At 43.6% G+C, this 144,179-nt stretch overlaps 2 protein-coding genes and 3 long non-coding RNA genes across 13 annotated transcripts; 2 read left to right on the plus strand and 3 right to left on the minus strand.

Moving 5' to 3' along the window:
* Positions 1–24,112: 24,112 nt before the first annotated feature.
* Positions 24,113–68,567, minus strand: LOC143442015 (uncharacterized). 2 transcript variants are annotated; one of them, XR_013109879.1, is made up of 6 exons: positions 65,798–68,567; positions 62,201–62,257; positions 60,160–60,250; positions 55,040–55,119; positions 49,189–49,352; positions 24,113–25,697 (listed from the first exon to the last, which is right to left on the minus strand). It is a non-coding gene; the product is annotated as an uncharacterized LOC143442015 (long non-coding RNA). The 2 variants fall into 2 exon arrangements; XR_013109878.1 differs by lacking the exon at positions 65,798–68,567 and having other exon boundaries at positions 62,201–63,674.
* A 141-nt stretch (positions 68,568–68,708) lies between these two features.
* On the plus strand, positions 68,709–76,267 carry Sfrp2 (secreted frizzled related protein 2). The gene is made up of 3 exons (XM_034501289.1): positions 68,709–69,468; positions 71,710–71,790; positions 75,060–76,267. The coding sequence occupies exons 1-3, from the start codon at positions 68,967–68,969 to the stop codon at positions 75,362–75,364; spliced, it is 888 nt and encodes a 295-aa protein (XP_034357180.1). The 5' UTR covers positions 68,709–68,966; the 3' UTR covers positions 75,365–76,267.
* Positions 75,866–92,205, minus strand: LOC143442014 (uncharacterized). Of its 3 annotated transcripts, none has more exons than XR_013109875.1 (5): positions 91,845–92,204; positions 89,640–89,809; positions 82,788–82,951; positions 78,916–79,345; positions 75,866–76,677 (listed from the first exon to the last, which is right to left on the minus strand). It is a non-coding gene; the product is annotated as an uncharacterized LOC143442014 (long non-coding RNA). The 3 variants fall into 3 exon arrangements; XR_013109877.1 differs by lacking the exon at positions 75,866–76,677 and adding an exon at positions 77,892–78,054 and having other exon boundaries at positions 91,845–92,205; XR_013109876.1 differs by lacking the exon at positions 82,788–82,951 and having other exon boundaries at positions 91,845–92,201.
* Positions 92,206–103,899: 11,694 nt separating this feature from the next.
* On the plus strand, positions 103,900–132,522 carry LOC143442016 (uncharacterized). Its single transcript, XR_013109880.1, has 4 exons — positions 103,900–104,259; positions 122,671–122,762; positions 124,196–124,316; positions 132,130–132,522. It is a non-coding gene; the product is annotated as an uncharacterized LOC143442016 (long non-coding RNA).
* Positions 132,523–133,768: 1,246 nt separating this feature from the next.
* On the minus strand, positions 133,769–142,827 carry Tlr2 (toll like receptor 2). Of its 6 annotated transcripts, none has more exons than XR_013109883.1 (4): positions 142,391–142,827; positions 141,744–141,980; positions 137,156–139,619; positions 133,769–135,848 (listed from the first exon to the last, which is right to left on the minus strand). XR_013109883.1 is itself a non-coding variant. In XM_076932582.1 (4 exons), exons 2-3 carry the CDS (start codon positions 139,602–139,604, stop codon positions 135,840–135,842), a joined length of 2,334 nt encoding a protein of 777 aa, XP_076788697.1. In that variant the 5' UTR covers positions 139,605–139,619; positions 142,391–142,827; the 3' UTR covers positions 133,769–135,394; positions 135,812–135,839. The 6 variants fall into 6 exon arrangements, 3 of the variants coding, with proteins under 3 accessions (XP_076788697.1, XP_076788696.1, XP_034357195.1); XR_013109882.1 differs by lacking the exon at positions 141,744–141,980 and having other exon boundaries at positions 133,769–135,394; positions 135,812–135,848; positions 142,391–142,825; XM_076932582.1 differs by lacking the exon at positions 141,744–141,980 and having other exon boundaries at positions 133,769–135,394; positions 135,812–135,848; positions 137,280–139,619.
* Between the last annotated feature and the right edge of the window lie 1,352 nt (positions 142,828–144,179).

The raw sequence follows: 144,179 nt of genomic DNA on the forward strand, positions 1-144,179 counted from the left end.
GCTGATCGTGTATACATGCCCAAGGCCTCTCTCCACTGACTCAGAGTCACAGGGAACAGCTGCTCCAAGTTCCCTTTCATAGGCTGCCATGGAATACAACATGCCAATTGAGTCACGAGAGGGAGATGAGAGAGAAAAGTCAGGTGTCTAATGAGTCCTTCCGATGTCTGTAATCTCTCCTAAGTCGTCTACTCTTTCCATTTACAGCTGAGAGACTGTGGCATCAAAGAGATTCAAAGACAGAGAGTACAGGTCTATCTCATGCTAGAAGTCAATACTAGGTTCCCCCAAACACTTTCCTGAGCACCCTGTGAGAATGAACCCTGGCATCAAGTGCACATGTCCTGGTAGTTGAACACCATCCCCTCCTTGCATGAATCTCCTTCACTCTCCTGTCCTTACCAGCCTGGTCCTTGAACAAGTGTGCCTGGCAGCCCCAGGTTCTGTGTCCCAGCTGACATTTCTCTGGGGAAGCAATTTGTTGTCCATCCTTCATATGTTTCATGAAAATCTCATGGCACCTTCAATGGTCACGCTGTGTTCCACTGTCAGAAATATAAAACATGCCCTGGCCTGGATACTGGTGGCTGGAGCAGTCTCCCAGCCGATCTGCTCCCCTCTGGAAACTGAGTCCGGAGATACCCTAGGGAGGGCACGGACAGCAGAGCAGCAGAATACACAGCCTTGGTGTATCTACTCATCAAGCATACTGAGCAGACCTGCCCAAACCTCCGATGTCCTGGAATTCCATCTGGATGCAGTGAAGACACAGCGTCAGAGGCTTATCAACTTACTCTTCCCCCCACCCCTCTTCTAATATCTCAACACCCTTAATCAGCTTGAAGAAGTTAAAGAAGAGTCAGTGCCCCTATTCCCTGGGCTTGGGGACTAAAGTGGTTAATATTGGTCTGTCTTTCTAGGGAAAAGTAGTAGTTTTGTTGGAACAGGGAGGATTAGCTAGGATTTATTGCATAGCCATAACCTATTGGTAGAAATCTGTATAATTAATATCAAGATGAAGTTATACTTTCTTAAATGGTACAAAACTTACTTTGATTTCAAATTTAAGGTTTTCATTGGTATGAGCTTCTTATTGATATAAAAGTGAGATGAATATTGATACTCTCATGGGCATTGTGCCTGTATAACACATTTAGGAATACCCAGGCTTAGACCCAGTCCTTTTTTAACTTTTTTAACTGATTTGGGATGGTTAGCCTATGAGTTAAGGGACTATAGCAAATTTAGGGCTTTGAGTTTATTGTTAGGGTGTTTTTCATATTTTACTTAGAAATAGCTGAGAGGAGTTAACAGACAACAGTCCAGGTTACCTTACATGGATAGTTGGTTTTCAAAACGTCAGAAGTCCATAGAATTGATGTTACAAGTATTTCTATATTAATGTTCATTTTGATTAGAGACCTGTCTGCTCCTGACAGCTTCCTGTCATGAATTCTAAGAAGAAATTGAGCATCCTTGGAGTTACTCCAGTTGTGCGGTGACAGCCACTAGGCAAGAATTGCCTCTTTCCATCTACAGACAAATTACTGTCCAGAAAAGGACACACTCACAGAATAGTCGACTGATTATATCTGCCTAGACAGAGTAATCAGCCCTTAATAATCCTGCATCACTAAGGTCTGTCAGATGATTCTGGGCCAGAAGGCTGAAGATTTGATGCTCCAATGTTTGGTAGTATAGGGGCTTTCCAGGTGTTCAGCAGTCTCTATAAATTTGCTAAGTTTTAGAAGCTATGCTTAGTGCTTCCCATAATTTCAGTTAACTCAGTCATTCTGGATTTCTGACGGGGTTGAAGACCTACAGTCTCATACCCAGTCCTGGCTATTTACTTTGAGAGAACAGATCTGAGTGGATGGTTTTCAGCTGACATTCATTCTAAAGCCAAGAAAAAAAGCCAAGTTCAAAACTAAGTTCTTTAGTTAGGACAGATGACAGAGGTCAACAAAATGATGGACTAGGTATTAGGACTATCTTGTACCTCACTGGTACAATTAGGAAAAACTATGCTCTAATTGCATTTTGAGAGAAAAGTTTTATTTTAACAGGAAGGGTGAAGCTAGGTGATGAGAGAGAGAAAGAGGGGGGGGGCATGGAGGCAGATGTTCATGTGTCTCCACCAGTCAAAGATAGTTGATATATCTAGGTTGGGTATTGGGTTACACTTCTGATTGAGCATTACCAAACTTACAAAGCCTTTGATTAACATTTTTTTAAAATGTACAAAAGCAAAAAGGAAAAGGGGGCATGGGATAGGGGTTTTCTAGGGAGGGGAAATGGGGAAAGGGGATGCATCTGAAATGTAAATAAAATATAAAAAATAAATAAAAAGAAAAAAAGAAATATAAAACATGAATAAGTCATCTGAATGAGACAATCGTCTACAGAGAAAGAGAGGATGGTCCACAGAAGCAGTTTTCAACATCTGGGTCATGATCCTTTGGGGGGTACACACCAGATATCCTGCATATTAGATATTTACATTACAATTTGTAACAGTAACAAAATTACAGTTATGAAGTAGCAATGAAATAATTTTATGGTTGGGGTCACCACAAGATGAGGAACTGTATTTAACGGTCATAGCATTAGAAACCACTGGTCTACAGGAAAATGAAACAAACAACCATCTTAACGTGAGAAACAAGACATGCAAGTAAGAAACATGGAAAGTCGGTGACTTATTACCGGGTGAACTTCAGTGTGGAGATCAGCTGAGCAATAAATTCCGATTAGGGCAAGAACAAGGATATTCCAGACTGCAGAAACAGCATCAGCACCTAATGAAATACCAGAGAAGGAATACAAAGATAGAAATCAGGGAAAGAAATAGACCAGTGTAGACCAAGAGACGAGTGTAGATCAAGAGACATGGGCCCAGACGATTATCAGAACCTGAGGGGAAGAAGAGTTTGAAGATGTTTCCAAACTGTGTTGGGCATGTTGAGTGTGAGCAGAGATATTTCTTTTAAAAGCAAAAGGGGGAAAGCAAAAGCTTTGAAAGCTGTCTTCATGAAGTGAGAGGACTTGAAGAGATGACAGAAGAGCAGCCGTGAAACTTTACTGGCTTGTTGTTGGGTAACAAGTAACTGATGTATTTCCTGATGCAGTTTAAGTATGTGTTCCATATTTAGTTTAAAAATAAATATAACTGAAAAAGAGGAGTAAGCAGAGAACAGATACTGTGGAAGGCTAGAGTTCAGGAGAGAAAGGCCAGTGAGGGAAGGAAAATTAGAAGAAGAAACATAAATATGAGATGACAATCTCAAAAAGCTACAAAGAAGGAAGTCATAAAATGGAACAAAATATACAGTCATTTATTCAGCAAATATTGATAGGTACCTCCATATGTAAAAAAAAAAATGATTCTGGCTACTGAAGAAACACACTACTGGGAAAAGCACAAACACACAGTGAAAGTTACTCTGCATGTCTGCTTTTGCTATGCATGTCTGGTTTTCCCACAAACTCTCTGCTGCTGCCCACATGCAATAGCTAGCAAACACTGGCCAGCTGTACTTAGGACTAAGTGACAAGGTTTTAGGAAACAAGTGTTTGGTGAGGGGGCCCAGAACAAAACCTTAAACTAGTTAATTAATTCACTGAAGTTCATTTATTAAATAGAAGACTAAATTACACTAAGTCAGAATTTGGCTTTTTTAAAAGAATTAATTTATGTTACTCAGAATTTTAACAGAAAAAGTAATGTGGCATAAAAGGATTAGTAGAGGCACTGAGCTTACAAAATTGTAGAAATGGTGAGGAATTTAGCAGAAGACTGTGCCTTCTGTCTTGGGGTTTGGTTTTTATCACTGCAATGAAGCACCATGACCAAAGCAAGTTGAGGAGAAAAGGGTTTGTTTGGCTTACACTTTTAGATTATAGTCAGGCAGGATTCCTGGAAGGCAATCTGGAAACCCGGAGGCAGGAGCTGATGCAGAGGCCATGGAGCGATGTTGCTTACTGGCTTGCTTCTCCTGGCTTGCTTAGCCTGTTTTCTTATAGAACCCAGAACCACCAGCCCAGGGATGGCACCATCTACTGTGGGCCAGGCCCTTCCTCACTGATCACTAAATGAGGAGATGTCTTACAGCTGGATCTCATGGAGGCCTTTCTAAAGGGAGGCGCCTTTCTCTGTGATAACTCCAGCTTGTGTCAAGTTGACACACAAAACCAGCCAGTACACCTTTTATGTTTCTGGTGAAGGTCTGAAGTTGCTGGAAGTCTGACCAACCACAGACAAAGAGTAGATGACTATACAGCAGGACACCCATGAGGGCTACTTGGAAGCTGCACCATCCCAGCCTCAACTGGATACAGAGAAAACACTGACATCCTTTGCTAGGAAGCTGACCTGAGATTCAAAGAAACTAAATGGGGAGGTTCAATGGGAGACGGGGAGAGGTGGAGTCTGTCTTGTCAAGGAGACATAACAACAGGGCAGCTATCAGGCAAGGCAGCGGGAGCTGTGGCTAATGCCAGGCTTCAGAGCCTATCACCGACTGCACCATTCCACCTTCCAAACCCCACACATGTTTGCCCTGTCACCAACCCTACTGTCATCCTAACTAACCCCAAGCCACAGACAAGGAAATTCTAGGCAGTTTGTAACAACATTCCACATTCCTCCCTGGGTGATAGCTCTTTTTAAATGTCCTAGATTTGAAAAAAAAAACAGTGACCAAGTCACACTTCTATCTAACTACCCTCAATTGTTGTTCAAATAGAGGAATGAGGTAAGTCCTTCTCTGAAACACACAAAGCTGCTTTATCTGTCATGGGATGGTCTAATTACTGTCCCTCTTCCGGTATCCTATAGCTTGACTATTGTAATCGATGGTAGGGAACTAGAAGGAAAAAAATTCTCAAATAAGGAAGAAATACTAATAATGATATAATTCTTTTTTACTGCAACAAGCCACATGGTCAGAGTTGAGATTTCCATCTTCCTTCTTCTGTTGCTAATCCCACATCCCCATGACCTCCGGCATGCATTTCAGTTCACAGATATTCCTTACTGTCCCTGTTGTTGTGCACAGTGATCAACATCCTCTCCTTTAACCATTGCTCCTGCAAGTCATCCATGAGTCAGCTCATGTGTTGTCACCACTCATGTCCAGGTGACGCCATCCCACGGAACAGAACCCTCTAAACACTAGGCCATCACTTTCTAACCAGTTTAAGGAGAAAGAGACTATTTATGACAAGTTATAAAATGGCTTGCCAAATAAATGGGCAGTCTGCAAAAGACAGACTCAAAAGCACAGCTTCCAGGAATGACTCCCAAAACCATAACAGAATCAGGCCACCAAGGAAGCTGTTGGCCTTACCATGACCAAGGTGCTATAAAACCAGAAAGCCTGCAGATTCAGTCGGAATCCGTAACCCTACTACAAAGAAAGCATGGGCCTCCGTGGTTATCCTGTCATGCCCATCTGGTTTCACAATATTTTATTTTATTTTATTCAAAATAAAGGCAACTCTTAATGACAGAATTAAACTATATTCAAGTTCATGACTACAGGGGTACTCTGGGAAATGTAGTTCCAGCCTCCGAAATCTACAGGACAGAAAGGGAATAAAGAGGAGGTTAGGGTTCGGGTTATGCAAGCTCACTGTGTTCTACAAAGCTGGTGGTTTCGAAGTAGCTTCTCCCTTTAAGGAGTAACATGAATATGTCTCTAGGCAGAGGGAACTAAACAAAAGAAGATCTGATAAGGGGTTGGTTGGGAGATAACTGTCAAAGCAATGCATAAAAACAAAGATGGGAGTTAGGTCCAACACACAGGCAGAAGGTTAACTTTTATAGGAAAAAGAAAATTTGTACCACCAGATAACAAGAGAGTCATAGAACCACTAAGAGGAAACAAAAACATCCTCCTGAAGTAAACTCTTCATCTTCAGGGAAGACGGAAGAAGAGCATATGCTGTTGAACAGTGATGCTTGAGAGTCACTGTGGTGGGAAGGCTTGAGATCGCAGAAGATGAATCAAGACTGCATCAGGGGTAAGTGAAAGGTGTCGCTCAAGTTTAGGAAATGGACATGTGCCCTTTCCAGAAACCTCGGTGGTTAATGAAGGCTGAAATGCTAAGTTTTGCTGGTTCCTCTGTAATCAACTAGGTTCCTCCACCAAGTTGTCTGTATCCCACTGTGTAGCACCATCCCAGGACTTTTCATAGGCTTTCTCCTCCCCTGGGGGGGGGGGGGAAGGGGTGAGGTTTCAGCAGGGAACAAACCTATGACCACACCTTGGATAACGCTAATGTGACACATGAGAAAAGCCCTGTGTTCTAAAACTTGCTGGGGCTAGGACTGGAGGGATGCTGCCCTTCCAGAGGAACTATTCAACACCTAAAACCTAAGCAGCTCACAACTTTCTGTAACTCCAGTCCCTGGGAATCTGATGTTGCCCTCTTCTGGTCTATGGGGGCACTGCATGCACTTGGTACAAACATACATCAAGAAAAAACACCCATATACATCAAAGGTATTATTATTATCATCATCATCATCATCATTATTATTATTATTATTATTATTATTATTATTATTATTATAACAGGGATGAATAGAAAATATCAGGACCCTTTTGAACTGCACAGTGAAGTGTAGGATCAAGAGTCAATAATGGGTCCGGAAAGATGGCTCCAAAGTTAAGAGTTCTCACTGTTCATCCAGAGGATCCAAGTTTGATTCCTAGCACCTACTTCAGACAGCTCACAACCACATTTAACTGTGGCTCCAAGGATCTAACACTCTCTTCTGGCTTTTATGGGCACCTTCATTAGTGTGCTCAAATAGACACACAGACATACACACAAATAAAAATAAAACTTTCTTTAAAAAATACTCAGTGATATCTCCCTCAAACAACTTCATCTCTACTTGTCAGCAAGCAGACTGCCACACTCTGTGAGTTCACAGCTGCCCTGATGTACCCAGCAGCCACTGGTTCCTTGTACCCATTTACAACCTCTGGTTCTTCCTCTCACTCCACTGCCTCCCCTCGGTGATTTCTGAGCCTTTGGGGAAGAGCTCGTGATACATGTTTTATTTAGGGATGGGCATCCTTCAGTATGTCTGAGTCAGGTCTTACTCTGCACCTTACCTGGCCTGGAGATCACACAGAGGCACGTCTCTGCCTTTCAGGTGTCTCGGTTGCTTCTTCACTGTACTCTTATGGTTAGTTGACTATCAATCTTTTCTTCCCTGAACTGTTAGCTCCTGAAGGGAGTTACTTAACACAACAATCGGCAAAGACTAAGTACTTCTTGAACTGAACCTAAAATAATTTTACTGGATAAGAGAAATATCTCTCTCTCTCTCTCTCTCTCTCTCTCTCTCTCTCTCTCTCTCTCTCTCTCTTAAAAAAAACACAAAATAAAAAAATATTGAGACCAAACTTTGTCAAAGCTGTGTTCCCAATATGTGGAGTCACTCTACAATGGTGTCTTGGTTACTGTCAGAGTTGAATGCTACTGTAAAAAGGAAGGGAGTGGTAGAGCTTTAGAATGTGCACATACTTTTTTTTCCATCGCTGTAGAAGCCGCATCCTACAAAGCCTTTGAGTGAAACCATAGTACTCTAGAGAGAGCTGCTTGGATTTACCCAAGGGCTTGAGTACTCCTACTGCATGAATGGATCCCAGGCTCATAGCAGGCACAAGGGGAATGGAGATTAAATTAAACACACACCAACTAACTGTTCAAAGTATTCCATAACCATTTCATGGTGTCCTTTGCTCTCTGCTCTTCCTCACCTGAAAGCTTCATGGGCTAAGCCATCATAATCTCCCAGGTGCTAGTTAAAATGCAGGCTCAGAGTTCCACATTTCACTACACGAACAGAATTCTGCAGAGAAACAGGACCAATGAGAGAATGGAAAGCCATCAGAGCAAAACTCCATATGGAAAACCACCAGACTAAAAATTGAAGAAAGTTGACTCTGAAGGGTGGTTCCAGGAAACTGGAAATTCAGGCAGATATCCACATTTTATTCATGAGATCAAAGCTCTTCTCTTCCCCAAGCCCCAGGTCTTGCTCCAGTGGGCCTAATCTGATAGATCTTATTAGATCAGTGCAGCTGTCCACATCACGGAAAATCTGCTTACTCAGTGCCTACGAATAGAAATGTTGACCACATCTAAAAATATCTTCCCAGCAGTATCTGCAGATGCTCTCCAATTTGTGATGGTTTGGTTTTCTTCTACTTCAAGATGAAGTACAGTGGTTTCATACAGTAGAAGTGAGACGTTCTGAGCATCTCCCAAGCTAGCATCGCTGACAGCTTCCTGATGCTACAGTGCAACTCTGGAATAATTGATGGATAAGAAGAACGGGGTTGTTTTGGCTCTCAGCTTTGAAGGTGCAGCACATACCACATACCCGCTTGGCCCCAGTGCTTTGGGCCTGTGGTGAGACAGCCTATTATGGGAAGAGCATGTGACAGAGCAAAAGGCTTACCTCAGCCAGGAAACAAGAGTGAGAAGAAAGAGAAGGAACAATCCCATCCCTCACTCCAAAGTCATTTCTCCAGTGACCTAAGGATCTCCCATCAGGCCCCAAAAGGTTCTATCAGTTGCCATTGGTGCTACCCAGGGACCAGCCTTTTAATGCATGCATGTTGGTGGGACTTTTAGGATCTGGATTATAGTACAATACGGTACTTCCACACATTCTATGGAGGGGCCAATGCCAGAAGCCACAGTCACAAGGTCACAAGGCAACGTTTGGTAATCTATGTGTGCTGTGTTGCTAGACTATGATAAATAGTAGATCAGGTCTTTTGAATAAATGCTTTCCAGCTCACAATAGGTTGGCTGGGATAGAACCCCATTACAAATAGAGGAGTAGCTGTAAAGTGGTGATTGTCCATGTCCATGGTCTGGCCAAGTTAGCATGTCTGCTTGATGGTTCAGCAGGTAGCAGGGCTTGCAGCAAGCCTAACCAACCAAGTTCGATTCCTAGAACCCAGGTCAAGGTGGAAGGAGAGAACAAAGTTCTCCTCTGATCTTTACTTGTGAGTCATGCATCTTCATACACACCTTCCACAACACACATTACACACATGATAGATACATACATGCATATATACATACATCAATGATAGATGGGTGGAAGGATGGATGGGTGGATAGATAGTCGATGATAGATTGATAGATAGATAGATAGATAGCCAATGAGAGGGCCCAGTGGATAAAGGTGCTCACCTGATGATCTGAGTTTGATCTTCAAATGCACATAAATATGGAAGAAGAGAACAAATTCCTAATGTTGTCCTCTACACACATGCTGTGGCATGTGTACACACAAAAAAAAATAAACACACTAATAATAACAGATAATTTTTAAAAGAAAAAATTAACTATCATCAATCACGGAAACTCATCTAGAAAGCTTATTTAAAATGCAGTAAGTTCAGAGGCGGGACACAGGAATGTGCCTTTTAAAAAATAATGTAAAGTGATTCTACTCCAAGTATTCCATGTAAATACAGCTATGGGGGGGGGGGGTCCACATGTTTCCCTGGTGGTTTTTTATTTATTTTATGTATGCATACTCTATCTGCATGTATACCTACATACCAGAAGAGGGCATCAGAACTCATTATAGATGGTTGTGAACCACCATGTGGTTGCTGGGAATTGAACTCAGGACCTCTAGAAAAGCAGCTGGTTCTCCAGCCCATCTCTGTGATTTTTAAAGCACCTAGTATCCATATTCTAGAATGTAAGGGTTGTGGCATGAAGTACAGCCCAGCATGACAGACAGACTGACTTCAGAAAAGTGAATGCATGGTTGCTCTTTTAACAGAGAGAAATTAATACAGAAATCTTCTAAACAGATACTGAAAACGCAAAGGAGAGCCCTAGGTAGCAGTTACAAGAGGAGACAGTTACCATGCCTCAGGTTGCAGAAATACAGAGAAGTAACTGGAATTATTAGAATTAGTACCTAGAAGCTTGGATAGAGACACCGCAGAGTAAAGATCCAGACCCAGAAAGAAATGTACTGCCCAGATAGTGAGGCTATCACCAGCACTAGGAGGGAGGGAGCAGGTGAAGGTAGACACTGTGGTTTTGTTGAGAGAAAGCACTTGCTGCCTGGAACTACAATATAGCCCTGAAAAGGAAAAAAAAAAAAAATGCCACGATTCTGATTCTGACAGGAAGACATCTCCAGCATGAATAGTCACTTCCTCTTTTGGGACTGCATTCTTCGGGGCAAGGAGACCAGAAATAGACAGGAAGGAAGTCTCTTCCTTCTCAGTTCCTGCAGGCTCCTGTTACTGCCCCCTGCTGGTAGAACATAGCAAAGCGCCAACAGGAAAAGCAGAAAGGCATTTCCAGTTCTAGCAACCAGTGTGAGAGTGTATAGCTCCATAAATAAGATACTGATATCACTAGGGGAGCATCCCCAGCACAACCCGGATGAAACAGCGGCAGCCAACGGAGACCAGACAACCTAAACCTTCCCTCCTGCTTAGACAACGGATCTCCTGTCTTCACGCATGTACTGCCAGATCTTCAGTCCAGTGGTCCACAGCATAGATCAACTTTCTATAATAAAATCTATAGTTAACTTAAATAAATGTGTGTGTGTGTAGTATTGTCTGAATGAAGGCATGGTAGAGCCAGGAAATATTCTAAAACAGTTGATTTTTCAGAGGGTATTCTCAGACAGGTAGCATCCATTCGACCTATGAATTTGCTTCCCAAGCCTACTAAATCAGATACTCGATGACACAGCCTGGCAGTCAGTGTTCTGGCTGAGAAGACACACACCTCCACCCTGTGCCCAGCTGGGCATCAGGGGCATCATTCACCCGATCTTTAAAGTGAGGCTTCCTTACTGCAAGGGTCATACATGTATCTTCTCTGGTTTTCATGTACACCCTTTCTTATCCTGCCACAAACAAACGACTGGTGATCATAGGCAAGTGGAGGGTAAATTATAAAAGTGCTCTTTTCTGTGGCACATGTAGCCATTTTCCCTGTTTGTATATGCAATTATGTTTCAGGCCTGTCCTATGGTACAAAGATCCTTTTTTTTTTTTAAGTTACTGTTTTCTACTCTATTCTTCTTAATAAGCAACATGATTAAGTCCTTTCTGGTTCTACGAGCAATACAACGTTTCAGAAAACTTTAAAGAGAGCAGGGGAAACTGCAGGATTACATGTGGGCTTAAGAGAATCAGCTTATAAAATTAAAGTCCTGGCAGGTCGCAGCCCTTCGCACGATTTAGGAAGACTACATGCGTTATGATGCTTCTTTCTCCGGCTCTTCATGTTGTTTTCCATGTTAACATTTTTTTCTCTGCAGTTGTACACAAAGGGACAGGATTCAAGGATGAAAAAAAAAAAAAAAAAAAAAAAAACCTAACCCTTGAAAGAGATATTACAAACCACACATGGCAAGTTGGTGTCCAGGAAGAAGACAAGATCAGCAGACATGTTTTGGTGAACTCTTACATAACTGTTTTTGTTTGTTTGTTTGTATTTGTTTAAGTCCAAAGGATTAAGTTAATCAATGATTTCACTATTTCTTGACTATCTGCAGGGGAGAGGAAGTATAAACACAAAAGTTAACATTTCCTGAAGTAGTTATAAAAGTTCTTATTACAATGAAGGATAGTTTTGGTCTTGGATTTCATGTTCATTTTTTATTGCATACTATATTAATTTGCTAAGAATTGCATATTATGTATTTTGATCACATTCATGTTCTTCTTTTCCCCCTAACTCCTCCCAGATCATCCCCACCATCCCACTCCTCTTTCTGATTTCTTTTGAAATCCTTAAACCCATATACTTCTGGGTTTAGGGCTCTCCACTCCAGTGTGGTCAACTTCACCTTAAAGGGAACTGGCACTCCCTGATCTGGAGGCCTTTAATTGTCAACAGCCCCTTAGTTAGGGGTGAGAGCTCAGGAGTTTCTCCCTCTTCCTACTAGAATGTTGTCTTTAACAGTTCAAAATTGGGAAATTTCACATAAAAATCCAGATTCTGGGTAGTTTGGGTTTATTCGATGTTTTGTTTTGTTTTGTTTTGTTTTTTGTTTTGTTTTGTTTGACCCAGAAACACTGGATCTGCATTTCTTCCCATGATGAGCGATGGGCATGTCTGGAGCTAAGCAGCAGCTGCCTACTTAGAAGAACATGGACTCAGCAGGCTTTGGGAGTCCCTGTTTGTCACCCTTATTGACACCACAGCATGTGATGCCTGCCTTACATTCTGAGTGAAGGTTTTCCAGGCTGGAAAGAAAGTAACTCCCTGATCCCAAACGGGCCATGAAACAAGATGCAGTTCCACAGGCCAGGCTCCCCCACCCCCCAACCCCAGCCTGCTTTCCTGGGTGATGCCCACCCTCTGTGGATGACTGGCATGCTCATTTGAACCCTTGGCTCTCAGTGCCTGCCCACTTCCCTCCCCCCTGCCTTGACTTCTCATCCTTTTCTTTGCTGTTGGAACACTGGGCAGAGTTTCAAAGCTTATAAAATGTGTTTAAATTAAAACCCAAAGACCTCCTTTAACCCCAAGACTTTGCAGCCAGCAGCCAGCAGCCAGCAGCCAGCCTGTCTCTACCCTTTCATCTGCACTTACTCTCCAGTCATGTACCAGCCAGCTGCAGTCCAGCTTCTATGTCCAGTCCTCCACTGAAACTGCTTAGCTGATGATAAAAGTGGCCCATTATTGCCAAATCTAATGAACCTTGTTTTTCAATTTGTCTCAGCCCTATCAGACTTCTGGAACCTTCCCCATTTTTCAAATGTCATCTTGGGCTCCCTATCTGCTCTGAACACTCCCAGGAGTCTTGTTAAGTAATGATCTTTCATACCAACTCTGAATGACATCTTGTTCTTGTCCCCACCACAGAGCATCTTGTCTCCCACTAATGATTCCATCCTCACCAGTGATGGAGACTCACTCTCCTTTGTGTGCACAGAGCACCCTACTAAAGTGGCTAGTCCACCATGGACATTTTATAAATACTAAGGAATGGATGGATGACTGGGTATATGAACCAAGAAATAACTTTTAAAGTTGAGGGAACAGAAGCAACCAAAAGGCTTACAAGAGTCTTTGTCTATTTGGTCCTCAAATATTAACTTTATCCATTATTACATAATGGAAATTATATGGGTCTGAAAAGAATATGTCCTTTTCTCAGTAGATGTTTACAGGAGTTGGGGTTAATAATGTCCTTCAGTATTTACTGGCATTTTTTAAAGAGATCGTCCCCAACTGTTTTACAGCTCCAATTACACAGTGGTGGGAGGACTCAGAAAGACTCCATATTTCAAATAAATGAAAGGTTCTTGACCCAAAGACTCCAGGCAAGAGAGATAGCCTGAAAAAATAGTAAGATAAGAATAAAATGCGTGTATCCCCAAAGCCTTTTAGGAAGTCATTTTTGGGTCCACAGAAGCAACAAGACAGAGTGGCCAAGAGAAGAGTAGGTGCATTGCTCTGTGTCACTTCTCAACCTCTCTGGGCCTTTCTGGGGGGTCCCATTGCTGATGATAAGCATTTGCTGGGTACCCTAATCAAAGCACTCTCCCTGCCTTCAGTGTGGTTTTCTACCATGATTACAAAAGTTCAGTTAGATCCTAAAACAAAACAAAACAAAAGCATTACGATGTTCACTGATATGGAGTTTGATTTCCACTGTCTGTTAGCTACTAAAAGAAAGTGTTTAAATATTAAGTTTGTATTCTGTAGCTTCAGTAGAAACTGGTGTGGCTTTTGATAATCTGCTAGAGGCAGCAAGAAAGCTGTCTCTTACTGGTGAGTTAAGATTGTCCCTTTGCAGTCGTGAGCTCCAGAGCTGGCTACTCAAGCTAACTGCCTTAGCGTTGGGTTCTAAGCATGCAACTGACTCCTTGAGTTCCCCAAAGCCACACCCCTCCTCGACACACTCAGGGGCAGAGAATGGGGGAGACATTAATGAGAGTTCACAAGAGATTCTGCCAACCTGAGTGCTGGCAACTGCTCCAGTCCAGCTCTCCCCGACTCCAGATGCCACGTCACCTGTGGTGTGCTAGGAGATGGCTCAGCATCGCTGAGACTCCCTCACAGCCTCGATCTCTCGGAGTAGCACACACTATCTCTGCAGCACACGTTTGCATTGGGAGTTTTTCTGGATGCAATTACCCTTTCCGACTAATAAAATAAGATGTAATTATAGATGTACTGTGAGCAATGCCACTTTACATTTAGGCTGATATGTTTGTGGCTGTCTGGAATTCCAGATCTGAGCGCTGTTTATTGCTTTAACCCACACATGTTATTTCTGGAGATGGTGTGCCTCACAGAGAGACGTCTGGGGCAGCCCGATCACACTCCTTCAGGGGCCCCTCTGCCTTTTTTTGGGCTCAGAGATCTGAATTGCACTTTTGACCTTCTCCTGAACAGCTTGCAAGGCACAATTCAACTGAAGCAGGGACCCCCAGTTGCTGCTCTGAACGCACGGTCTGTGACCTGACTTTACAAGTCGGTTTACTGTGTGCTGGTTTGAACGAGGTGCAGAGGCTTGCATGAAGGGAACTTCATAAACAAATGTTCTGAAAGAGAACACTTAGACTTGCAGATGACAATGAGCTTGTACCATTAACAACCAAAAGGAAGAGGCGGGTAGGTGAGAAGTGAAAAGTATCTAGCAGGAGTGGAGGGCACAAGAGAGAGGCATGAGGGGAGAATAAGACCAGAATGTGTGGTGCACAAGTTTGAAAAGGTCATAACGATAGCCATTACTATGTGTAACTACTATATGCAACTAAAAGCCGAGAGACAGAGAAAGGAGTTCAGTTGTGGTGGGTGGATTCAGGAGAAAGGCAGAACCTTCCTTTTGCTGGCAGAGTTGGGCAGAGACCTATTGTGGGGTCCATGGACTCTGGGAGATTTTAAAGGTTTGCTTCAACTTTCTAATCTAGGTCTTATCAAAGACTATGCTGGAACCTCAATATATATTTAAAAAACAAACAAACTGAAGGTCCCAGCTTGAGTTTCTCTTGACTGACATCTTAACAGCTTCAGGAAGTATCCTCAGCACTCACTACAGTCACCTCTGCAAAACCACAGAGATTGGCTCTGAGTGTACTAAAAATGCAAGACGGGATTATATTCACGTATGACCTATGCATATTCCCCCATGTGCTTCAAATGGCACTTAGAATGTTAAATGCAGTGTGAATGCTACATAAACAAGTGTTGGGCTGTGTTACTTAGGCAATAATGAAGAAAAAAGACACAACTTTTTCCAGATATTTTCCACTCACAGTTGTTGAATCTAAGGATGCAGAATACAAAGCTATGGAAAGCCACTTACACACACACACACACACACACACACACACACACACACACACACACACACGTCTGTCAAGGGAAGGTTCAGTTTTCTTTAGTCTTCACAGCTTGCCACATGAAATCTTCTGGCCAAGTAATGTAATCTCATGGCTATTTTACAAACAAACTCATACTAAGGGCTCAGTGTGTACATGTCAAAAAGGAGTCAGAGATTCTGCACCAACAGAAGGTCCTTCTCACTGGCTAAGCCTGGAACCGGTTGAGCCATCTGAATGAAAACAGCTCAAGGGGAAGAAGTTCATCAGAGAACCAACCAGGGAACTCCTCTGCCTAAAGGATCCCAGGGACAGAGCAGGAAATGGGTAGTTAGCACAGCATCTCTAAGAATCAGAGGAATGGCTAAATGTAGCCAAGAAGCCAGGGGACATGTGGCTGGGCAACCTGCAGTCAATAGTAGCCTTGAGGGTGGGGGCTGTTGAAGGCATGGAGAACAGAGGTGGCTCCTACAGTAGGAAGCTCTGGAAACAGTTACAGTTAGGGACATGAACTTGGGGGAAAGGTCAGTGTTTGGAGCATCTGCCTTAGCCTTTAGCAGGGGTTTCAGCTCGGCTTTTCCCACACTATAGGGTATCCTATGCTCAGGTGCTCTGATTTCCTTCCATATACAACAGAATAACAGTAGTCACGGAGAGTGTTTTGAAAATTAAATAAGCAGAAGAGACAACTCCTGTGTAATCAATGTGGAGACCTAAATTTGCTAAATATGAATTCATTCCACATCTACCACATGTAAACACATTGGGAAGTGCCCAGAATATGAAATAACTTAAATACATACAGCTCCTGAACAAAGGAGAATTCAGTCCAATAGTGGAGGAATCAAGATAGGTAATAAAACAGATTCAATCAACAGGATCAAAGTGGGACGTGGGTAAAAAAAATGACTGAGATTGCTGACGTCTGAGCAACAAAAGTTAGTTTCTCATTCACATTTGCAGGGCCATAGAGGGGAGGAGACACCCACAGAACAACTATAAACCAAAATCCAATTCAACAGTCACGTCTTCAAGGGAAAGTACTTCTTACTCTGGAAAAGCTTTGGGTTACCATAAAGATGATGTTTTAGGTCAGTTTTGCTATCCCATACCTCCTTGAGGTAATCTTTGGGACCATTCACATACATACCCCCAAAGAAGAAAGTGAACTCCATTTGTGGTGCACATACCATCCTCTTCTGCCTATTGACCAAGCACAGTTGCCATGGCAGCCTCATAACCCTTACCTCAGGACCACTGGGGTTTTCCATACTCGCCCTCTTAAGGCGAGTATGTATATGTATATGTATATATATATGTATATGTATATATGTGTGTGTGTTTATCTCTACAGAATAACAACAAATCTGTATATATATGTTTTCATGCATACTCACATTATGTAGTCAAAAACTAATGAATGAATAAAAAACTATGATATATATATCAATGAAATATTAAAATCCATAAAAATAAATTAAGTATTAATACATGCTATAACATGGAAATACTGAGACTAAGTGAAAATAAAACCCATGCACAACAGCCCACATTATATTATTCCTTTTACATGAAATATCCAGAAAAGCTAAATCTACAAAAGCAGAAAGGAGATCCATGGCTCCTGAAGGGAGGAGGTGATGGCTAAAGGGCACCAGGCTTCTTTTGAGGATACTGGGATGTTTTAAAACAGATCCCGGTATAATTATTGTACAGTTTGTGAATGTATTCAAGCCACTAAACTACTTGTTTGCAGTGAGTGGATTAACAAAAACAAAAACAATATCATCAAAGTGCCTTTCATTTACATGTTTATTTCCAGAGAAAAGTGAGTGAGCAAAGAGATAAAGACAGATGTGAGCTCTGCTTGCCTCTCTACAGCAATGGGTTGCTCTTTCAGGAAACAAGTCGAGAATGTGGCACACATAGCACTCATCAAGGGCACTTGGAATTCTGCCAGTAACAGTTCCTTTTTGTCTCCACTTAGTGTAAACCTCTGCACTAGATTTTCTGTTAAGTGGTAATGTCTTTATTGGGTTTGGGGGTCACATCTTTCAGAGGGAAGTAGTGATGGTGTTGGGGCAGGAAAATCACCTCTGTTCTAATTTAGTAAATATTGGGTAAAAGATGTTTTGAGAGAGAATTCATCCTTCTCTGAGATATCATATGAAATCCATCTCCCCACTTGCAGAACGTAGAGGCACATGCCTAAACTTCTTCCTACCTCCAAAGACTGTGCATCACAGAACTAAAGCATAGATTATAGGCATGCATCTATGAAAGGTGTTCAACATCATTAGACATGAGGGACTTGTACTAAAATTACAATTAGGTGCTATCTCACTCCAGTTTGAATAGTTAATATCAAAAAATCTACAAGTGCTGGAAATAATGTGAGGAAGAATCGGACTTTCATACACAGTTGATTGGGAGGGAAATTATTCTGTCCAGTCTAGAGAATAGCACAGAGGCTCCCCCAAACACTAGAAGTGCATATGTTCCAGCTACACTACTGAGTATGTACTCAAAGGAATGAAATCTTCATGTCATAGGAATACCTGTAAGTCTGTGCATTGAGGCACTATTCATAGCAGCCAACATGGAATCAGCCTAGGTGACCAGCAGCAGCTGAGCAAGGAGGAAGATAATATACTATATATTGATGCAGATACATAGATATTACTCAAAACAAAACAGATAAAATCCTGTCATTTGCAGCAAAATGGGAGTGGAACTGAAGGACATTGTATTAAATGAAGCCAAGTATCACATGCTCTATTTCTTATACCGAAGTTCGGAAACAGCCAAATGAAAAAGAGCCATAGACTGGGAAGGCTGGATGGGGGAAATGGAGGAAGACTGGCTTTATCCATGGTGTGTAATAACGCACAGAGGCACATCAACACCTACAATTAATATACATTAACAAAAACAAAGTAAAACACTTCTCTAAAAGGGCCATTGTTTGGAGGAGTAAAGGGAAAATGAAGACTTCAGAGGTCCCTGAGCAGAACCTCACCTGGGTTAGCAGTTGGAGCACCTTGTCTAATAACAGGTCCCCTGTACTAAATCTTGTACCTGAAGCATATAGAGGCATATAGAGAGATCCAATCCAGCATGACTGCTAGCCTCATTTTCTGAAATGCTGATAATGCAGACGTGTGATCAAGACTGGGTTCCTTCAGTGAACAGGCACAAAATAATTGTGTAAAATACCTGGTCTTCCCAGGTAGCAATAAGAATAGGCCCATTTCTGCCAAATGCTATGTTTTCTAATGGAAACTAAGAGTTTTTTAGTCCAAAGTAATGCATTTCTTTTCCCCTTAATAAAAAATATACGCAAGTGCATGCACACACATAGACACATAGACACACACAGACACACATATACATGCATACACTTACACACATTCATACACAGACACATACATACACACATACACATGTGCATACACATACACATGTATAATCACATACACACACATACAGACACACACATGTGCATATACATACGCACGCATACACACATGTGCACGCGCACACACACACACAGACACATTAACAAGTACATTTCATACAGCATGCCTAATGCACACAGATGCTTGTAAATATGTCCATATTTAAATTGAATATAGCTTGGTGCTAGGCAATCCTTGTTGTTCCTAATCCCGTATGAGCTAGCTCCTGCCTTCAGCCCTCTGTAATGAACAAACCAGTCTTGAGAAATGACACGGGTTGGGTTGTTAACAATGGTTACACAGTCTTCCCTCACATTTTCAGCTGGCTTTTAGGAAACACATAAAAATTAAGCTTCCCTCTCAATCCATAAATGTAATTTTACTCGAGTGTAAAAATCCCTCAACATCAGCTGGTGCGTTTCAGCTCCAGTCCAGCTGCATTTGGGGCATTTCTGTATGGAGAAGCAGAGGGCCCAGTTTTAACACTTTGAATTTCGGTTAATTAGAATAATAATAAAGTCTACTGAAAATTATACTATACAAAATGCACTATTTATAGACAGGTGGGCAGGAGAATCTGTTGCTCCTGTTATTTAGTTGCTGTGGTACAGAGATGTCTAAATGATTGTTAATAAGAGATGAAGTCTGGTTAGAGGATTATGTGTTGAATGAGACCACTGTGATGATTCCAGGTGATCTACACATGACAAAGCTACAAAATAAACAAATGCCCTGCCCCCACACAAACCCCAAGTCCCCCAAGCATATTAAATTTCCAGAAACACCTGCAGCTGGGGGTTCATTTCAAACTACGTTCAAATGGCACTGTGGCTTCCTTGGAAGGACAGCTAGCAATGCTGACCCCATACTGACCCTCAGGGACAGTCTGACTGTTACATCACTGATCTCCCCCTGTTTGATTCAAACTGTCCAGAGTGAGCATATTGTATTGCAAAGACATCGAAAAGGAATTCAAACATCAAGGAATTTGCAGGAGAAGATACAGAAATGTATCATATGGAGCAAGACAAATGAGCAGCCCTGGGACCAACCTGAAAATGAGATGCACTTCTGTCCACACACACTCCAGTGAAATAACTCTCAACAATGCCAAGAAGATGTCTGCTGTGTCTACTGTGACCATTCTGATACCTAAGGTCCCTTAAGGAAAACAGAGCTTCCATTAGGTCCTACTAGGTGTCCCAGAGGACCTACAAAGTGCCAATACATATACTGTTTAATTCCGTTTTATGCACTCAATCTTTTTTAATAATATTGTTAATTAATGAGAATTTTATATACCTAAACCATGCATTTTTATTAAATCCACTCCCTATTGTCCCTCCAACTACTCATTTAACCTTAATAACACCCTGAAAAATACAATAAATACTCAATTAGCATTATGCTAATCACCGTTGTATATAGGCAAGGTATAATGTCACTAAACAAATAATTAGTGTTATTCAGTGTGAGGATATATATAGATTCTACCAAATATCCAAACAGGTTAACATGCAAGACACTCTGAATTCGTCATTTCCAGTGTGGGCTAGACACTGACCTCATTTGAATTCCTCTTAAAATTTGACTTTTCATTTCCTTCCGTACACTATTTAAAGGTTTTTGTTTTATTTAAAGCTCACTAACCATAGGAAACAGTTGTAGAGGGGCTGAAGAGATGGCGCAGTGGTTAAATATGTGTCTGCTCTTGCAGAAGACCTGAGTTCAGATCCCTGCACCCATGTTAGAAGGCTCACAACCTCCTCTAACTCTAGCTTTAGGGAATCAAACACCCTCCTCTGAACTTTTTTGACACCTGCAATGTATGTGTGCCCCACCTAGACACGTACATATATACCTAAATAAGTGTAAAATTAAATATTTTCAAAGAAGCAATTGTAGGCATTATGTAGAAAAAAAAATCCCACCAGAAGAAAGGAAAAAAATGCATCATCATAAAAAGGGAACGAGAGAGAATGAGAGAGAGATATTCAAAAATGTCCAGTATTGGTAAACACAAGTCTTTAGTTTCACAGAGGAACTTGACCAGCTTTTTAAAATACGAATAACTAATTCACAGTCAACAAAAGTTTGTTTTAATTGGTCTGGGATGAAGCCTGCGCACTTGTCTTTCTAAGAGCTCTGGGGAGGCTGTAGTGTCCGGCAGAGGCTGAACATCACTGCCTGGGAACACAGCAGAGACTCAGGTGACTGGTGTGAAGGCAATGGCTGCTGGGACACCGGAGAGAGCACTTCAACCCTTGCTATCCTCAGGTGGGCCCTTGCACTGAGTAGCAGACAGACAGAGCCAGGAAGGGAAAGGGCTGAACACTGAGGATGGACAACAGAGAAAAGTGTCAATGAAGAAAATGCCAAGTAAAAAGGAAAGGCCATGGGGAACAGGGAGCTTTCAAGGGACTTTCCATTTGAATGGAGCACTGACTTCTGCAGGTAAAGGAGGACCATAAGCTAGCCATGAGGGATCCAGAGGGAGAGGATCCGAGGCTATAAAATTTGGAGGGGATTACAGAAACAATTTTTTTAAACTGACTATATTTGAGTCTGAAATGGATAGAATCCAAGTAACTGTCATCTCTGCATCTGGAAATGTGAAAAATTCCACCAGAAAAAAAGAACTGGTAGAAGGAAGGGGGACCTGGAGAAAGGGCCAGAGCAGTCAGCTAAGCAGTGGGATGGGGCTGCGGAAGCAGAGGTCAAAGGCACACACCACATCAGGACTGGGGTAGAAAATGTGGGGTAGATCTCAGCCACACAGTGAAGGAGGAAACAACATCCCTAGGTGGATGGTAGGAGACAAGAAGAAAGGCTCCAGGACGGCTCAGGTTTAGCCCTCTCCACATCAACAGGAACAGGTTCAGAAGGCAGATGAGGAATTCTATTTCCACATATGCAGCTTCAACTGCTGCCCTGACATCAGTTCGGAAATCTCCAGTCACGTGTTTGACATTAGCGACTGGAGGACGGTGGAAGTCTCCAAAGTTAAGGCAGAAACCTAGGTGCTGTGTGTCACAAACGTAAGTCAGTGGAGCGGAAAAGCTGCAGGTGGGTTCGCTGGGGATGGTAAAGTAGACAAGAACACGCATTCACATAAAGGGGGCTCGTGAAAGAGACAGGAAAGAAATCATATAGTCCTGCTTTAAGACAGAATGAGAAAAAAAAAAAAAAAAAAACTCCTGAGGGCATGGGATAATCTGGACAGGAACAATTCAGAAATAACTATACAGGAGGATGGGGGAGGGAGACTGGTGGATCGAATAAGAATGGGCCCACAGACTTACATACTTTGAAGGCTTGGTCCTCAGTTGGTGGAACCGTTTGGGAAGCATTAGGTGTGGTCTTGTTGGAAGAGTCTCCAGTGCCAGGCTTGCCTGCCAGCCTGCTGCCATGCTCCCTGAAAATGGTAATCATGAACTCTAACTAACCCTCTGAAAGCGTGAATCCCAATAAGCCTCTTCTTCTCTAAGTTGCGTTAGTCGTGTGCAGTGTCTCTTCACAGCAAATGAAAAGTGACTAGGACAGTGACCAAAATAATAAGGACAAACTCAACATTGAACACGGGAACCAGGAGTGAGACTCAGTGCAAGGAAAGTGAAAGTAAGGGGGGGAAAAAAACGGAGATAGGAGGTGGAGCCTGTTGGCTTCAAAGAAAAGAGGCGCATTCAGATCAAGCAGCACGTTGCGCCATAAATAGGGTAGGGTCAGAGAGGAGCATGCCGGGAAGAGCTGGAGCAATCCTCAAGTGTGTGGGTCAAAACAGAGGGTGAGAAAGGGTACACCAAGATTCCCCGGGAAGAAGGCGGGGCTGTTTTCTTGGAAATGGAAGGACCACAGACAAGATTCATAAATGTATTAGACTTTTCATTATTGTGACCAAAGACCTGAAAGAAAACATTTAAAGGAGGAGAGCTGCATTTTGAGTCACACTTTCGAATGTTCAGTCTTTTATGGTGAGGAGAGTATGGCGGAGCAAAGACGTTCAAATCATGGTAGCAAGAGAGAGGAAGAGGAGGGAAGGGCTCAGGACTCCCTGGAGCTCTGTTCTCAAAGCAAAGTCTTTCCAAAGAGCTAGTTCTTTTACCACGGAGCCTTCAGTGGGTGAGCCCCAGCCACTTCTCAAGACACCCAGAGCATCTTACACAGCACCTTGAAACACAGTGTCTGGCTTCTGTTTAATGGCCCACATCTCCTCTGTAGCCACTTGCCTTGGCCCCAACGTTGCACGAGCCTCTTTTCTGAGCAACCTGCAATTTCCATTCATCTTTCTGATTTCTGCTCACCATTTTTTACTGTAAACATGGCAGTGAAAGCAGCCCACAATGATCACAATGCTGCATGACCTTGCAACTTCCTGTCAGATCCGTTAGTCCTTCTGCTTTAAACTCGGCCCCACAGGGGGTCTCAGGGCATGGCCAGTATGGCCGCTTCGTTCCCAGGAGATTTCTCCTTCCCATTTGAAGGCTAACTCGCCCAGTCTTCTCTGTCCCTGTAACTATCAGCTGACATTCTTCTGGGCCCAACCAGACTTGCCCATTAGGTTCTGCTTACCACATTTTAAGGCTTTTCTAGACCACATCTCCATGTTTCTCCCCTGCAAGCCACCTCGAAAGACACCAGAGCTGCATAGCCTTGGATCTGTCACGGCAAGGAGCCCAACACTCTGGGGTCAGTTTTTCATGTTTGCCTTTAGGTTGTGACCAAACACTTAAAGGGGGCAATAAAGGACAAAATGTAGACTTTAACTCATGGCTTCAGGGAGTTCAGCCCATCATGGTAAAGGGAGCATAGAGGAACTGACTAACCTCTATCCTGATGGACATGAAGCAATTAAAACCAGAGACGGTCTGTTCTACTGAGTATATTCTTCTTTCTCCTTTTATGCCATCCAGGTCCTCAACCTATGAGCTCCCTCATTCCATCAGACCCTCTCCTCTTAGCTAATACCCACACAGGAGTGCCCAGTTTCCAGCTGGTGGTGCTGCTGGTACTGGTTGCAGGCACTGCTAGCCTTTGGCATGTGGAGCTGCACTGACAGATGGGCAGCTAAGACCAGAGCTTCAGTGCGATAGCTCAGTCCTGTTTCCAAGATTCCCTCTGTTGCAAGTTTGCCACTAGAATGTGAGAATCCTCAGCCAGAAGCTCTCACCAACCTAAGAAGACCTATGCCTTCCCTGCCTGTCCAGGCCAGGTGGACAATCAAATGGGACCCTTAGACCCTGTGGAGAGGACGGAGATGCATGAGAAAATAAAAAGGCACAGCAAGTCAAGACGTCTGATCAAGCTGGCAAAGATTTTATTGTTCACACAGGTTATATACTCTGAAAACAGGATATGGGGAGGGGTAGGAAAGGAAAGAGGGCTTTGCAGGTGGAGGAAGCTAGCTGCAGCTGTGGGGTCTAACTAAATTATACCTGTTGTTCTCACAAAGCCTTTCCGTTACCAGGGGTTCTAAAAACATCTATCTAGCAGGATGTTGGCTAAATCTAGAGATCAGGAGGAAGGGTTACTAAGGTGGGTTGCTATGAGGCCTTGTTTGAAGTTCTGAGAATTGAAAAGTGAATCATGGAAAGTAAGCAGAAAGAAGAATAGTAGATAGGAGAGCCAAGGGTGAATGTTTGCCAAGAATAAGGCCTTGCCATGGCTTCCCACACCTGCCATGGCTGGCCACCCTTAATCCTATCACTTCCAGTTTTCTGAGTTCTGCAAGTTCTAGGGCTTAAGCTGCTTCTGTTGAGCATAACAATTAGAGGGGGGAAATGCATCTGCTGGATATTAAAAGATGCCAAACAGGTCCATCTTCTTTGCATCCCCCTTGATGCTAGCTTATGAAGTGGTAACATTCCAAAGACATACATTCTTCAGGTGGGTCATGCTCACAGTTGTAACATAATCCAAGGAACCCCAATGCCAGTCCAGTTGGTGGGGCCATACTATTGACCAAGGATTGCTGACACAGACAATGCCAGCCAATTGGGAACTGCTGTTTAAAAGAGCTGCTTTCGTAGGTCCAATGGGGCGTGGGCGGAGGGTATTTTAAAAGCTCGCAGAAGCATTTCTCACCTGCTCCCGGAGGGAGTCTGTGTCTTTGATTCTATGCCACCTCACTTCCGACCCCAAAAGGAAGGTAGGGTCAGGCAGTGAATAGTCCAAGGTACAGGCAGCACCGTTCCTTCGCCTAAGCCAAGTATTTTACTTAGTTATGTTGGAAGAACAGAACTTTTCATTCATGGGGCCTTGTAAGAGGTGCTATGGGTGTGCCCTCAAAGGAGATCATGAGACCCCAACCTGTCCTCATTTATTTTTAAACTTTCTATCCAGAAAATACAGAGTTTCCATCCTCATGTTCTCCTGCAGTGATATTCAACCTTGCACAGGCCCAGTGGTCTTACATTGAAACTTCCCCTTCTTTATGAGTTCACCATATCTTTTTTATGGTGACAGAAAACTGGCACAAGTAGGTTAATAAATTTCTGTAAATCAAGAAATAGTCAGGTGGAAGGTAAGACAGGCTGTCTTTCTTGATACCCAGTGTATGAACAGTCTCCTCAAGTGCTGCACGCGTTTCTCTCCCTCGGGTGCACATGTGCGTGTGTGTATGTGCATAAACACATACATATGTGTACTTGCCTACAAGTACTGCCCCCTGGGATAATGTAACTGCTGTCTTTAACCATTCGTCCTCTACATTGTTAGTCCTTCTGATGCATCTTTCAAAGGACTAATCCTGTCTTGGCCAGGCTGAGGGTGGGTGGAGGGGTTGATGGTGATACAGCCCATTTTGCTGTGCTCTTGGTGAGTCCGGTCTCTGTGCCCCTTCTCTGGAAAGCAGGAAGTACTTGTTGCTTTGTTCTCAGCTCTGGAACGGAGTAAAGTCAGAACAGTGGGGTCATCGTGTTGACTTGTGAGTTTGACTGAGTAAAAAATATTAGAGTGGTCAAGACTTGCTTCAAAGTATGGTTTCCTAACTGTTTCCAATGGATATTATCCAGTTGTATAGGTACTTCCCAGTAAGAAACTTTCAGAATACAGTTGTCATAATTCAATGTGCAGGAAGGAAATTACCGAGATTTACCAAAGCCTGGGGACTGCAAAGATGTCTCAGTGGTTCAGGGTTTTTATCGCTCTTGCAAAACACATGAGTTCAGATCCCACATCTGCTATGCACGACAGGAGGCTCACAACTACCTCTAACTCCAGCTCCATGCAATGCCCTCATCCAGTCTCCATGGACATCCACACATGCAAACACATGTGCACAAATAAGAATAAAATGTTAAAGAACTACCAGAGATTATAAAGAATAAGAAAGACTTCCCATCATGGCCATGCTTCACAGTAATTATGCCCCTCATTTGAAAATCAGGCTTTTGTTTGCAAATTTTATTCTAAATAGTAATTGTTTTGATTGCTCTAGAGATTTCCAGAAATTGAAAATTAGGAAATTAACCTTTGGTCTCCCACATTAAAACAAACAAACAAAAAAAACCTATAAAAATCTAGTAACTGAATTTGTGTGTATAGTGTGTGTATTTGTAATTTGACCTAGGACCTCTCCCAGATTAAACCTATGTTCTATCACTGAGCTCTACCTCAGCTTGAACTATCTATTTTTAATGGCATTCTCAAATCTCTCAAGTTAAAAAAAATCCAAATAGATGAATATGCTTCCAACCCAAAGATAGCATGCTAGTTTTCGGCATCCAGAAATGGTCACACAAGATCCATCTGGCTTGACATTTAATCCCTACTGTCATATTTTTGGCTCTTTCTCTATCTTTGACCAATATTTTACATAAACGTCAGCCCAGAACTTGGACACAGTAAATCAACTGTATCTTTTACTCTGGATCTCTTGTTTTTTCTTTTTTCTTTTTTTTCCAGAGTTGGCAAGTTTTGACACAGAGCCTCCGGAGCAGCAGCCCTGACAATCCCACAGTAGATACATCCCTGCAGCTTTCTCCTCTAAAATCAAGGCTAGCCACAGACATTGCTGAAACATTGCTGCCCTCAGGAGCAATTCGGGTGCCTGCCCAGCTGCCATCATACTTCCTCCTGCCTGCCTAAGGAAGCATCGGTTCTCTCAGCACCATGCCACCCCAGCTAAGAGCCTTGGTTATTAGCTGCCCTTTGTGATCTCCGGTTCCTGCTGGCCTCCAATCCATTGCTCCAAATGCTTCTAAGCCCATCCAAATAGTCTTTTAAAGTCCCTCCATTCCTTGCTGGGCTGGTGTCTCCTCAGTGTGTTTTCCCAGTCAGCAGTGTTTCTCCTAATCTGAGGGATTCATCTTTGATCCCTCCTCCTGCAGACTTGCATTCTGGGAAAATATTAGTGAGTCACTAACAGGTTAAGATGGAAGTGGGAGACACTAAGAGGGTCTCACCGGTCTCAAGTGATTTTTAACAGTGAAGCCTGTTTGCCTTTATCTGGAGCTAACCTTGGCAGACACCTGCAGCCCTTCTGTGATATACTGTCACCACCATTCGTCCCCACTTCCTAAGTCTGGCACTCAGGCCCATCATCTACTTCACACAGCCAGCCTAACCATTTTACTTCTGAAAATCTTACAAGGGCCACCTCTCACTCTCTGTCAGGCCCTCAACTTCTCAGCTATTCCCCTCCCATTTTCTCCTGGGGAACTTGGCCTCAGCTGTCTGTCACTCTACCCTGCACCCCCTCCTTTAACTTGAAGCAAAACTGTTAAAAGTTTCTAGCTAAGCTCTTATCCACAACCTCTCAAATGAGGAAAGTGACTAAGTTCTCCAAAGTAAGTTCACATCTTATTCCTCCATCACTGAGAAGAGCAAATGAGGTAAGACAAAGCTAATTTCCTCTCCTCTTTACTGTGGCAAAATTCCTTGACAAAAGCAATTTGAAGGGGGAAGGGGGACTTATTGGCTCACAATCCTAGATCACAGTCCATCATTGTGGGGAGTCAAGGAGTGAGTCCCATGGCATCCAGACTCTCTAGCAGACCACGGTGGATTAAGGCATACATGCTTGCATGTGTTCAGCACAGTCTCTTCTCTTCATTCTGTCTATGCCTCAGTCTATGAAGTGCTGCCATCCAAATTCACTTCAATTAACCCAATTAAGGAAGTCCCTCACAGGCCTGCCCCCAAGACAACATAATTCAGACAGCTCCTCATCAAAACCCACTGTCCTGATGATCATACATTGTGTTCATCTGACCGTCAAAATTAACCAACCAGTGTCCGGTGAGTCTTAAGAAGCCCAAGCCATGTATGTGTGCATCAGTACCCACGTGTAGCTCATGGAAATACTGATTAGCTGAAGGGTTATTAAGTTCAACATTTGGACGGTCCATCTTTAACGTTGGTGACGTCCTATAGGGAAATAGAAACTTTACACAAAGGAACAGTACAAAAGGAAGAGATAGAGTTGGTTTCAAAAGGAAGAACATCTATTCTGCTCAGTTCAAGTAAACTCTCAGCGAAATAAGCATCTTCAAGTGCAAAATTGGGGGGGGGCAACAACATCTGATGTGAGAGAACAGAATGGCAGAGACTTCAGAAGAGCAGTCTGGTAAACTGATAGCTTTGAAATGTATGTTCTCCAATAATGACCTTCAAAGTAAAATTCTAGGTACAGAACATTAAAACTATGACTTTGAAACCCTCACAACGGCAGTGCTTCTAAGAGCCAAACATCGGGGCAATTTAAAGGCCCGGAGAGGAGGAAATACTTCCTGTGAAATACAATATCGCTTTGGAATAAACTAGTGGGCAGAAAATAACGAAAGAAAACAAAACAAAACTCAAATTATACAAGCACGTGGGGGACGCTGGGGAAATGGCAGGACAACTAAAATGTTCGCTTCCTTTGCTCTGGTAGGTCAGGGTAATTGTAATTTTGGGGTCTGACATTTTCCATGTTGGATAAGCATTATATTTAGAGTGTTTTTTAAAAGCCTATACTGAAAGCATTGGTAAGCAAAAACCCACTTGTCGGGTTCATCCTCAGCTGTTTTTTGAAGTCTTTCTGGTCTCACTTGGACAATAAAAAGCCACTTTAGAAGCAGGATATGTAGCTCAGTCGGCAGAGCACTTTCTGAGCATGAGCAAAGCTCTGCCCTCTATCCTCCGCACCTCACAGCACGGGGTAAGCCTTAAAAGGGTCAGAAGTTCAAGGTCCTCGGCTAATAGTAGTTCAAAGACTGCCTGTTAAAAGCATATTTAAATCAAAAACCAATTTTAAGCAAAATGAGTAACTGAGCCATGCACAAAACCTGCCTTCCTGCTGAGGAAACAGGACAGAAAACTGTTCTGGAATGTCCCCTCAGCTCCTCTCCCTGTCCTTGGTGACTGGTTGAACTTGATTTCTTGGTACCCCTCAGATCCATCAAGTAGACATGACTTAATTCTTCATAGTCTCCCTATAAAGCTCTCTCTTCCCCCCCCCCACCCTTTCCTCTCTTCTTTCCTCCTGTCTATATTTGGGAGACCCAACTCCACCAAAAGGACCCCCTAAAGCAAAATTATCAGGCTAGATTTTGTGTGAGGCAGAAACACCCTTGGTGGGTGGAGCCCCTGAGATTCCGGGGCTCGCCTTATCCAGCACAGGCTCACTTACAGGGACTGACCCACTAAAGTCTTGTGGAAAGTGACGACGTCTACACAGACATGAGCTTTAAATCAAGAGAAGAAAGAGGCCACTGGAAGACCAGGACAGAGAACAGAGAACCACAGCCCCAGTGGTGCAGGATGGAGCTGAGAGGGTGGTGGGGAAAAACCATCCGAATGTCACCAAGGAAGAGAAAGGCGGTAAGCAGCAGAACTTAGGACACTGAAGTCACTCCCTCTGTAGATAGAAAGCTTGGATCTGTTACCTGGGTAGTAACGGTCGCCTTCTGAGAAGGGAAAAGAAAACAACAGCAAGGAAAGGGGTGCAGAAACACTAAGAGAAAGCAGAATTTCCCATAGAAGAGAGGAGAGAAAGTGGACACAAGAAGCTTCTAAAAAGTTAGTGAACCAATATTCCCAGAGTTTCAGAAGGCCTGTCATTTCAGCACGCGGGGCAGGTTGGCTCATGAGTTTGTTCTAAATCCTTTTTGTTCTAAATCCTTTTTGTACTAAATCCTCTGTATTTTGTACTATTTCCTTCCGTCTTTGCCTTGTACTTTTTACTTGAAACTGAAAACAAAAGAAGTAAATTGTGAATTGTGAACAGGGAAACGGCATTGCCCCACTTCTACAGAGCTGTTCTTTATAGAAGCAAATGGACGTATTTACTTCAGATCATGGACTTTCCGTTACTGCCAGGGTAATTGGTCTAAGTTTCTCACTTGCAGATACCCAATGAATCCCTTAGAACTGATGTAGGCATCTTTGGCTCTCCCCTGATCCACGGTAGGTGATTGACAGGAACAGAATGAAAATCTAAATAAGCATCAGAGTGTGGTGGTGTCTCCTGCAATGCCAAGCCAGGTGACTCGCATCCATCCTTGGGTTTGGGATCCATGTGATGAAAAGAGAATTGACTCCTGAGAGTGCACGCCGTGGCACATACACGCACACGCACGCACACCAAATTTTCTGGCCACTGAGGTAATTCAAGGGCTCATAAAATTCTCACCTCGTGAAAGAAAATAGGCTGCTTTCTTAGGAAAAAAAACAAAGGTCTTTCCTAAAAACAATTTAAATAGAAATACACTTGGGAGGAACACTCAAACGGAAGGGGATTGAGAAATGCAAGGGAACTAACTACTCTTCTCAACAAACAGGGACTCAGAACTCTCCCTCTGATGATGTTACTGATCACCGGAAACTCTCAGCAGGCCCTCTATGAAATGCTTATTCTCATCCCACCTGACTCTCACACTTGCCTGATCTAGTCCTGGCTGTTCCACTTATTAAAACTTACTAAAACTTCTTCTTCCTGGTCTGGGCCCTCAAAAAGTCTGCAAGTCTCCCTGCTGTTGTTCGTGAGCATGCGTGAGATGTGGTGTCTATGTGCAAACATGTGGAGTCCCAAGGCCCAAAGCAGGTTGTCTTTCTTCACCCGTGCTTTGCCTTTCCTTTAAGATACAGGGTCACTCAGTGAACCTGAGGGTCACTGATTAGGCCAGGCTGGCTAGCCAATGAGCTTCAGGTATTAACTTATCTGAGAGCTATTAACCCTTACCAGCCTAGGGTCACAGGCACCCAAAATATGTCTGGCTTCTGATGAGCAGTCTGGAAATCCAAACACAGTACTTGCTCAGTGAAAATTCTACTGACTGAACCATCTCCCCAACACCAAGTCACCCTTTCTCCACTATCCTTTTCGAGGAAGCAAGGTTAAAGATGGGTGACTGCTTACAGGTACAAATAAGCCTTCTCCCCACTGTTGGTCACAGAGCATACTGTACACCTCCTTGGGCTTGACTCCCAGCATCCTGCAGCCCAGATTGTCTCACAAGACAGCCTGTTCTGACCTGTGTTTCTGAGAAAGCATTTGAGGACGATAGGGAATGTAACATTTGTTTCTCTATGGTAATAACTCACAACCCCTGCCTCCCTTTCTCCGTAATGAGAATGTCTTCAGGGCTGCTATGAGAAGTCCCTGGGGGCTCCACATGAGATATATCAAGGACACAATTTGATACAAACGCATCTGTCCTGATGCGCACATCTTTTTATCATTAGAGAGGATATGGCAGCCGGTGCAGACCTCCTTAAAGTTGTAAGATTTCAACTATGACTTCTGAAAGAAGGAAGGAGGAAACCTCCCTGGGAAAAGAGCTATGTAGGATGGGGCTCACGTTGGTTTTGCTAGATTCCCAGGCTGAATTAATTGTGTTTCCAAACAGTCTTGCCTGAACCACGTTTCCAAAGACTGTGGGCTGCAGAGAACACAAACCCCTTTCACACACAACAAAAATCAGAAGAGGCGCCAGAATCCCCCGTGGGATATTGTTTCTTTTCCATTCATGAGAAACCTGGCAAAAGATGTTGCATTGCAGGGAAACTGGAGATGAAAAGATCACAAAGGGAGGAGATATTCAGCCTAAGGACAGGTGTGTGTGTGAGTGTGTGTGTGTGTGTGTGTGTGTGTGTGTGTGTGTGTGTGTGTTTGTTTTAGAATGAAGGGGGAAAGGTCGACCCTAAGGTGAGGGAATGACTCAGCTTTCCTTCCCTACAGCAGAGGCAGACAGAGAACAACACCAAGAAGGGGAGAGGAAGGAAACCTGAGATGGTGCTTGATAGTGTTCTCAGTTTGGGCCAAATGTTCATTTGCAGTATCAAAGTTTGTTAAGAATTGAACAACCTATGTATAGAAACAAGCTTTAACGATGGTTTACAAATGAGGGCACCCCAAAATGCACTTCCCACGTACCCTGGGGTCTCAGGATACACTCAAAGTTACAGATTTAAAAAACGGTTCAACTGGAGAGGTCAAACCAGCCATGTGTATTCCATGTCAGCCCAACCATCCAAGCCCTAGCTGTCTAGAAAGGATTACGAATTTGCTATCCTTCCAGTTCTATGAAAGGTCTATATTTCTGTTTAAGACAAAGCCATTCTCTGGAGGACGATGCTTGCCAACACTCTGAAGAAATAATCTCTCAAAATTCTTGCAGCCCACTGTGTTATGATTTCATCTCATGAAATACAGCACCTAACATTAAACCCCATAAAATCGAGTCCCAGCGGAGGGGCTCCAGACTCAGAGTAAGCAGCCAGCAGGTGATGCCCAGAAAAGTGGATCAGCCTCTGCTCAGATGTCTGCTTCCCACCACTGGGCTCCTTCAGCCAGAGCAAATCAGTTTTGCTTCTGCAGATTATTCTCACTCCTGCACACAGCAGACCATGTGCATGCTTTGTGAATGAACGACCCATGTTACCGCTCTGCAGCATTGATTCTCTTACGAAGGCACTTCTAAACGGAAACACCCAAATCCAATCTGGTTCCCCAGTCTGTGGATATCATCTCTGCTTTTGCCTATGGATGGTCAAGCACATCAATATGAGGGTCAGAGAAGACAAAAAGACTCATTCTTCTAGCTAGAGAGGAATTTACAAGAGTTTCTGTTCTGCACTGAAGACTTGGAGCCTTGATAAATTAACCATGACCCCCCAGTAACCCATCCATTCCCACAGAGCCACGCTGTATCTGCTCCCAGCAGCTGCCATGCACCCCTCAATACTGTAATTTTAAACAATAAGGTTATCCTTTGATAAGCATCTTAATAAGAACTTGATCAATGATCACTGAGGCAGAAGCTCATAACTCAAACCTTCATGTTGTTATTGGAATTCCTCCTATCACCCATATTTATCTTCAGTACTTTTACTGGCATCAAAGGCAAGTCAATTATTATCAAGGGTTTATCTCCACCTCTGTATTAAGAACACTCAGTACATATCTTTCCACATCCAGTGTTTTTATTTCAGATATAAAATAAAGCTTGCATGTCATCCCTGTGGTCTCATTTTTGGGTATCACCCATCCCTGGGTATAACCCACCCCTGGGTACCACCCTTCCCCATGGTCTCATCCATCCCTAGGTAACACCCATCCCTTGGTATCACCTATTCTAGGGAACCGTGCACCCTGGTATTACTTATCCTTGGATGTCATTCAGCCCTGGGAATATCACCTAACCCTGAGTATCAACCATCGCTGGGTATTACCCACCCCTGGGTATCATCCAATAGTAAAATTTTTCTACAATTCAGAAAATGACACTTGAGATAAAAGCTAGATTCTTGGTCTGGGAAGACTTTTCTCTTATTGAAATCTCATGGTAGAAGGGAGTTCACATTCATCCCTTGTATAACTAGAGAGTGCCTTCCTTAACTGGAAAGGTCACAGTGACACCACTCACCTATGGAAGCTCTGTCCTTCTATCCAGCTCATCTTATAGCAGAGGTCACATAGACTTGGCACCTCCTCCTCTTCTATGTACACAGATTTATAAGATTAAGACTCTCGTTGTTTCAGAGTTAAAGTCTGAGGTGGGACTGAGGGGATGGCTCTGTCAGTGAAGTTCTCACCCTGCAAGCATGAGATCTATGTAAGAGTGTCAAGTGTAGTGCTATGGTATACAGGCTCACAACCCATTACTGGGAAATTCGCAATGGTAAGGTTCCCGAGGCTTGCTGGCCAGCAAGCCTAGCCTAACTCTCAAACTTCAGGCCAGTTAGAGACCCTGTCTCAAAAAAGGTAGACAACACTCATGAAGATGACACCCAAGATTGACCTCTGGCCCCCATATATGTGTTCTCTGTCTCTCTGTCTCTGTCTCTGTCTCAATCTCTGTCTCCATCTCTGTCTCCCTCTCCCTATCCCCCACCCTCTCACACACATACACACACATACACACACATACACACACATACACACACACATACACACACACACATACACATGCCTGAGGCGATTTGTGAATGAGCCCAGCTCGAGCTGGAGAAGCCACTGTTGTAATGAAGCATCTTTCATTCGTCAGCATCCTCTTGTCTTAGTAATTTCAGAGTATGGAATTTCAGAGTATATTAATAATTTTCCTCCCATGTGGGTTTTCTCATATGTGTAAACTCTTCTACCTCTCCCTTTGCTTCCAAGTCATGGACATCAAAGGCTCCTACTCTAAGATGGGGTGGAAGTGTCTGTATTAGTCTCTGTCCTTCAAATGACTCCATGAACCACAATACTTATGGCCCCTGACCTGGTCTTTCCTAGTGGTATTAAACCACCAATGCCCATGTTGTAAATTAATACGAAATATCCTTCAGAGTATCGGTGATTTTCTCCTGTGAGTGTTGTTACTAGCTGACCTATGAGGCTTTCTGTACTGATCACACTGGCTGCACAAATGAAAGAGCATGTGGGCTCATATAAGCCGGTAAGGAGGCCAGAAACCATTTTTTTGTTAATGTTAGGAATCTTTTCTCACAGCTCTGACACACCACATAAAACTACAAAATGACCGCATGTTCTCTTACTTGTTTCTTACACCACTAAGCCATTCGCTAACCTTTCAGAATCTGGATGTATGAAAAGTAATAAATCAAAGCCTAAGTTCTGTCATGATGGCATAGAAGACCTTAAGATGTCTAGCCTCACCAGCCTTCCTTGGTTGTCTTATCTACATGATAAAAAAAAGAAAAGAAAAAAAAGAATCTCGTTTTTAGCAGCTTTGTGATTCTTGAATGATTGCATTGCCTATGAAGATGCTAAAACAATAGCTGTGTTGCAGATGTTGTTGTCAAGCCCAGTCTCCACTCCAAGGCCATTCATTCCCAGGATTACTCACTCACTCTACAAATACCAGACAGTCAATAGTACCAAGAACTGTGTGCACTCCCGAAGGCAAAAAGCACACACGGCATTGGCCTTCATGCAGTTTAGAGCCCTCTTTGTAGAGACGGGGAAAGACAGTGACTTGTTAACTGTCTGAAGGGGAAGAAGATGGACATCATGATGATAATGTATCACAGGGGGTGGTACCAGCAGAGGCCACTGTGGCTCATCTATTCAACAATAGATTGGACACAGTAATGACCACACCTTGGAAAATTGCTAGGATATTAAGCCTGAAACATGGTACCAAACTTTGAGAAAGGAAGAGAGCTATAGGTTTGAACAAAAGAAAAGTATGATGTGTTCCTGCAGGAAAGAAGGGAGAGGATGTTACAGACCTTGTAAGGGGGATGATTTAAGAATCTTTAATGATGCATAACAGTTCCTCGGGCCTCCTGGGGAACAGAAAGCACCTCATAATAACACAGTATTTCTCAATGGCATGATTTAGTGCCTGGTGTGACATTTGACAGTGTCTAGAGACATTTTTGTTATCATAACTTGGGACTAGGGATGGAAGGGCAAGGGTCTAGTGTCGTTAATGGGCAAAAGACCACCATTCAGATAAGCATCTTACTGTGTACGACACTGGGGTTAATAAATTCTCAACTACAGAGAATTCATCAAGCCTTGCTGTTCACTGGTGTTTGTCTAAAAACCAATGCTAAGATAGAAAAAGTATTTCTCAGAATTGAATGTTCTTCCCCTCTCAGGAGTTTCCTGGGTCACTGTGTAAAAGATGTTTAAGAAGCCAAGGCAGGAGCTGGAGAAACAGCTCAGAACTTAACAACACTTGTTATTCTTGCAGAGGACCTAGGTTCAGTTGCCCCCACCCTCACAAAGGCTCATAACCATCTATACCTTCAATTCCAGGGAATCTAACAGCCTCTTCTGACCTCCAAGGGCACTAGACATACATGTAGCACACAGGTAGACAAACAAAACAATCATACATGCAAAATCAAATAAATAGTTCTTGTTTTGTTGTTTGTTTTCTTGTTTAAGTGAGTCAGAGGAAATGACCATAATGAAATAGAAGTGTGTGCGCAATCGTGAAACGCCGCAGCTGAAGCCCTGGGAGACAAGAGAACCCAGAGGAGCCTGGAGAAACGGCACCATAGAAGAGGTTGACAAAACAGCAAACCATAGGGGAAAATATAAAATACATGGAGACAGTATGAAAGTAAGACTCAGAGAAGGAGGATGACACACAAGGCTCTTTATGGTATTGTAACAGTGGTGTGTGCCTTACACACTTGTAAACAGGTATAAACTGACAGTGTATCAGTATCATCTGACAAACTACAGGGAGCAAAGGAGTGCACGGGAATCCTAGGTGCCTTCTCAGATTCTCTGCAAGTCTCAAAACTTTTTGGAGCAGGAAAATCTAGTAAGTGTTGTTAAGAGTTTGGGGTTTAATCATTTAAATTACCACCTGTGGTAATAGAAAGGCCTGAGAAAAAGGAAGCTATGTTTTACCTTAAATGTTGTTATTTTATTTTCAAGAAATACCCTACAAAATCAGTTCCCTTGAATGTCATAGAGAAGGCAAACACCCTTGTTGATTTGTGGCTCTAAGCTCTGCACTTGGGAGGCTGAGGCAGGAGGAGGCTAGCCTGGGCTACATGATGAATTCCCCATCTAAAATAGCAAACAAATAAATATAAAAAGGATATGAACTGAATCTACTCCTGCTGTTAACTAACACACCAGACTGCCACAGTGACCTTTGACATGGCCCAGACCAAGACTCTGCTGACCTAGCTGTATGTTACTGGTGAGGACGTAGAGACGGTAAGTAGGGAAAACTGCACCAAGGGTCTGAGTAAAGGACTGCAGAGGACTCGGGTGGGACGAGTGCCCAGACTGTTGCGAGTTCAGTTCCCAGCACCTAAGTCCACAACTGCCTCTAGTTGTTCCAGGAGATGCTCATGACCTCTCCAGGCCTGCACATGGGTAGACAGACAGACAGACAGACAGACAGACAGACAGACAGACACACACACACACACACACACACACACACGCAATGATAAAAACAAACCCTTTCAAAAGGGAACTTGAGTTTGTGAGCAAATGAAAGAAACCAATGAGGGATGCAGACTAGAAATATTTTTCTTAATATACAGGGGAGTTGAGTCCATTTGCAAACTGAAGGGAAGGCCTGTTGGGGAAGGAGAAACTTAAAATCCAGTAGAGAGCAGTCTAGGAGCCAGGTCAGTGAAGAAGCCGTGATCTTGACCACTCACACACAGCATGTTCTAGAGAAGAAAAAGTCACCCCTCTCTGCAATGGACGCCAGCAATGAACTGGAATGTGTCTTCAGCAGCACTGATGGCAGCAGAGGCAGTTGGTGCACAGTGTCTGACACTGAGATGGTGGATCATGGAATTAGAGAGGAAAACCTGGGGGCAGTATGTTGATGCCAGACACTCAGACTGTTGAAGGGACAGGCGAATGGGTCAGGCCTCGCGGAGAAACACAGATTATTTTAACACTATAACTAACAAAGAAGATTTGGTGCCTAATGTAACCCAAGACCCTCACTCCATAGCACCCCCAAGCCACCCCTCCAGGCACAAGTGGAAGCCACATCTGTGAGCTCTCTTGGTAAAGGCAACCCTCACATCTCACTAAAGAAGCTTCTATGTCTGCCTCTGGAGACTACTACAGCGATGGATGGGCGGCCAAATTGCAGAGAATATGTGAATGACATTACAGTCCCCAGCCCCAGACTGGACAATAACACAACCAGCACACCCACGGTTCGGGGAACCTCACAGAAGAAGGAGAGAGAAGTGTGTCAGAGCCTGAGGACTAGGAAGCTCCAAAGCAAGACAGTTTCTTCTGGACAAAACAGGGATGTGGCATCCATGAACTCTCAGCAATATGGCTGCCTGCACGAGACTTGCAAAGACCATGCCCATTGAAATGCCAGTGTAGATGAAGGAAATTCTACAAGGCCCCACACATAGATAAAGTGCTACAGGCAAGCAATGGCTGCTAAAAGAGGAACTACCAGGTTTTCTTAATCTTATGTTCAGGGCCAATATGTTAATCCTAAGAGGTCAGGACTAAACATGTGCCAAAAAAAGTAACACTAATTGAACTTACTAGGAGATATACACATATTATATATTAATTATATATTTATTATATATTATATATATTATATATTATACATTATACATTATATATGATATGTTATACATATCATATATATGTGTGTTATATATCCATAAATTATATATGATTATATTTATATGTTCAGTATATTCACTAGGAGATATATATTATTTACATCTACAGATAACTATAAATATAGAAGAAGAGGAAATGAACCCAAGACTGTTGGGGGTTGTTGGGGAGGCACAAGGGCAACTGATGAGGGGAAATGGGAAGGATGCATACAGGGTTCTCATGCATAAGATTCTCAAATTAAAAAAGCAAAGAAACTCAAAGCAAAAAGAAAATTTATAAGACAAGGTACAGTAAGCCATTGCCGAGAGAGCTGTGAGTTTTGTGATACTGTAACAACCCACCTGAGATAGTTCATGTATAAGGAGGAAAGGTTCATATTGGCTCGTAGACTTAATTTGTGGCCACTTGGACTCTCTGTCTTTGAGCCTCTGGTGAAACAGGACATTGTGGCAGGAAGCATAGAGTACAGGAATTTCATTTCATGGCAACTGGGCAATGAAAGAGACAGGATCCCATTAATCCTCTCAAGGGCACACCTCTAACAACCCAACTTTTCCCCACTGTCTCATCTCTTAAAGGTTTTACCATTCCCAATTATAAATAGCAAAATCAGTATGTTTTCCCTCACCACTCAGCCTCGTCCTTAATCACAGAATCCAATAGACCAGCATCAGAGTGCTCAACGGGCTATCGAAGCCAGGCTTTGTAGTACAGATTCATGGGGCTAATTAAGAATTCCTAGGGCATCCCCCATGCCTTGCCACTGTGGCCACTGATTTTCCTTATGTGTACTGTGTCTCCACTCAGTCATCAGCATTATTTCCTAAGGACTTTGCTAAGATGCCCTGCACTCTTGGGATCTTAGGCTCTTCACCAATAAGGCATTGTAAGAGCAAGTTTCCCATCCCAGGAAGAGGATCTGTATGAACTCCCCTCTTGGGAGTGCCTTCTCTGCAAAGACAGTGAGACAGCATATAGACTGCCACTTCAGTTGAGGAGTGGGCCATCTGGTCAGGAGGATTTCCTTTCTAACATCATGGAGAAGGAAACAAGTCAACCAAAAAGTGTTCTCCATGGAAAGTTCCAGTATCTATCCTTCCCCAAGTCAAAACAACCTCAAAAGATAAACTTCCACTCTGAGGTCAGTATGACTCTCAGCATGTGCCAACATTGGGATTCATCATATTTTTTAAAGCCCTTCTGTTTATATAAAAGAAAATTGAACTTGGGCAATCACAGAAGGACTGTAAACAATCTCTAAAACAAGCAAATGCCTTCATGTGGAGTGAAAATTATTACCATCAACTTTCGATCTCATATGCCTGGTGTTTTTGTTGTTGTTGTTTTTCAAGAAAGATGACATCCAACAAAGGTAGAGGAAGTCAAACATTAGAAAACCATATCATCCTGTGTGTGTAGAATGAACTACAGAGAGAAGTTTAAAGACCCACAGCATCTTATTCCCGTATCTAAGCTGTTGCCATCTAAGGGATTTAATGGCAAAGCGTGTCATGGAAGGTTTCACTAGAGGGTTTTCCAGAGGGAGATTTTCAGCACCATAATAATGCATTGGCAAGCTTCCCCCAAGCTCAGCCCTGTGCTATGACACTTATAGTTGTTTCTTCTTGAGCCTCAAGCCAAGTCTGCTCAGATTAGAAGTGCCAGGGATAGACCTTGGGACAGCCTGAGTCACACACAACACAGCTAAAGCCAAGATGGGGGTCGTTGCAAAACCCTTGATAATCGCTTCTTGGAAACAAGAAGGAAATTCAAGGAGAACGAACAATCTTGGGTGTCTCCCAAGCCATCCTCCTGGGGATTCTCTAGGCCAAAGACAACCTGGGGATGGCTCCTGCAGCCAGATTTCATCCTGCCCTCTCACCCCCGTCACCATTCTGTCATCAGGCGTGACCACAACCAAATACTTTGTGAGAAATGAGTTGGCCTGGCACACATCTTTGATGTAGACTTCATTTATCTGAGCCAGGAAACTAGAAACCAGACAGTGTTTGCTGTTGAACTTAAATCTAGAACTTTGGACTCTGAAGATTGCTCAGTGCTAGCAAAGCAAAAGATACCTGAGCTCTGTGCCTAGAACCACAAAACATAGGAGGACCGTTGACCTCTTTAGGTCATTTATAAGGGATAGTGATTCATTTCCCTTATGTTTTGGAAGCTGGAGTCTAAGATCTGGGTTGGTGTGGAGGATGTTCTCTGATGGTGCCTTGGTTCTGCATCCTTCAGAGAAGACAGATGTTGTCTACACATGAGAAGGAGAAAATGAAGTCCCTTCTCTAAGCCCTTTATAAAGAGCCCAATTCTACCCATGAGAGTTATGACCCCCATTACTTAATCACCCCTTAATACTATCACACCAGTGAATAAGTTTAAGCACATGAATACTGGGGGTCAAATTCAGACCATAGCAGAGAACAAACACATCTTAAGTTCCTAATATATGTAAGCAAGAGCTTATACCAGGACCCAATGGATAGTTCCAGCCCTATGGTCAAACGGATGGCCCTTGTTAAATACCACAGTGGACCACAAAAGACCATGAGTGTATGAGGAGGATTTGTAGTGTATAAGGAAAAATGACAGGGGCCAGGGAGATAAGAGAGTAAGTATGTGGAGTGAGTATGGTCTGAAGGCATTATACATATATATGAACAAATTAAGTAAGTTTTAAAAATAAGTTGTGGTAAGGAATACAAGTATTAAAAACAAGAGAGTGCAGGGATTCCCTGATGACTTAGACCCTTGGCTACATTGTTCCCAGGCCACAAGGGAAGGCAACAAAAAAAGACAGCTGTTTGTGTCTCTCAAAGCTACTCTGTCTTAAAAAGGTGGAATACTCATAGCTCCAAAGAGAATATTCTATAGACTACTTTGTAGTAAAAAGTATGCCATTAATATCTCACAGTATTGCACAAATGGTCTTAATATGACTTCAAAAACACATAGAATGTCCATGCCCTCCCTTGGACATGGATGCACAAATATATCTATATAGTACCAAAACTGCTGCTGTGAGTCCTACATGCTTATAAAAACCATCCGAAAAAAAAAAAAAAAAGTCCCAAGTGTTAGCATCTGTCACAAATTGACTCTCATACTGGTCACATTTCACTCCTCCCATTCTAAGTTAAAAATCTGCATACCCAAGTGTGATGGTTTGAATAGGAATGGCCTCCATAGAATCATGTGTTTGAATGTTTGGCCATAAGGAACGGACTTATGGCCATTGGCTATTAGGAGGTGTGGCCTTGTTAGTGTTGGTGTGGTCTTGTGGAAGGAAGAGTGTTACTATGGGGACAGGTGTGGAGGTCTCAGATGCTCAAGCTAGACCTAGTGAGGCATTCGCTTCTGCTGCCATGCTTCCCACCATGATGATAGTGAACTAAACCTCTGAAACCGTAAGGCAGCCCAATTAAATGTTTACTTTTATAAGAGCTGCCATGATCATGGTGTCTCTTCACAGCAATGGAATCCTGAACTAAAACAACAAGGGTATACACTTCATCGTCATGTTCTCTTCTGTTCATTCCTATGGACTGCACTAAAACACACTCTTACTGTGTGTGTTTTTAGTGATAACTAACACAGAATGCAGAAAGGAAAGAGGCACCTTAGCCATATCAGGTAAGCATGTATTTAGGCATAAATGAATTTAAGAAATAAAATTCCTTCAGTGCAAAGACTTAAAGTGATGTTTATTATTTTTGTCTCTGGCGATAAGTCTTAACTGCAGAAGAAGAGCAGAGTATCACTGTGGAGCACCACAGCGGAGTACGTCAGTGGAGCACTACAGCAGAGCACCACAGCAGAGACCCTCAGCAGAGTACCACAGCAGACTACCTCAGTGGAGCACTACAGTGGAGCACCACCGCTGATTTCCTCAGAACCCCACATGACTCCATTCACTGGGTCTGGACAGATTCTTCACCGGCCTCCATGCCCCATATTTCCAGGAAGAAGGCAGAAAACCTAAAAGCCTTGACTTGAGGCAAGGTTGTGTTTTTGCATGGGGAAGGAGGTCATCCACTCGTTTAACTGGCTACAGCTGTACCATCAGCAGGCAAGGTAGGAAGCTGAGCAAGAGAAAACTGGCTAGAAGTGGGTGTGGGAGGGCACTTCATGAGCTGCGTGCAAACAGCTCCTTTCCCAAACAAAGTGCTTTTTTCAGGCCGTGCACATCATTGTCTGTGCCACCCGGTTTCTATGGGTCAGTTTCATAGGCTCTTGGGTTTGAGGCTATTCTGCCCCCCTCGCTTCAGTCCCACATAATCTTGTTCTCCAGCCCCTGAAAACTACTTGAAATTGAAGTGAACGCTCCTGTTTCTACCCCAGACTCTCTCCAATTATAATTATTTTTACGCCAGATTTTGCAAGTCAATTTATTTTGCTAGTAACCCCATTACTTTGCTGTGTTTAAAATAAAGAAGTTTGAGCTCAAACTCAAATCATGTCTATATTCGGCATTTTAGCTGCTTCTGTGACCCCTGTGACAATGGGGATCACACACACACACACACACACACACACACACACACACGCACACACTGCCACTGGGAGTATTCCAGATTTTGCTCTGAACCAGCTGAAGTCTATGTAAACTTTCTCACTGCATGATGGAGATATAAGAGTAACCTGAAAAAATAGTCACAAAAACTGTAGCTCAGGGACACAGTTGTAACAGTTATCACAGCTACCACACACTATATACAAAAACCACTGTAGGGTAATGAAAGTTTTAAACACACACACACAAAACCAAAATTGCAAGAAGAATGTTGGAATATTCTATGAAATGTCTTAGGAACAGCACTTAAAACAAGCCATAGAAGAAGACACCATAAAGAAAAATATGGATAACTGTGTCTAAATTATAATTAGTACTAGATGTAAAAAAAGACTACAAAAATAAATAAAACTATCAGGGCAAGACTCCAATGCATTAGAGATATTTGCAATTCATGTGATTCGATTTTTTTAAGATGTGACATCAATAATATATTTAAAAATCTATAAATCAGTAAATAAAGTGACGGGATAGAGGACAGCAGTCAAGCCTCTGGAGAGGACATCAGAAGGCCCATAAATATGGAACCAGCACTGGAAACCTCACGTCTAGTCAGGGAACTGAACTATCCCAGTGACATTTATTCAAACTGAAGACACTGCACAGTACACATGTCAGTTCTGACATGTAAGGATGCAGGAGAGTGAAACTCCCACAGGAGTCTCCATCAGGATGGCCACGGTGGACTCCAGGCATAGCCTGTGGCTCGGAACATCTCTTCCCCACCGTAGTTCCCTGGAAAAGTCTTGCAAATAAGCACCGGGAGACAGACATAAAGATGCGTGTTGTAGCTTTGTTTGCAGCAACAAAAAATTAAAAGCGATCTAATTGTCTATCAAAAAGAGGATTCAGAGACAAATGGCTAATTGCTCATATAATAGAATAGAATGAAAATTAAAAAAATAAAACACTATGAAATAGAATCCAGTCTCCTCTCCACATGGATAAAGGAAGGCCTGTGGCCTGCTCTTCACTTCCCTTCTCTCTTCTTTTCAGTCAACTCCTCCTTCTTTTTCAAGTCTTTGCCTTCCCTTTTCTTTCTGTCTTTTGTTTGTTTGTTTGTTTGTTTGTTTGTTTTTACTTATTCACTTTACATTGCACTCACTGCCCCCTCCCAGTCACCCCCTTCCCCTTCTCCTCTAAGCAGGTGGGAGCCCCTGGGTATCCCCTAACCCTGGTACATCAAGTCTGAGAAGTTAGTCGCATCCTTCTCTCACAAACAAGGCTGCTCACCTAGAACATATCCCACAATCAGGCAACAGCTTTTAGGATAGCCCCTGCTCCAGTTGTTCGGGACCCACATGAAGACCAAGCTACGTTTGTACAGAAGACATCTGCTACATGTGTGCATGGAGGCCTAGGTCCAGCCCATGTATATTCTTTGGTTGGTGGTTCAGTCTCTGAGAGCCCCAAGGGTCCAGGTTAATTGACTCTGTGTGTCTTCCTGTGAAGTTCCTATCTCCTTCAGGGCCCACAGTCCTTCCTCCTATTCTTCCATAAGAGTCCCCAAGCTCCATCCACTGTTTGGCTGTGGGTGTCTGCATCTGTAAGACAGACAGGTCTATGTAGTCCTAGCTGCCCTGGAGCTCAGGATGTACAGCAGGCTACCCTCACAGAGATCTGCCTGCCTCTGCCTCCTGAGGGCTGGGATTAAACACATGTACCACCACACCCAGCTCCTCCCAGTGCTTCTTAGTGCATTCCTGCTATGGGGGATTTTCCTCACTGCTTCTAGCCTTGCTCCATCCCCCAGAGATTCTGATTTATGTCCATCTTAGTCATCATATACATTACCAGAGCAGTAACAGCCATGGGCGCCCTAGCACCAGGCTCCCCAGTGCATTTCTTTTTACTTAACCTTGTATAATTTGATAAAGAAATGATCTCACTTTAATGCCTACTTGGTTATTAGTCCTGAGATTGAAGTTTTCACATGACTTCTTTATGCCTTTTCTGTTGTCCTCATCTACAGCATCTGCTGCAGTCCTTTCAGATGCTTACTTGCACATTTTAAAAAATTTAAAATAAATTTAAAATTGAATTGAATTGAACACTAAGACTTCAAAATGAATGGATGCAAATATTGGAAACAAAATAAGTTATTACAACATAAATAAATAGTGACCTTCAACTGTGAACGTGTGTCATCAATACTGTAAACTGCATGCTGAGACACTTCCCTCTTGGGAGAGTTAATCATATACCTTTCTGGATTACAAAATACTGGATTTAGGGACATAAGGAGAGGGCAAAGAGTATGCCCCCAAAAGCCATTTGTACTCTGCAAAGACCCTAGCATGAAATACCCCAATAAGGTGCAATAATTCTGCAAATAAACAAACTTATTTTATCAGTCTAACATCTGTACAAATGCTCAGGATTAAAGCTAATGAGAAATGATTAACTGATAGAGACGGTTACTATTCCCAGAAAATGTAAGTGCTCTGTCTGCCTCCCACATGCCTTGCTTTGGTCCCTAGGTTTTCTACCATCCCTGGAGCAGTTAGTTTTCACTGCAGTGATGAAACAGCATGGCCAAAGTGGTATAAAGAAGAAAGAGTTTGCTTTGGTTCTGTTGGGTTGTGTTCTGGTTGAGTTATGTTGTTCTGGTTGTATTGTGTTGTTGTTGTGGCTGTTGTGTTGATTTGTTTCTTTCTTTCTTTGGTTTTTATCTGCTGTTTGATATATGTTGAGTCATTTCTAAAGAAAGACCATCAATTGAGAAAATGTACCAAGCAGATTGGTCTAGGAGCAAACCTGTGGGATATTTTCTTGATTACTGATTGGTGTGGAAGGGCCCAGCACACTGTGGGTGATGCCATTCCTGAACAGAGGGTCCTGGGTGCTATAAGAAAGCAAACCGAACTAGCCAGGAGAAGCAAACCAGTAAGCAGCACTCCCCCATGGCCTCTACATCAGTTCATGCCTCCGGGTCCCTGCCCTGAGTTCCTGCCTTGACTTCCCTGGATAACGGACTACACGTTATAATGTACATAAGTCGTATCCTCCCCAGGTTGCTTTTAGTTATGGTGTTCTTTGACAGCAATAGAAACCCCAACTAAGACCTAGTTCCAGGGAGAGAACCCATAATAATGGGGGAGGCGCAGCAGCAGGCAGCTGAAAGGGAAACCTGAGATTCACATTTTTAGCTTCTAACACATAGCAGAAAGAGCAAACTGAAAGTGAGGCTGTAACTCACAAAGTCCGAGTGGCATACTTCCTTCAGCAAGGCTGCACCTCCCCAAACAGTGTCACCAACAGAGGATCAAGTGCTCAAATGCGTGAGGCTATGTGAGACAGTTCTCATTCAAACCATGACAATTCTTTTGCAGAATCTTAGAGGTTCTCAAGGCCTCATAGACTCAGTTTTCACTAATAATGTTGTCTTAGTTAGAGTTTCACTGCTGGGAACAGATACCATGACCAAGGCAAGTCTTCTAAGGGACAACATTTAATTGGGGCTAGCTTAGAAGTTCAGAGGTTCAGTCCATTATTATCAAGGCTGGAGAATGGCAGCATCCAGGCAGGCATGGTGCTGGAGGAGTTGAGAGTTCTACATCTTGTTACAAAGGCAAACAGAAAAATACTGACTTCTAGGCAGCTATGATGAGAGGGTCTTAAAGCCCACACCCATGATGCCACACTTACTCCAACAAGGCCACACCTCCAAATAGTGTCACTCACTGGGCCAACCATATTCAAACTGGAGCAGAATATCCCCTCTTCCCCCTACATTTGCAATAAAGCTCAGTGATTGGGCAGTATGAAAGATAGGCAGAGTGAGGAGTTGGGAGAAAGAAGGAGAGGAAGGGGAGGAGAAGAAAAAGAGGGTGAGCAACCATGGAGGAAGACAGATGAGCCAAAAGCAGTCCTGGGTAGCAATTTCTATCCAAAGGTTAGATATTGGGTAACTGTTCCAACTGTGTGGGCATCTTGTTAATTGAGTATTTCCAGATATATAAATATTGGATAATTGTTAACCATATAGAGTCTTCATTTTACCGGTTACTGCAAGGATGGTGGATATTGTCTGGGGTTCAGCCAAGCTTTGTGGATGCAGTGTGGTGGATTGGGAGATCCTCTCAAATGCTAGTGTCTTGTGGGTCTAATTGTGGCACACTAGGCCTCTGGCTGCTTCCAGCTGTGGTACACAAGGCTTCTGGCCACTTCTAGTGCCGAACATGGTGGAGTGAGCTAAAAAGAGCCACCCCACTGATTAGATAGCAGGCCCGAGCCTTGGCTTTTATAAATATCCCCCGTTACACAAACCATCACAAGTGTCTAATAACTTGATCTTGAATTCAAATTTAGAAGTACAAAATGAGAAAACAATTTAAGTGTGTGCATGTACATTTGTATGTGTAGTATATGTATATACTGTATGTATGTGTGCATGTGTGTGTGCATCTGTGTGTACTGTGTGTATACTATGTGTGTGCATGTGTGTATTGTGTGTATGCTGTATACATGTGTGCATGTGTGTGCATCTGTATGTATTTGTGTGTGTGTGTGTGTGTGTGTTTATATCCATAGCTAAAAAAAAACAACTATGGAACTGGAACTACCAAGATAATAGCCTACAATGATCCTGCAAAAGTTTCCTCTCTTTAGGAGAAATTCATCATTGTCTGGATTTTAACAGACAGCATCAGGCAAGCCAGAGTTTGAAATAATGCTTGGCTCCTGGAGGGCTGAACAGGCAGGATCTCTTCCTTTGAGGATAGTCAGGTGCTGCTTAGGAGATGGGTTCCAGAACTCCACCCACTCGTGATTTGGCCTGCAGCAAATCCACTGAATCGAGCGGTTGACTCATTTTTTATCAAGTTTAAAGATTGTTCAAGGACATAACAATAACCAGAGTATTTGAGTTTGTCCTGCTTTCATTATCATATGCATGCCCTTATAGTTACCAAATGATCTCACTGGGAAACAGCTGGGATGAAGCTCAGTGGCAAAACATTTGTCCAGCACACACAACATACACACACACACACATATGCGCACACACACAACATACACACACACAACATACACACACATATGCACACACATATACACACACACAACATGCACACACATATACACACACATACACATACATACACATGCACACACACAGGCACACACACACACACACACATACACAGAGTGATGCAGAAATATGCAAACTGCGGTACAATGTGCTCTGTGGAACCTAAGGCGAGTTGGGGTGTTGCTACTTTAATTCGTTTGAAATTTTGTTTTCAGTGTCACATAAAATACCTTTGTTCTAAATTTACAATTATCTTAAGTAAACTTCTCACGAAGCTTATTAAAAAAAAAATAATAATAACCTAAACCAGACTAAAAGTTCCCAGGGGAGCTGGATTTCACATCTGAGACCCTGATTTAGCTAAAAGATTTATAAGGACACATGTAGAAATACAAGACCCCGTTGGGTGGTGAAGCAGGCCTGAGACATAATTATGGTTGTCCCTGTTCTCCATTCCACTGGAAATTGCTCCCAGGAGCATGGGGTGAGGTGGTTGGCACAGAATAAACAAATGATCCACATACTATGACCACCTGGTTCCCCTTTCCCAGCCCAGTCCAAAGGCCACGGGAAGACAGCACAATGCACGGCTGACATTAAACTAAGGGGAATATTTTCTCCATTCAGAGCCAGTGTCAATGGTTGTAGTTGGACTGCCTCTGTGCTATAATTGTTGCCCAGGAGGCCTGTCATGAGCGCCATGTCCTAAACAAAAATCTATGCATGGAAGTAAGGTGCGTGCTACAGTCCAGGAACAGAAAATTGACATATTCCTTGTAAAACCTGTAAATGCTTAATCATTTGCTGAAATTTCTCAGAAGTGAAGAAACATTCTGGGAGGCCTGAGCTCAGTAGCCGCTTGCTTTTGAAAATGTTCCTAGATATTCTTTTCACCGGACAGGATGGGGTTGCGTGTTCACCTTGCCCCACCCCCCAGCCACTCCCCAGGGAGCCGCTGGTTCTTACAGGCCTCTCTGCTGAGGACTTGAGTGGCAGACATTTCTGTTGCCCTTGTAACTGCCATGATTTAACTATCATAGCACCAAACCTGGCCAGAGAACGCAAGTTTTCTATAATGAAGGGTCCTAGTCTTGAGAACACAAGGGTTAAATGTCAGGATTCAGTCATATAATTAGGAAAGCAAGATTTAAAAGGATTATTAGAAAAAACATTCATGTATCTGTTCCTCTTGAGGACACGCTAGCCACTAGCCAGACATACACACTCACCTCTAGGACAGCCGCATGGCTGTGCATCACAAGCTCTGTGCCTTCTGAGACTGCAGTCCGGAAGCCAGATGCAGGAGCCACTTGCTGAGCCATCCCTGACAGATGAAACTCAGCTCTGCACTGTGACTTGAAGCATGGAGATTCTTCCGCTGCTTAATAAAAACCTATTGCACCCAAGAGTTTATAGATGCATTATCAGAGAAATGAAAGAAAAACCATTAAAGGAGCATGCCTCATCAAATACAAGCTCTCTAGAATATAACGGCCCACCCATGGGCCACAAAACAGCAATGGCAATGCTTGTCTGCATAGAACAAAAGAGTTTCGCCTTGTAGAGTGAACCTGTTGTTTCACCTGTCTTCAGTTATCTACCCGTAGCTGGTTGGAAATGAAGACCAATCACCATACAACTGGCAGTGGTTTCCCATAGAAACACCTTTCAGATGCAATGAAAGTTTATTGTGTGTTACTATAAATATGAAATTCCAAAAGGCAGGACATCCTTAGCTTAGCTATCCCTTGTGTGATCATGTATTCGGCCGCTTGCTATTTATTCTTCAAATAGCAAAAGAACCCAAGTGTCTAGGCACCATCCTGAGGCTATTCTTTCACTTCTGTCCAACCTTCTGGGTCCAGCTCTGCTTAGCTTTAAAAAAATATCCCTCTTCGTAGAAAGCTCCCCTGTTGATCATGTCATTGTCAGGCACATGGGTACTGAGTAAATACAGCCAGGCTAGACACCAACAGGCCACACTCAGAAAGGAAGGATTCCTGCCTCAAGGGCACCATGAGATGTTTTTAAAACTTTGACTGACTTCACTTTTCAAGCATGTGCACACACACACACTCCTCAGAAAGTACCTTCTTCTACAGAAAGTGAAGGGAGAGATATCCACTTTAAAAACTAAGTAGATATCACACCAGGAGTAGTGGTGCAGGCCTTCAATTCCAGGACTTGGGAGGTAAATCAGGCACATCTCTGGGTTTCTGATTTCAAGGCCAGTCTGGTCTACATAAGGAGTTCCATGACAGCCAAAGCTGTATAATGAAACGCTGTCTTGAAAAAAAATACCAAATAGTAGATAGATGAATGGAGAGAAGGGGGAGTGGGAGAGGAAGACGGGGGGGAGGGGAGGAGGGAGGAACAGAGAGAGAGGCAGAGAGAGAGAGAAGAGAATATATATGGTGTATAAATAATATATAAGGTATATATGTAAGGAATACGTATATAGGGTGTGTGTATATAATATATCTTATATATATTCCATATATATATTCCATATATGAGGAAGAAGATGTGCGATTTGCCTTCTGCACCTGACTTACCTGGCATAGAATGGTGGACTCTGGCCCCACCCATTGTCCTGCAAATGACTTAGTGTCACTCTTCATCACTACTAACGAGCTTCCGTTTTTACATACACCATAGTCTCTTTAAACACTGCTCTTTGAAGGGTGCTGTGTACCACTGTGCAGCAATGACAGTGTGTTCGCAGCGTCTCTATGGTGTCCTGGCTTGGGTTCCTTCAGAGAAATGGCCGTGAGTGGTGGTAGAGCTGGACGTGTAGCCGTCGTTTTAGCTTCCATTGTGACCGTAATGGTATCCATTCCCATCCAGTCCTTTCCTCCAGATCCTTACCACCATTTTCTCTCCATTTTCTTGGTGACAAGATTGAAAAGGTTCTAAAACGCATGTCCCTGACAGCTAAGGGTGCCTAGCATTTTTTGTAGATAATTTGGCTGTTTGTGTTTCTTCTTTTTAGAACTATCTGTTCATTTAATTTGATCAATTTTTGAATGGGAGTTTGGTGTTTAATTCTTTTTTATCTCTTTAAAGATTCTGGATATTAACCTTTTCTCCGATGGATGTTGACAAAGTGCCTCTCCTATTCTATAGGCTGTCTCTTCGCTATGCTAATTTTTTTCCTTGACTGTGTAGAAGCTCTGGGGTCCCAAGCAATCCCATTTGACACCTTGCAGCATTATTTTCTGAGAGGCCTAAGTCCTTTCCAGAAAGTCCTTGCCTATAATTAGCTCTTGAAGCATTCATTTAGCCTGCTTTCCTCGAGCACTTTGAAAGGTTCAAATCATGTGGGAGACTCTGTCGCTAGTATATAAAGTGACGCCGACTTTGTACTTCAATGTTTGCCACTTCATTGAAACTATCACTTAGCAGGGTTTCCTAGTGAAGTCTGAGGGTCTCTCAGCAGTGCAAAGAGGGATGGGTGACCCTTTGCATTTCCTGTTTGTACCCCATTTATTGCTCTTTTCATACTGCTGCAGCTAAGACCTCAGACTTAAAATGCTATATTAAATGAGAATGGTTCATTTCTAAGTTTCCAGACTATCCCCATTTAGAATAATGTGGGCCATAGTTTTGTCACACAAACCTTAAAGGTACTCATGAAGGGGTATTGAACTTTGTCAAAGGCTTTATATATCTATTGAGATAATCAAATGGTTTGTTTTGAAATAACTTTATATGTTGTATGACATTCATTGATTTATGCATGTAGATCCCTGAAATGAATCCAACTTGATTTAAAAAAAAAAAAAAAGGAAGAATTGACAAATTTCATTTCATCTTGGCACAATGACTGTGTTAATCTCTGTATCATACTGTTTGTGTTTATATGTTGCTGACACAAACACAGCTAGACGGCTAAGTGTTACTTATTCACAACTTATGAGCTCACTCACTCCAAGAAGAGGGCTAGCTAAACCAAAGCTACACGCCTTACCCATTGTATGTGATAATCAAAACCACCTCACAATCAAAGGCCCTAAGATGGCAGAACCAGATAACACAGTCAGTACCTGTGACCTAAATAAGATCTCCCTCATAGAGTAACATGAAAGATCAATAAATACAAAGGCTTAGAACAAAGTGCCCTACCAGGAAGACTGTAAAAGGAAGATTGTATAATTATTAGAAGCTATTTCTAATTTTAAGTTTAAATTCTCTACATATCGTGAAATAAAGGTATCATGCTATCTGCACAACTGTCAAGCATTTGCTCTCTATGCGTTGCATGTTATTACCTGTGATTCTAGTGCATAGGGAAAGAGCAAGGCAAAGAGACAAAGCCACCCTTAGGATCATACCAATGCCTTTATGTGTATGCTTAGATAATGATACAATCCACTTCCTTCTCTTTCTGTCTAGTTTATTTTCCTCAAAGAAATATGGCTAGCCCCTCATACAGCTTCACTGCACATGTCAGGCACACAAATATTACTTCCACAACCCTCTTTTCCAGTTGAAGAGGATAATTTTGGAGGCCAAGAAAAAAAAGAGGACATGAAGAAGAAACAAAAGCATAAATAGTCTCAAAGGTTGGCCCAGCTGTCTCATCCATGGGTGATTCTCGCCTGAATATCAAGCAAAAACCAGTCAGGTAGAAATGACCCCAGCTTCCTCCCCTGAGCAGGAATCTGACCTCAAATGAAAACTGAGAGGAAGGAAACTCATCCGTGGTAAGGTCAAAGCCAACTGAGACAAAGAACACACTCAAGCTTCTCCGAGCAACCCTCGATGGAAAATTAAAAAGAGAATCGAGGCTATCACATGCCATCTACTTACCAAACTGAACTGTAAGTACAGAACACTTGTCCCAGTCAGGATTTCCATTGCTGTAAAGAGACACCATAATGGAGGCAACTACTATAAAGGAAAACATTTAATTGGGGCTGGCGTATAGTTTCAGAGGTTTGGTCTACTATCATCATGGCAGAATCACAGCAGTGTCCAGGCAGATGTAATGCTGGAGAAGGAACTGAGAGTTCTAAGTCTTGATCCAAAGGCAGCAAGGAGGAGACCCAGTGCCACCCTGGGTGAAGCTTGAGCACACATAAAACCTCTAGGCCCACCTTCACAATGACACAATTCCTCCAACAAGGCCACACCTCCTAATAATGCCACTCCTGACGAGCCAAGCATTCAAACACATGAGTCTATGGGGGCCATTTCTATTCAAACCACCATAGTGCTTGAAATAATAACCTTGGGGCTGGCCACATGGCTCAGTGGGCTAAGACACTTTCCACAAAACCAGGTTTGATTCCCCAGGACCTACAAAATGGAAGAAAAGAACCACTCCTACAGCTTCTCCTCTGACTTCTGTATGCACCTCACAGCACAGCATGCCTACACCAATCCCACTACACTCCAGCCCTTGTGTTTACTCATACACACAATCAGTCAGTCAATGCAATTTAAATTGCTGGGAGCATGATGGTCCTTACATCCAAAGATCACCAGTGAAACTCACAGGATTTCCCTTTCAAAGGGAGGGGTGTAAAACCTGTTCTTCCATCCAGAAAGCTGAGAGTTGGAGGTGACTACCAGCCTGGTGATCTGCATTATCTGTTGGGCCAGGCCTTATCAAATTTCCACAAGAGGACCAGAGGTAGCTATCAGTGTAAATAACCCTTACACTATGTGTATAGCCAGGGGCTCGCCCCAACCCCCACAGCCGGGACAGCAAGCCGTGATAGAAAATCAAAAGGGGATTTGAGGTTATCACACACCATCTACCCACTGCCCAAATGACCTCTGTGCTACCTGTATGACTGAAACCAGGCCAGATACTTCCCTAAGCCTTTAAGCTAACACAGGTAACCTATCTTTAGAATCCTTCTTGGAAGAAATGACATGTGCTTTGGGTACAGTTTCTATGTAATTATGCCCCCTTGAGCACCGGGATTGTATTACACCAGGAAACTTTCCCCCCAAATTGTACTGTGCTTAAATATTTTGTCAATAAACCGGTCGGCACCAGACTCTTTGGAAGTTTGTTTCAGATGGATGGAATCAAGCTGAACCTAGATTTCACTGGCACCTCTCTGTGGCTCATTTCCCTGCCTGCCTCGGTGCATGCAGCATCCTCCTCATAAAATGTCTTAAGTAATCATTTTCTTAATAGAAGATAAAAAATCAAGTATGACATCTAAGACAACACCAAGACTGTTGACAGGATACAGCAAAGTGGTGTCAAATGAACCAGATGCAGAAAACAATAATCAAAGGTGGGATTTTGGTGGAAAGGTGTCACTGGGGATGGCGAGCTGGCTTGTTAGTGACCACAGTCCACAGTACTGCAGATCCAGAAATACCACTGTGTCTGTACACAGAGGATTGATCAGATAATATTCACATACCAAAGACCTTGGTCATAAGCTACAACACAGTAATGTATGGGAAGGAATGGAGCCAGTGTCCCTGGGGATGCATTTCTTCCTGTTTCTGGGAGCTTTGGAAGAAGTTGACTCAGCAAGTCTCACAGGAATCACAGGCTGATTCCAGATGCTGAGACTCAAAGATGATCCTCCCTAATGAGGTCAGTGCCTCCGCCAGGAGCTCGTGTAACTACAGGGACACAGGGGCAGAGATATCTCTCCATCCATACATTCCTGGGCTGAAAGTTCTGACTGGAACTGCTCTGATAGTGATGTGAAGGTGAATCACGATGCAAATCAATATACTCCTTCCTCCACTGGGAAAGTCCGGCGACGATGATGAGAAAAACTAAAAACTTGCCTGCTAAACAAACATTGTGCATAGGGACATTGTAGACTGACATTCTGGTGTCATGGCATGTGTCCTTGTGGACTGGCAATAACCAGCTGGTGGGCCACACTGTATATAGTGTTATAGGGTTAGTCCTCTGTGTGCACTTGAGAGGAAGCAGCTAGACCCAGCCTAAGCACGACTCTGTGAGATAATGAGAACTTGGAGCTCTTTTTCAGTAGATCCTGTAACATGTAACATCCTAAGCAGTAGATTCGTGTTTCTGCTGCATTCATGGTGGTGAAGAGCATCCACGCCCATTTTACACGACAACATACTCACTGGACTGATGAATGTAGACTTTCTTTTCTGCAGTGGATGGTTTTCCCATAGAACCTCACAGCCTTTTGTACATCTTGGCACTGGTACAAAACACAAAACAAAACCATCAAAGATGCACTGTTTAAATATGGAAGCTGTTCTTCAAGCCCAGCAGACCCTTGGCCATCACTGTACCCTGAAGGCTAACAGAAGCCATGCCTAACCATGGTATAAGACCTCTGAAGCACAGTGGTGTGCCATGGCCTTCTTACTCTCCTAGAAAGACACCCCCAGTCCTTTTCTTCCTATTGAATAAGGATTCCCAAAAGGCCAAGAGAATACATATTTTAAGGTAAGACCTCTAAGGCTCACTGATGTTCTCTGGCCTCAGTCTTACAATACCTGTGATAAACTGAAATATGGGTCTTTGCACTACCATAGTACCTCATATCCAATTTATCCAACTGTTGGACATCTTATCCAGCTCTAGCTAGTACTTCAGAAAGTAACCACTTTTGGAAATGAGACTTTGTAGAATGCCTAGATATGACTGGTGTCCTAATAAGAGGATGTGTGTGCACAGACAGATTATCTTGTGAGAGCAAAACAGAAAAGGGCCATTTATTACCAAGACAAAGAGAGCAGTCTCAGACCCCTGATCCTAGACTTATGGGAGGGCAAATGTCTGGTGTTAATGGTCCCCATCTGGGTATTTTGTTATCAGGGTCCTAGTAAACAAGGACAGCTGCCCTACTTGATGGTTTCATGACAAACGCAGAACACAGAAAAGAGAGAAAATCTTGAGAAATAACTCAGGAGGGAGTGCCCACACCTAGGAGTCTGTGTCCAGAGCAAGATGCGGGGTGGGGAAAAGGACCAGCTGGATCTTTTTTCCAACATCATTCCCATCATTTAAATTATATCATTTTGCACTAAAGACCTCCATCATCAAATATTCTTGGCCTCTATTCAGAAACCAGAACCATGTAAAGATTTTCACTTGGCTCCTCTGCCTCTTCCCTCCTCTGCTCTTTAATTTCTGAAACACATGGTCTCTAACTGCTGCCACCATCTTTGGGTTACATGAGTGTTTGAAATTTGCTTTAATGACACATAGGATCTTACCCAATGGGAGGAAAAGGGCATGGGTTGTGCCTTGGGGTGAGAGGGAAAATAATAGCCCTGTCTTTTCTATCAGGGTCACCAAGAGGGAAGGTAGTTTTTGCACAGCTGTCATTATCTTGAGGAAACAGTATTTCAGCATCTTCTGCCAGGCTGGAGAACCACCAAGCCTGCACCGCTACGGTGGGTTCTGAAGGGTCATTCATCTTAGGGAATCATAACCTACACTTGGTTACAAGTAAATCTAATTGTATTGATAGAAAAACACAGCAAGAATAATGACCGCTGCTTAAAGCAATTTTTCATTTTAGCCAATAAATTCCATTTCTTGTGCCATCCGATCACCTACAAACATGTGACTGAGAGAGAACTCGCTACATAATCAGGCTGGCTTTCTTTTCCAGCCCAGGCTTTTCTTTGGTTAAAAAAAAAAGGGGGGGGCTAATGAGTCATAATGGTTAACTTTAACTACTTGTCAGGGTCAAGAAGTGTCTGCAGATCAGAAGACCATACTTATAGGTGTGCCCATGAGGTTTCCAGAAGTAACTGGCTCAGGAAGGCCCACTCTAATGTACCTGTCACCAATCTATACCGTGTGGTGGTCCTGATGAAATCAAAGAGGCAAGAGAGAAAGTTAGCTGATGTCATCTTCCCCCTCCCTGGCTTCCTGCCACCAACTGCTCAACTCCAGCACATCCTCCCCAATGCAGTGGATGAAACCAGAAGATAAATATAATGCCCCTCCCTCCCACCTCTCTCTCTCTTTCTCAAGTTGTTGGTCCAGGCATTTTGTCACAGCAACAAGTCGCTGACCAACAGTCACAAATGCCACCCCATCTCCATGAATAGTGATGTTACTCAAAAAGCTAACATGTGACACAGATATCTCTGAACTATATTTACAACTAAAAACGTTTTAAATGATAGGTTTTGTGTTGTGACTATCTTAATACAATAAAATACACACACACACACAAACATACACACACACACGCAAAGTTTCCAGTGCATAAGATATATCCTGTAGGCATCTTAAGTCTTATAAATGAACAATTAAGAGAACCGTGTTGAGCAGCATGCTGGGCAGAAGGGGGGTTGGCAGTGTATGACAGATACCCAAAGCGAAGTCAATGTCTTTTATTTAGACTGATACGATGAACTTATGTGCAGAGTGCCGGTCACATCGCACTGCATTCATAGGGTCGCACCCTTTCGATGTCTAGAATTTCCTACAAGGTATTTGTCTGCTGTTTTTGAAAGAGGAGGTCAAGGCTCGGGGTAGAAGGCCAGACTCCAGATGTTGTTACTCGCACTGTCAGAACCAAATTTGCTTTCTCCACGTGGATTGTAACTAGAAAAGACAATGGCCCCACTCCAGGAAAAAAAAAAATCTGTTCTGGGGCTGCCTTAAAGTGTGTGATTTCATGTTTAGCTTTCAGTGCAGAACCATAACAGACTACACTGATTATACTCTTGCTGTATGCAAAACATACCGCTATCTTGAGGGCTGCGGTGAACCCCTGCCATCACCAGGCTTAGGATCTGGACGGGTTGACAAAACATGTTTCTTATTAGCAATGGTTACCCCGATGAGATTACCAGGAAAGATTAATTAGAAGGATTCTTCTTGGCATCTTCTTGGCAATGCCCAAACTATTTCCCTCAGTCAACACTTCAACTGCTTGTCATCTATTTTGTAATACAATTTTGACTTGCAATTCAGATTGCAATGACAGCAACATTTTAAAAATAATTGGATCTCTTTCTAATTGAGTGAGCTCGACTTTCTTTTCAATGTGTGAGTCAGGTTTGTTTCCTTCACTGTGGTGTTAGCATGGCCTCTGGTCTTGACCCAGTCCTTAACAGTTGAGTAACAGTGCAATTCTGCTAGGGAGCTGGGTGAGACTCCCAACACCTCATTGTATCCATGTGCAAAGTTCCCAGAGGCAGCTTCTGTGGGTGGAGCGGCTGCCACAAGGCACTACTTACTGCCTGCTGAAATGAAAACAAAAAATAGCCCATACATAAAGCACTTACTGTGTACTTTGTCTAAGTACTTTATTTTATTAACTCTCACTGGAGACTTACTATGGTTTGGATAAGTGTCTGTGGAGGCCCATGTGTTAAAGGTTTGGTTCTCAGCCAATGGCTCTTTTGGGAAGTGGTGAGCCATCTCTTCAGCCCCAACAATAGTGTCTTAAGCACTATTCAAAACCACTGTTGTGAAATGTATGCATATGTGCAGTGGTCCTTATTGCTGTCTCCTATATAGGTTCTTTGCGTCTACAGCCACGAGGTAGGATTCAAATCATACCCTCTGAGCTAGAGGGTTTTCTTACTAATTTGTCCAACAGATGTGAGTGAAATTGACATGTATCACTTCCAAATGGAAGTATTTGTCATCTAGTGATGGGCTCTCGGACTCTCTCTGCCTGTCCAGCAATTGTGTGTACAGATCTTATTATAGCAGCACCCTAACATAAAGCAGATGAGAATTCTGAGCCTGGAAAACAGCCACCCACAGCAAGCTTTGCCCTTGCAAATGAGAAACAAACTTCTGTTGTTTGGTGGCAATTGTTACAGCAGCATAGCCTTGCCTACCATGACTATAACGCATATGATTTATGACTGAATCACACTGAGACCTAGAGCCATATGTAAAGCTTTTGATAACCATCTTGCCCCATGGATGCCTGAGCGCCATTTTGATAGTCGCATTGTGAAAATGGTTGCTAACAAGGGGGGTTGAGAAAGATTCTGCGGTAGTTTGAATGAAAGTAGCCCTCGTAGGCTTATAGGGTTGAATACTTGGTCTCCTGTTCAACTGAACTGTTCGGGAAGGATTAGTAGGTGTGGCCTTGTTGGAGGAGGTGTGTCACTGGGGATAGGCTTTGAGGTTTCAAAACCTTGATAACCATTTCTGGTGTTCCTCTTGACCAGTCATAGTGTAGCACACCTCTAATTCTAACAGGTGGGGGGCAAAAGCTAGCAGATCTTTGTGAGTTCTAGGCTAGCCGTCTACACCACATAGTGAGTTCCAGGACAACCAGAGCTACATAGTGAGACCCTGTCTCAAAAAAAAAAAAAAAAAAAAAAAACCAACAATCCCCTCTCTGCCTCCTTGACATATGAATTTGTAGCTGTTTCTACCTTTGTGTCTTTGCTCTGCCATCATGGACTCTACCTCTCTGAAACTGTAAGCCCAATTCAGAGCTTTCTTTTATGCATTGCCTTGGTCATGGTACTTTGTCACAACAATAAAAAAACAACTAATATGTATTGTTTTCACAAATCTATGTGCTAATTCACAATGTAGAATTCTGCACATATGTAGAATTCTTTAATTCTATAAAAGAGAATGATGCAGGCAGCCCAGTGATCAATAGCACCATCTTTCAACGTAAAGAACAGCCTGTTATATCTTGTAAATTAAAAAAAAAAGTAATTAGCTAAACTCATTCTAAAAGATAGGCACAACATGTAACCACCATTTCTGCTAACATGAAGATGCTTTTTTAAAGCATCTTATGGCTATGGGCACATCCTATGAGCAAAGGACTATCACTCCCGGCACTGTCAGATGTCTGACACTATCCCCTTCCAAAGGGATGCTCACAACTGCATAAACTCAGTATCATTACCCTCCTGCTAAGCAAATTAGGCTTTCCAAGGACATTCTCCAGGCACCGGAGAGCCTTGCTTCCCAGAGCACATTCCTGTCTGCACAGAGGGATACTTGAAATACATGAATGGGAAGAGTGATTCAGAAAAATAAGGACTAAGCCTTCTCAAATTTTAACCACACCATTTTTGAGGTTAAGAGAAAAGCTCTATTGGCTTTTTAAATTTTAATTTAAAAATCAAAAATTCCTCTTTTTTGACCATGTCAGTATGGGGAATGTCATATTGAGGAAAACAAGAAAAATTCTTTTTTGAGATTTGGCAAATCTGTCCAAGTGCCAGAAAATATTATGATCAAATTTCTACATCAGGAGAAGTAGAGACAGTGAGGTGCTCACTCAGGGACATCCCAGTCACCGTACACATAGCAGCACTCTAGGAGACATAAGCAGGAGAACAGCCATCTTGAGAGAAGCACTCTGTTGAAACCTGTGTAGTTAAAGTAGATACATAACAGTAAATCATCAGGACATATGTCTCTATCCTTATGACATGCAAAAAGTTCTTACAAATTGTGATGTACCATTTGCTTATATTTTTATATGAGAGAGAAAGGCATGTGTTTGCATGTTCATGTATGGAAAACAAAGATGTTAACATATGCCTCTCTCTCTCTCTCTCTCTCTCTCTCTCTCTCTCTCTCTCTCTCTCTCTCTCTCTCTTTGGTTTTTCGAGACAGGGTTTCTTTGTGTAGCCCTGGCTGTTCTGGAACTCACTCTGTAGACCAGGCTGGCCTCGAACTCAGAAATGCGCCTGCCTCTGCCTCCCAAGTGCTGGGATTAAAGGCGTGCGCCACCACCACCCGGCCCTTCTTTTCTCAAACACTCCTCATTTTTTTTTGGGGGGGGGGGGAGACAAGGTCATCCCTGGATCTGGAGCTCACTTATTCAACCAGATTGGCTAACTAGTGAGGCCCAGCGAGTCTCCCATCTCCTCTCATCACACTCGGGTTACACATGGGTACCACCACGTCCAGCATTCTACACAGGTACTGAGAATCCACACTCTGGTTCTCACTCCTGCCTAACAGTCCTCGATTGTGGGTTTGGTTGGTTGGTTTTGTTTTGTTTTCACATTCTCTTGAAGATGAACGGAGTAGTGAAATTAAAGAGACTGCTACTAACTCTTTTGTAATGGCATGTTGTCTGCATTTTAAAATATCATATGTGTATTGCAAACAAAGAATTCCCACATCATTGCCACTTAGAGAAGCCAGCCCTGAGTGTACAATGTAGCTTGAGTCTGCATGTTTCCCGGCTGTGTGTTTTACAGTAGCTACCTATTGGTTAGGGAAATGCAAAATTGTTCAGCATACGTTACCTGTCTTATGGGCCATGTGAATTCCTTGTGTATTTATTATAATTTAGGGTGTTCAAATACACATTTACTTTCCACTGACACAGTAACTGCACATGTGTGTAAAGAGGTGTGACATTTTCAGGCACAGATACATTGTGTGATGACCAGATCAGACAAGGACCTCAAGCATTCATCAGGTCTTCATGGGGAAACTCAAAACAACTCAGGGCTTTTAAGGCAGCTGCATTTCTGTCTGCAAGCTGTTTATAAAGTGGGCAGAGAACCATCTCCCTTTGGCAGGTTAAGCTGGTCTTACATGAAGACAAGGAGCGGGCCTCTGAAGAGAGTTTGCAGAGGTTTCTCTGACTTTCCATAAAACTTATCACCACTCAAATGGGACCAACAGTTGACTGGTCTTCACTTTGTTATTGCCTTCCTGGGTGACACATATTCCTCCCCGTGAGGATCTTCCCTCCTTATCTGTTTGTAACTGAAAAGTTCTTTATCCTCAGAAAGCTGTATCATCTTCAACTTTAAGCCAAATGCAGAAGGGAAGAAGTTTTACTTTTATCTGCCAATACTAAGACAAAACAAAACACACACACACACACACACACACACACACACACACACACACACAAAACCCTCTTGAAGTTGGGAACATTTTTAAATTAACACGACAGAGCACGACAGGAGTCTTTTGGTTGGATAGTTGGAACTGAGCCCCAAGGAACCTGATCAGTTTCCTTTACAAGGCATTAGGCTGCATCTTCAGTGAGGATGGGAGCAGGGTAAAATGTCCTCCTGTGGTGACATAGTGACATCCTATGGCAATCACTGCCATGTGGACACTATAGATTCCCTCGACTATCATGTGAATCATGTATCATGCTACAGAGTAACACCACTTTCCAACATTTTTGGGGAAAAAAAAAAAACAATATGTCAACATGACCTGATTTTGAAGCTGGGAGCAAGAAAAATTATCCTGTCTTCCTTATTTTTCCTCTTTGTGGTCCCTCCAGCACCATGTCCCCTGAATAGGACAAGAACCTACAGAAATCAGAGGTTTTAACTTACTACCACCATGAAGAAAGGACTCCAACATGTTCTCGGTATTTGCTTGCAGAGAAGAATCTATCAAAAGAAAACCACAGGGCATCCTGTTCATCTTCAGCTTTAATCCAGAAATATGACAGCGGGTTCCTGAGCCCCTGTGGATAATACATTACTACACTCAAAGCACTTTTCATCTTGGTTTCTTCTAGGGTAGAAGTTGCTGAGAACTGCTTTAGCTAATTAAAACTTCACAGAAACAAGGGGAAAACAGAAAGCTTTGCACAGTATGGCCAAGATGATCACTAGACACTTCACAGACTGGCCAGGGACCAGAAACCCAATTTAACATTTGCAAATGTTTCTGTGAAATATTTGACTCCTCCCTGTACAACTGGAGATTTACAAACTACTCAGGAACATTCAGCTTGCTAATGAAAACTTTATAAATACTTAGTGCCAGTGAACTCAGCCAGGGTGCTAATTCTGCCCGGGCTGGACACCACAGTCTGAAATGATATGTTGCGTGCTTAGTCCTAGATCAGCCCAAACCCTACAGCATACTGAAGCTGAGCTTCTCATAAATTCATGAGTTAATTTAATGAATCTGACAAATGTCTTTATTGGGGCTGTGAAAAAAAAATCTACCAATTATAAAAACCAGAAAAGGCCAATTACAAAATATGAAGAAACATCTCTGAAAAGCTAGTTCAGTGAGAACAACAGCTCTCCATGCTGACGTCCGTCTCTGGAAAGAGCACACACTCATGCTCAGGCCCCATCTGGCTATTGGGTGCTCTTATACGATACCTCCCTGCTATTATCTGATGGCCACAGCTCTCACCTGAGTGAGCACCTGTTTAGCCAGTGGTCTTTGCTATTCACATCAGACAACCAAGCCAGCCATTCTTCCCAGACTCTGGGCTGGTGAGCAGCCTCTAGGAACAGCCTTGGGCTTTTGCTATGTCCAGTCATTTCCAGACATTTTTCAATGTCAGTAATTAGGCGATACTTAAAGAATCTCATCAGCAGTTGCAACCCATCAGTGAGCAGTGGACTTCTGGGATCCCAGAAAGAGGCAGGGCAAGCTGGGTAGGCAGCAGGGCAGAGGAAAAGTAAGCCTTTCGTTAAGGTTGCAAGGCAAGCTAGATCTACACAGTTGTCTCAGGTTTCAAATATTTCAGCCCCCAGATAAACGAGTTGCAAATGGTGGGGCCAAGGCAATGGCTTAGGCTGTAACTAAAAGGCTTCTCCTCTGGGTTGTGAGGGGTGGAAAAAACAACTATGACAGGACTCTCCTGTCATAGGGGCAGGTGTGGCCTCAGGGCCCCCTCCTGGCTGGGGCTTGTGGCTATTGCCTGCACTCTTTGTATATTTATTTATTTTGTTTGTTTGTTTTTAAGCAGAAGCAGCCCAGTGGAGGCCAAGGCATTCTCTGCTCTTAAGACTCAAGAGCCATTTCTCTCCTTGAAAGAACGGATGGAATGAAAACTGTACCCTCCAAGATAACCAGCCACAAACATCCTGGACTCTCTCTCTCTCTCTCTCTCTCTCTCTCTCTCTCTCTCTCTCTCTCTCACACACACACACACACACACACACACACACACACACATACACACACACACACACACACACACACACACACACACACTTTTCTGTGACCAGGGAAGTGCACTGCGGCCACTACAGATTAAAATCACGACGTGACTGTTTTTATCACGACAAAGCAGCTGTGCTCTATTGCTATTCGTTTTTGTGTTTGAACCAGGGTCTGTCTATGAAGTCTAGACAAACCTAGAATGCACTATGTAGCCAAAGCTTGCCTGAAACTCATGGCAATCCTCCTGTCTTAGTATCCCCAATGCTGGAACTGTAGGTGAGCCTCAGGGTGTCCAGCTTCTTTCAGTCATTTAATATTTTTTATTTTTTGTGTAATTGTGTTTGCTTGAATGCATGTACGGGTGGAGGACAGTGGGCACGGCATGTACTAGAAGTGCAGTTACAGGGGAGTGTGAACCACCCGTAATGTGGATGCTGGCAACCGCACCTGGCTCCTCAGTAAGAGCTGCAAGTGCTCTTAACCACTGAGTGGTCTCTACCTCATTATCCGTTTATTACAGAACTTCCAAAGTATCCATTCATTGACTTCTTGGTCTTTGTCAATGAGCAAGTTCGCTGTACTTGGGACAGAGAGGGGGGCAGGCATCCACAGGTGGATAAAATCTGCCAAACACATGGCTTACTGAAATCCTGGCAATTATCAATTATCGTTCTTCCCAGACAGGCTCCTTCTGGTGGTGAGGTAGCCATCAAGTCAGACACAGGATAGTTCAGCTGGCTTTGTCCCTAGGGGATCATTGCCTCACACACCCCTGAATGCTGCCCAAGTCCCCTACGGCAAAAACTGGACGCTGAGCCTAATCCCCACCCTAGTAGGCCTCTACCAGGCAGCAAACTTTCCTGGCCTGGTCCCTTGGGTTCCTGGTCTGGTCCCTTGGCTGGTTTTCCCAGGTTGGATGGAGCTGAGGCCCCTGACATCTTAAATAAAGAGCTCGGTTCGGTTGTTAGCATAGTCTTCATCCTCAGTCTAGCCAGTTCTTAAAATGGAAATACAAAGCACCTGATGGCAGGCCTTGTGCTCCGAGTTCTAGAAATTCCTCGGGTGAGAAGCGCCTCCAGGCGTGGTCACTGGTCCTCCCTGCGCCTGCGCAAGAAGGTAGCTTCCCCTGGTGTGGGGACCCGCTTGTGACAGCACAAAGAGGAGTCTAAGAAATGAAGTCATTGCTTCTCCGAGGACCAAAAGGCATCCTCTTGAGCAAACGGTAAGAATGTAAAAGATCTCAAAGTTTCCCCTGGTGAGAGGGAAGCAACTCTCCTTGTACTAGAGACAACCTCTGATTTGGGAAATGGCGCCCCCAGATGGCTGCAGCGAATCCTGAAGAAAGAAGTGGCCCTGGTAACCGAAAGCCTTACCAGGCCCGGAAGATTTGATACACTGGAGAAGACAACCCTCACCCCTAAAAAATCTGTGGATAAAAGCCAAGTAATAACACTTCTGGAGACAGTCAAAAGGACAGGACCCAAGAGCAGGCAGCTATATCACTTACTGTGTGACTTGGTTCAGTTACTTAAGGTCTTTGTGCCTCAGTTTCTTGATGATTATGAAAAAAAGAGTGTGAACAATCAAGGGCCCATGAAACGGTTCAGCAGGTGAGTTTGCTTCACCAAGCCTGACCATCTGAGCTTTATCTTGGGGGTCCACAGGTCCAAGGAGAGAACCAACTCCCTAAGGTCGGTTCCGATCTCCACAGGAATGTTGTGGCCCACCAATGCCCATAAATAAATGTGGGGGGTGGGGTAAGAATAATGATCACGGCCACTCTCTGGGTGCTCCAGACTACTTATCTTGGCTCCAAAACAGCTACTGAGCCTACATGCCCCTTCCCTTGTCCCCAGCCCTGCATGTTAACAAAGGACACTTAGCACGCACCTTTTTCCCCCTAAAGGAAGGCCAGTGATGTGAACACTGAGGGGATGGCGTGAGAAACTAATATCCATTTCAAGTTTGCCCCCTGAACAGCCAGAGATGTATCATAGAGATCAAGAAACCATGCGTACCTGTTGTCCTTCTTGGTTTTTAATCCTTTGCTGGGCTTCCGTATACTTTTCGGGACACCATTCCAGAGTGCAGGAGGAAGCTTGCTCTCCTGGCACTCAGGCTGCCCTGAGACCTTCTCGGATGCTGGGCAGAACTTGGGCTAACAAGCCCCAGAGCTTGGAGATCCCCTAAGCATCTTAGCTTGAGAGCAAAGAAATCAAGCAGTCAGCAAAGGGTTAACCAAGCAGCAGAAAGACTAGGGAGGCTTTCTTTGTCCCTCTAGATTCTTGAATGCCTTAAAACCAGAAAGCACCAAATGGACAGCAAGGACCAAAGGCAGGAGTTGTGGAGGCTCCTCTTCCGGCCTTGCAGCGTTGGAGTCGGAGGTTGTTCACTGTGAGCTGGGGTGGGGGTGGCAGGAGGGAGTCTATCTATTGCTAGGGACCCGATGCCGGTAAGCAATGTCCTCTAACCAGCCTGCCGGGGTCTGGCGCTGTGAGTCGCACTGTTTACTAACTAGGAGCTCCCCTTCACAGGGGATAGAGAAGAGGCTCCGCAAGGACTCTCGGTGGCAAAGGCCTGCTACTTTGAATAAATAGCTTGGAGAGGGGAAAACTTGTGAACCTGGGAGCCTACAGGAAGTGCAGAAGAGCCTAGGCTAACCCAGGCACTCCAAGTGATTCCTTCTCCCAGAGTTCTGTCCTCTGGGGTACATAAACCCACACAGGAACCCGGTGGCGATCACAAAGTGATCTCTGGACTGTGCTTAACATACAGACAGTGGTCCACCACTCCCCAGCAGCGGGCTTGCCGCGCGGACACGCCTGTCACACAAGCATGCACTTGGCTGATGGTGGACGAAAGGAGGGTACACGACTAAAGCTGAGGAGAAAGATGTGGCTTGAGCTTTAATCCAGGCCGAGTGGTACTGGTGTTGGAAAGGTCTGCAACAACAAGATCCCTGGGTTTCAAGCCGGGCAAGCAAGCAGGCAGGAGTAAGACATTGAGCCCGGTGCTGCAGGAGACTCCCGTAAGACTTCGGGCGCCCCCTGGTGACAAGCGAGGCGAACGCGGGCTCCTCAAACAATGCCTAGGCCCGCCGGAGTGCGCCAGGCGCATGGACACAAAAGCAAGCGACTCAAACTGCACGAATTGGCTGTGGACTTTTTGATCTCCCACCCGGGGGATCTGCAGGCGGGCGATGACCCCATGGAAGTACGTTGGGGCTACGAGTAACGAATACTAGAGAACCCAAATCCCACCCCAAGCTTCAAGTCCTAGCATTTCAGCGTTCAGACTGCATAGCTGAACCTTTTAACCCTTAATTTAACCTTTTTATATTTGTGTGGTTTATTTTCAAACTAGTTTTTTAATCTGGGGAGAAGGACTTCTAGGCCTCTGGCTGCTTCAGCTAGACACGGGAAGGAAAGTCTAGAACTAATTGGATGGAAGCTAATTGGATTGGAAGAAAGGCTCAGACCTTTCTTCAGCAGAGTAGGAAAAACGGAGCTGAACTTTTAAAGACTCGGATTGCGAGCTCCCTCCCGATGTTTGCCTGCTTTGTCTATGGCCAGAAGTGGGTAGGAAATGGCATTTTGTCGTCCTCTCGTCACTCCTTAAACTCTCATAAACTGAGGGACCACAAAATGTGCTGACCCCTAAACCCCGAGTGCACCGTTCCGTAAGATGGAAAATGTAAATCGGGCAGCAGACATCCAAGCCTGCTGATAGCGCTAAGAGTCCAGGAAGCAGCAACAATGTGTCCACCTTACATTTAAAAGAGGATTGTTTCCGGGAGAGGAGGGAGTCACTACCTAGGACCTGCAAGGTCCCACTGAAAGGGAGGCTGACACTTAAGACAAGGGATGGTTTGGGAAGAGGAGCCCCCTCCCCAGCCCAGCCCCGAGCACGCCCACACTGTCTCTCTGGACTCCTTTACCCTCCTGGCCTGGCACCTTACAATCCCCAGTTCGCCTCCATTCACTTACCCTATACAGTCCTTTAGCACCAGCTTCCCTATTCTTAACGAGCAGAGGATGGCCCGTTGGCACACTACTCATATCCAGCGACCAGTATGATGTCCTTGGTTGTCATGGGATGAGTGAGCCCATGCTGAGGACATGACTAACTCTTGTGAACCTCTTCGCAGAGGTCTCTCTGCCCGTTCCTGTCGGCCTTCTGACCTTGGTACTCATAAGCCACATTTATTGCTTTGGTGGCCTATCCTGAGGTAGTCCTGAACCCCTATGTATTAGAGCCCGTGCTGCCTTCAAGTATGGACATTTCAGAGGTCAAAGACTCTCCTCCAAAAAGGAGAAATGGCGGGCAAATTCGTGTCGTGTCTGACAAGTCCTCCAGTGACAAAATCCTATGGACACCCCAGCAAAACAGCAAATAGATGCATTATTGCTAGTCCGTTTTATAAGTCATAATGCGTCGAAAGGCAGTGGAAACACATTACACGCGCCAGTCTGCTCAACTTGGACTGGAGACCTGGGAGGAAAAATCTCGGACCACAAAGAGTCTAGCTTATGGTTGCCTGGGCACGCAGTGCTGAGACGTAAAGGCTGCTGCACATCATTACGGGCGCAGGCCACGCGGGGCGTGAAACGCGTTCCAGCCCAGATCCAACTGCAAGGCAGCTAGCCCAGCTCCACGCGTGTGCTCAACTTTGGCTGCCTCCGCCTGGCTCTCCGCTCGCTCGCACTGGTTCGCGGTGGCCGCGCTTGTCTGCTTGCAAGGCGATCACCAGAGCGCGCGCGCAGGGGCTGCTGCATCGGGGTGGGGGGCGCAGCCCAAATTTCCTGCCAGCGAGCGCGTGAGGGGCATTCTCAACGCAGCCAACCCCAGAAAGTAGTGACCCGGCCTCCTCAGATTACTCCGGGTTGGCTCCTCCCTTGCTCCCCCCTCCTCCACCTCCAGATTTGCATAAAAAAGGCCAAGAAAACTCTGGCTTGGCCCCAGCCACTGCTCACTCTGCTCCCCCGGGTCGGAGCCCCCCGGAGCTGCGCGCGGGCTTGCAGTGCCTTGCCCGCGCCTACCTCCCGGCGCCCGGCTTCGCGCGCTCGCGCAGCCCGCTGTCCAGAGCCCACGAGCAGAGCGAGCGAGTCCGGGACGAGCTCGGGCTCCGGCCACCTCTCGCTTCCCCCGGCTCAGCTCCCTCCGCCCCCCGGGGGTCGCTAGTCCACGATGCCGCGGGGCCCTGCCTCGCTGCTGCTGCTAGTCCTCGCCTCGCACTGCTGCCTGGGCTCGGCGCGTGGGCTCTTCCTCTTTGGCCAGCCCGACTTCTCCTACAAGCGCAGCAACTGCAAGCCCATCCCGGCCAACCTGCAGCTGTGCCACGGCATCGAGTACCAGAACATGCGGCTGCCCAACCTGCTGGGCCACGAGACTATGAAGGAGGTGCTGGAGCAGGCGGGCGCCTGGATTCCGCTGGTCATGAAGCAGTGCCACCCGGACACCAAGAAGTTCCTGTGCTCGCTCTTCGCCCCTGTCTGTCTCGACGACCTAGATGAGACCATCCAACCGTGTCACTCGCTCTGCGTCCAGGTGAAGGACCGCTGCGCCCCGGTCATGTCCGCCTTCGGCTTCCCCTGGCCAGACATGCTGGAGTGCGACCGTTTCCCGCAAGACAACGACCTCTGCATCCCCCTCGCTAGTAGCGACCACCTCCTGCCGGCCACAGAGGAAGGTAAGCCTTCCTTCTTCGATCCACTCACACTCCCAAGTAACCTGAGGTGCTAGGATCTAAGGATGGGGGGAGGGGGGACGACACCCCGCAGCCACCACTCCATATCCTTGTTTGTCCAGGCTGGGGGTCCCAACCTTGGGTATGGCAGCTCTCCCTGCCCTAGTCTGTTGCCATAGGAAGTATCAAATTCGAGATATCCATCCATGAGCCAAGATCCCTTCTTGGTTCTAACAGCTCCTCTTGGGTAGTTAAGAAAGCCAAACAAAAGTGGCAAGCCTTTAAAAAAAAATCTTGCTCTGTGTACCCGCTTCTGAAAGCATTTACCACGGTCGGGTCCTAGCGATGAGCACCCAGGCCAAACACTTCAGGCTCAGCCTCTCTGCACATTCTTGTCCCACTGGATAAAAACAAACGACACACATTGATCACCTTTTGAGATATGTTTTGTCCTTTGCCAATATAGGTTATGGAGATAAAAAGAAGACTGCCTGGGAGCGAGAGGAACCCTGAATATCGATTTTAACTCCCAGGTGTTTGAGGGAGAGGATAAAGGGAATCTCCAGGAATCATCTTTCTGTCACTATCGGCTTTTATCTTAGAAGTGGTTTTAATTAGCTGGGGAAAAAAATCATGCAGAAGAGTTCCCTCAAGTTTTTAGAAAACAGGGAAGTTCATAGGCAAAAAAACCATCAAAACAATGAAAACCTCATGGGCCCTTGATATTTTTCCTGAAAGGAAAAAGTATACAATGTGTCTGAGCTGATTTAGGCCCCCTGAGATAGAAAGGGGGCTTCCTAATCCCTCTCGGGCTGCAGCAGCGTCTCCCTTTCAATCGCTAATTGTTTTCCTGCAGACATCATTAGTTAAAGAAAATACAAAGTTGTTTAGCAATCTTTCCTGGCAGGCACCATGAGTCTGCAATCATCTTATTGGTTAGGTTTCTAATTTATTGCAAATGTTTGGCATTTTTCAAACATTTGCCCAACATATACAATAGAATAACCAATACAGGTCGGTCGCATTTCATACACATTCTGAGCCTCCTGGTTGGAAGTGTGTCTCTCTGGTTGGGTAGGGCTGGGGTTGTTTTGTGGGGGTTGCTTTTGTTTTTCTTCCTACTATTAACTCAAATATACCCCGGGTAATCTTCCAGTGTTCACTTTTCCTCCTTCAAAATAGGCCTGTGTGCCAGCAAAGTTTGCTCTTTGATAGTTTCAAAAATCAGATAACTTTTCTTTTATGGGTCACAAGGATTGTTGTTTGTTTGTTTGTTTTCCTGTGAAAATTCAATCTCATGCTGGTGAAAACTTACAAGATGGCACTTGAATTTTAAAGATATCATTGGGCATATTTATACATTAGAGAAAGAAAGTGCAAGTGTGTTCTTTCACGACAGCCTTAGACAGACTGATAACTGGGTAAGCAAGCCCACAGCACCCCGGGTCTGCTCAGACAAACCCGCAGAAAGTTTTTCTTCATCCACATCGCCCTGTCCCCAGGTTTATTTGCTTGCACAGGCAAGGATAGGCAACAAGCACCTGTATCAAGGGGCTGGAGTGGAATAATGAAATAAACCATAACTGAACCGCAGACTTGGCAGGAAGCACAGGGTGCAGGAGAGCCAGTTAGAGCTGGCTGTGGGAATTACTGAGATGCACTTCCAAGATGCAAACAAACAGGCCCCATAGGTTCCTCAAAGCACCACACTGGCCAGCTCAGATGAGAAAAAAAAAATATCTGCAGAAGATCCCCTAGACTTAGAGCCTTGCTGAGCGGAAGGGGCTTTCTCCATGTTTTGCAGATGAAACCATCTTCCCGTTGTATTTTATGGTTCTATATTTTCCCATACCCCAGTGAGATTTGGATCCCTGAGCACTTTCTTCTTAGAGATTCGGGAATGGCTGGAGTCGTTTGAGGAGTAAGGAGGAGAAGGAGGAGGAATTGAAAAGCAGCAGCCTCTCCAGGTCATCTTGCAACACACACCTACCCACTGACCACAGCCCCCTTTTTATCTGCGGGTTAGTGCTCAGGAAGCCAGACCTGTGACCACTCTGATTTCATCCAGCCAGAGATGGAAAGTGCAGCTAGGGAAGGAGGGGTCCAATTTCTATGGAGGAGGTAGAAGCAGGGGTTACAGGACAATGGCTGAGCTGGCCTGGCTTGGTCCTTTTGAGTTGTTTACAAACGCCACCTGCTGTTCCCTTTTAAGCCAACTCACTGAAGCTCTTTTCACGTCTCCAGCTCCCAAGGTGTGTGAAGCCTGCAAAACCAAGAGCGAGGACGACAACGACATAATGGAAACTCTTTGTAAAAATGACTTCGGTAAGTAGCTGCCACCACCGCCAACAGATGTCATATCCATCCAAGTTTCATTCACCATGAAAAGTTAAAAGTAGAAATCCAAAATCCGTAAGAAGTCACCAGATGAGGCTGGGCGAGACATGATCACCTCTCCTGTTCCCTAAAGTCACCTCACTGGCTCTTAAATCTCTTCATAAGTAACCGTCTGGAGCCGAGTTACATTGGATGACATTCACTGTTCTCTTAAACAATAACCTAATAGGAATTTCCCAAGGCACCAGTGCACAGTAGTTGACTACTAACCTCTTGGGCGTGGTTTTTTTGTTTTGTTTTGGTTGGGTATTTTTTGTTTGTTTGTTTTTGTTTTGTTTTGTTTTTGGTGTCAGCACACAGAATCCTATGCCACGTATCTTTTTTCAGTTGCTTGGCATGTGTGCCAAGAACTGGAAAGCGCATACGACCCTCAGCAAAATAGATTCAAGCTTTTAAAGGGGCCCAAAATAAACACTTGTACTAGCATCAAACAAAAATATTTACATTCTATTTGTAGCCCCATAGCGACACATTGGTCACAGTTTTACAAATTGTTGAGAGAGAGAGAGAGAGAGAAAGAGAGAGAGAGAGAGATTTCCCAAGTTAGGTGAGGTGGAAGAGGCCACGATGGTGTAGTGTTGGGACAGATGAAGTCAAGCAATGCAGGTGATGATATTCAAGAAGCATAAACAGTAAGTCACTCCCTTTAGGAGATGGTAGGGAAGGAGAGACTTTATCTGCAAAGAACATTACCTGCACCTACCGCTTGGCTGCAAGCCTCACCCCCAGGTAGGGGAAGGGAGGAAACTATCTAGACAAGAGGCAAAGCCAAAATCCCACATGGCTGCCACACCCAGTCAGCACTGTTGCTTCAATCCTGCCCCAAGGATAGGCATGTGTGGTCGTATTAGAGGGGTTTGTATCCCTAAGGGGCATTATTCAGTCAAAAGCTGGAAGTTACCAGTGAGCAGGGATGGTCACTGGTCTACCAAACAGCATGGAGTCTAACAGATCCATGCTAACATTCCCATACACTCAACACATCTTTACGACTGAGGAAACTAGTGCCACTGTTGATACACACACACACACACACACACACACACACACACACACACACACACAAACACACCACCGCTTGCTTGCTTTGTGGCTTACCTAACAGAAGACAAACTTGCCCAAAGGGCCATATGGAGTCCTGAGCCAAAGAAGCAGTGTAAGTATGAGTATGTGCCACTGCACAGTGCCACCATCACCATCACCATCACCATCGGGACTTCGCTCTCTGCTGCCCTGCTTCTTTGAGATAGGAACAATGAAGGGGTATTCCATTTTGCCTCTGTGCTTTGCCGAGCAGTAGATGGAACAGGCTAATTGATGGGGCTTATTTAACTGGCATCATCCTGGCAGGCATGACACTCCCCACCTCCTTACCTCTACAGGACAGGTTACACAACATACCTGGGCCCAGAACTGTCACCTCTGCCTCCTACCACACCCTGTATCCTCAGTCACACCTTCCGGAGCAAGAATGTTATCTTGGGTCTTTGATTCCCTATGTTTTGTCTCAGCTTCGAGTCGAAGGAGGAACCCCTACCACTTCCCCTATGATATATATATATAACACACCTCCTGGTTCAAACTGATGATGCTTCTGGTATTTGAAGATCAAGAATGTTTCATTGATCAGGTGAAGCCTGGCCCCTCCAGCCCCATCTATGTCAGAGACTAGACTCTTGGCTAATGTATAACCAGTTCAATTCACCCCTACGGCAGCCACTTATCCCTTAGTAGAGTCACAGGAACATGTGATATTTCTACACAGTGTATTTCGTAAACTCTGAGGAGTCAGTACTATGGTTCGGATGAGTACCACATCAGGAAAAACTGTCATTCACCAAGTCACAGCACCCACGCGTCACCATACAGCATCATTCATTTCTATTTTGGCTGGAAAGCCAGCTCAGTTGAATTCCCTGTCTGAATTTTCTTTTTAAGGAAACGAAAACCTCAAAGACACACACACACACACACACACACACACACACACACACAATTCTCCACTATTACTAATTTAAACAATGCATTAAACCCCATCAAAGTTGGGAAGTCAGACATGCGTGTCATCTAGTACAGCTGTCGGTGGCACCAAGAGTCTTGGGACACACTGGAGCTGAGCCGCTTAATGCTCCACGAGGATGAGGGTTTGATGTCGCCCTCGGGAGAACACAGTGCTAGTGTAGAACAAGATTTGGGGACTGAGATAGGACACAAGCTACCTGGGTGGCCTGGTACAAGTCACAGACACTTCTGGAGACTTGCATCTTCATGTACTAATGAGATTTTAATGGGACGGCCCTTTCTAACCTGAAAATTTTATCCTTTTCCTGTATGTGTGGAGTCCTGACATTTAATCCCGGCCTATGTGTTTCCCAGCGCATAGTGGTCATGACTATAAAATGTGTCCTTTATAGTCAACAACTTACTTTTTGGTCTTAACATTCTGATGACTCTACATACACATTTTGGAAAGAGTACATACATGGTCTGTAAAGGCCTTGGCCTTAGCTAGGCAAATGAGAGCACATGGGGATGAGGTCTTCAGAAAAACACTTTTATGGCTAAACATGTTGTGCTCTTGAAAAAAAAAAAAAGACAGAGAGAGAGAGACTTGCATCTTTTTTCTCCTTGTTACTTTACCAAATCAAAAGCAGCTGCAAGACCCATTTCTCCTTCCCCTGTAATCTGTTCTTCAGAAAACAGTGACGGTGATACCATTTCCTCACAAGTTTGCCTAGAAGCCTCTCTGACATAATAAACCCAGTTTAAGGTTTGCAGCCAGCGAGGTTCTTGTTTCACTGACGAGTTAGGCATTGGTCCCCATGCTGAAGACTCCTCTGTTAGGGGAGTCGTTTGCTGGGAGTAGCAAGAACCACATGCCAAGAAACTTACCAACACAAGGGTCCGGTGTGAGGAAAAGGGTTAACTGAGTCCTGCAAGAAGGTTCTGGAAGGGTAGCTGATTGGAAACAAAATGTCCTGCCAATGTTTGGGGACTTTAGAAATGGAGCTTCCTGGTGATCCCAGGGCCAGAAAGCCCCTACCCACAACAACCCTAATGTCTGTTCGATTATAGGAAGCTCCTCTTCCCCACACAGACCAAGCACACAAAGGGCAGCAAAGCTTACAACCTACACAGTTCTCCCCCATCATAACCCGTGTCTTGTGTCGACGGTCCTGCCCCTCTTGTATTCACAGCACTGAAAATCAAAGTGAAGGAGATAACCTACATCAACAGAGACACCAAAATCATCCTGGAGACGAAGAGCAAGACCATTTACAAGCTGAACGGTGTGTCCGAAAGGGACCTGAAGAAATCAGTGCTGTGGCTCAAAGACAGCCTGCAGTGCACCTGTGAGGAGATGAGCGACATCAACGCACCCTATCTGGTCATGGGACAGAAACAGGGTGGAGAGCTGGTGATCACCTCCGTGAAACGGTGGCAGAAGGGCCAGAGAGAGTTCAAGCGCATCTCCCGCAGCATCCGCAAGCTGCAATGCTAGTTTCCTAGTGACCAACCAGGCCCTGGGCTCCGAGGACCACTTCCACTCTGCGACCTCATTTCCAGTTTCCCGAGCACAGTCGTGAAAGCTACAGCCCCAGCTTGGAGCAGTTTGCCCTGCCTCTTGCATGTGTGTATCCCTAACATGTCCTGAGTTATAAGGCCCTAGGAAGCCCCGGGAATGGATAGCTGTTTCACTTAAAATGAAAGTCCATCCAGGTCTTGTAGAAATATTCAAACTAATAAAATCATAACTATTTTTATGAAGTTTTAAAACAGCTCATTTTAAGGTTAGTTTTGAGTAGCTGTAGTACTGTGACCTGAGGGGCATTTCCTCTCTTTGGTCAGTCTGTTGGTTTATACTGTGCACTTAGGTTGCCGTGTCACATAAATTGTTTCTTTTTTTTTTTTTTTCTCTCTGTGGTCTAAGTTTGTGGGTGCCAGACTTGACTGAGATAAAGCTGGCTGTTATCTCAAAGTCTTCCTCGGTTCCAGCCTGAGACTCTGGCGTCTAAGTCTTCAAACATTTCATCGCTCATTTTACCCCCTCATTAACTCCAACATTGCATGCATCCCATCCCAGCAGAACTTCAGTTTATAAGCACACATTAACCACCTCTCATTGCATGATGCCTTCAAATAAAGGGCAAAGTGAATAATACAGTTTATAAATTGACAAGTATTTTAAGCTTTGTTTAAAACATATTTTTACTCCGTTTTTTTGTTTTTTTTTGTTTTTTTTTTTTTTTTTCATTTTTCGCAAACTAAATCATTGTAGCTTACCTGTAATATACGTAGTAGTTGACCTGGAAAAGTTGTAAAAATATTGCTTTAACCAACACTGTAAATATTTCAGATAAACATTATATTCTTTGTATATAAACTTTACATCTTGGTGTACCTATTCTTTGTCTTCTGTCATGTCTCCTTTGACCAAGGAGCTGGGAGGGAGCTCGGTCTTTTTCTTCTCAGGAGGCCCGGCCCTCCCCACAGCAGGTTGGAGTTCCCAGCCACTCCAGTGTTTTAGGACTCGTCTCCTCGTATGTTAGCGTGTACCTCACATTTCAGCCAGATTCATGAGCTGCTCCTGCAGATGGCAGAGACTTGAAGGCTCTCATTGGCCCGTCTCAGTGCAACGGGCCTCTAAACTTCTGGGTCCTGTGCCTCAGGGTCCTGCTGTTTATTGCTGGAGATTCTTAGAGAAGAGAAGAGCAGCCATTGTGAACGTGGTAAGTCCTTCCGTACTTAAGCTCTGAGGTAAAGAAAGCTATGATTTGTAGAATATCCACTGGAAACCAGGATATAGAGAGGATGCTGAAAAACAGGATAAGAAAGAGTCAGACAGACAGCCATAAATGCCTGTCTTAATCCCACTGTGACAAAATATCTTAGACTGGGCAATTAATACAAAACTGAAATCTATTTCACACAGCTCTGGCAGTTAGTCCAGGAGCCAGGAGACTCAGTATCCTATGACGCCACTCCTCTCCATAGATGGTTCCTTCTCACTATCCACTAATATGGCAAAGGGTGGGGGGAGGACAAAACGTCCCTGGGTGGGTTTGATCAGAGCAGGAATCTCATTTCTGCCAGCAGGACCTCATCTCAAAGGCTCCACTTCCTAATACCACCTGGCTGGGGATCTAACCTTAGGATGAATTTTGGAAGGACACAAACAGACCTTAGCAATGTCTGTCCGCAGAGTTCATTATTTGATTATAAAACTTACTTAGGCATTCTATCCAGCACATAAAAGTGAGGCCCAGGGACCAGCCAGCAGGGCTCCTAAAACACTCAAGCCAGTGAGAAAACAGATTCTGCCATCTGTTCAATGTGGGAGTGAAGACACTCACCTTTGCACAAGTACTTAGTGAGCAGTGACTGATAACGTGCCAGACGTGCTTTAGGTACTGAGGACACAGACATCAGTACTCCTTATAGAGACTGTGTAAGGAAATGAAGGGGAAAGAAAGCCAGGGAGGTGCCAGAAGATTATATCAGTAAAGCTGGTGACTTGTCTGGAGAGAGAATACAGATAGTGTGAGCACAGCAGTTCCTTGCCAACTCTGATTTTCTAAAAGAAAATCCGTGTGTGTGTGTGTGTGTGTGTGTGTGTGTGTGTGTGTGTGTGTGCGCGCGCGCGCGCATGTGAGACTGTCTGTCTGTCTGTCTGTCTACAAGAATGCAATGCCTGGCAAGTCCAGAAGATGACATCACATACCCTGAAGCTGCAGTTATAGGCAGTTGTGAGTCACCCAAGTGTGGGTCCTGGGAAATGAGCTTGTGTCACCTGCAGGTGAGACACACGATCTTAACTGCAGAGTCACCTCTTCTGCCCCGAATATGGCATTTCTAATGGTGGTCATCTAATGAGGGATTCGTCTAACAGCATTTTATCTATCTGGCTGAGCTAAGGTAAGAGACTACTCTTACCTTCTATCCCTGGCCATCTCTCTACAGCACCTCAGGTTCTGCTCCCTCCACAGCTAAGGTGGCCCACTGCCTAGGCCGCATGGTTAGCCGATACCTTTCGTATTCCTCTGCACCACTACTAGATTCTGCTTCTCATCAGATCATCCAGATCATCAAGGCAAATCCCATGGATCCCAAGGCATGACCAGGAATAGTAAGGTGTGGGATGGGGAGAGGGGATGGGAGAATTCTGTGGGGCTTCCTGCAAACATTGCTGGCCTGCAAAATAACACAGCATGAGGCAAGAAGGAAATCCAGTTCAACATAACCTAGCTAGCCAGTGTTGGCTCAAAGTTCTACAATCTGACCCAAGCCATTTATTTTTGACATACTTACACAGTAAAACTTGGTGGGGGGGGGGGGAGATAACACTATAAAGTTTAAGGCAAGACTATATTGAAATTCTTTTGCAAAGTACCTGCTACCGATTCCATAAGGATGGGTTCTATTGACTTAGAAGCAATGCTCAAGAGTCTGGGAAGGGTCTGGGATTGATGTGGTAGGCTGAGGGATTTGGATGGGGCCTGATCCTACAGAGAGCAAAGATCACCAAGTTATTAACTACATAGATTTCCAGATTTCCAGGCAGAAACCGGTGTAAATCACTTCCACTGAAGAGAAAAGCATCCATGTTTAACATTTCTGGTTCCCCCAGTTTCAGTGTGTGAGCATGGGGACTTCATGCCCCTCCAGAACTCTTAGTCAGACAGTTCAACCGGGAGATATGGGGCTTAGGAAAAGGACAAAAGCAAAGAAAAGACAAAGAAGCAAACAGTAAATACAAGATCCACTTCATCCAAAGTCAGGAGTCAGAGTGGGGATAGACACACTGGGCAGAAGTGTTGAAAAGAAAAAACTGGGGAAAAACCAGAGGTGCAGTGGCAAAGGATGTATACTCTCTCAGCACTTAGGAGGTGGAGGCTGGAAGGTCAGGAGTTCAGTCTCAGCTCTACAGCACGTTCAAAGTCAGCCTAAGCTACCACAGAACATGTCAAAACCAACAAGTGAACACACTTGACAGAAAGAAATCTACTTGAATGAATGTTCTCTCTCCAAACAAGCCAGAGGTTACATACTTACATAAGGGGATATACGACCTTGGGCTCTAGAGAGCACGCTGATGCCAGACCAGGCTTCTGTCAGTCACTGTAGCTCCTGCTGCGGTCTCCTTCTTGCCACGTATGGCTTGTGGACCTTCCAGCTCTGACCACTGCTCATCCTGTCCCCATCTTAGGCACAAGCCATAAGGTGGGCCTGGAGTAGAGCAGGTAGGTTTGCGCTCGGTTTTATTGTTGTTTTGTTTTGATCTAATGAACATAGCTTATTTATTCTTGATATGTTTGTGGCTGTAGTCTTAATTACTTCTTCGGCTACTGGGCTTGTTTTGTAGGCAGATGGAACCGTGACTGTGCATCCATGGATGGAAACAGAGAGCGCTTCAGGCTTCTGGCTTCCTTAAGATGATTTGTGACTCATGGAGAAGCTCAAATACTTAAAGTAGGAGAGTTCCCTAAACAGAAAAGGTAAAGAATATTAAAATTATATATCCCCAGGCAGCTCATTCCTCATCCTTTTAATAAATAGCTCAAGATACGATTTGATCCATAAAGACAAACTTAAGTGTTCTTTGAATAGCATTTCCTAATTCCACAAAGAATAAACACACCTATAAACACAATTCAGTAGACTGAAATTCATAACACAACGAGCTCAGTTACCCAAAAAACACTCTCCATCTCCCATTACCTATTTTCTCATCGAATAACAGTATGTCTGAGGTTCTCAATGATCTTGGGGGAAAGGAATGTCAACACTGAAAATCAAATCCAAGCACAAGCCCCCATGACTTATCTTCACCCTGTATTTCCCTTACACAGTTACTGAGTCTGAAGGATTGAACAGTGTGACTTCTGCCTCTGAAACACATCACGTGTGTACACACTAATTTATTAACTCAGCAAATATTTACTGACCACCAGTAATTTGACAGTGGTTTATTCCTCAATAAACATACACCAAGTATATCCACAAGCCATAAGCTGGTGTAGGTATAGATGCAGTAATTGTACCCTACCCCAACTTTATTCTAGAGGAATTATACAAGATTCTGGTGATATAGGAGTGAGCATTCCAAAAGGACTCAGAACCCAATAAAAAAGAAAGGCCCAGACAATCAACGTGGTATCGGAGGGAGGTGTACATGGCCCTCAGCAATGCACAGAGGAGAGAACAGTTAACCAGCATAGAACATGGAATGCTTGGCTCAGGTCAAGTTTAGGATCTTTATGAAAATGCTCACAGAGATAGAAATGTCAGTGGGTCACCAAGTAGTGCTGTCAATTAAGACAGTTAAGGAAGTCCACGTTGCCTCTGATGGCTACTTTGAGTTATTAACCTGACTGGAGGGTGGGGAAATGCCTAGTGAGGTAGGAAAGCACAACTCTGGGCATCCTGGAGATGGTGGCATTGTGTGGGCTCTGATCTAATCCTTGATGGGTACAGAACATGCTAGCATTATTAGGAAGTGGTGGGCCATAGGAGGCAGAACCTAGTTGGAAGAAAACCATAACAGGTCACAGGGAAGGTGTCTGGAAGGCTGTATCACACTTAGTCTCTCCTTTTCCATGCTTCCTAGCTGCCACAGTATGAACTGCTCTACACCACCATGTCCTCCGACCCTCTAAAACCAAGAGGAAACATAAACCTTTTTTCCTTCTAAGTTGTTTGCGTCAGGCATTTTGGCATAGCTGAGAAGGCTGGCTAGCACAGCAGTTATCTGACACCCTTGCTATGCTGTGATTTCATCTAAACCCAGAAGGCACCTCCCTTTTCTAAATGACAGTTACTGCATCTGGGAAGGCCTGCAACTGTGAGGAAAGTCACCCCTCCAACCATCCTACCCGTACACTAGCTAATACGTTTGCTGGTTCCACTGTTATAGTGCCAACCTGTGTTCCAGTCCTTTCCTGTTTTGCCCTGAGAGTCATGCACTCACTACACAAATACAGTAAAACACCCACCCACCAGCTCAGATAACACAGGAGACAGAACCAACCTCAGCACACCTGAAAGGATTGTCCCAAGGACAATGGACAGAAGTAGAAATGAATGATAGAGGAAGTTGGGGAAACTCACAAAAAAGTGAGAAATAACACATCCCTAGACATCGAAATTGTGATAAATGAAAGGAACCGTATGGAGATGCACAGGACGGAGTCAAAGGTCAGACAGGAATAGCATACAGGATAAGAAACTCTCGGAAAAGTACTAGACAAAGTCCATCAACACAATCTAGAAAATCTTGGACTGATCAAACAAAGAGACAAAACCCAAAATATTAGCATTGGGAATGCAGGAGAGACATGCGACGCGATACCTCGCCGATAAGGAGCACGCCACACTCAGGATTCTTCTGACAGCATTTATTGAACAGCTCTTTAAGATGGAGAAAAGGGGAAGGACGCCGAGCTCAGAAAGCCCGCTGCTTAAATAGAGCTTTGGGAGACGTGCAGATCCCTCATTGGTTCAAATCTTTCATCCAATTGTTATACTAGGTTTTCGGTTTTCGCGCCATGCGCAGGCGCATTCTCAAGTAAAGCTCCTCGCAGGGACAGTACTAGCAACCTTTAAGAAACACTCGTGATTATAAAGGAGTGCTAGGAAGAAACTCCATATTTATGTATGGAAAGGAGGAGGGGAGGAAACAGATCATAAAAGTATGTCGGAAAAGGAAGATCTGAAACCTTTACTAACAAATAAGATGATCTAAAATGCACTATGAAAAATTAAAACCAACAAATAACAGGATCTTACTAATAGAAAACTTTAAGGAACACACACACACACACACACACACACACACACACACAAGAAAAAAATGAAGAAAAGGAAAATATTACCACTAAAAACTAAGCCCCTAAAGTTTACAGGATATAATACAATGCACGAAACAACTGCATTTCCATAGCAGTAAACAATCCTAAAGATGAAATTAAAAGTATGGTTTCATTTATGCCATATTAAAAATAATAATCAGAAATAGAATCTAATGAATGAAATTCAACACTTTCACACTAAAAACTAAGAAAAAAATCACAGAAAGAAAGTATAAAGGGAACTAAATTAGTGGGATGGCATCTCAAGTTCATGGCCTCGAAGATTTAATATTATAAACATCAAAACATTTCTCCAACTAGTCTACAAGTTCCACATAATCCCTGTCACTATCTCAGGGGCCTCTTTTGCGGAAACTGATAAACTATAAAATTCTTATGAAAATACCGAATAGTGGAGATGAGGTGGCGAGGGAACAAAGGTGGATGATTCACACTTTAAATGTTAGTATTTGAAATCTACTGCAAACCTTCCAGGATTAAGACAGTTTGTCAGACCCACTTGAAAATGAACAGAATCAAGTAGGTAGAAATGAATAATTATAAGCATAAAAGGACAAGAATACAATGATTCAATGGAGAGGTAATAGTTTTATAATAAATGTTACTGAGGTAAATGGTTATCTGCATATGCAGGAACAAACAAAACAGCACACAAGAGAGAAGATGGACCCTAACCTTGCATTGGATACAACAGTAACTCGGATCTACCCACACTCTTAGAAGAAACTGCAGTAAATTCCCATGACCTTGGATTAAGCAACAGACAACAGCTACAGCACGGGAGTCCCAAGCAGCAAGAGAAATCGCAGATAAATGTAAGACTGTGTGCATTTCACAGTTTACTGGGGAAAAGAAACACAACCAACACAGTTAGGGAAATATTGAAAACCATGTATCTGAGACAAGTATCCATGGATAAAAAGAACCAGGTGAAAGCCCTGATACCAGGTATCTTCCAAGACACTGAAATGAGTAACAAGGATACAAAGATTCTGTGTAATTGCTTGGCAGGGAAATACAGGCCAAAGCCACATGGAAACACTGCTTCTCACCCACCAGAATGGCTGACATGAAAAATCCAGACTGATCTTCAGGTGAGAATGTGAAATTCCTCACACACTACAAGCAGAATTGTGACAATGCAGCCATTTTGGAAAATGGTTTGGTAGATCTTCAAAATTCTAACACACAGTTAACTGTATGAGTCACACCAGCCGTGCCTGTTGAGACAGATTAAGAAGAATGAAGATGTATGTCCACAAAGAACATACACTTGCTTACAATTTTTCATAGTGTCATTGTTCACACTAGCCTCAAAGTATAAACAACCCCAGAGTGCCTGATTTGTGAACAGAATGTGGTCTGGTCCCGAAAGGGAGCACTATTTATCCACAAAAAGGAGTGGAACGCTGGAGTGCACTACACCCATGAGCAGCAGAAGCAGAGCAGTGAGAAGCCAGGCAGAAGCCCACGTAATAGAGGGTTGCATTTACACACAGCGACGTCCATTATAGACAAACCATGGAAATAGAAAGTGGGTTAGTGGTTATCACATGATAGCCCAGGGAGAGAATAAAGCACGACAACTTGGGGCTTCTGGGGAGTGGGTAATGAACGTGTTCTGGAGTCAGTAGTGGTGACTGATCCAGTTTGTGAATCTATAAAAATCACAGAATCAGCCGGGCAGTGGTGGCGCATGCCTTTAATACCAGCACATGGGAGACAGAGGCAGGTGGATTTCTAAGTTCAAGGCTAGCCTGATCTACAGAGTGAGTTCCAGGACAACCAGGGCTATACTGAAAAGCCCTGTCTCGAAACACCCTCCCCCCAAAGTCACAGAATCATCAGCTTTAAAAGGGTGGATCATGCAGTGTATAAGTTATGTCTCAAGTGTGTCCTTTTGGTAAAGCCTGGTGTCCCAAGGTTTGAAATCATATGGAGGTTGTATTGTCACTGAGACTTGAGTGAATCCCAGCTGCTTAACTAGAAATCCCAGGGGCTCCACCACCAGTGTTGCTCCGGGACCTTCTTCCTGTCTCAAATTACAGACCCCTGGTGACACAGTCACTCCTGTAGGATCCCCTACTGTCAAACACCAGCTCTCTCTACCTCAAACTTTGTGTTTCCATTTGTCTTCTGACAAAACACACACACACACACACACACACAACATGATCATTGTTCTATAGAAATACAAAATCTAGTGAAACAGAACAGACCCAGCCTTTGCCCTTTGTGCTGAGTTTCTTCTCTCAACCATGTCAGAGCACCTCCAAGTGATGGCAAAGACACACATCCTAATTAACAAGCTATACACTAAGAAGTACAGTAACATGGCAGGTAGCAGCAGGGCTGTGTTTTGAGAAATCCATCATTAGGTGATCTTACTAATGTTTATCACCCAGTGAACCTACACAAACCAAGACAGCTCTGGTACCATAGGTCACAGAATCTTATGGATCCAGAATAGCACAGAGTCTATTGTTAACTAGAATATGGTTATAACATGACACATGGCTATAACACATGCCCATTACAAAACATCAACGGTCTTATATAAAATAAGAACCTGCCGGCAATGTTGTTTCCAAATCAAATAGCTTGTAGTAGACAGAATATTAAATTCTGGGCTAAATTAACTATCTTTCTGTTGCTTGGTGCTAGTATATTTAAAATATTAGATTGTTTATGCATCTTCCTGTCGTCTAGAGTGTGATCATAATGATGGAATGGGTGGATTGGGCGACTGTAGTAGAGGTGTGGGAAAACACAGTGTGGGTTAAGAAGAGGTGCAGGATTAGACAGGCAGACCCATAGAAGAGAGTGGGAACACCCTAGATAGGCACATGCATTTCTGGAGAACTAGTTTCCTGAGCAAGGAAAGGATTGATTATTACCTGACCTATCCACATGAGCAGTTATATCACAGCACGATTAGCAGATGACCTATTCACATGAGCAGTTTATATCACAGAAAGGTTAGCAGATGGCCTATCCACATGAGCAGTTATATCACAGAAAGGTTAGCAGATGACCTATCCACATGAGCAGTTATATCACAGAAAGGTTAGCAGATGACCTATCCACACGAGCAGTTATATCACAGAAAGGTTAGCAGATGACCTATCCACACGAGCAGTTATATCACAGCAAGGGAAAACATTGTGGGGAAGTGAAAACTTAATATGAGCACAAGGAATTTGATAGGAATGGTTACATTAAGCATGACTCTAGGACAGGCACCCTATCTTTGTGTAAAGGACCTAGCCAGATGGCTTAGCAGGTAAAGGCACATGGTTCCCAGCATGATGACTTGAGTTTAATCCCAGGGATCCATGGAGTGAAAGAGAGACCTGACTCACAGGTTGTCCTCTGACCCAGGCTGTGTTCCCTTATCCCTAAATAAATAAATAAATAAATAAATGTAACAATGCTTTTTTTTTTTTTTTAAAGAAGCAAGATGTGTCCCAGAAGAAATTACTTGCTTATATTTACCTGACCAAAGTCCTAAGAATCTGCACACAAGCCTGCCATCCCAGCTATGTAGAGGGCTGAGACAAGAGGATCACAAGTTCAGGTCTCCTTGGGATACACTGTGAGTTAATACTAGCCTGGCAAACTTCCCAAGACCCTGCATCAAATGGGAAAGTACAAAGGGGACTGGGGGTGTAGCTCAGGAGTAAAGCACTTGCTTACTTAGCACTCATGGGCTCAAGATATATATGACCAACTCACAATCAAAAGCAAATATAGTTTAAAGAGAAGTCTGAGTCAGTAGGAGATGGGAGTGGACACGGACAGTTGGAAGAAATGTAAGGGTTTTGTAATTTCAAGGGAAGAGTTGCAGTTGTGAGGATATTTGCTACTCCAGGAAACACTTCAGAGGAACTGTGTAGAGATTAAGCTCCCTCAGCTCTCCTGGACATCTCTACCCATTCATCAATCCTTTCCCTTTCTCCTGGCTTCCTGGGGTCCAGCTAACTGCTGACAGGTCTCTTGAAGGCTAGATCTTGCAAAACAACTTTGTGTTGTTTTACAAATGAGATTTTCCTTACTTTGGTTCATTTCTTTTTCTTTTTTCCTCAGTGGCATAAAATATGTAACTGATTAGCATTAAGCTAATTAAGCAACTTCAAATGTGTCCGGTGCAGCAGAGGGCACTTGGAAAAGCAAAGGTAAAATCCAGGGGCCTGGTGGGGCCAGGCCTCAGTGAACAGTAGATTCGGTGACTGTTGGGGTGGAAGCATTAAATCTCACTGTTATCCAGGCAGTGAAGGTGGGAATGGCTTGTCTGGTCTCAGTTATCAGTGTGTAAGAGGCACTTGGGTTCTATGCCCTGATTACTTGGATAACTGACTTGTGCTTAATCACCTACAGAGCACTGAACCAGGCTCCATCTTAGGTGAAGGAACAGCTGGGTAGTCTTGACTAAGCTAAGTTCTCCACTGTGCTCCCCACAGGCTGCTTTGTGGAGAACCATATTTCCCTCAGGTGCAGGCACTGGACCATTAAGAATTGCCAAGATCCCTGCAAGTTGGTCTGACCTCCAACTACCCAGTCTCTATAGCCCCAGTTTTCCTGGGGTCCTGAGCCTGACTGTACAGAACTATTGGTGCCCCTTGAGGAAGTCTGGTTTTGTTTAAACAGTGAGAATCAGTGCAAAGGAAAGATATTCAACTTTATTGCTTTTCTCATTCTTTAGTGATTGGTATTGTGACACTACTGATTGCTATTTTTATTTCCCAGTTAAAATGTGCAGATCTTGGCCATCGTGTGTGTGTGTGTGTGTGTGTGTGTGTGTGTGTGTGTGTGTGTGTGTGTGTGTGCGCGCGCCCCTGGGTGCCTCTGCATGCTGGCCTGTAGCCCTCATCGTTATTTATTACCTTGCATCAATGAGGAAAATGCCTTCTGCCTTTCAAACCACAGCCTTGCAAATGCACTTTTGGAACATCGTCTGTTTGTAAGCTGGGGCTGACAGCATTAACAAACAGCTCTTGGCCCAGGGCAGCCCCACAACCAAATGCCATGTGGTTTAAGGTTCCTGTAACAGCCAGTTCATTTAAATAACTCTAGCTAGACCCGGGGCTTTCAGGTTCTCCGGTTTCTGGGTAGTTTAGAGTGGAGGGCAACAGAGTCTCCACAGTGACAAGGGCGGGTGTGGTGTGCCCACTCCCTAGGAGAAATGCCACATTCCTGCTTTTAATGGCTTGCCCTGCAGGTTTTTAGGACCCAGCCTCTTCCGAGGGCAAGCTTTTCAGTTCTGCTGAACAATTGATCTTGAGAAAGAAGAACTCCTTTTAAAAAGCAGCCATTTCAAGCTTGGAAGTTCAGCCAGGGTCATTCTGGTTTATTGAGTGCAGGGGCCCCTCAGTGGGAGGGAAAACCACATTTCAGTCCTCCCTGGGGCTCCTGTCCCTCCCCTCGCCCTGTTTTCTTTTTGCCAGCGCCTTTAACATGTCTCTTCTTTACTAAGTTAGAAGCCAGACAGCCCATCCCAGGCAAGCCTAGTCCATTGACCTAGCCATAAAAGGAGCTAATCTTTCACAGACACTCACAGTTAGCCCAGGCGCTGGGCTAAGCATAGGTTGTGTCTGATATCATTTCATCTGTGGACTCATCCCTCATGGTAGCTGTCACCAGTTTATAGCAAGATCAAAAGAGAGTGGGTAGCAACATCCAGGCTGTCCCAGCAGCCTGACCTCAAGCCTGTGGTGTGGGGTCTTCTCTGTAGGACTTGCCAGCAGAGCTCCAGTACCTGAGGTTAACTGCCAAAATCATACCACAGCTCCGTCCCACCAAAGTCACGCTCTTAGGAAAGAGAAACAAAAGTATTCTTATACGAGGCCAGGTATAGATAGACCGGAGGCCATCCGGAGGCCACCGTTAATTCTGACTTGTAACATACGTTTGGCTTGATCTCTTACTCTGCTTTCTATCGATGACAATAGCTGAAAATTATTATTTATCATCATCATCGTCATCGTCATCATCAATATCATTAGTTTTGCACTAGGGGTAGAACCAGGGCTTCTTGTGTGCTAGGCAAGTTCTCTGCCAGTGAGTTTCATCCCCATTCTAGGTATCTGAAACTTTTTGTAGTACCTACATCTAAAGACTCCGATTCCTCCCCCTTCTCCAGCTTGCAGAACAGTCTCCCTTCTCATTTGACTCTTTGGAAATACCACCCTCACCTCAGGTCCTGGCCGCCTCTGTTTCCTAACTGGTCTTTTTCAGACCCCAGTGGCAACACGCCTCTCTCAGCTCTTTGCTCTCCCAGTCTTTTGCATACAATTCAATTCCAGATTGCTTTAGTATTCAAGGTGCTGGTATGTAGAATAATTCCCTTTTGTGCTTCAGGGAGGCATTCCAAGACAGTGGATTCCTAAAACTGTGGACAGTCCCAAATGGCATATAAGAGGTGCAGTGTCTCCTCCGTGGATCTAATAACTGAAGGAATTATTAAGGAACTAGCCGATGGGTAGTGCATACAGTGTGGACACAGTGGACAAAGGGACAATTTATGTCCTTGACAAAATATCACCATAAAAGCTTTCATTGTGTTACCCAGGTGGTGCAGTTTTTAAACTGGTGAATTGTGTACCTCTGGAATTTCCCACTTAATATTTTAAGGCCACAATTGAATATAGGCAATTGAAACTAATCAAAGCAAAACCATGGATGTGTGTGTGTGTGTGTGTGTGTGTGTGTGTGTGTGTGTGTGTGTGTGTGAGACAGAGCCAGGGAGGGAGAGGAAGAGATGGGCAGGAGGGGGAGGAGGAAGAGGAAGAGAAGAAAGAAGAAGAGGAAGAGGAGGAGAGAGACAGAGAGAGGCAGAGAGATTGTTTCCAAACCTCTGAAGAGTAGAGACTATCTTCCATTTAGCTTTCATTCATCTGGAGTTAAACCAAATTGGCGCCATTTTCCCCCAGGCCTCTCACTGGAATTTGGAGGGATAGGAAGGACAGATGGTCTCCCTCAGCCCATCACCTGCAGAGGGTCATCTTAGAAGAGAGGGCTGTTGTTACTGTGGCTACAACCTTTCTGTAGCTTCCCATTCCAGAACCATCAAGAACTTCGCAGGGTTATGGGCTGCAAATAAGAAAAGAGGCTGCCAATGTGCCCTTAGCACAGTTCCAGGAAGTTCAGAATGAGCACCTGCTGCTCCTTATTTTACAGAGAGCACGATTTGTCTTATATATCACTTTGGTTGTTATAACAAAGTATCTGTGGCTAAGTGCTTTTAAAGAAAAGGAGCTATCTGAATTAAAGCTTTGAAGGCTGAAAGTCCAAGCTCAGGCAATCAGATTTGTTCAGTCTCTGGTGAGGACCTTTATCATGAATAACATCACAATGTTCCTCTGACAGGAAGTCAGAGAGATTCAGGGCCCAGGTTTACTTTTTATAATAACCTGTTGTCTTAGTCACTGTTCTATATTTGTGAAGAGACACCATGACCATGGCAACTCTTATAAAAGAAAGCATTTAATTGGAGGCTTCCTTACAGTTTTGTGGTGGAATGCATACCAGCAGGCATGACAGGCATGGTTCTAGAGAAGTAGTTGAGAGCTATATCTTGATCCACAGGCAAAGGGGTGGGGGAGAGGGAGAGGGAGAGGGAGAGGGAAGGGGGATTGGTCCTGGCTTAGGCTTTTGAAACCTCAAAGCCCACCTCCAGTGACATACTCCCTCCAACAAGGCCACGCCTACTCCAATAAGGGCATACCTCCTAATCCTTCTAATCCTTTCCAACAGTGTCAGTCCCTGGTGATTAAGCAGTCAAATACATGAGGGCCATTCTCATTCAAATCTGCTCTTATGGAACTTAACCTCTGTTCTGGAAAAAGTAGATTAACCCCTCTGAGAGACTCACCCCAATACTCCAGTGAATCCCCATCATGCCATACCTACCTTTGTATTATTGAAGAAGATTGAGGATTTTGCAAACCACAGCACCAAGGTTCAGAAAAGTAGCACAGGAAGTATGTTTTGGGGTTTTATTCTGATGTAACTGTTGAAGTGAAGCCAGTAAGAAGATGTCAACCTTATGGCTCCCCATGTCGTCAGTGCAGTATTTGGACCTTTATGGCGTCAACCAGGGAAAAGAGTCTCCAATTAGGAATCCAGAACCCAATAATAATAATTGGCCATAACTTTATAGGAAAAGAAAATTCCTATTTTCTTCTGGAGAAGTCTTACTGTCTTATTGATTTGACTGACTTGGAAAAACTCAGATAAATGTGAAGACATTCTGCACTGGATAAAAATACTGACCATTGCCCCATGGAAAGCAGGCCAGAAGCTAAAGCAAAGATGCAACTTGCTCAAATGGATCTCAGTTCCTCCAAATCTGCCTTACTCATTCTCAGTAACAACACCTAAGTAAATAAACGCTAAACTGCACCAGCCACAGGCCAGGGCCTCATCACTGAAGAGTAGTCAAGCCTCATAGATCTCACACCTAAACTTCCGGGGTTGCCTGAATCTTTCCATCCCCTCCCTCTGACATGTATCCTGACAGACACTCTGAAGGATCCTTGGAGGCAAGAGACAAGTCCAGTAATGCCGTCACTTCAAACTGGAAATTACTTTCCATTCTCCTGAGGACATGATTCATACTGCCTAATATGACTTACATAGACTTTTACAGCCACTGTCTTGAGTGGTTAAGAGACCAGGCAACAGATTCAGCCTTCTGGAGCTTCAAATTTCTATGTACGATGTACTAGCTTTAAAGTGTCAAGAAACCTTTTCCCAGTAATGGAAATAGAATCCGAGGGCTTTGCATGCTAGGTAGGTGCTATATACCACTGAGGTATACCTGCCCCTGCTTTACCAAGCTTCTGAACCATCATTCTTTAGTTACAGGCAAGAATATGCCTTTGGGGGTCGGGGGAGGGGGAAATTGAATGAGTCAAGGCATATAGGCAACCTGGTGTAGCACCTGGTACACTGCAAGTATTCTGTGTCAACTAAGGTTTTTATTTTGGTTCCAGTTTCTAGGCCTTCACATCCCCTTTCCCTCCAGCTGGAGCACTGTCCCTGATCATGCCAGGGAAGTCTCTGGAGATAATCAACAGCAGGGGTAGCACCAGGAACCCTGTCAAAAGGAGCAGTTCTCATGCCCTAGCCAACATCCCCTGTACCAGAACACCTCAGAGAAGGTCCGGAAACGGGCAGCTACTGCAGCTGTTCTGGTAGAGCCAAGCTCCAAGCATACATGCTGACATCCTCCTGAGTTGTCCTTGGATGGACATTTGTCTGTCCCTATCCCCTGCTCAGCAATAAGTTCCCCGATTCCAGAGATGTGACCATCTAGACATTTAATCTACAGTAGTAACATCTTGTGGGTAATGAAGTAAGGCTACATTCTGTGGACAGGATGATTTAACTGCGTGCTTCTTCACTGTATGCTTGAGTACATTCGCGCTTGATGTTGGGAGAGAGGTGGCCTCTGAAGGTAGAGGTAAGACAAAGGTAAGTCGTGAGTGATCTCCCAAGAGACCCTACAGGTCCTGGAGCACCACCCTGAGGACCGTAATGTTCTGCATACTCTTCACTGTGAAATTTCTCGGCTTTGTTATCTTTGAAAGTACTGATGGTGGAGGAACAGTGGACCCGGGAAACAAGATCTGAGGTCCAAGAAGGGTCCAAGCTCATCATGGGGGCTGCCAACCAGACTCTGTTCTTCTAATGGACCCGCTGCTGAGAGCTAAAAAGGAAACCTCTTTCTGCCTGCCCCTCCTTCCTTCTACCTCTCAACCCCTTCCCCCAGCTTCTTCCAGTCTTCTGCTCTTCCTTCCTCTTTCTTCTGCCCCCTCCTCCTCCTCTCCCTCCCCTTTCTGCTTTCATCTCTCCACCTCTCTTCCTCGTCTCTTTCCTTCTCCCCTCATACTCTTCTACCTTCCTGTCTTTGTCCTCCTCTTCCTCTTTCCCCTCCTCCGCCCTTCTTCCTTTCTCATGCCCTCCGGTCGCCCTCCTCCCTTGCCTTCTCTCCACATCATTCTCCCTCTCCCTTTACTCTTCCTTTACTCTTCCTTTACTCTCCCTCCTCTCCATCCCCGCCCCTTGACCGCTCTGATCCATTTGTTCTGAACTCCCCACACCTCTTCCTACCTGCTCAGGACCCTCCTCCAGCCCAGTCACCTCTGGTTCCAGCAAAGAGTGCGGAGCGGGGCAGGGGAGGGCTCAGGACGCTCCATCACCTAGGAGGACACCGCAGAAGGCGCCCCTGCCGCGCGTCCTTAGGCTGAGGGGTCGCGCACAGCAGTCGGTCAGACCGCCGACCCCGCCACTGCCATCTCAGCTCCCACGCGGACTCGGCCACACGCTCCCCGCGGGGAACCGGCGCGCCGAGATCCTGGCGGAGCGCAGGGAGGCGGCCTTGCTGAAGGCAACCCCGCAGCTCGAACAGGTATGGGCCAGGGACCCCACTAGGGTCCTGAGGATGTGGCCCTGCAAGCGCGAGAAGTGGTCTGGCGTCCAAGACTCCGCCCACAGGGATGTAAGCCGACCCAGAATGGAGGCAGGGTCTTGGGACCTTCTGGAAAATGCTCCCTTTCTCTTTCCTCCTTCTCTCCTGGCTTTCTTGCATCTTTCTATCCTCTCTCCCGGGCTGTTCCCGATCCGTTCCCACCAGCTCCCACTGGCACGGGCTAAAGGCCCTGATACTGAAGGAGAAGAGAGGCATTGTATTTCCAACTTCTCCTTCGGCCTTGAGGAAATCGATCTAAGGGTGCTTCTGAATTACTAGATGTCTCCTTAAAGGAGACCTTGCTGGGCTCTGCCCCAAAGTTCTGATTCAAACCTATGTAGTGAGGACTAGTTATGAGTTAGCTTGTCTACCTCCAGGGAGTTGATGATGCTGCGATGCATGATCTTCCGCCGGGCTAGTTCTTGCCTCCTATTGGTGGAAATTGAAAATTCAGTCTAATTTTTCTGTTTGCTCATGGGACAGTTCTTTTGCTCTGACTCGCACTGGAACTATGTGTACAGGCTAGATACTGATACCATCAGAGGTGGGCTTTTCTTCTGGAGCCTGAATCCTTAAAATAAAGACAAAAGTATCCCATTGAGAGTGGAAGACGAGCCGCAAAGGACTGGCCCTGATATAGGGAAGAGAGCAGGAGGGGCTGGGGCGTGTCAGGAGGGTGGTCCCTTGAGCTGGTCTTAGAGGACTAAGTGCAGCTTTCAATTAGACTTCACAGAGCTGGGGACATAAAGAAAGACTGAAGCAGCTACCGACAAGGCTAAATATGATAACGCCTCACTACTCTAAACCTCACCCCCATCCATTTTCTTTCCCTACATCACCTTTAGCATGTCGGCTTGTGCATTTGTTTGGCTGAGAACCTCCATTGACATCAAAGGTTCAGGAGAGCTGGCTCCTGGTCATATTTGATAGCTGCTGGCTTCCTAGTATCCAGAACTGAGTCTAGCAAATGACGAGCCCTCCATATACACTTATTAAGTGAATAAGTCAGTGACCAAATGAACGATAGTGTCAAACAGCATGATGTAGTACCTCAGCTCCCAGCCCTCCTTCTTAGGCAAACACCAACCACGGGCCCTGCAGTCTAGTTTAAACACTTTTTGTACGCGTGAGACTTCTCAAATCTCCCAAGTGATTTCAAACTATTTTTAAAAGCAAGAACCACTTGTGCAGAAGGAAGGGTTCATTAACTTTTTCTTTCAAGAATTTTAGCTGGTGCAACCCAATATTCCTTTGTCCATTTGGTTTTGAGGTTTTATGCCCTATGGCATGAGTTTCTTAATATGGACTCAACATGTGTTCAGATGTGGCCAGGGGACACCAGTAGTTTCTGAGTTCGTTGTTCTGGCTTTGTCACTTGGAAAGATGTTAGAGTTTATTGACTGTTTAACAGGCCTAGAACTTCCTAGCATATGGGCCTTTGGGGGATTATCTTGGTTATGTCAATGGCTATAGGGAACCCCATATGGATTGTGAGAGGAACCATTCCCTGTGCAGGGGACCCTGGACTGTATAAAGTGGTGAAAACCAACACCTTTTGTTGGTTTCTGACTGTAGATGTGATGTGATCAGCTGCTTCAAGCCCCTGCTGCCTTCTCTTCTCCACCAGGATGGGCTCTGAACTGTGGCTAACAAAATCCTTTCACGTCTAAGTTGCTCTTTGAAAAAAGTAGCGTCTCGGGCTGGAGAGATAGCTCAGTGGTTAAGAGCACTGATTGTTCTTCCAGAGGTCCTGAGTTCAATTCCCAGCAACCACATGGTGGCTTACAACCATCTGTAATGGGATCTGATACCCTCTTCTGGTGCATCTGAATACAGCTACAGTGTACTCATATAAATAAAATAAATTTTAAAAAAAGAAAAGAAAAAAGTAGCATCTCTCCAAACTTGTTGGTTGGGTGTGCAGTGTTCCATATAAAGATATTATATGTAACTGTTTGAAGCATACTTTCTCTGAATGTGCCATGGAACATTTTCTATGTCATGATCTATGTGCTTCTAAAGGGATCCTACTTAAATTTTGAGGCAGAAGAGATCCCTGGGAATGGGGCAGGCTTTGGATTATTCTTCTCTATCTTGTCCTCAGGACTTTCGTAGCCATCCCAGTTCAAGGGTGACAAGGCCTTACTCCTGTTGCTCATCCTCTATGGAAGGTTCTGTTTATTTTCTTCATAGTGATTGCTAGATTGGGCACTTGTTTTGATGGCCTCTTTGCAGTCATTCATTTCCTCGGTAATGCAGGACATGTGTCTGTCTTCTTTGACCAGTGTATGCCATCTCTTACCCTAGCACCTAACACAGCCAAGACTTAGTTGCTGAAAAGAGGAATCAATAAATGAGAAGACAGTCAACTGTCCTAAGAGGTGGAAGGAGTGGACACGTATATGAGGTAATACTTAGAAGTAGGGTCAGCAAGATGGTAGGATCTAGAATGGGGCTCTGGGTTCCTGCTTTCAGATGTTAGATAGCAGTTAGATAGGTGGGACCTGGGTCTATGGTACAAAACTGGAGAAAGTGCACTAGGTGTCTGAGGGGGAGGGGTGTAGGTAATGTCCTCACAGAGTCAGGTTGGTTCACCGTAGGAGTAACAGATGAGTAGAGGTTTGTATGAGCAGTGAGAAGAAACTGAAGCTCAAATGAGGTTTGGCTACAAAAAAGGTAAGGGGTAGAAGACAGAAGGAACAGATAGGGAGTGGAAACAAATCCTTAGGTAGCATTGTTCATGTAGAAGATGTTTCATGGAAACACATGCAAGAGCCCCTGTCCCAAGATACATTCCCTCCTGGGGGATGTTTTCTATCTTATTGTAAGCATCCTGGGTGTCTTGGTCATCTGGATGTATGTTTGTAAGAGTGTATATCCTACTGAAACAGGGCTGTGTTAGGAGCAGTTACTTTTGACATATGCTTTCCTCTCAATATGTCATGGAGCAGCAGTCTGTGTTATCCTTTTAAAGACCCTACAGACTTCAAAGGAAAGGTAAACGGGAATGTTTCCAGGTACTTGGTATTTCAAAGAGAGTAACTTCCAGGCTTTGGCAACTTTCTTGTGTGATTTAAGTTTTACTGTCATCTACTAGGAACTGTTATTTGGATGTGAGCCATCCTGGGCAAATTCTCTAATATTCTTATTATTTTCTGTCCTATGTTAAAGTTTTTAAATTCTTTCAGAGAGTTTCTTATTTTACATCCCAGTCCTTCCATTCAGTTGTATGTCTGTCGCTTTATCTTACTCTGTGTATATGTTTATGACATTCTTGTCATTATGGGTGGAGGATCTTCTGTCCCAAACAGCTGTGAGCTTTAACTGTTCACTTATACACACACTACAAGACTTTGGGTGCTCTCTTGCAGCAGAGAACACAAGAGGCAGACTTGCTGGTAGCTGACTTGCAGGACATTCTCTCAGGGTGAACAAGAACTGTCCGCAACTGTAGGTCCTTTCTCTGGGAACCTTCTTCCAGGCATGGTGTGTACCAGGTCACCAACACTCTGAATCAAGTGGGCAGGTCTGCGTCCACTAAGCCAAGGCTAATAACACAACAGAAGCCCACATGCCAAGCCCCTAATTACTATAGTCTGTCTATCCACTCCAGATCTATACAGCTGCTAGGCTTGGAAGCTGGAGGGGCTCTGTTCTTCCTATTGTGCTAGCATAAGCCTTTGATTGTCTCTGAGCTGAACCTGCTGTTATCAATCCCAGGTGTGCTGCTGCCCCAGAAGTCCTCCAGCTCCTCGGTTGTACCCTGTCCCCTCAAGGGTGTTGGCATGGGCAGCTGGCTTTGTGCCTCTCTGTGCTGACCTCCCTCAGTCTCCTGCCTCCACGTCATTTTCCCAGAGTGCATCTGCTTTCCAATCCTGTAACTGTTCTTGGCTCGCCTTCTCCTGTTTGGAGGCCCATGCCAGTCTGCCCTTCTGATGTCATCCCAGCCCTGTGTGAGGGAGAGGCGTCATCTACATACATATGACTTGCCATGTTTCACTGGAAAATTTTGTTTTTACTTCATTCTCTTATTTTTTTTAAAAAAAAATGGTTATTATTGATGAGTTTGAACATCTTTACACAAATGTATTGGCCATTTGTGTTTCTTTTGTGAATCTCTTGTTCACATACTCCATCCTTTGCAATAGTGTACCCTTTTAAAGTGTATACTTCACAGCTCTTTTTACATCTAGGTTATTGAGTTTCTGCCTGTCAGACTGGCTGTCTTTTCCCAGTTTGTCCTTCAGTGTAGGCAGCTGTAATAGATTTGATTCTTATGTGCTCAGAATCTATCAGCTACTTCGTTCTTATCATTTTGGGCTCTGTGTCATCCTTCTAAACATCTCATCCACCACAAGATGTATAAAAATATTTATTCACATTTTCTTCTAAGGCTTTTAAGAATTTTATCCTTACATTTAAATGTTTGAAACATATGGGGTTTATTTTGAAATACAGAATGACTATAGATGGATCCAACTTACTTTTCACCCAAGACCTCTCCACTTGCCCAGCAACATTTATTGAACAATTTCCTCTTTTCCCAAAACTGACTCTCAGCGGCCCCTGTATCAGATGCACTTGTGTTAACTCCTAGACCCCTCAGTTCCCTCCTGTCTTCCAATCTCTAAGCCAGTACAGTTTTTAGATGGTCTCTAAGGACGTATCATGGATTCCAGAGTCCAGTCCTCCACCTCAGTCTTTTCGTATGCTCATCTTTCCAGACGAATTTCAGTCTCGATATCATTTACAGAATCTTAGAACCTTGAATAAGCTTACCAAATAGTATCTCGGAAAATATGGCCTCAAAAGTAGTCCCCGGTGGAGTGATGGAGGTTGTACCACTGAGGTCTGTAACAATTTTTTATAAAGTATTTGTAAGATTATTATTGTTATATCACTATCACCTTTTGTTAGGAAATATTTTAAATCTCATGTTACCTAAGGAAATCACCACTGGTAGTTCACAGAAAATGTCTTAGGTATGATTATACACCTTCAACTTTTCTAAGCTTCAGAAGAATAATTTTATCACTCTCTATTTAAAATGTGACAGAATCCATAGGACTTTTGAAGACAGTTATGCCCAGGACTCTATTACTAGAAAAAGGCAAATAGATTGTTCACCCTATTGATACTCAGTTTCCTATTTGAATCTAATTTTAACATTAAGCACCATTAACCTAAAGATTTCTAACAGCAAAAGGAGGAGAGTCTTGGGGCTTGTTTACAATTTCAAAGGGTGAGTCCGTGGCCATCATAGCTGGAAGCATGGTGGCATGCAGCCAGCCCCTGGAGCAGTAGCTAAGAGCTCACTTCTGATCTGTGTGCTACAGACAGAGAATCATAGACTGGGCCCAGCATAGGCCTGTGAAATCCCAAAGCCCATCCCCAGTTATACAAGGCCACACTTAACTTCACCAAAGTCACCTCCTAATGCTTCATCAGTAGTCCATCAACTGGCCACCAAACATGCTAACATGAACCTATAGGGACATTCTCATTCAAACCACCACACATAGGTACTGCTACTATTTGAGAGTTTCTATGTTCCTGGAACTTGCCACCTAAGCCCAGCTGTTGTGACCTCCATCTAGGTCCCACCTTAGAAGCCACGGGATGGATAGACGTCGGTGTCGAGTGCTGCACCAACCACTTCTTGTTTCTTGGCATCATTCAGGAAAGCACTGCACGAGCCTATCTAAGAAACGTGAGAGAGTCACCCAGAGCCTTGCTTCCTCTTCTCCTCATGCCCCTCACAGAAGCACACATTCAGACAGTATGTTTCAGCTGGAAATCCTCAACTGAACCATATCAGAATTGCTTACACCTTTTGAAGAAAATGTAATCTGGCTGATACTAGATCTGTATAGCTAAGGTTCTGTCTGCCTTCTCTTTGCGGTCTTTGGGGATTTAAGCTTCCAAACGGTATCTTTTAACACTGCTTAGACTAGGAAATAAGCTGTTGTAAGGTTATGTTTTTTCTATTGATTGGTTAGAAGGCTTTAGTTCACTGAAGGCAGTCTTTGGTGGATCCTGTCCTGAGAATGTCTACGCTCAGCAGTTCAACTGCAAGGGTCTGGGCTCTGCTTGGTAATGCCTCCTTACCTGGAAGTCGGAGCAATACTCCAAACAAATACAATTTCTAGTCAGCTCTGACTCTAAAGCCTTAAACTTGGAGCTGGTGTTTTCTCACCGGCATCAGCCCAGGCACTATCAACCAGATGGTTTTTAGGCATACTGGATTTACGAGCCATATCCCTGAAGCTAAAGGCGCATTGCCCATGGAAGGACACTCTACAAACTTGACTGATTTGCCAAAACAAAAGTAGAGGAATGGAGACACATCTGGTTTTCTGACCTAAGAAAAGAATCCAATATTTATTAGTAGTGACCCTGATTGCTGGTGTCTTGCTGTGTTTTCTGTTTGTTTGCTTTGTTTTTATTCTGTAAGCAAGTTATTTTATAATTACTTTCATCCTAAATGATTCCAGTGGTAGAGACCATGACTCTTTCTCTTTTTTTCTAGTTTGTATTTCTCATGTAATGTTTTAAAATACATGCTGAGAAAATAAAGCGATTTTAATGTGTCCTTTCATGTTCTCCAGCTCTCTACAGATGATGCATGGAAGTAAGTTATTAGTATTTTTATTGCTGTTTTTATTAACAACAAGATTCTCTTCTTAACAGTTTGAGAGACAGAATGGAGTCATCCTTGTATTTGTAAATGCCCTAGGGTAGAGAGGGGGTAAGATAGCATGTGCATATGTAATGCTGACACTTTAGACCCAGAGAGTGTGGGGTTTATGTGCTTTCTGCGATGTGATCCATGCAATACCACCAAGTTAGATTTGTGTCTTCTTAGAAATGCGACTCAATGAAGTCCCGTTTATTTTAGGCACATGAGACATCTGGTTTTCTTTAAGTGCTGTTTTCTGTGTTTGGGGACCCACAGTGGGGCCATTGGGTACAGTGAGCACCACATGAAAGAAATAAAAATGAAAGCCCCTCCCTTCTTGCATTATAGTAATCAATTATGGATGTATTCCTATTCAAAATAGGAGATACTTATTACATGTGTATACTAATTTATGCTCTTCAAGGTACTTCCATATAGGTTAAGCCACTTGAGATGAATTTTCATTACATATGTATATATGGGAGTGTGCGGCAGGGTGTGTATGTGTATGTGCATGTGTGCACGTGCATGCTCTCTCTCTCTCTCTCTCTCTCACACACACACACACACATAATGAATTACTATCACGAGGCAGGTGTGGTTTTCTATCTATTGAAATCCCATTTTATATTGATGATGAATCCACATGTCCACCCACATGGACTACGTGGAAAGTCCATTCATTTCACAGAAAATTTCATGCGCATTTTGGATTTAGGTCTGTAAAAGATATAAATTCTTAGACTCTGTCATTTCTTTTTCTTTGATTACATTTCTTGCAGGGAGTGAGTGATTGTATTTCTTATAGGCTTTTAAACAATAGTTCTTGTCTTCTGAGATCAGCTTCCCACAGATCCACTAACCTTGTTTATGTGACTTCCCTGATGTGACTCCAGCATCTTCACTTGATAAATGAAGGGTTCTAATTCATCACTGTCCCTTCTGTACTGATGCCCTGAGTCCATCTCCAAGCAGGACCCCACCAGGAGTGACTATCTCAGAAAGCTCATTTCTTTGCCTTCTCCAGCAGGGGGCACCTCTGGGGTTTGGATGGAGCTCTTTTCTGAAGTGCCAGATATTTCCAGGCCCTGTAGAAACGCTGGGAAAGGAGAGACCCTAGTGGCCAGCATATCCAACAAGAACCTTTATAAGGGCACAGGCTTCTGACTGCAACAGTAGCTAACTGCACTTACACGTGGTAACCAGCCAGAAATGGAAAAGTTTCTTCAGAAGAGTCTGTGACCAAAGATGCCCCAGTGCAACTGAAATTACACTCTTTGAGTGACACTTTACTCCTCTCTCCTGTTTGAATTGACTCTCTTTCTCTCTCTCTCTCTCTCTCTCTCTCTCTCTCTCTCTCTCTCTCCCTCCCTCCCTCCCTCCCTCCCTCTTTTTTCCTTCCCCTTTCCCCTTCCTTTTCCAGCTCCACCCCTTCTTTCTCCCTCCTCTTCCCTCCACCTCCCTCCCTTTTCTCTCCCTTTCTTTTCCCCCTCTCCTCTCTCCCACTTTGTGTCTCTCTGCCTCCCTCTCCCTCCTCTCTCCTTTGGACCAGTGGTTCCCAGTCTTGACCACCCTTGAAATCATGTGAGGATTTTTTTTTCTAATAACTGATGCTTTAAACATTACTCAACCTGCATGTGTATGTAAATATCACACAGCATCCCCTTCAAATGAAGTTTTGTGTACTCATTTAAAAGAAACATGATTAAATTTTTAAATTTCTATCCTGAAATTTTTTCATTACTCTGCTTGTACTACTATAATAAAATATCACAGATGGGATAGCTTAAGCACCAAACACTGATTTCCTGGTGTCTCTAGAGGATGAAGGGCCATGATCAAAGTGTTGGCGAGGCTGACAGAGGAGGTGACAGTGGCTATATCTTCAGCTCATGAGTTCTGGCAAGCTGAGGAACTAGGCATTAGGCCTTCAGTGTGGGGTCAGCTCTCAATGTCCCTTGTTTACCATTTAATAGATCTAGGGTACAGCTTGGCCACTGAGACTTTTGAAAGTTCCCTAGTGATCTTAATTTAAGTCAAGGTCAAGAATACTTGCTCTAGATCAGGGGTTCTCAACCTCCCTAGTACTGTGACCCTTTAATACAGTTCTTCATGTTGTGGGGACTCCCAACCATAGCATTATTTCACTGGTGCTTTATAACGGTAATTTTGCTAGTGTTGGGAATTGTAAACTTCTGATCTACATGATCACAACCCCTGGGCCCACAGGTTGAAAACCACTGCTCTACATTCCTTTCCCCTGGTATGCTGTTTTAGTGATGTTATCCATCAAGGTGCAAAGCCGAATGTCCAGCTAAAAATTGAAATCCGTTTACCATCTGAATGTGTGTGCTCTTGTCCAAGAAAACACTTAGACTTGCTGTTCCCCCTACAGTGGTTGCATTATTGAGGCAGTTTGTGCAGCCCACTCTCAAGCTATCAGTTGCCTTTCAGTGAAGATCACCACCATTGGCACAGGCACCATCTGTCTACAGGACTGCTTTTTGCTTAAAGATAGTAGAAATTACTTGAAGTCCATTTACATTTTCTTTTATAGCCCTATATGTGTTGTGAGTTACTAAGGAATTTTTGCAGATAGGTGACTCTGCTAGGGTTATGAGACAATAAAGTGATGGATCTAGAACCAACTGGAGCCTAAGCCTTTTCAACCTACATGATCTCTTACATGAGAAGACAAGACTGAGATCAAAGTCACACACAGCAAAGAACAGGAGGAACTGATTTTACTGCACCTTCCCCCGATGACAAGGAAAAAGAAGAAGGCAAGAAAGACTCTGTGATCAAAGCTTACCCACCAGCAATTTGAAATCTTCATTTTTCTTCGAGACAGGGTAGTGTTCATGTTTTGCCACATACACAATGGCTGGGGCCCTTTTCACACCTGTCTGTCTGTTGCAGCTTGAACCAGGAGAAGATGTTCAGGATGCACCAGAGCCATGAGGCCATGCACGTGGAGATGATCTTCTCTGCCCAGATCGCCATCCAGGTGGTGCTGGTGCAGTGGCGACAGGCACAGCCGTTCCCACAATGTGAGTCTTCGGGCATCCTCTAGCCTGTCCTCTGGCTGCCACCTTCCTCTTCCACTATGGATTGGTGCTGCCCAGCCAAGTGCACTTCTGCTCTGTGGAGATTCATGGCTGTATCTGAGAAAGGTTTCTGATTGTCTAGACTTGGCTTTGAGGGAGAGTGTGGAGGAAGAGGAATCACTCCTTGTGTCCAATGAGAAGAACCCAGGGATGCTGGCAAACCTCCACCATGTAGGCCAACTTCTTCAACAAGAATGGCCTAGCCCAAATGTCACCAAGGCCAAGGTGAGAGGCCCTGGCTTAACTACCAGTTTTTCCTTTTGTGCATGGACAACCTCTGCCAAAAACCTAGAAAATAAAATTTAGGATACCAGAGAACAAAAGTTAAAGCTCTTTCATGTTGCTTCATCAGAGAGAAACAATACTAATGGATATTGCTGGCAGTCATCTGGCCATGAAAGGTTTGTATTTCCATGGAAATGTGCAACCCAGATCAGGATATCCCTTTTCTGCAGAGTAATCCCACCAGAGTGTGTCTACAGAACCCTGACATCTCTGCAGAATGAGAGCTTACCCTCACAGTCTTCAGTCAGAATTCCCTGGATGGCATTGGCCAACCAGATCCAAGACTCCACTGACAGAATTTCTGATTCAGTTAGAACCAAGTTCACAGATGCGCCTGATGCAGACTTTTCTGAGAGTACACTTGGAAAACCTCTGGTTTACAGCAAACATGGCCTAAATGCAGAGGCTGCCATGGGAGCTGGTCCTCTGTGGGCACTCTCTGTAGAAATGAGTGTTGCACTGGTAGTTAACAAAGACTTGTCTATGAAAGATAAAGAATTGTCTTAGACTAGTATTTTATTTTAATTTTTCCATCAGAATGCAAAGGCCCCAGCCATTTCATATGTGGCAAAACATGACACCACCCTGTCTCAAAGAAAAATGAAGATTTCAAATTGCTGGTGGGTAAGCTTTGATTACAGTCTTTCTTATTATTTCTTATGTAGCCCGGGGTTTAGAGGAATTTTCAGTAGAGTATACTACTTAAGTTTCAGTGATTTTTAATATTTTAATGAGATAATTTTGTTTTATTTTTTAAATAAATCCATCAAAATTATATATCACCAGTATCTTGTCAATGAATAAAATAAAATAAAATAAAAACTGCACCTCCTTGGCCCCTGATAGGTTACCCACGAAATGGCTTTATACCCTTGAACATATGGGTAGCACTACCAGGACTCAGTGGGGTTTGATGTTGGCCTTTTCTTTTTAATAAAAGATATAAGATGAGGATATGGAGGAGACTCAGAGGAATAGAAGGGGTATCAGGATAGATGGGTTAAGTACCTTGTAAACCTCTATGAACATCTCAATAATAAATAACAATATCATAACAAAAATTTTTCAAATGACACAAACTATTTCTCATATTGCACTTGAATAGATTTTAAACAGATGAAACTAGAATCAAATATCACTAGTTACCCACTGCCTGCCTCACAGAAGAACTCTAAGTCTCACTCACAACAGCCTCCACTCTGTAAAAGGGAAAAGCCCAAAATGGAACGTCTGAGTCCTCATGTGGAAAGGAGGCTGAAGCCCTAAGAAATCATCACTCCCTGCTCAGTTCCTCCTTCCCCTTTTATTTTTTAGAACTAATCCCAGCACTTGAGAGGCAGAAGCTGGTGGATTTCTGAGTTTGAGGCCAGCTGGTCTACAGCCAGGGCTATACAGAGAAACCCTGTCTCGAAAAACCAAAAAAAAAAAAAAGAAAAAAAGAACTTACGTATTGTATGTTTCTGGGTGTTTTCTTGCATGTATGTATGTACATTGCATGAGTGCAGTACCTGTGAAGCTCAGAAGAGGGCATCATATCCCCTGGAATTGGAGTTATAAATGGTTGGGCGCTACCATGTGGGTAGAAACTGAACCTGGGTCCTCTGCAAAAACAGTAAATGCTCTGAAACACTGAGCCATCTCTCCGTGTTTTCTACACACTTGACAATTATCTCTAAATTAGATAATATGGGGGTGGTTTTGTTTCTGTAGTAATGGGATGTGGAATTTGAAGTTAGCTCCCTGCCCTTGAAAGGAAACAAAGCCACATGAGCCCTCTGTCTGTTACCTTGCTTCCTTACACAACTTTATTTGTTGGGTTTGAGATGGTGAATGCCAAAGACTCTGTCCTTGTGTTTTAAAAGGCTGCTCCTGTCAACTCTGAGAATGTACGCCCTGCAGCAGTAAGCAGGAGCTCATGCTGGTGTCAGGACACAGGTCAGCCTGAGCAGCAGCCAGCCTCTCCCTGAGGACCTCTGTCCACTGGAGGTAAGAGTACTTTGGGTCCAGGCAGGCTTTGCAAGCCTGACATCTGCTGGCAGCAGTAGCTCTAAGCTGTTCTCTGGATCAGTTGGCTGATGTGGACACTTGAAATGCCTGGGCTTTAGGGTGACCCCAGACCCTCTCAATCACCCCACACTCACTTTCAAATTCCCATCACATAGCTTTGCTATTTTATGGCAACCCAAAGGGGCTCTGCAGATCTAACGGTCACCCTGGAGATGACCAGGTGGCTGAGATTGTGGCCTCTCTAGAGGCAATCCTGTCTTACCCTTTACAGCGCTGAAAGACTTGATAAAGGGGTGCCGACAATGACCACATGCAGAGCCAGCTCTCTTTGTGACCATGTCCTGTTGGATTAGCTTGGTTAAGTAAGCCATGAGTCCCTTAATGGCATTGTCCCAAAGGAGCGGGTGAAGTACCATTCCCCTGCATGTCTCCACTGGTGTTGTCCCTTATCGGGCATTCAGTACCAAGGCCTGCCTTTCCCCCATGCAGCCCTGATCGCTCTGTGCTTTGCATCTCTTCTTGAAAATTCATCTTCAGAGCAGGTCATCAGGGCACAACATTACTCACTGGAACTAGAAGTGCTATACAAAGAACCCACAAATTGTTAAGGATCTGCTTTTTTATTATGTGTTAAATGAACTGTATTGGGAAACCCAAGACCAAGTGTATCACTCGAGTCAACATTCTGCGGCTATAGTATGATATCCTAAATAGCTATCCAGAGAGAGTCTAGCTTCTGAATAATTTTGATGGATACCTGAGATCACATAGTACCTCCCAGGGCCACCAAGAGCCTTGAACTTATTTATAAGATTTGCGAAGTTTCTAGCTCTTTTCTATAACATAACAGAGGTCAATATCTTCTATAATATAATATAACAGAGGGTTGTATCATTTACAATATAACATATCAAAGAGCCATATAATCTACAATACAGGGCCATATCATCTAAAATATAATAAAGGACCATATAATAAAGTTTATTTCCATCATTTGCTGCTGTAACTTCTAACAATGTATCAGTGGTATACCCTTATACAGCACATATAACTATAATTGTTATAATAATCACCTTATAATAATTTTATAATTACTGTAATTACACCGCCGAAGCAGTCTGCTAATGGGAGAACTCTTTTCTAGATGCTTTGGTAAAGCTAAAGTGACTCACTGGCCATTGGTCTACATTTTACATTAGGGCATTTGGATGACTTTCTTTTTTAAAGCAATGCACTTGTGCCCTGCCTTGACAGCCACTATTCTGCCCTGTTGGTTTGGAGAACAGTTTCCTGGGCTAATTTTGAAAGATGTTCTCATTGGATGGAGGCAGGATGATGAAAGGAAGGCCACGAGCTTGCTTAGGAGTTGGAGGACTCTAGCCACTCATGTAATCGCAGTAGCCACAAGTTTCCTGATACTTAAGATAATAGAATGTAAGGAAATAGGAAAAACTTCAGTTTCTGCTCCAATATATAAAAACGTTAGAAGTCATCACTCCCATCTTAAAACAGCCTGAGCAAACTGAACATCAAAAACAATTGAACCTGTCAGAGAATTGAGGACACTGAGACCCACCACCTTAAAATCACAGAGATAGTTGAATCCAGGTCGGGTCTACCATTCACAGTAGCATGGAGAAAACCTAGGCATCAACCTAAGATAAAGTGCAATATCTCTACACAGACAACCAAAAGCCATAAGATAAGTGGAAAGACTGTGTTCAAGTTACATATTGTTAAGATGCTAGTTCACACACACACACACACACACACACACCACACCACACACACACCACACCACACACACACACACCACACGCACACACACACATTAATATTACAATCAATAAAAACCCAATCCAAATTTGAGCAAGCTGCCCTGTGGATTTTAACAAAACAACTCCCAGTTTATATCACAAGACCAAGGAACCAGAATAGGAAGTCAACACTGAAAGAGAATGTGATCAGGGATGGACACTCTTCAACTTCAACACTTGCCATAAAGCTTCGCTCATCAACAGTGTGGTGCTGGTGAAAAAAATAAATACACAATTACTGACCAGAATGCACAGTGCCCTGACAGGACTTCACAAACACAGTCAAGTGATCCAAATCAAAGGCGAGGACAATTCAAAAGAGAAGGACTAGACTTTTCAACAAATGGTGATGGATCAGCTCAACTTTCCATATACAAGAGAATTAATCTAGATACAAAATCTATAATTTCTACAACATTCAAAATATATTAGGCTTAAATATAAAATCCAAGACGTTCATAAGCTAACATAAGAAAATACTTCAGTTCACTTGGATTTGGTGATGAATGACAATGAAATTTTATTTTATGGAACTTAAAAACTATCCTGTTGAGCTGGAAAGATGGCTGGGGGATTAAGAGCACTGACTGCTCTTCCAGATGTCCTGAGTTCAATTCCCAGAACCCAAATGATGGCTCATGACCATCAATAATGAGATCTGGTGGTCTGCAGGCACACATGCAGACAGAACCGTGTACACAAAAATAACTAACTAAATAAATACCTGTCAAAGATATTAGGGGAAAAAAAAAGAAAACCAAATAAAAAACAGGCCTCAGACTGAGAGAAAATATTTACAGTAGCACATACTTGGAAATGAACTTGAATCCAAAAGACACTTAAATATTAACTATAAAAAAGGAATTAATTGGGGGCTTAAGAGGAGACTCAGCAGTTAAGAACATTTAGTGCTCCTACCGAGGACCTGAGCTTGGTTTCTGCCCAAATCAGGTGACTCACAACTGCCTGTAACTCTAGTTCTATGGAATCTGATGTTCTCTTCTGGCCTCTGTGGGCTCCTGCATGCATCACACACACACACGCACACGCACACGCACATGAACACACACACGCACAAGCACACACTTTTTAAAAACCTACAACTAATTTAAAAAGTAACAAGATATCTGGAAGGACACCATGTGAGAAGACAGCAAAAGAACAGATGTGAGGAAACTCTCCGCTCACATCATTCCATGTCATGGGGTGAAGAAGCTTTCTGTTCACGTCATCCCGTGTCATGGGAGAGCGAAAATTGGGCTGATAACAAAATACAAATGTGTGCTACTACAAAGGCTGACTTTCAAGAAACCGAAAGTGCTAAATGCTGCCAAGAAGGCAGGAGAGGAGCTCTCCTTTCTGAGATGGCAAAAATTTTGGAGGTATTTGGTAGTCTTCCACAAAGGCTGCTTCTGGTCTTACCACATGATCAACACTAGGTGATTACTCAATTTTATTCAAAACCTACATTCACCATTCACCAAAAGATCTAGTGCAAAAGTGTGTGTGTGTGTGTGTAACAGATAGATGGATGGATAGATGGATAGATAGATAGATAGATAGATAGATAGATAGATAGATAGATGATAGATAGATGATAGATAGATAGATAGATAGATAGATAGATAGATAGATAGAATTTTAAGCAATAATCATCCCAACTGGAAGTAACCCGACTGCTCTTTAATCTCTGAATAAATGAGCTAACTGATATATCCATGCAATGAAATACTATTCAACAAAAATAGAAGCTTCCAAATCATGAAAAGACATGAAGGAACCCTGGCGAGGGGCTGCATATTGTATGGTTCTAATTATGTGGGATATGCAGAAACATGAACCTATTCGGTAAAACGCAGAGTGCTTCATAGGGAAGAGAAGAAATAAACAGATGGAATGAGTTTTTTTTAAGAGCAGTAAAATTAATCTGTGTTATACTGCATTTATGAATACAAAACACTCATTTGTCAAACCCCAAAGAACTGCATGGTGCAGAAAATGGACCTTAAGAGAGAGAAAATTTTAAAGCTCAAATAGAAGATTGGGGATCCAAGAAAGAATGTGAACTATAACAAAAGGGTCTGAGAAAATCACGGGCATGGGAAACCACAGTGAAGGAGGTTGGTGGGAAAATGTACTTCCAAGTCACGGTGGCAACTAGTGGGCTCTAAAAAGGAAGGCATCCAAGATGCATGTGAGCCCAGAACACTGTGGATAAGGGGGCTTCCCCCACGGGTAGTGATTAAGATTTGACCATGATCTGCAGAAGTGTGCAGTTACAGGGAGCTGGTTTGCTTGCTGTTTGGACAGGAGTATACAGACTCTATGCAAGAGAAAGAAGTAAGCAGGGAATGTCTGAGCACAAGCTTTACATACAGAAGACACTGTCATTTACATGTGTTGTTTGTACTCTGATGACATCATTATTTTCGCATTCTTTCAAGCATAACTCAGGGCATGTATTTAAGTGGACAGAGAATTCCCAAAGCCAGAACACTTTCTGGTCCAGGTTTGGAGGCTCATGCCCAGTACTGCAGAACTAGAGGTAGAAGGACGAGTTCAAGGCCAGAGTTTGCTACTACAGCAGGTTTGAGACTACACTGAGCTATACGAGACCCTGCCTTACACAACACACACACACACACACACACACACACACACTTAAAAATTTATCATTTAATTTGTCCAGATTACGCTCTCTGGGCTATAGAAGCTGCAGAGTCCAGAACAAAGAAAAAGCAAAGAAAACAATCTACTTGTCAAATAGAATGTAAAAATATAATTACTGGCCTATGTGATACCAGAAGTGTAGGTACGGAGTGGGGAATACCCTACTTTACTTGAGATACTACTAAATATTTAGAAGGTTCTATCCACATTTTCAGCATGGTATAGACCAACCAGTAGAAAGTTGGAATTTTTCTCTTTCAGCCGGTATTTTTTTTTCTCAAGATGATAATCTCAATATAGAATAGACGTTGGCAGAACTTCAAGGTTAAACCATTTCCAAGTGCTTTTAACAGATCTTAATTACAACTTAAAACCTTTCAATACTGTTATCTCTAACTGTTTTACTGTGAGACCATTTTTCATATTTTCAGAAAGTAAGGAGAGATATCTCCCCTGAAAAAGAATCCTTCAATGACCTCATAAATTAATAGGACCTGAAAAATGCCTATACACGATTCAGAGTTCAGATACACCATTGAGTTACCTCGATATAAAAAACAAACAATTTATGGCAGATCAAAGCTTTGCTCCACTTAAATCAAAAAGTCCCTGCCTATTAACAGTCCTGAAACACTAGAAATTATTATTGTGTCAATAATGCACATATCTGTTCAAATCTTTTGAAAATGAAGTAAGATACAAACATAGATATAGTTATGTATGTAACGTTGCAGGATCTATACAGACAGTTATGTATGTAGCATTGCAGGATCTTCTTCAAGAGTTAAGTGACAAAATCAACTATCTGGGTTTATTGAGATAGAAATGTGGGTAACCAATATTCTCAAGCCCCATCGTATGCCAGGATTCCATGCATTCTTCTCACTCGGATTCATGTCCACACTTTCTGTAAATGCCTTTGTACTGATAGCACCAGTGTTTGCTGGAGACGTGTATTTCCATAATGTTTCCCCCTTACATCTGCGTATTCTCCTGCCCCCTACAGACATCCGCACATACAAATGGTGGTAAATAGCTAAGGACTGCAGGGCAGAGAAATAGAGCATCACACATCTTCCTTTTAGTAACACTCTTGGCTCGATCATCCTTATGTCTAAATGAAATGAAATATACCTTTGGTTTGATTTGATCTGTTGATTTTCTGACGTCCATTTGTGTACATGACAAGAAGAAAAGAAGCATGGTACCTTTGGGCAGCATCTGATTTGTCAGGAAATTCCTCTTGCTATGATGTGTGGGTGGAGAGAAGATGCAATCCAGATGCTCAGGCTGCCTTGGCCAGTCATGCAGATGTGCATTCTCCTCATGTGTCCAGATGGTGACCCCTCTGGCATTGTTACTGTGTCCCTCCTGCCAGGCTTCCTTCTTTACATGTGCATGCCTTCGTCTCACTTGGTGCATGTGTGCATTTATGAGACACGGCATTTCTACATTTCTTATGTGGCAGTAACTATTAAAAATGAGGAGTTCTAACTGCGTTGGAAATTGATAAACAATTTTTAAAATTGCTATGAAATGTGACCCTTATTTTTAAAATACCTTCTCATACAATTACTCAATTCATGATGCAAGCTTTTAACCTTTCTCTTGAGAAAATATGGGACTGGATAAATGATTTAAAGATAGTTTAAGAAACAATTTTTTTCTTTTTTTGTTTTTTTTTTGTTGTTGTTTTGGGGGTTTTTTGTTTTGTTTTGTTTTTGTTTTTTTGTTTTTTGAGACAAGGTTTCTCTGTGTAGCCCTGACTGTCCTGGAACTCACTCTGTAGACTAGGCTGGCCTCGAACTCAGAAATCCACCTGCTTCTGCCTCCCAAGTGCTGGGATTAAAGGTGTGTGCCACCACTGCCCGGCACAATTTTTTTCATATGTGCATTTTATGATGATGCCAGTGCCCTGTTTTCATTTCTGATCTCTGTAGCCTCTTTTTAAGAATTATACCTGTACACTGAACATTGCTATTTGTTGCTGATTTAATCCAGGCATTAAAGACACAGATAGTTGAGGTCTTCTAGAATTGGTTCCTTATTTTTTAAAGATTCATTTTTACTATTTTCAAGTGTAGGTATGGGGAAGAGGTATCTATATGTGCATGCAGGTGCCCACAGGACCCACTGTTGACCTACCGAGGTCCCAGATCAGGTTCCCAGCACTCATGTGGTGGCACAAAACCACCTGTAAATCCAGTTCCAGGAAACTAAATGCCTACTTCTGACCTCCAAGCACAAGGCATGCACATAGTGTACACACATACACACAAGCAAAATACTCATGCACGTAAAATAATAAAACAAAACTTTAAATGTTTTTTAAATGAACAGACTCAGGCTTTTCTTTTTTATAAATTTCATTTTTATAGGGGAAATGTAAAAGGTGAATATATTCTTAGAAATATGAAGACTATAACAAACAATAAATAAAAACAGATGATAGGATTTTTCAAAACACCCATCCCCTTTATTATCAGAAGTAATGAACCTTAAAAACCAGAAAATAGGGACCTGGAGAGATGGCTTAACGGTTAAGAGCACTGACTGCTCTTCCAGAAGTCCTGAGTTCAATTCCTAGCAACCACATGGTGGCTCACAACCATCTGTAATGGGATCTGATGCCCTCCTCTGATATGCCTACTGAAGACAGCAACATTGTACTCATATACATTAAATAAATAAATAAATCTTTAAAGCAAAACAGAAAATGAGTGCTATCTGATGCATAACAAATGACCAAAATTATAGGTGATTTGTTTGACCTATATTTGACAATTTTTATTGTTAATATCAGAATTCTACAGTCACCATGATGAGTCAATGAACATCTATGTATCTTGAGTCTTGGTTATCTTGCAAGTGATCTTAGGCCCTTATGAAATCTGTACTATTTCCTAAAGTAAGCCTCATTTCTTCCTCCAATTCCTTTTTGAAAAGAGTCACAGACATTTTGCTCTAAGCCCTACTTTTATGCTTGGGAGAATAAATCCGTGATATATTCTACCAGTTCTTCCCACCGTGCTGGAAATATAATGAACAGGCAGGGGGTTCTTCACTGCTAAACCAGGATCCAGGACCAGAATCATCAGATAACCCTAAAATGTGGTTGCTCCCACTTGGAGATGACACCTCACTGGCTCTCCTTAGTAACCATTCTAAGTAGATAAGAGGTTGATGCTGTAAAATGTAAAAGACCAAAGGTCTTACATTTCCAAGTCTGCTTTCTACAACTGGCCCAATTGAGACCCATCCCATGGGAGACTATTAAATGATAGTCTGTTATGCTGGTAGACAGGAGTCTAGCATGGCTGTCCTCTGAGAGGCTCCACCCATCAGCTGATTCAGACATATGCATACACCCACAGCCACACAGTGGATGGAGCTTGGGGACTCTTATGGAAGAGTTGGGGGAAAGGATTGCGGGCCCTGAAGTGGATAAGAACTCCAGGAAGACCAGCAGAGTCAATGAACTTGGACCTTTGAGGCTCTCAGAGACTGAACCACCAACCAAACAGCATACACTGTTTGGACCTAGGCCTCCCACACACATATGTAGCAGATGTGCAGCTTGGTCTTCATGTGGGTCCCAAACAACTAGAGCGTAGGCTATCCCTAAAGTTGTTGCCCATCCATGGGATATGATCTTTTAGCTGGGCTGCCTTCTCTGGCCTCAGTTGGGAGAGGATGCACCTAGCCCTTCTGAGACTTGATGTGCCAGGGTTGGGAGATTCCCTGGGTAGGTGGACATTGAGAAAAGGATTGTGGGAGGAGGAACTTGGAGGGGGCAGTAAGCAGGATGTAAAGTGAATAAATAAAAAAATTAATTAAAATTAAAATTAATTAAATCAATCTTTAAAAAAAAGACAGAGCTGGGCGGTGGTGGCGCACGCCTTTAATCCCAGCACTTGGGAGGCAGAGGCAGGCAGATTTCTGAGTTCGAGGCCAGCCTGGTCTACAGAGTGAGTGCCAGGACAGCCAGGGCTACACAGAGAAACCCTGTCTCAAAAAACAAAAACAAAAAAAAACAAAAAAAAAAAAAAACCAACAAAAAAAAGAAAGACAGAGAGAGAGAGAAAGAAAAAGTGAGAAAGAAAGAAAGAAAGAAAGAAAGAAAGAAAGAAAGAGAATGAGAAAGAAAGGTGGCTATCTGATAGGCCTGTTTCGAAAATAACCCTAGCAGCCAATGATGTACAGCCTATCAGTTAAGTCTATGCTGACCCCTGGTAGTGTGGGTTGGGCCCAGCCAGATTAAATGTACCTTCTGGAGGCCACTTGGACTCTGGTCAGTGAGTGAGGTCCATACATCATGCTTTCTGGAAAGGGCATGAGTAGCTGAAGAGGAGAAAGAGGAAGGGAAATGGGAGAGGACATAATTGAGGCAAGAGAGTTGAGCCGTAGAACTCACTGTAACGCAGGTAGACATCCCAGAAGCTGCTGATCCATTGATACACTTCCTTTAAGGCCATTCACATGGGCATGTGTTAGTAACAGCAGCCCCTGGGCTCCGTGTAACACAGTGTGATTTTCAGAGTGCTTTCTTCTCTAGGTTGTGTTTGAACTCTATGTCACCCTGCAGGATAGGGAGGCAGCACAGACATCGGACCTCCCAGTTTCACAGTTATCATAATACTTGCCTGTCCAAAAGCCCTTGTTGTTGAGGCTCTACACAGTTTCATCTGAAGCAGTCAGGTGAAAGGAACAGACAAGGGCATGCTGGAGCATTCCCACATGATCTCTGTACCAATTCTCTTATCTGTAGAATTAACTCACACTTGGTAGGTGAGCCATTGTTAGGGAATAAGCATGAGGTTATAGGTGAGGTTGCTTTCCACCAGAAAGGGTGTGTGTGATTCCTTTAGTGAGTGATGGGGGTCCCAGGGCTAAGGTCTCGTTCAGCATCATACAACAAACCAGGGTGCCATTTGAGGTCCCTGTCACTGAAGGAGACTCTCTTTATTTCTCTGATAGCTGGCAATCTTGCTGCAGAAGTTGGTTGTCCCTTTGTACTTCACAATAAAACTCTTCTGGTGGCAGTTTCTATCTATGTGGGGAATGTTCTCCGTTCTTACGAGTTACATCCTCTTCAGAGCTACCCAGAAACCACTTTCAGGGTGAACATCAAGATATGTATTCCAACCACTCCTTCCTCGTGGTGGCTTTTAGTTCATTTTTAATTTAGGCTGAAGTTTTTATTGGGTTGGTCTTGGGTTTTGTTCATTTGTTATTGTTCTTGTTTTACTTTAAAACAAGAATGCACAATATATGCCCCCCAAACTCATAGTCCTCCTGATCTAGCCTTTCCAAAAGCTGGAACTAATATTTGTATCTTTCCTAGTATTTTAAATGATAGATTCAAATACCTACATAGGTAAGTGATCCTGAAAATATTTCTACAGGCCTGCACTAGCATGCCTGGCTTTATCTCTTTCTTGTAAACGTTAAGGAGTATATTGAATTTCCCTCTTTTGTGGAGTGTCTACAGGTTTCCAGTCAACCCCTAATACCTTTTTTACCTTTGCAGTAAAAGTTTCTAGACCCTGGTGATCACAGTATTGATTCACATACCTTGTGCAATGAGGGTTCAGACTCGTCTCCTGTAGAGTTCATAGCTGAAGACTTCAGTTGGCAGAGGCAGGAAAAGGGAAGTGAAACTACTTTTTTCAATCTCTAGAGCACTGTTTGCATGATTATTTTTAGCTCAGCATTTTGAAAACAATTCTGCAAGTTGTGTCGCAAGCACTTCAAAACCAGCAAGGACTGGAGATTTAAGATCTGACCTGACCACAGATAAACACATCAGAAATATACAGAAGCGTGTCTACCAAGTGGAGTTTTCACATCTTGGGGCGGCCATCATCCTCTTGGGATTTACGCAATTCCCTGGGATCCCACAGACTTTCTCTTTCTCCCTGGATCTGTGAGTGGGTGCAAGTTGTCACTGAGGAGTCACTGCAGTAAGGAGAGGAGAGAGTGTGGAGTGTGCATTGCTTGTTAGACAATGGCAGAACTTTACCCTGTTGGAGAAAACAAAATCATAGGCTTCAGGAAATATTTTCATGGTATTTCTCTCTGTGTGGACTTGTTTTCCCGTCTTAAATACTAAGAAAGAGAAAACAGTAAGTTTTCCTTTTTAGTTTGGGAAAGGGGAAGTATACAGTGAGAGATGTTTAACGAAACATGATGGTAACTTTGACATTCTCTCTTGAGGAAGAGCATGAGTTTTAGGCCAGCCTGGGCTACATAGTAAGTTTTAGATAAGCCTGTCTCAAAAAAAAAATAATAATGAGTTATGTGAATGCAGGTTTGCAGATAGTTAATTTAATTCCCCATTTGGAAACCTTTGGGTATAATGTCAGGAGACTAGACTAGACAGAAGTCTTAGAAAGCGTTTTAAAGTCAGTAAAAAATGAAAACATGGCCACCTCTCTCCTGACTACCAAATGCTATAAGCTATTTAAGATTTGTCAAAGGGCAGATTTGTCAAAGGGCTCTGAGTTTCAGAACCCAAAAGTACTTGGGTTCATGCCCCAAATACAATCAGCACAAGTAGTTCCCTTGCAATGAGAACATGTTACTTCCCCACTGCAAAATGAATTCCCCTAGCTCGGTGCAGGACCCTAAGCAGCTCAGCTCATCCAGTGCAGAGACACTTCACTACACAAGTTACCCAAATTTGCTTTTCTAGCCTATGTGGCCCTCATAGCCCAGGTGTCCAGTGTGCCAGGCCGCCCATGTCTCATGCCCACGACAATCCCTTTCCACTTCCGCCTGCACTCCACTCCACAGTCCTCAGTGCTGCCCCAAAGCCAACGTGTCTACTGTGTTCTGAAGCAGAGTTTCTTAAATATTTCACCCCCAATTTTTTTACATGAGCTCCAGAAATTCGGGTATATATAATACATGTGTGGATCAAACACTTACAAATGATAAATCACAAAGTTTATCTTAAAGCAATTACTTGGTGTGCCTTTACTTCTACTCTTTATTAAAGATGAAAGCAGATGTGCATGCTGAAATTGATTTTTTTTAACACAGCACAATTCAAAATGGTGTTAATTGGACATTTAGATGCTGAGGGATGATGGTAGGGTAATATTTTCATATGGCGGCTGTTCTGAGACAGGAACACATCTCTTACCTGGAATAAATTCAAGCATCCGGGAAGCTCCGAGTTCTACTGTTCCTGGAAGTATGTATAGCCCAATATGCAGAGAGATGCTCATAGGGATATTTGTGACACTGATGCAGCATATTGGGGACTTAATGTGCCCAGTCTTTTAAATAAGAATGCATTGTATATATAATATATATTATATACACACATATATACATATACAATATGTGTATGTTTTTATACACACACACACACACACACACACACACACACACACACACACACACATATATATATATATATATATATATATATATATATATATATATATATTACTCACACACACACACACACACATATATCTTCCAGGTCAGTGTTAGGAACCAGCCCCATCATCATCACTTTACAAATGAGGCAGTCATGGAAAGAACTGTCAAGAAAGTTGAGAAAGGTGCCAAGCCAGGATCAATCTAAAGGTGACAGACTGCTAAGTTCTGCCTCCAGTGGCATGCCACTTGGCACAGAGTGGCCTTGCAGTTGAAGATGCTGTTAGCCAGGAACATCTTCTGTGTAGGCCTGAGCCCAAGAGAGATGCTGATTATGTGTGGAGTCCAAGGAACCTACTGTCTGGTGCTATCTGGGGCTGGAGCTGGGCCAGGAAGGGCCTCTCAGTCCTTATTCACATCCCTAACAGCATTAGTTTTGCAACATAAACCTCCACTTTGAATTAGCTTTTGCAACAATATAAACTGCTCAGCACAGGTAGATCAGCATAACGGATGACTCAAGTATCTCTCAGCAGAAAGACCCTACCACCATCTCTGGCCTGCTTTAGAGACACCATAGTCTCTAAAGCCAATGCAATGCAAGCCAATATGTGCAGCGGTGCAAGTGTTTGCTCCACAGACTCTACCATTGCCTGCCCCTCCATGGGCATAAGTGTACCTGGGTAGGAGGTACCAGGACATGTGGCTCTTGTGTGTCTGTTTCCTGAATGTAGAAAGGCATTCATTATTAAAAAAAAAAAAACAAAACTGTAAACAACTCAGTTCTCAGGCTAGCCCACAGGCCATATTCAAACCATATGGATTCAAATAGTCCTTTCTAATTGGAACTCAGTGAACTAAACCATCATGAATTGACATGCCCAGCACTTTCCTTCTAAATGATAAAGAACGCATCTTTTTAAATTGTAGTGAAAGCTTGATTTAATAATATCAGAAATTTTAATTAAGCATGTGATAATTACCTCCAACAGGAAGCAAGCTGGGGAAGGTGGTAGGGTTGCAACAAGAAGAAAATTCAAAATCACAGAGGGAAACTGAAGAATGCAGTGTCATTCCCACACTTCAGAAGCTAAGGCGGGAGAATGTTGAGCTTGTGACAAGCCTGGTTGTATATTGAGACTCGGCCTTAAAAGCACAAAAACAGTTTAAGCTCCTCAACCCCAAAAGTCAACATAGAACAGTTTTATGTAAACAGTGTTTAGAAAGAGGAAGTGCTTTCCTTCATCCTCTGTGTGCTGCCTCCGATTTCTGTTCCCACAGAATGGTCGACAAACGGTTTCTTCTAATCTACAAGTTATGCATTTGGTGTAGTGGGTTATTTTGTCATCATGTTTACAATGTGTCTACACAATATTCAAGTGTGTGTCTTCACTCAAGAGACTAGTATCTGATAGGTCTAAGCACTTGGGCCATTTGCCTGGTCATGGTCTTCTCTCACCTGGAAGCACTTGGCTCCGCCATGTTCCGTGTATACATTCTCCATAGTAGATACCTACATGTAGCTTTATCGTATGGAGGACCCAAGAGAAAAGCCAGAAAGGAACAACCTACAAAATAAAACTTTTTAAAGATAAAGGGCTTCAAAGAGAATCTGTAGTTCACCTGCAGACTGGGAAGATCACCATTGAAAGCGGGACTTCCGTGGTATAGAGTAACGGATTAAAGTGGGTGTTCCCTTTCCAGAGATTCTAGTGTCCAGAGCGTCTTTGAGTATCTTGTTTCTTAAAATCTTTAGAACTGAACTGGACAATGACAAATGCACTAGCTTATGTGACAACTGAGCACTTCAGATGTGAAATAAGATGGCCATCAAGCGTAAAAGGCACAATGGATTTGAAAGATGGCGTGAGGAGAATAAGGATCTGCATTGATGACATGTTGAAAGGGAAGTGGGGTTTTTGGGGTTTTTTTGAGATGTGAAAATCTTTATTGGATATTTTATTTACATCTCAGATGCCATCCCCTTTCCCCATTTCCCCTCCCTAGAAAACCCCTATCCCATCCCTGCTTCTCCTTTTTGCTTTTATACTATTTTTTAATGTTAATTAAAGGCTTTATAAGTTTGGTAATGCTCAATAACAAGATGCCCATACAATTAGAAGTGTAACCCTATACCCAACCTAGATATATCAACTATCTTTGACTGGTGGAGACACTCGAACATCTGCCTCTATGCCCCCCCCCCACTCTTGTCACCTAGCTCCTCCTCTCCTTCTCCTTTCCTTACTCCTCCTCTTCCTCTCCTTACTCCTCCCACCTTAGCTCCTCCTACAAATCACCTTCCTATTAAAATAAAACTTTTCTCTTAAAATACAATTAGAGCATAACTATACTAATTTGGGTCAGTAAGGTACAAGATAGACATAATACCCAGTCCATCATTTTGTTGACTAACCAGAACCTCTGTCATCCCTCCTAACTAAAAGACTTAGTTGTGAACCTAGCTTTTTTTCTTGGCTTTATAATGAATGTCAGCTGAAAACAATCCTCTCAAACCTTTTCTCTCAAAATAAATAGCCGGGATTGGCTATGAGACTATAAGTCTTCAACCCTGTCAGAAATTCCAGAATGACTGAGTTAATTGAAATTGTGGGAAGCACAAAGCATAGCTTCTAAAACTTAGCCAAATTATAGAGACCACTGAACACCTGGACAGTCCCTATACTACAAAATGTTGGCGCATCTGATCTTCAGCCTTCTGGCCCAGAATCATCTGACAGACCAAGTGATGCAGAATTATTAAGGGCTGATTACTATGTCTTGGCAGATATAATCAGTCGACTATTCTGCAAGTGTGTCCTTTTCTGGACAATGATTTGTCTGTAGATGAAAAGAGGAAATTCTTGCCTAGTGGCTATCTCACCACAACTGGAATAACTCCAAAGATGCTCAATTTCTTCTTAGAATCCAAGACAGGAAGCTGTCAGGAACAGACAGGTCTCTAATCAAAATGAACATTAATACAGAAATGTTTGTAACGTCAATTCTGTGGAGTTCTGACATTTTGAAAACCAACTATCCATGCAAGGCAATCTGAACTGTTGTCTGTTAACTCCTCTCAGCTATTTCTAAATAAAACATAGAAAACACCCTAACAATAAACTCAGAGCCATGAATTTGCTATAGGTCCTTAACTCACAGGCTAACCATCTCAAATCAGTTTAAAAAGTTAAAGAAGGACTGGGTCTAAGCCTTGTATTCCTAAATGTGTTATATAGGCACAATGCCCATGAGAGTACCAATATTCATCTCAGTTTTATATCAATAAGAAGCTCATACCAATGAAAACCTTAAATTTGAAATCAAAGTAAATTTTGTACAATTTAAGAAATTATAACTTCATCTTAATAACAATTATACATATTTCTAGGTTGTGGACCTATATACATATATAGGTTATGGCTATGCAATAAATCCTAGCTAATCCTCCCTGTTCCAACAAAACCACTACTTTTCCCTAGAAAGACAGCATCAGTGGAAGTGGACAGCCTTGGTACCTGAAAATTTGGATTCCCTAGTGTTGGGGAATTTGAGAGCAGGGAGGTGAAAATGGGAGGATGGTGGGAGCACACCCTCATAGAAACTCCCAGAATTACATGGATTAGACATGACAGAGGCAGGCCGCCAGAAGACTAGATTCCAGAATTCAAACAAAAAATTATCTTGATACTAAGATTTGTTTTGAGAATTGTATATTGCAGAATACACAGCCTTGGCGTATCTACTCATCAAGTGAGCTGATCAGACCTGCTCCAACCTCTGATGTCCTGGAATTCCAGCTGGATGCAGTGAAGACACAGTGCCAGAGGCTTATCAATTTACTTTTCCTGTTACCCCTCTTCTAATATCTCAATGCCCATAATCAGCTTGAAGAAGTTAATGAAGAGCCGGCGCCTCTATTCCCTGGGCTTGAAAAGGAAGTGTTTTAAACACATTGATGGAATGATGTCACCAGCCCCTATTTACTTTTGAATGTGGCTCGAGTCCCTTAATGAGGCCAATGGACTCTGAGAATAGTGTTAGGCCGCTTCATCAATGTATAACCCTCACAAGTATTTTCACATAAACTACGATACAATGTTATGGGAGTACCATTGCCTATGAGTAAGGCCCAATGCTAGAGAAATGGCACTATGCAGTTCCCAGCTGTGTGTTTGTGGCTATATTCCTATCTAACATCACTGATCTCCAGCGGAGGGGAATGGGTACTTAGAAACCAGGACAGAAATAAAAAGGATACCAGAAGAGTAGGCTTGTAAGAAAATAAACTGGGATAGGTAATCATGCTCTGTCGTCAGAACTGCTTCTCCATTAAGAAGCTGGCTTGGGGAGTAATGAGTCCATGGACCAGGCCTGTGCTGTGGAATGGGGATTTAGGAAAAATCACATAGCTATGGAAAGCAGCTCAAATAAAAATTCCCCAGAATATCCCTCATCCTGAAGTCACTCCAAGTCTCTGGGTCTGTAACAGAAATTTAAAAAAACAGAGACTGGCAACCCTTGAGCCATAAAATAGAGCAGGTAAGTGGCTGAGCAGTCAGCCCTGGAGTTTGCCATGGGCACTTCCTTTGGCAGCACAACGGTCCAGTTTTATTAGCATCTCAGGGGACTTCCAGAGAGAGCTGCTAACACTGCGTGTGGAGCACAATGGAGGTGCCTGTGCCAACCCAGTGCTCCTGGTTTAAGATGTAGAAAGGTGAGGACTGCTTTTCTTTCACTGTAGAAACATTTAAAAGAATTTTCATGAAACACTTGGGATTATAGTTATTCCAAGATTATTACTGCTTAGAATTTTCAGACCTTTATCGATGAACTTTCCTACAGGAAGTCATGCCAAGGACTTGTCCCTTCAGATTTGGAAGGGACTAGTTTTTTCACTCCTCCTGGTGCTGAATATACTACTAAGAATTTTCTGTATGACGCTGTAGGTTGGTTACTGTACTTTTAATCAATAAGATGATTCATATATGCTGTTCTGCCTGTGGAGGGAATGTCGAGTTTATTTCCCCCATTGCCTTAATCCTTATAAATACAGGGTGAATCCTGAAAGAATGAATGGCCATCCACTTTGGAATTGTCAGTGTATAACACACAAACACACACACGTACACACGCACGCACACACATACACACAGAGACACACACACTTACCTGTTTTTTCTAAATATGAAAAGTCTTTACTATGTCCTCCTAAAATAAATAAGCATAAAGCTTGTCAGACAAGCATGGGAATGAACTCCTGTAATTCCCACACTTGGGATCCAGAGGCAGAAGGACTGAGAGTCCTAGGCCAGGCCTGGCTCTGGTCTCACAGAGCTCATGTATTATTAGTCTTGCCTCATAAGTATAGCTCTCACTCATCAGAGAAGACTTTTGCAGCCAATGGAGACTGTTACAGAAATCTATAGTTGGCCAAAATGCAGACCAGACCAGACTGGAGGTTACACAATTCAGTTCATGCATCTTTATTGCAACACTACACCTAAGCACAAGAACATCTTAGAAGAGGGCACAGAAAGGCTACAAGAAACACAGGTCTGCTATGGGATTATGTCTGTGTGTGTGTGTGTGTGCGCGCGCGCGCGCGTGTGATATACATGGGTGAAGCTTGATATATAAAGTCTCAACAATATTGTCCCCTAAACATGATTTACATGATGACACCAGTTGACACGCTAATGTGGACTGGGGAAGCACCTCACAGTTCCATTCCTAGATGAAGAACTACAGGCAGTCAGTGGCTACTGAGAGAGAGAGAATCAGTCATCTCTAGCCATGAGTCCCTGATAGTCCAGTTCCAATACTGGTCAACCACAAATACATATGAGTGACACTAAGTGGACTTGGTAGTGTGTGTGTGTGTGTGTGTGTGTGTGTGTGTGTGTGTGTGTGTGTAACAATAATAGTTAAAGAGGAAGAGATCATGAATCTGAAAGGGGATTGAGAGGAATTAGCATAGGGAAAGAGGGTGGGGTGAAAATGATATAAAACAGCTCACATATGAAAGCCACTAACTAATTAATTAATTAACTTAAAAGTCTCAGATGATGGCTCCTGCAGTAGCCATCCACACAGCTCATCCCTGTACCTCAGACCCTTCCCTAATTCAGTGAAGCCTGCCAGGCCACTGCTGGCGTTGGAGACTATTTATAGTAAAACACACCAAATATTCAAAGGTTACAATTCATGAGTCCAGATTAGGGCTGATGGTATGGGTTGGTTGGTTGGTGGGTTGGTGGGTTGGTTGGTTGGTTTGGTTTTTACTTAAGATCTTTCCTTTAGAATATGGGAGGAGACTGTCCCAGGGACTCCTAGTGCATTTGAAAGATAACTTGTAGAGTCATGGTTTGTTGGTGTGTGGCCACCACAGCATAGAAAGGGCCCACAGCCCTGAGCTTCTTCCTTGCCTACTAGGTGCTGCCTGTCTAGTCTTTATGCTTTCTCGTGAGAAGGGATGATATTTATAACATAGACTTTTTTTTTTTTTTTTTAGGTAAGTCAGAATATTTGCAAACATTCCACAGAGCCCAGAGCCTATGGCTGAGATCCTCATCCTTTGATGAACCTGACAGCTGCCCCAGCAAGGTTTCTTTCACAGCTCCAGTACATATGAACTCAGAAACATTCAAGGGAGCCCCATGCATCAGTACATCAGAAATCCTTCCCCCAGCCCCAGATGATTCTAATCTGCGTTTATGTCGAGGAACCATCTCTCTAATGGCTAATAATCTCAGTTGCCCTTAGAATCTCTTGGGGTCAAGGGACCATCAAAAATTATCACTCTGCAGCTGTCATCCTGAGACCTATAATTCCATTCCAGGATTATGATGTAACTTGGTTACACTGTCATCTGCAGACAGTTGTTTTTATTATTATTATTATTATTATTATTATTATTATTATTATTATTTCACTTTCCATTCCCATCACTGCCCCCTATTGCAATCCCTCCCCTGGTACCCCTTCCCTTCCTCTCTGAGAGAGTAGATCGCCCAACTCCATGTATTCCTCTACCCTGGCACATCAAGTCTCAGCAAGGCTAGCCTCATCCTCTCCCATGAGGCCAGACAAGCCTGCTCAGCTAGAAGAATGGATTCCACAGACAGGCAACAGCTTTTAGGGATAGCCCACCACCCCAGTTGTTCCGGACCCACATGAAGACGGAGCCTGCAGACAGTTTTTTATAAGTTGCCGAGGCCTTTCTATGTCCAGCTAAAATTAAAACGGGTTAGAACAGGCTTGTCTAAGCACTGAGTTACAAAGAAGCATTTCATGACTGTAGCAGTCCCTCTTTATCTGTGGTTTTACTTTCTGCAGTTTAAGCTACTCATGAGCTACAAAGATGCAATACATTAAGTGGGAGATTCTGTAAATAAATAGTAACGTTGACTTTCATGACTTTCTCAGCTCAGCATCCTGTGAAATCCTTCACCCCTCTGCTCCATCTCACGGAAACATGAATCACCCTTTGTCCAGTGCCTATGTATATGCTCCCCATCTGTCAGTCACTGAGCAGCTGGCTCAGTTATTAGATCAGCAGGCACTGAATTATGATACCTGTGTCCAAGTAACCCCCATTTTCATAGTTTATATTCAAAGCACAGACATTTACTACACTGTGTTCATTATTTCATTGTTCATTTTTTAACTTCTTGCTGTGTTTAATTTGTAAATTAAACTTTATAACAGATACATGTGTGTGCATGCATAGGAAAAAACACATCACATATAAGGCTCACCGCTACCTAAGAGTTCATTCATTGGTGGTGGGTTTGGGGCATATCACCCAAAGGAATTCCTTTGTTCTCTGTCCACAGGAGCTGGGTGGTATGATTTGAGAAAGAGAACTTTATAGTCTCTAGTTTTAAATAGGAAAAATAACAACAACAACCAAGTTATTGAACAAATGCATAACCACTCTGTAAACTATTATGGCAATAGTATTTCCCAAGTACCAACACTCCCTATCCCAACCAAACACCACATTCTTATTTCCTTCTACAATGCTTTTTCCATAGACTCAAATCTAAGGATTCCATGGATTTGGGGATTGGATCCTTGTTCTATGGCCTTTACTATGGAATAATGGGGAGAGACTTTGCTGAGATCTGCTCAGACCAAATGGCATCTACTCTAGGGGTAGGTGGTGTTTTCTTTATTTGATTTATTTATTTTAATAGAGGAGGAATCAGCCCCATCTTATCTAAACATCAGTCACATCAGTATTGTCATGGTTCTCCAGATTCATTGCTCCCTGGAGTTGCATTCTACCAAGAACTATTTGTTGTTAGTTAATTAGAAAATACATCCCTGGGGCCAAGAAGATGGCTCAGTAGATGAAGGCACTTGCTGATAAGACTAATGACATGACTTCAGTATCTGGAATCCATACAGTGGAAGGAAAGAACTGACTCTTGAAAGTTGTCTTCTGTCCTTCATAATAAGCCACGTGATATGTGCCCCATCCACTCCAACACACACACACACACACACACACACACGCAAACACACACACAAAATAATTTTTAAATGTGAAGAAAATACACTCTTTGTATAGAAGTACTGGGAAATGCATTATTTTGTAAAAAAAATGTGTTACATATTTGAGTTATCATGTCTAGTATATTCTAATTGCCAACATTTAAGGAATTAATTAAAGGTGAGTCATAACAGAAACCACTTATTTCTGACTGAATCTTCATCTAATAGAATAAAAATAACATTTAAGGAGTCAGTATATAGCTCAAGAGTAAAGCAATTGACTAACATGTTTGAAGCCCTGAGTTGACTTCTTAGGCATGTAAGAAAATAATTGTATTTGATGCTACATACAAACATTTTAGAATCAACTCAGGGTAATCTTGCCACAAAGATTAGTCACCATCGTGCAGCATGCGAAAAGGTAGAAATACAAAAAGTGATTAATGTGTTCCGAGTGTTCATTGATAACTGGATTATTTTTAAATCTCAAATAGTTTTTAATGCTTTTAAAATTAAAATTCAGAATGGACATGTGTCCTAGTGAGGTGACTTCTAGACCCAAGTATTGGGAACAATCACCTGTGTCTGGCGTATGTGTGCGTCTCTGAACACTCACACACCCTGCCCTTCCTGTGTCCTGTGCACAGCTAATGTGAGGTGGGGAATCCATGTGAGTAGCAGAGGTGAAAGTTCTGGGCTCTCCTTCTGCCCATTGTGGATCAGGACTTAAAAGGACATGAATCTGACTTCCTGGGCATCCGATGTTCTCCCTGTCTACCCTTGGCTCAACTGTACCTTCTTTCTAGAGCCTGCAACCTGACTTCCGAGGTTCAAAGTTTTGAGTACCAAACCTTTGCTATTCCTCTACTGCGCATTGCCTAAGGGATGGATGCAGAAAACCGCCCTTCTCATAACAGTCAAGTTGTGTACAGGAAGCAACGTTTTAGCTCCCCGGTTCCAACAAAACCCAGACATCTTGTCTCTAAGATAATCGCTGATGCCTCTCCTGCTTGTTTACAAACATTAAAGGAAGAGAAAGATTGTTTGTGTTCTGTCTTCCCACGGACCAGGAAAAAGAGCCTCAATGGTAGATAGCCCAGTCACAAGCACCAACTCTCTATACATCTTACATGATCCCACCCCCCAGTCTTAAACACTATCACCACCTATCATCTTCATTCTAGCTCCAAAATCTATTCTAAAAACAACATCATGACAATTTTATAGTCACTGGTATGTTGGTATATACATACGGGGTATTCTGGTGTACATACAAAGGCACACACTTGAACATATGTTTGTGACTGAGGTGAGAGAGGAAAACAACCTCTCTAGCCATGCCAATGTCTTAGCCTCACACCAGATCACTTAAGTCAGAATCAATGGAAGTGGAGCCTATGTACGGAGACGGAGACGGAGACGGAGACGGAGACGGAGACGGAGACGGAGACGGAGACGGAGACGGAGACGGAGACGGAGACGGAGGAGACGGAGACGGAGGAGACGGAGACGGAGGAGACGGAGACGGAGGAGACGGAGACGGAGGAGACGGAGACGGAGGAGACGGAGACGGAGGAGACGGAGACGGAGGAGACGGAGACGGAGGAGACGGAGACGGAGGAGACGGAGACGGAGGAGACGGAGACGGAGGAGACGGAGACGGAGACGGAGGAGACGGAGACGGAGGAGACGGAGACGGAGGAGACGGAGACGGAGGAGACGGAGACGGAGGAGACGGAGACGGAGGAGACGGAGACGAGACGGAGAGACGGAGACGGAGAGACGGAGACGGAGAGAGACGGAGACGGAGACGGAGAGAGACGGAGACGGAGACGGAGACGGAGACGGAGACGGAGACGGAGACGGAGACGGAGACGGAGAAGGAGACGGAGAAGGAGACGGAGACGGAGACGGAGAAGGAGAAGGAGAAGAAAAGGAGAAGGAGGAGGAGAAGGAGAAGGAGAAGGAGAAGAAGAAACACACAGGAAAAGGATTAAGCAACTATCCACAAATGGAAGGACCTTAAATTCATATTTTTGAGTGAGAGGAGCTATTCCAAAAGGGCTACACATGATCTGATCCCATTCATATGACATTTTGGAAAAGGTACAATTACAGAGATGCTAAGCCAGAGGTTAGGGATGGAGAGGGTTGACTCAACTGAACACCGGGAGACTTTTGTAGTAGTGGAACTGTTTGATACTAAATTGATGGATAAATGACAATGTATTTTCAAAAAATTCACAGAATGACATTGCAGGAGGGATATAGCTTTATGCATGCAAACCTTTAAAAACCATTTAGGAGCTCAGAGAATCCCAAGATAAAAAATAGTGTAATGGAAATAATCTAACTTTATGGGGGGGGGGGACCTTGTGCTGACTTTAAACTGAATGGAGATTGTAGGTCTAAAAGCTGAGAGAGCTATGCATAGCACCGTGCTCTCAGTGGTCGTCATCGGCAGAGCTATGGACTAATGATTCTGATTGTTCTATATGTGTATTCTGCAATGGAACCATTAGATAATAGGACAGTTGATATTGGCATCTGAGTTTCTCCTTGTCATAATGAGAGATTACAGATAAGCACAGAGAAATGGCCAACATACACCACATTAGCCATAGGGTTAGAATATAACCACATAGGGTTAGAATTGGAACTATCAGTACGAATTTGTGTTGTTTTCTATAGGTGCAGACAAATACATACAAAAATATTTATAGGCATGTGTATAGACACAAGTTAGTATGTATAGATACATTTCCTCACTCTCTTAACCAAGAGATCATGGAAGCAATGGCACCCCAATGCCCAGGTCCTAGTTTCTCATATCCTCCCACAATAAAAGGAGCAAGGGCTTCTTAGAGAAATAGCTAATTATAGAACTGGGTAAGGAATATCCAGTATGAACCGGGAACATATCATAGCATCCTAGGGTAAGAAAGTACTGAAAACAGTAACACCCACAATGACAGGGAGATCAAAGGGCAAAAAGCCTCCAATGTTCACAGCTGGTAGCCAGCAGAGCGGTGCTAAAATATTACCTGGAGCATAAAGCAAGTAGTCCAGAGTTCAGATTCACATAAAAAAATGAACAAGTGCATGATGTGGAAAGATGCTTGCAGAATGCCCCCTCAGTGCTATAAGAGAAATGTTTTTCACATTATGGGAATTCTGATGTGTTACCACTATTGATCAAAGTGTCATCTGAGGCTCTGAGAAAATAAAAGGTTCCCAAGTTCACATTCTAAATGCGTTGTTTTCAGGGGCTGATCAGGCTAAGCACTCAGATAATAAATGTGGGCGTCTTGAAAAGGAAATATGGCTTGGATTTGCTCCAGGTCTCTGAATGGGAATCTCCAAGAGGAAACAAGATGGAAAGATCCAGGGACTGGATAAGCTCAACAGCTGTCCCTGTGGTTCAGATTTGCTACTGTGGACAATAACTGCAACTCAGAGGCAGAATAAGTGTAGAGGTTTGATGGATGGCTATAGCTAAGTTTGTTGGTACTAATGGGCCCTACCAGGGATGATCAGCCCCCCTGAGCATTGCCCCTTCAGGAAATGGCATCTCAGATACTAGTTCAGTTCTGTCTTAGTTAGGGTTTACTGCTGTGAACAGAAACCATGACCAAGGCAAGTCTTACAAAGAACAACATATATTTGGGTCTGGCTTACAAGTTCAGAGGTTCAGTCCATTATCATCAAGGTGGGAGCATGACAGCATCTAGGCAGGCATGGTACAGGCAGAGCTGAGAGTTCTACATCTTCATCTGAAGGCTGCTAGTGGAAGACTGGCTTCCAGACAGCTAGGACAAGGGTAAAGCCCCCACCCAAAATAACACACCAACTCTAACAAGGCCACACCTACTCCAAAAGGGCCACACCTTCTAATAGTGTTACTCCCTTGGCCGAGCATATACAAACCATCACAGTTCAGAAGCAGTGAAGACCCCCAGGTGCCAGCGACTGTCTGATACTGTATCTGCATTGGCTGCCCTGTGTGTACTCGATGGCAGGGGCTCTCCTCTCCAATATTGTTCTTTTTCCTTCCTATAGTATCAGTGGGATTGCTGCCAGGAAGCTGTCAGGTGACATCTGTGCTATTTGTGGGCAGAAGATCTTTGTGGCACTTGACGAAGAAGAGTGCATTGAAAACACTTACCAGTTGCCATGTAGCCACATGTATCCTTCCCACAGAACCCCTTCTTGAATTTTCTGAAGCTTTTGGCTTCCCAGCCTCTCCTTCTGTCTCCATTCCTCTGCCTTGCATAGCTCCCACCCTAAAACCTTTGTCATCTGACCCTGTCTTTTCTGGAGACGTTCTGATGATCCACAGGCTGGAGATGAGCAGCTGATTAAAATGAGCTTCCTCCTTTGTAGTAATTTCCTTTTAAAAGAAGGCTCTTCATCCCACCTGGGCAGGAAGGTTGGTCATTTGAGCAGGGCGCTGCCTGGAGAAGCAGGTAGAAGCCATATATGTAAGCATATGAAGAAAAAGAGAAACAGAGGCAGAAGTAGGCTGAGAATAAGAAAGAGTCATGTATAGTTTGGGGTATCACACAATGCCAGGGTACGTGTTTAGTATGCAGGAGGCCAGCACCACCAAACCCTGTGGAGTGTATCAGGTGCAGGGGAGAACCCATGACTGTTCGTATAGAGCCTGGTGTTTAAACCTCGGTAGGACAACACATACAAAGTCTACTTTGACTGGAAATAATCTACAAGGAGCCCACTTGTAGCAACAGAATAGGGAAGAAGAAAACCAAACCACAGGTTTCTAGGCAGAGAGCTTTAAAAAGAATGGCACCATAAGACAGCCCAACACTTCAGATCACAGAAAGAGGGACTGGCATTTGGCATCTTGTTTGCAGACCATCCAATGCTTCTACCTATGGGTTCCTGCTCAAACAGGTCTCTGTTGGCTGGAGGGTCTGGAATGGTAGGAATGTCTATTGGTTGCCTTTGTGTGACTATGGGCAAGCTGCTTCACAGAAACCCTTTAGGGAAGAAAGGCTGGTTTTGGCTTACAGTTTCAGAGGGTTTGGGTTTGTTATGGTAGAGCATGCATGGTGGCTGGAGCATGTGGTAGGTACTGTTTATCATGGCTGACCATAATGTAGAAGGCAAGGCTGGAACCAAAGACAGACTGTAACCTTCAGTGATCCTCTCCTAGTGGCATTCTTCTGCCATGAACTCTCACCCCTTCAGGATTCTACAGCCTTCCAATATGGTGCCACCTCCTTGGTAGCAAACATCTAAACTTAGGAACTCATGAAGGATATTTCACATCCAGACTACAATGGATAAGCCTGGACCTATAAACCAGGTTTTTGTGAGAATAGCCTGAACTACAAAATACTGTCTTAGGACCCTTGAACAAAGAACCCCATGTTGTCCAAGCCTGTGACTGTAGATACCAAAGTTGTCTTTGGGTTGGCCAGCAGCCCACATTGTCATTTGTTCCTAAGTATACAGCAAAGTCTTGCTCATCTTTACATCACAGCATGCATTGTATAGCTCTGTCTCCATACACCCGATCAGATCAAAGCCCTGGTGTGATGAGATGCTTGGACCGCTATCCTTCACCACTGCAGCCCACCCAATCCAGTCAATCAAATCTAATGCCTTCGATATGCGTGGCCAATGATGCAGTCCTGTCTAATCTGGATGCTTTCCACTGATTCAGTGCTAAAAGTCAGAAACTGGTCCAAATGCATCTCAAATGTAACAGGAACCTTTCTTCAACATTTAAGCCTCAAAAACTTAAGGGAAGAAACACAAAGATATCCCATATGGAATTCTACAGTGTTTTTCTTCCTTTATGTGTGACACACACACCAAGAAACTATCATTCTTAGTAGAAATTTTCCAAGTCTGGCCCTAGTTTTAAGTATGATTTACTTTTCAAATGTTGGAACAGAGTCTCTTCTGCCAATTTCAAGTGGAAATATTTTCTCTCTCCACCTTTAAAAGCCCTTAGGGATTGCTATACATGTGAGTATATGTAATCTAAAGTGTAGTCACCTTTAAATATGCTTTTCGGGGAGGATTACTAATGGCCCATTTTAGCATGAGTCATATTAGTGAGGAGTGAGCAAATCTGCATCACATGACCCAGGAGAGACTATCTGGGTTTCGCTCTGCAGCAGCTCGGCCAGTGTACAAGCTTCCAGCACAGAAACTTCAAAGATGAAAGAACACAAATCAGAAGATGGGAATGTTTGATGCTGGCTTCGTGACCCCAGAACTCTATACCTGTCTGGAAGGTGTGGCTCTATGCTAGCCTTTTTAAAAGGCTGGCTGTATGTGAGTTCACAATCCTTCTCATAATTTACCACTTTGAGCTAATCCAAGGACATTGCAAGAATGTTCAAGATTCCAAGAACACAAAATAGTGGAAACTCTTAGCTGCATAGAGAGCTAGTCTGGAGGAATAATATCTACAGTCTTGCCAGGGTTCCACCTCACAGTCCTCTGGGGGTTGTTGTTGTTGTTATTGTTGTTGTTGTTATTGTTGTTGTTGTTACTGTTTTGTTTTAGGGAGGAATGTTCGATATCATTGCTGTCAACACAGATGGGTGGGCAGGCTGGCCAAAAAATAGTAGAAAACATGGAATCTTAATTTCCAAAAATAGTTAGTTTTGAAAGGTCCATCCAAACCTTCATTTGGTAAACATTTCCTACACTCCTGCTTAAGATAGCAAGGGAAAAGGATGAATAGTCCATGGTCATGTGGTAATCTGTAACCTGTGAGAGACCATACGTGCACACACGGCAGGTTATGGTATCTTAGGGTCTGTCTCTGGTCCTGTCAGAAAACAGGATTCATGCCTGCTGAAGGACACTGGGAAGACTTTCTACAGATGGTGTACATAAATGAATCTGATCATGCTAGAGATTAAGACATTTGTTATGTTTATATTATATTAAAATAATGGTCCTTCATCTGTAATTTTTTAAAGATGAAGAAAAAGCCATTTCAGAAGTTATTAGAAATGTTTGTAATTTGGTGGTACTGTTTAGCCTGCATGGGGCTCTGGGTTCAATCAGGAGGGAGAGAAGTGGAGGGGAGGAGAAAAAAACAGCTATAAGCTTAAGAACACACATAACCCCAGTGCCTACTGGTAGGATTCATACAAGATAACCAGTAATGCACAGAATCTAGGATTGGGAATTCCAGAGCATGTGTGTGGGAAATGCACAAATACAGATGTCGGGGGACTGCAAAGATGCATTTGCATAAGAAATTATTGTACAAAAGGGTCCTTGCGCTCTGCATCAAGTTTTTACTGTAATCAAGAAGACAAGGACAAACAAGGCCAAGATGTTAAGTAAATTCAACAGGTCATAAGGCTGCTGCAGTCCCCTTCCCACCCTCCCTGTCCCTGGCTCTCTCTAAAGTAGGAATATGCACACTCAGGGTGAGTTATGGTGGCGTCCCGTTCCTAAACAGAACAATCCTTTCCAGGTCACCACCACAGGGCATTGCTCTTTACTAACTTCCCGAACGAGTTACCTCAGCTTTCATGGATTCTGCATCCGAGGCTCATGTATCATCAGGAAGAAGCAGACTTGCCCGATCTGAAGAGGGTGATCGGTAACCCGTATCCTTTTAGAAATGCACAAAACAGTACCTTAAACCTGAACTGCCATTGTCTTATTATAGCTGTGGTAGAAAACTTCTGCTGTCTAACAACAAAGCGGCTGCTCTTTTAGTTTTCCTCACCTCTGTTCCTATTCTGGGTAGGAGATTAAGTACCCAAGACCATTGTACCCTTTATGGGTCATACTTTCTATGCTAAGAGATTTAGTGGAAATGTGTTGGGGCAATTCGAAAAAAAAATGGGCACAACGTGAGGAAGAGTGGAGATGATGAATGGGTGGGTGGGCAAATAGTTGGGTTGAATGGGCTTGTGGGTAAATCATAGATAAATTAAAACTGAAACTTTAGAAGCTAAAACTGTTAGTGTGGAGAAGGTTGCTTGGGAGCAGAACAAATTTTATCTTTACCCAAAGTGACTAGACTTCTTGTCCTACATCTTAGGTTTTTTAATTTCTTCCTCTTTTTAGGTTAAATTCCATCAATAATGATACTGGAAGGAAACGAAGACCCATAGACTCAGGAAGCTGACTGATAGCAACAACTAGGACTTTCAAAAAAAAAAAAAAAAAAAAAAAAAAAAAAAAAAAAAAAACAAGTTTATGTGTTTCAGAGTTTTGCCTGCATGTGTACCCAGTACCTTTAGAGGCCAGAAAGGGTGCATTGGGTATCTTGAAATTGAAGTTACCAGTAGTTGTAATCACCATGTGGGTGCTGGGAACCAAACTGGGATTCTCGGGGAAGAGCAGCCAGTGCTCTTAACCACAGAGTCATTTCTCCAGTCCCAGAAACTAAGACTTGTGTAAGCACCAGGATACCCAGCAGAATAAATGCAAGTCTCATTAAGACCACAAGAAGGTTAACAGCACTCAACCAGACTTAACTAGAAAGACAGTCCCCCACATCTCTGTCCCAAGACCATAATATGTTTCTTCTAAGGATTAAAAGGACTTGAGCATGTCACCTCTTAAGCAGAAGGACCCTGAGAATGTGACATCAGCTTGCTACGTACGTCTTCTCACGGAAGGCTGCCCTTCTGTACTTGCTCAGTCAGAGGCTTCACAGTGCAGAGAAGGCCACACCCTCCCTTAGTCCTCTGTTCCTCACCAACCCAAAGCACGTGGTTTTGTGGTGGCTCTTGACAGTGCACCATCTCTGACTATCAGACGGGAACTCTTTCAACTAAGACATGAGAAGAGCCCCACCTGTGTGTCTTTGGGTCTTAGAGCTAGGCTGTGATTGAGGCCACCTGCTGCACCCACACAGGCTTAGCCCAGCCTGAGGCCCGAATTCCACTGTATGCATGGTGTCTCCTCTCCTTCTTCATCTACTGTCCCTGAATTTCCCTTCTAGTGTGAGGTGACTGGACTCAACAACTTTCAGTTACTAACTTACAAAAGTATGATAAGTCCACCTGTCACAAAGCCAGTTATCACATTAAACTACACTTTAAATAATGAAGATGGATCTGTTTCTTTGCATTGCCTAGAAAGAACAAACCACCAGATGCACCATATACGTCATTTATTGAGATTCGTACAAGGAAAAACCTGTGCGAGAAAGCCGACCTTCGTTTGGAATATTGCTATCAGTGAAACTGTACATCAGCTAAGCTCTCTTGGTACAATTTATTAGTGATACCAGAAAAGAAAATAAACCATATGTGGTATAGAGAAAACTAGTGCTACTCTTCTTACTGTCCCGAATCTTCTCTGATGAGTCCATGGTTGGGAATCTGATCTCAGGTTTTGCTCACTTTACAGCCTCCCTTGTGTTCCTTGGTTTTCCACAGACAGGTTTTTCTTTTCCTTTTTTCAGTATGGCCCTTGCCCTTATATCACTGTTTGGTCTTAATCTCAACTTCTTTTCAGAAACTGAATGCGATGCAGACAACAATAACTAGAATGCTGCAGATTTTGTGAATGTTCATATACATTTGCTTATTTTTGTTTCTTTTTCAAGAAGCAGCCTCTCAATGTGTTGCCCAGACTGGCTCCAAACTCTCATGCTCAAGCCTGTCTCCTGCCTCAGTCTCTCGAGCAGCTGGGACCATGTGCGTCACGACGCCTAGCATGCAAAACTCTTCTAGTCGAGCATATTGAATTCACAAGAGGAACTGGCCCTTTGAGACATTGTTAATCATATTTGTAGGTGATATTAATGGGTGCTTCTTCTGCTTGGCTTTATAGAGAACAACCCCTTAACTAAGCCTCAGCCCGTTGCTCTAGTAGCCATTCCCTGTCGTCATGATGATGGCTCTTATTCTTTGGAGCCACAAGAAATAAACCCTCCCTTCTACAAGTTGCCTTGGTCATGGTGTTTTATCAGAGCAGATACTACTCCTACAATGAATTCATCTAACATTAGAGGTCACTTGTTAAACAGCCAACACTGAATACAGACAGGGAGACACATGGTCTACAATTCCTGAGGCTTTTACACTTTTATGAAAAGGAAGAAACTACACTGGTTGCTTTTCTTGCCTTTACAAACTGGCAGTGTTTCATCATCAAAGTAACTCACTTTTCTTCTTATTGGGGATTTTTCTTCTTCAAACTACCAAATGTCTTGGTGTTACCATTGGCTCACCTTTCAGACTCCTAGATTTAAGTGGAGTGTTTCTCTATTTGGCAAATATCTTACTAATTAGACATTAGGTATATGCATTGTACACTGAGCATATGTAGGCAAGGCCTAAGGAAAGGAAACAGTCTTTTATATTGTTTGAGAATTCCATACACATATTTTGACCAAATCTCCCTACTCTCTCCCATCCTACCCCTCCTACCCTTTCTCCTTCCAAGTTCATGTGCTCTTTTGTTCTTCTTAACCCACTAAATCCACTGAATACTGCCAGTGTGTTGCACAAGCATGGGGCCATCTCCTATATTACGGGCAACCAATCAGGGATTGCATCCAGAGTAAACAGATGTGGGGAGTGGAACTTGTGAGCCCATTCCCAATGCATGGGATTTCAGCTGGCTTGATCTTGTACAGGTCTTGTGTTCACAGTCGTATCCACTATGAGCTTGTGTGTGCGGCATCCTGTCATGCCTAGAAGGAACTGCTTCACAGAAGTCCTATTACTACTTCTGACTCTTCCATGATGATCCCTGAGCCTTGGGATGATGGGCTGTAATACAGATGGTCCATTTACAGATGAGCACTCCCTAGTACTTTGACCAGTTGTGACTCTCTATATTAATCAAAACCTGCTGCAAAAAAAAAGGGGGGGGGGGTGGTTTCTAGCAAAGGTTGAGAGTTGCGCTAAACTATGGACGTGAAGATAACTATTTAGGGTAGAGTCTAATAGCACAATAAGAATAGCTAGTTTTCCCCTAGAGTCTATGACCTACCCAGCCACAGGTTCCTGGCCAAGTTAACAGTACCAGGTATGGGGATTCTTGTGGAACAGGCCTTAAATACAATCAGACAGCAGTTCTGAAAACATCCATGTCACTCTTTCACCAAATGGTGTGCCTCTTCAGGCTGCTTGCTATTGAGCCTGTAAGGTTCCCAGCTAGGTAAGATTAAAGACGAGTTCTCTTACCTGATAAAATACAGGGCACCTTCTGGTACTAGGAAAGCTAGAAGGAAAAAGGAAACCTCAAGGTCAGTACTATCTCAATTTCTCTGCGTCCTATGAATCAAGTATCTGGTGTCTTCTGCAATAGGATTTTACCATAAAGTTCTTGAGGACAACCAAGAACAAAGACCTATGTAGTAAAAGCAAGTCTTACAGCACAGTTACAATTGCTTTCACATTTGGAAAAGCACTAAAAATTAGTTTTCTTTCTGAAAACAAAATTAGAGTCCTTACATTTCTCAGCCTGTATGCTATACTGTCCTGATATTTCCTCTGTCAAATAAATTAGCCTATTACTTCTGAATTCAGCTATTTAAACTTTCATGACAGAGGCAGACAAGACCAATTCTTTGCTTTTGTCTATTGGTTTCAGAGTTTTTTATGTTGGGGTACTTGCTCTATTTACAGTTGGTTTTTGTACAGAGTGAAAGATAAAGTGTAGTTTATATTCTTCTGAGTTCAATTCCCAGTAACTGCATGGTGGCTCACAACCATCTGTAATGGGATCCAATGCCCTCTTCTGGTGTGTCTGAAGACAGCTACAGTGTACTCACATATTTTAAATAAATAATTTAAAAAAACATTAAAGGCAGTGGTATCTGTCTTCAGATTACTACATGTGGAGTTATTTTGAGTCATAAGAACCCTCTAGGTATATAATTACTTTAAAAATCTTTTGCTCACATGTATTTTTTCAGACAGAAAAAGAAAAGCTTTATAGAATTAGATATGAGACTTTGCACAGGAGAAAAAGCAGCAAACTGTCCAAGGGAGTCAGCAAGCAGACACTGGAAATGAACAGCTAAATCCAGTGGGAATCTGCACCAGGACATGGGAGACTTCTTTCAGATCCTTACAAATTAATATTTAATTTATACTTAGAGAAAAATATGAAATACTCAGACAAACCTAATTCACACGAAAACACAGCCTGTGTCATTTATATTGGAAGATCTAACGGGATGATGGGACACAACCCCCTCTCTAGGAATAGCAACTAGGAATAGCAACAGATTCACCTGGGTGCCCCAAGTATTGTGACTCCTTGCCCCTGGTATCATCTACACAGAGGGATGGCAGGTGAGTAGATTAGGAAATACTTTCTGTAGCCACCCTATGTCACACTGACTGGATACAGGCATTAAACTGTCAGTCAAAATGTACCATTTCCAGATGCTCTAAGGGAACCGGCTAGTTAGATATCAATAAAGGAGAGAGATAAAGAAAAACAGAGAAACCATTCTCCTGATGTCAAATATTTATATTACAGTATTCAAGATAAAACTCATAGTTACTAGTTATACTTACCAAATCCTCAATAGCACAATTCTATGGTACTTAAAAACTTTGTTACAGTTTGTGTCACAAAGACCTTAATTAAAGCAAGACAGAAACTGAGTTCCTAGGACTTTATTGCAGTTCTCAGATTTACCCAAAACACTTCCTGCTGGCCTTCATCCAAGGGCCACTCCAGGTATGTCTTGGTGTTCATTATCTTTCGCAGTTTGCAGAAGCGCTGGGGAATGGCTTTCTTCTCAATGGGCTCCAGCAAAACAAGGATGGCTGCGTCGTTGTTCTCGTCAAAGAGCCTGAAGTGGGAGAAGTCCAGTTCGTACTTGCACCACTCGCTGCGTACGAAGTTCTCAGAAAGCACAAACACGGTTTTGTGGCTCTTTTCGATGGAATCGATGATATTGTCAATAATCCATTTGCCCGGAACAAAGTCCCGCTTGTGGAGACACAACTTGAAGGGCGGATCAGAGTTTTCCAGCTGCTGGACCATGAGGTTCTCCACCCAGTAGGAATCCTGTTCACTGTAGGAAACAAAGGCATCATAGCGAACGTCCCTGCAAGGAGCTTTCTTGGGCTTCCTCTTGGCCTGGAGCCACGCCCACATCATTCTCAGGTACCACAGCCCGTGGAAATGGTGGCACAGGGCACCTATGAACAGGATCAACAGGAGAAAGGCACAGCAGATTCCAGACACCAGTGCTGCCTGGTGACACTCCAAGACAGAGGGCCGGGCATCCTGAAGCCTCTGGCCTTGCAGGCGAGGCGGAGAGTCACACAGGTAGCTGTCTGGCCAGTCAACCAGGACATGGGCCAGGGCTGGCGTCTCCAGAGTAAAGGACAGAAGTTCGCAGGAGCAGATGAAGTGGTTGTCACCTGCTTCCAGAGTCTCCAGTTTGGGAAAAGAATCAAGTTGGTCTTTAGAGAAAGTATTTATTGCGTTCTCTCTGATCTTCATGACCAGTAACACAGGGAACAACGAAGCATCCGGAAGTGTCTTCAGCTTATTCCTGGAAATATAGAGCTCTTGGAGCCGAGGCAAAAACAAAGAAAACGAATCAAGATTGTTGTTACTAACATCCAACACCTCCAGCGTCTGAGGAATGCATGTTTTTACCGCCTGTATCCCTGTACTGGACAAGTTCAGAAAGCGCATCTTTCCTGGCCACTGACAAGTGTCAGGCATCTGCTGAAAACTATTCCTGCTGATGTCAAGGGCTGTCAGGTTTTTCAAAGTCAGCAAAATCTCTCCAGTTCTTTGTATTGATCTCAAATGATTCTGGCTCAAAACTAAGGTTTGGAGAGAAGGCCAGGCGCCCTCACAGGCAGAGTTTTTCAAATATTCTTCAACCATCAGATTTTCACTGAGGTCTAAAAATTCTAGTGATTTTAAATGCTGTGAGAAGGAGCAGGGAACGAGGAAGACCTTACTGCTTTCTACTGTGATTCTCTTCACCTTCTCCAGGAGGGAATATACAGTGTGTAGATCGTAAAATAAATAGAACTGGGGAATATGCAACCTCCGGATTGTTATTGTTTCTACTTTACCAAGCTCTCTCACGATGTCTGATTCCGAGGGGTTGAAATCACCGACCCCATTGAGGGTACAGTCATCAAACTCTACCTCCGACAGCTCCAAGATGTAAGGCAACAGCTTCAGGAGTTCATTAAAGCTTTTGTCAGTGAGACCCGCATTTCGGAATGCCAGCTTCTTCATCGGTGAGTGGACTTTATCTACAGGCAGTTCTGAAAACTGGAACCTGTCCAAGTTAGAATCTCTTACTTCTAAATGTCTCACAGAACTCAGAATATCTGCAAAAATCCCCAGCAGGAAAGCAGACTCGCTCAAGTGAACGGTCAGGTGATCGATGTCTCTAATCGACTTGAGGCTTCGGGACTCATAATTCCGGAGACTTAATGAGTTAATTTCAAGTTCATTGAGAGAAGTCAGCCCAGCAAAATCTATTCTCCTTATCTCACTGAAGGTGTCCCCATTTCCTACCCTGAGGGTTTGCAAATTTGTGAGACTGGAAAAGAGCGATGTTTCCCCCAGTGTCCTGTAAGGATTTCCCATTAAGTTTAAGTACTTCAAAGAGGAAAGGGTCTTGAACCAGGAGGAAGATAATCTAGACAGATGATTATCAGACAAGTCCAAATGTTCAAGACTGCCCAGTGAGTAAAAGGCGTCTCCCTCTATTGTATTGATCCCACTGGACTCCAACATCAGAACCTGGAGGTTCACACATGCTTGCAGGTCACCATGGCCAATGTAGGTGATCTTGTTGAAAGACAGGTCAAGGCTCTTCATGGCTGCTGTGAGTCCTGAGGGAATAGAGGTGAGAGACCTGGAGTGGCCATCACACACACCAGCGGCATCACATGACAGAGACGCTTGAGCTGAGCAGCCTTTGCTGGAGAGTCCTATAATGGCCACCAAGATCCAGAAGATCCAAAGAGCTCGGAGCATCCTCTGAGATTTGACCTTAAAACAAACGAAGCGTATATGAGTGAGTGTGCCTGAGTATTTTCATTCTTGTGCATATTCTCTCTTTCTCTCTCTCTCTCTCTCTCTCTCTCTCTCTCTCTCTCTCTCTCTCTCTCTCCCCTCTCTTTCCCTCATGTGTGTGCAAGGAATAAGTTAGAGGCAAATGCAATACAGGAATGAAAATTAAAAATTAATTTCATTATACACAATAGCACTAGCAGATATTTGTTTACCAATGAAGAAATATAAAAACAGCCATCTGAGAGAGAGGAAAAAACCAACCCAGAATTCAGTAAATGTAGGTTGGGAATGAACAAGCAAGTAGTTAAAGACATGAACTAGACATGGCCGTATAGCTCACTAGTCATGAGCTCCTGTCTTTAACGCCTCTGGTCATCAAGTATGTCTCTTACTTGACTCATTGTTCCCTTGGCTCATGATCCACAGGACTATAACACATCTCTCACTGGCACAGAGCCTACTCTCGTGCTCACTAACTCTGCCTTGCTCCTGCTAATAGCAGGCAGAAGAAGGAATGTTTGGAGCCTTAGGCAGAGAAGGGTCAACAGTTTGCTGAGTTGAAGGAGACATTCAGGCCACCAGAACCTTCTCATTCTACAGAAAGCCCAATCCCAGATGGGCTACTTAGATGAATGCAAAGGAAATAAGGTAGTTTGCCTCACTTCCTCGGTATGCCTTCCTAGGAGAATCTAAAGCTCGTCTCCCAGTGCACTTTCTGGGCCCTATATACCCTGTAGCTCTTCCATGCAACCACACGTGCCATGGTCATATTTTCTCAGTGAAGTAACACAACCATTTTCCAAAATACATTTTACACTTCTGTATTGGTTGGGAGGAGCATACATGTGCCACGACCCAAATGTGGAAGTCAGGGGACAATTTGAGGAAGCCAGTTCTTTCTTTCTTTCTACCATGTAGGTTCTAGAATTGGTCATCAGGCCTGGTGGCAAGCACCACGTTATGGTACAGGTATGAGTGCATGAGTGTTTTGCCTGAATGTATACACGTGCATGATATGTGTATAGTGCCCTCGGAAGCCAAATGAAGGCATGAGATCCCTATAACCATGTGGGTGTTGGGGACTGAACCCAGGTCCTCTGGGAGAGCAGCAAGTGCTCCTTACTGCTGACCCATCTCTCCATCTCCCACAGCTTTCTCTTGATAACTGGTTATGCACTTTCCCTTTTAGTGCCCCTAAGGAACCTATCTCTTAGACTCAGCAGATGATGGGCCTGAGATGGAGCTTGTCAGTGGCGCGCTCTGCTAGTATGCTAGTATGTCTGATCCCCAGCACCGAATAAACAAGGCATGGTGGTACACTCCTCCGACTCCAGCACTCCAGGCAGAGGCAGCAAATGCAGTAGTTCAAAACCATCCACAACCACATGAGCTGCTGTCTCAGCCCATAAGGCATGAGACCATCTCAAAAAGATAAGCCAGCCGGTGATCTGTAGGTTGTAGATATTAATTCTTTCTGATGCTACGAATTTGATCATTTCAGTGAAGTACCTTTTATTCAATGTAATTAATATTTGGAGGCTTCCGATCATTGCGTTATGAACTTTCTCAATTTTTCCCTATTTTTAAGTGCTCTCTCTTAACTTTAAACTTGAGGGTGATTTTTCACTGGGCACTTATCCAGTTAAATGCTAATTTCTTATAAATTTGGCAGTACAAAAACAAAAAAACTGGTAGCTTAGAAATTTCCAAAACAAACTGTCACTGTCTGGTAGTTTTTGTACCCACTAATTAAAGGTTTAAGGTTCAAGTGTTCTTTGTTTAGAACATAAAGAAACTTAGAATATGGTGAAATACGATATTTTCCAATAGTGCCGAATATTTCCCTTTTGGGGGAGGAAGAGGGTCTCTTCGTCTAAGTCCAGCCACCTCACCTACCATTTGATTTTTGCTGAAGAACTTTCGGTCAGATCAAAACCATTCGAGCAAGCTGAGCGTTTTACACCCGAAATAATTTCTCCTTTTTGAAACCAGAAAAGCCCTTTCCTGACATCTAAGATGTAAACACAGGGCTCTCGTTTATGGAACTGAAGAAGTCATAAGGGCAACCTCAGAAGCTCCTTATTAAACGACTCCACTCACTCTGTCTGCGGTTTCCGTCGTAAGTTGTTTTCTGACCAGAGATGCAATTCGGATGCTCCAGAGACAAGCGGAAAGCAAAGAAGTGAAGCCCCTACACTCAGAAACATGATCCTGCGCAGAAGGAAACAGTCTGCACCTCTTCGAACATCTTTTCCACTTCTAGGGCGCCTTCCAACCTTCACCTTCCGAAACTAAGTTTGAGGACACACCTCCTGCCAGTGACCGCCTGCCCCGAGCCTGGGGACAAGAGAGGAGTGGGCTCGGACAGTGCCACCGTCACCCTAAGCGCCCCAAGGTTCAGGGGCACTACAGACGCTCCCCCTCTGTGACCCCAGCCAGAAAGGCTGTAAAGACGCCGGTCACACAACCCCAGGCTCTAGGACAGTGGCTGCAGCTCTACGGCGCCCCTATCCTCTCTTAGTGTCCCTCTTTATACAGGGATCACAGCTGGAAACATCTGGCCCCAAAGCTGAGACTGGACTACAGCTGGAAACACCAGTCTTCAAAGCTGAGCCGCCCAGCTATGGGAGCGGGTGCTTTATGTTGGGAACCAGGTCCCCGCACCGCGAGGCACAGCGACCGCCCCGCCGCTCCGACCCTGCCCAGGGAGGGGTGCAGCGACCCGGCAGCGGGAACGACCCACCTACCTCGGAGACCTCCAGCCGCCGCTCCCGTGCCCTCTGGCCATCTGGGTACCAGCCCACGAAGGCCGGGAAGTGCGGGAAGGGGATGTCCCCAGGTCAGGGCCCGAACTTCCCGGTCTTCAGCACCGCCCCTTGTGCGACAAGCGCCGCCCACAGGGGTCTGCAGGGGGCGGCCAAGCGGCACCAGAGCTGGCAGGAGCTGCAGGGCAGGCAAAATAAAACTGAGAGTCCAGAGGCTCCGTGTGGGAATTCCCGGAGTGCCTGAGACTGGGCTATCAAAGAGAAAGTTGACTCCCAGCTCGCCTTTTAACTGAGTTGAGCAACCTGCTACAAGGGTTCTGGAAGGAAGAGCATATTCTAAAGTGACACACTCTCTCTTCGGTTAATAGAATGCTCCAGCTGGGAGAAGTTAAAGACTGCAATCAGGTGCCAGTCACAAGGAGTTTTTATCAGATCACCATGAGGAAAAGATTGGAGGCCTGGACAATGGTGGCTGAAGGACTGGGGGGGGGGGGGGGGGGGGGGGAGGGTACCACACCTTGACCAAAACTGCCTATTTATGGATACTTGTTGTATTATCTAAATCTAAACTTGTGGTGACAGGATGCTGAACTTTGGAAAGGGGCATCGTACACCCTCATTATTTAGTTGTCTTCCTGAAGTGGCTACACTGAATAGATATTTTTCTGATGTCTACTGTTAGCCATTTAAATAGCTTAGTGCCGCCTGATTGGAGAGGCTAGCTAGCCAGGGCTGCCAACACCCAGGTTCAAACCCTAACTACTCCAGTCACAAAATCTCACTTCTCCTTCAAACTTTTAAACTCTTTTGTTTTCTCTCCATCCTCAGAAGCTGCAACTTTGGCTCAGGAGTATTGTCTCTTTCTCCTTCTTTTCAACACTGTTCCCCCCTGCCCTTATATCTCTGGAATCCATTTCTGTTCAGCATCTGTTAAGAGTCTAATAGCCTCCATCCAGAGCGGTCCTCTGAGCAGCAGCCGATCCTTTGATGCACAGGGAAGATTCAGGACTGTCACTCCTATCTATGGCTTTGAAGCTAAGTTATTTCCTTTTCTCTATCCCATATCTGCATCTCAAAGTGATTCTGAAAACGGTGGATTGGTTTTCTTCATGATGGAGATGTGGTTTTATCTTCATAACCTACCCTTTGTGCCTGTGATCCCATTTGACCTCAGCCAAGTGAGACTGGATGCAGAACAAGCATCCTTACCCTCATTTTCACAAGAAAATGTCCTGTAAGTCAGAAATAGCAGCTGAGGTTTGAAGCCAGAATTTTTCCCCTTAAGCCCAGGGTTCTCTTTTCCTCAGCTCTACATCCCTTGTCCTTATAGGATCTGGATCAGAGGTTCTCAACCTTCCCAACCCTGCAACCCTTCAATATAGTTCCTCATGTTGTGATGACCCCCAACCATATGTTTTTGTTGGTAGTTTTTCCCCCTTCCCTTCTCCCGCTCACTCCAACCCCGCTAGCCCAAAGGTTTTTATTTATTTATTATATGTAAGTACACTGTAGCTGTCTTCAGACACCCCATAAGAGGGCATCAGATCCCATTATGGATGGTTGTGAGCCACCATGTGGTTGCTGGGATTTGAACTCATGACCTCTGGAAGAGCAGTCAGTGCTCTTAACCGCTGAGCCATCTCACCAGCCCTTGTTGGTATTTTATAACTGTGATTTTGCTACTGTTATGAATTGTAATGTAAATATCATATATATAACTCTCGTGGGGGTTTCAACCCACAGGTTGAGAACCACTGCCCTATAGAGAAAT

This window comes from Arvicanthis niloticus, chromosome 4, assembly GCF_011762505.2.
Source record: "Arvicanthis niloticus isolate mArvNil1 chromosome 4, mArvNil1.pat.X, whole genome shotgun sequence".
NCBI lineage: Eukaryota > Metazoa > Chordata > Mammalia > Rodentia > Muridae > Arvicanthis > Arvicanthis niloticus.

Bases quoted from the DNA above. Each gene is read 5' to 3' on its own strand.
- Tlr2 (XM_034501304.2), bottom strand. From the start codon at position 139,604: ATGCTCCGAGCTCTTTGGATCTTCTGGATCTTGGTGGCCATTATAGGA.
- Sfrp2 (XM_034501289.1), top strand. From the start codon at position 68,967: ATGCCGCGGGGCCCTGCCTCGCTGCTGCTGCTAGTCCTCGCCTCGCAC. The intron at 69,469-71,709 runs GTAAGCCTTCCT...TCACGTCTCCAG, and splicing joins CCTGCCGGCCACAGAGGAAG to CTCCCAAGGTGTGTGAAGCC. The intron at 71,791-75,059 runs GTAAGTAGCTGC...TTGTATTCACAG, and splicing joins TCTTTGTAAAAATGACTTCG to CACTGAAAATCAAAGTGAAG.